At 37.9% G+C, this 144,179-nt stretch overlaps 1 protein-coding gene across 5 annotated transcripts; it reads right to left on the minus strand.

Moving 5' to 3' along the window:
• Positions 1-1,873: 1,873 nt before the first annotated feature.
• On the minus strand, positions 1,874-72,064 carry LOC121888069 (RNA-binding Raly-like protein). 5 transcript variants are annotated; one of them, XR_006093126.1, is made up of 11 exons: positions 71,791-72,064; positions 21,811-21,886; positions 20,621-20,668; positions 17,779-17,957; positions 12,685-12,801; positions 10,610-10,779; positions 8,416-8,454; positions 6,260-6,361; positions 5,469-5,585; positions 4,885-4,920; positions 1,874-4,313 (listed from the first exon to the last, which is right to left on the minus strand). XR_006093126.1 is itself a non-coding variant. In XM_042399340.1 (8 exons), the coding sequence occupies exons 1-7, from the start codon at positions 72,044-72,046 to the stop codon at positions 8,422-8,424; spliced, it is 876 nt and encodes a 291-aa protein (XP_042255274.1). In that variant the 5' UTR covers positions 72,047-72,064; the 3' UTR covers positions 6,031-6,361; positions 8,416-8,421. The 5 variants fall into 5 exon arrangements, 2 of the variants coding, with proteins under 2 accessions (XP_042255274.1, XP_042255273.1); XR_006093125.1 differs by having other exon boundaries at positions 1,874-4,920; XR_006093127.1 differs by lacking the exons at positions 1,874-4,313; positions 4,885-4,920; positions 5,469-5,585 and adding an exon at positions 5,595-5,689.
• Between the last annotated feature and the right edge of the window lie 72,115 nt (positions 72,065-144,179).

Here is a 144,179-nt window from a genome sequence, read left to right on the forward strand (position 1 = left end):
ATGTGTGTTTTAGGAGTAGACACAATCAAAACAGAATAATTCATGTGGGGAAATACTGTTTTTGGTTTCCGCCTTTACAAGAAGATCAGAACCAGAGTCAGTTCTAATACGTAGAGTCCATATCAAAAGTATTTGTACACTTACACAGAAGAAGAAGAATGTGTAATTGTCCAAATACTCTTGCCTCATTATCGCTACCTCTATGGAGGAGGATAACTTTTTCCCACCTGCTGTTAAAAACATGAATGGATTTTCATGAAAGCTGTATGCTAAGAAACAATTAATGTGTCTACTGAAACCCACCTCCAAAATGTCAACACCTATTGAGCTAAGAAAAAAAAACAGCCTTGTTTTCAGCTTTGTGAAAATGCATTTTTTAAGGTAGGTTTTGAGTTTTAAAATGGTTTATAAGAAGTCTGACAATTTTCAAAACCCATAAAGGAGCACCTAATCCTTTAAAAAAATGAGTTACATGTACATGTACATGACACTGAGTTACATTAACTTAAAGGGTTCATAACATGCTTTTTGTGATTTTCATTTTGTCATTTATATACTTTGTTATAATGTTGGATGTCTATGTTAAACATAGTTAAAGTTCCAAAAATGCTCCCTGAAAGTCAAAAGCCAGGGCTCCAGCCTGCTCTGAGCACTCTGTTTGCAGTGTTACCTCTACTGCCCCATCGAACTGACGTCAGATCTTTTGTGCGTGTCCACAAACGGCTGTCCGTTCTGTAGTCTTTGTTGCAAAGGTTGTTCCAGAGGTTGTTAACATTGTCCAATCACATATTTCAGATCAGATTTAGTCTCAAACATGTACAGATGTATTTGAGAAATCTGATGAGGAGCAGCTTCCAGAAACTAACTAATCAGAACGGAGTAGGTTCATCGGGAGGGGGGGGGGGGCTAAGGAGCTAAAACGGCCTGATTCAGACAGAGGCTGAGCTGCGGGTTGCATAAAGGGCCAGTATAGGACAAATAATGAGTTTTTTTTTAACAGTAAATCATGCAAGAATATTCCATTACAGCCCCAGAATATAAATATACACCTGGAAATGTGCATGATATGATATGTATTTCATCACATTCTTAACTGTGTTATTACTAATACAAATAGTGAATTTTGGCAGCCTGTATGCATCAGTAATGTTGCTATACACTGTAAGATGGTTCAAGGGGAGTGTTTAGTAATGTTCTGGTTAAACCGGATCAAAATGCCTTTTCACTATTAAGTATTTGTGCTAAATTCTACAGCAAGTGAAGAAACTAAACCAATCCAGTTCTGAACACAAGAAACTTGAACTTCAGATCAGACATTGGTTTATTTTCATTAGGTGCAGGACATGTGCATCCTTGCAGTCACCTGAGATGCAACACACCAGGAGTAAAATGACCTGCAACAATCGCACAGTTGCTAGCGTCATATTGGATCTAGAAGAGACTCACAGTTGAAGACACAAACAGATTTAAACTGGCAGCAGCGAGACTGGTGCCATTAGTGAAATTCAAGACGACAGTTTTCTGTTGAGTGACGTTAATTTGACATGTATTCAAACACAGCGCAGTATAACTTGTTAAATGTCATCTTGATGGCAGCTGTAGCACATGCACTGCATAATCAACTATAAATCATGATTAAACCAGCAGTCTGTACTGAGGGAAGATGCATGGTAATGAATGAGGAGAATGGAGTTTTAACTGGCACAGCTGAGTGATGCACCAAATATTTACAGACGTCTGTAAACCATCTGTACATAATTATCCCGCCTGCATTTGGAGCACTTTACAATAAAGTCAAATCTTTGCGTTGTCCTTCAGTTCATATTTATTTGCAAAATAACGTGTTGATCATTAAAAAGTTTGACTAGTTAAATATGTGACACAAACATTTTTATTGACTGATAAGAACACAAATAGTTATTTACAATGACAAGTTTTTTTTTTTTTTAGCCTTACAACAGTTGTGATATACTGTTTTTATACATGAACTGAAAATACAAAGTTACAGTCAACATGCCTTTTGATAAAAATATCTTTACAAAAAATGTACATTTCTATACAACAGTTGTCAGTTACACATCTCTACAAGCCCCACACTGAATCCCAAACCAAGAGTGATTCTGGTTAAAACCTGCAACAACTCCAACAAACTGTCAGTATATTATTTCAACGTTATTTTAAACGCAATAAAATTTCTCTTCCTATTCTAGCTGGCGTTTGAAATAAACAAGGTAAGGACTATTTACAGTGAAAATGAAAACTGAATGTGTTGAGCCAAAAATGTTCTAAAGTGACCCAGATAAAGTACAACAGTTAAAAGCAATGAGGCTATTTTTTTTTTTTTTAATTTTTGCAAAATATTTGACACATCACCATACTGTTCATTAAATAACAGGCTACCAGCAAAAAAGATAAACATGTAGCAGAGCTGTTTCCCTTAAACATGTTTTCTGAATACAAAAATAGTGCTAAATATTACACATTATCATCATTCACCAGACACTTACTTAGAATGAGCTGCAGGACAGTCGTTTTTTAAAATTTTATTTAATGTATTTTTTTAGGCAGCACTGCCAGGGACTGTTGTGTTAATGAAATTGTGCGAGGTGACTTTTCCTTCACGTTTATGTATGTTTAAAGGGTCAGTTCAACCAAATCACCAAACAACACATGTTCTAACTTTTCCTTAGTGTTATCCAGCCATGATAGATAGTTTATGGTTTTATTTGCCCAGGTTTTGGCTGAATGCACTTTTTTGTTTGTGGTGCTCAAAGAATTTAACAGTTACATTTGAAAAACTCTAATCCTAACCTGTTATTCAGGTTATTAATCCACAGTTTTCATGGCAACCATTTTCTACCCAAGGTCAAATAAAATAGCAAGAGAAACATATATTACTGTTGAATTTTTTAATGTAATTTTTTATGCTTCAAGCACCACAAATGGAATTTCAGTCACCTTGTGATTGTATTAAGTGGCGGTACGAGTCTCAGGGGTGGATATCTCAAAACCTGTGCACATAAAACCACAACTAAATGCTTGACTAGATACCACTAGAGATAAGAGAGCATTTATTTTTCGATAATTTCAGTGAAATTACCCTTTAAACCATAAATGACACAGAATCATATGGTTAAACTTTTAAATAGAAACCAGGACTTCAGCTGATATTCAGTCAGTATAAGGCTGAATCCAAATGTCAACCATCTGGACTTGGGCTTGGACTGAACCCTTGCAGACTTCAGGACTACATACTGTCATCAACTGTTGATAAGACTATTGATAAGCTTTCACTGCTTTTTTACCGTTATTATTTTTCAAAGCTTTTTAGTGTCATATTTTTTTCTTCTGCATATTTTTTGTTAAATATTGTTTCTACATGATGCAAGTAACACATACTTTTATACTTGCATTTGAAAGGCAAGTTTTTTGTTCGCAATTAAACGCACAATACGTAATTTTCTGCCACTAGGGGTCTCTCAATCAAAACAATAACAAAAGACAGAGTCTGATGAAGTTGAGAAGAAGTGTGGGATCATGGGAGAGGTTGTCTTCAACAAACAATCAGCTTTTCCTGGTTAAGATTCCTTCAGTGTTCATCATTCATGAGGTTTTAACCAGGAGCCGAATTACCAGGAGCCTAATTATCCGCATAGGTCTCCTCCAAACGGACATGGTGATTAAAACCAGTAAAAACACTGAATAAAGTAGTTTATTGTTAAAAATCAACGTTTCTCCGGCATTGTTTGGCAGACAGAGGAGTTCCGGAGGGGCTGCGAGCTGAACTGCTGCTAATGTTTGCTCCACTTGTTTCTTTGATAACTTAAGATCCAGACATCCGATGATTAAAATCTTTCATCTGATTAAAAGATATAGTTAAAAACAACCAAGATCTAAAAAGTGTATCGTATACATCAATTTATAGCAGCTTCTGGTAGACAACCACAACACTGACGCATGTGCAAAGGGATATGACGCCATTGACAGGTGACCAAATGAAATGGGCCGTTACCTCGATTTCAATTGTTTTCGATTTTCAATTGTTGGAAACATTTAGGATAATGTAAGTACATAAGTCAACAAAATATATAACATGGGTCTAGTTTTTAGACATTATAATGTCGAACAGTTACATATTATACCTTTAATAATGTTGTTGTGTCTTATCCCAGTTGCAAAGAACTGTGGGTAATTCAATCAGCGAAGTCTCCACTCTGAGCGGACTCTGCAGCAACTCCACATGAGCTCCCTTGTGGACTTGATGAACTGTGAATTCACAACTGCCCAGTAATGCGACCGTTTATTCCACGTGTCTGCAAGTGCGACAAAGTCAGGACATTTGGATTCAGCCAAGAGCAGAGTTACTTAAAACAATGACAGAATCATATTTCCTTCTATGCTTTCACTTTAAAAACACTGTCAGGAGGAGGTGAGCATACAGCTAATATAGCACAAGTGTGTCAGGTGGTACACTACATAATAGTGCTGTACATTCACTCAAAAAATGGCAATTAAGGAAATATTGTATTTATAGTCTAGTTGCACAAAAATTTATATTTTTTTAAATCATATTGTAGAATATTTTGCTCCTACAATAGTATCTGTCTCCTTAACTATTACAGTATCAATAATCCGTCAAATATATTAGGTTACATTAAAATTTAAAAAAAACAACATTTAGGCTACTGACTGAGCAACAGCAGTTAAATCTTACATTAAGTCGACTTCTTTAAAAGCTTTCAGAGCACTGTTCAAACAGGCTTAATAATGAAATCTGAAAGCTTTAACAGATGTTGGCTGATACACACCATCAGTCCAATTTATGCTACTGAGGAATCACCTGGAAACACCTGGTATAGCTGAATAGTAGTTCCCAACACCTACCTCCTCCTTAGGATGGCTTTAAAGGAAATCTGAAAGCTTGAGAAAACAAACATGCCTCTGTCATTGTTTTGAGCAAAATTACTCTTCACAACTATTACATATCGCAAACAAATGGGCAAACTTGATGTGAATAATTAACAGTAGAACATGCTGACATCCAATCACTTGTGGCATAATTCACTTTGCAGCAATTTATTTATAATCAGGGTAATTATAATCACTCAGCTGAAGCTTAAGCCGCATTTGGAATTTTTGCATGTTAGCAGCTCTACATGGTAGCGATGTACCTGACAAATGTGAACGTCAACAAGCACAAATCATGAAAACTAATGTTAACAAACTGCACCAATGAGAGAAACCAAAGATTCAGTGTTGGAAAGTTTATTTTATATGTATACAGTTTGTATTTCACTTTAATATTGACTGTTATTAAAGAGGAATGTGATATTGTTTTCTATCACCACTTTGTGATTTAGGTTGTATTAAGGCAACACAAGCCATTGTATGTTATACTCAGATAATCTAAAAATCTTTCCACGTGTGATTTAAAATAACACAACTTCCACCATTTCCAGAAACCTTACCTCACTGCCTTGTCTACATCAGATGGAATCAATGCAGAATGCAGAGGGAGATGGCGAAGGAGAAGGAGAAAGGGCATTGGCTCCTGAACAGTAGCAGTCCATGTTGTGATGCACAAGCTGAGCAGGGAGGAGCGCATTGAGACGTTAGGGCACTGCTCCCTGGCAGGAGGCCTGTGCCAGTGTTGGCTCGCAAACACAGGAAGCCCTTTCTGCTTCTGAAACTTGGCAGGAGTTGGAATATATGATGGAACAGCCCCACAGGGCATTTGTGTGATAAATGGATAAAGCTGGATAAAGTTATGCTCACAGCTATTGGCTTAGTTAAATCCGAACCAGACGGAAATGATGTTTCATTCATTTTCTGAATGTTATACTGCGTTTGCAGATTGTTCTGACGGTCATTTATTCATTTGATTTTTGAGCAACAACATAAATTCATTGGAAAACAGTTTGTGAAATTACAGTGCAATCACATTTCATAAAAGCAGCAACAATTGATCAACAAAGTCATGTTCCCTTCGTTCAACGTAATTCAATTTATAAATCAGAAAAAAAACCTTCATTTCCTTCACTTGTCTTTTATTTTTTCTGCGTCTCTCAGGAACAAGATTAGCGCATGATACTGTCAGACTCTTGCAATGAAATATAAGTTCCACAAAATATCCATGAGGTAAAGTCAATGCATTAAAATGGGTGTTGAATACATTTTCTTTAGAGAGCACATCACATTCGCTTTGTGCTGCACAGTTGGGCATCTAAATGTGAGTCAGCATCTCTTGAACACAACTTACAGTCCAGAATGGGTGTCTTGATCCCCTCAGAGATCCTTTTCTGTCTCTTGAAGGTGATGATGAATTCTAATACCACGGACTGGGGGTGTCTGCTTCCTCACCCTGGCAAGATAAAGGAGAGAACCGATGAAAAACACATTATGGACTGTGTCTCCTCCTTAAAACACGATGGCTATTTATAATGCTGTAAATCTGATGAGGATTAAGCAGAGTTTAAAGCTTGTCCATTTTGAAAGGCCTCAGAAATATCTTGGGAAGAGCAGAAATATTTTGCTGAAGCCCAAGCTGCTTTTCTAATCCTTCTGGACATTACTTATTGAGGTTCTTCCCACTCTGATTTTCCTTGGTAGGCCTGCAAGCAAAACATTCATATATTCTCCACGACCTTCAGTGGGATTTTCAGGCTTTTAAATGTATGTGCTCTGAGGAGGTTTTGTGAAATGGCCACTGACAGAATTTTAAAAGGACAGACCTATGGAAAGGAAATGGAAAACTGAAGTGTAACGTGTGGGTTTTTTTTATGTGCTGGGAGAACTGGAACACCAAATGCCTGGACAGGCAGATAAAGACGAGGGGAAAAAAAGGTGCGGTGTTAGCAGAGAAATATTTTTCATGTGCACAAATAAACTTTACAGCATGTCATAAGTGAAAACTCTTGACAAAATATTTTAATATACCTTTTTCAAAAGCTAAATAAAAATAGGCCTAATCCTGGAAAACAAAACTATGACAGCAGGTACAACAATTTTATCAATTGTCTCTGACAGTATTGTTAGCTAACGTTACCGGTTTGTGGAAAAGAAAAAAAAGGAACAGATTTATTAACTATATTTATCTGCAATCTCACAGAAAATTAGACAAGAAATTGCAAAGATAAACAATGAAAAACATGAAGGCCAGCATGCATTATTAAAACATTTATAAAAAGTTAAGCTAATGCTAACGTAACACTGTCAAGGGCTGTGAATGTGGGTGTAATGCTAGCACTACTTTCAGTTGGTTATCTTTTGTGTTTATAGGCTACTGATGTATGCTGTCCACCATCTAAATTTTATTCTAGGTCGTTAAAGGATTTTAGTTTCTTCAAACAAAACATCTTTTTTTAAACTTTTGGACAGAAGCAGGCTAGCAGTTTCCCCCTTGTTTCTAGTTTTTATGCTAAGCCAAGCTAGCCAGCTGCTGTCTGTAGCTTCATTCAGTAGTTAACACAGACATGAGAATCTTCTAATCTAACCCTCGGCAAGAAAGTGAGTATATGTATTTTCTGAAATGTCAAAGTATTCCTTTAAGACATTGTAGGCTGTTTTGGTCAGTAAAATTTTAGTCCCACTGGTGTATTTTTAATTTTTATGTCATTTCAGCATTCTGAGCCCACAGCTGGCACCATCTTTGATGTGTACAGTTACCATTGTTATAGGTGTTCTGATCTAGTGCAAGGTTAGTGAGCCATTGATTACCTATTTCTTGTTTTTTTTTGACTAATCTCAGACTTAACACTAGAAATAATCAAATGACTAAAAGTAAAATACATTTTTGTCAAAAGATTAAAACTAAAAATCAGGTGCCAAAGTTAACACTGCTGTACAGTCTCTAACGAACAAAGTTGCTTTTTGAGATTTCCATTGCTAATGCAAAAGCAAAAGAAAACTAACATAGCTCAATTCGATGTTCATCAATAGTGTGCAACCCATAAACACTGCTAAGCACCCCCGCTATGAAGAGCCAGCCAGCGCCAAGCCAACTGATGATGTGGCTGCATCATTACCCACACCCTGAGAGGTGAGAGGCAGGAAACTCTTTACCTTAGGGCTCACCATTTGTACCCCCTTCCACACAATTCAATTAGATGAATGTTGTTTATGGGCAGTTCTGGCCCATTGGAATGCCATTATTGCTCCCACTGTCAAATTCGGCATTAGCTGCCCTTCAGTGGAGCTGGTCTTCCAAATGTCATGGAGCTAATGACTTCGGAAATGATTAACGAATGTTTAGAGATGCTCAAGACACAGTTCAGTGGTTAAAGCTTTTAATGAGGACCGGATGTAAGGACTTTAATGAGGACTGGCTGTAAGAGCCTCCAGGACCTTTAGCATGCTTGTAGAACAACCTCACAATGGCTGTTATGGACACTTGGATTGGAAAAAAAATCCTCTTACCTGATCTCAGTTGTCAATATCCGATACATGGTTCTCTATCTGAAAAGGAAAGCAAAGAGACAAAGTTAAAATCATGCATACGATAGCCTTTTAAACGGAGCACACAGGTTATATTTAATCTCCTCTAAAGGTCATTGCTGATATATGCTCAACAAGAGCAGCCATGCCAACCTATAGAACAGTCTTTGTAGTACATTATCACAATCTGTGATCAATGTGACCTTCAGGAAACAAATAAATCTCTTCCAGCATGTCTCTGAAAAATAATTTCTTCCATTAGCAAAGACACAAAGCTTTCATCACGGACGGCATGCCCATGCTCACGTGGTTAATGGATAATAAATATACCATAATAGAGATAGCATTGTCAAAAGTATAGCCACACTGCACAGCTGAACCCAGATGAAACCGAAGATAATGGCTTTGATGTCACTGTGAGGTGTGAAATGAGTGACCGCATCGTTCAATTAATACTAGGGGGATATAATGTTTGTAATGGAGCACTGTAGGTGTCTTAAAGCCCCCCAGCATGCATATAGCTGTTAATTATTATTAAGATTAATTCATGAAGTCAGACAGAGAAGACAGTAATTAAATCTTTTTTGTTTAATTGCTAAATTAAACATACATAATTAAACATTAGATAATGGATATAATGGTGGAAAAGCACAGTATTTTCATTAAAGAATTACGCACAAGACCTTCATCAGACACCAGACTGTTTTAAGAGTTCTAGTTCAACAGTAGTTCATCTTGCAGTACATTTTTCATACTGAAATATGCATTTTTACACGATTTTCTGTGATTACAAGTAATCTACAATGCGTTTTTTGAGCACTATTGCAGGTGTGATCAAGTCTAAGCCACAAATGATTTATAAACTTTGCCTGCTAGCCAGCTTGCCTGATGAAATGAGTGAAACAATTAATCACTCAATCAATCAATCAATGTAAAAATAATTGGAAACTATTATTAATCGAGTAAAGTTAAGCAATTTTTGATTTGTACATCCCAATACCAAAAATCACATATTTGCCTCAGGGGGCTTTACAGTCTGTAAAGAAATACAACATCCTCTATACTTAGACCATCGATTCGAATAAGGAAAAACTCCCTAAAAAAAGCCTGATATTCCCTGGTTCCAGATTCTGTTCAACTGTGAGGGTTGGCTGCTTTTTTTGTCTTCTGTTCTGGTAAAATCTACTGAATACCTTGAGCACTAAGAAATGTGATGGACATTACTGTGTCTACCATTTTCCAACATTTTATAGGCCAAAGGATTAATCCATTAAGCCAGATTAATCAATGAAAACAACAGTTAGTTGCAGCCCTCATTCATTGAACCATGAGTAATATGTGAGTGCAATTGTCTATTTTATGTCAAGAAAAAGGTTTCGTTGTAGTACAAAGTGGGTGAATTAAACTAGTCACTGTCATGCATAAGGTGACTCCCCAAAAACCTAAACTGAGTTTTAAATCCACCAACACTGGTCAAAAATCATTCAAATTAGCAATGCTGAAGAGTATAAATTATTCTGACAATGTGACAACACCAAGAATGAAACAATGAGTTGATTAATTGATAAGTCAAAGCAAAAAAACTGTCAGAAAATTTGATTGTGTTGCTTTTCTCTATTTTATATCATTTTAAATGGAACATCTTTGAGTTTTAGATGCTCTGGGCATCTTTTCTATTTTCTGACATTTTATATACCACAATTGTTAAAAAACAAACCAAAATAAAAATTAGTCTCCTCCACAGATCCTCTGATCATCTATTTCTTTAGTGTCCCTGTTAAAGAAAACCTCTTATGTACTGTTCTGCATCCTCCACTTCAGCATCAGATCTACACCAGTCCATGCAGGTCTGGTCTTAAATGCTCTCCTATGTTCCTTCAGCCATCTGCTTTAATTATAGGCTGTACGTGTATGTGTGTGAGCTAGCGCCTGTGCCTGTGTGTGGGCCTGTGAAGAGCCATGCTTCCACTGTTTGAGCCAGGGTCGACAGGGAGAAACTGTCAGTCCAGGCGCCCTCACCATTCACTCATGTGAAGCCCTGCTCTCTCAGATCTCTGGTCATGAATAATTCTGGAAAATTAACTTTCAGAAGACGAAGACTGTCTTCCCACTTGAGATCTCCCAAAGTGCCTTGCTCTCTCCCTCCCTGTCAGGCCCTGTCAAACGTTTCTCTTACCAGATGGTGGCTGCCCTCCTCGTCGTAGTCGTCCTCGCCTCCATCGGTCATCTCTCCCGCCTCCACATCAAGCGCCCCCTCGCCAGCCTCCTCCCCAGAGTTCTCTGCCGTCTCTGACACGGACTCCTCATGCAGGGAGTCGCAGTTGTCCTCGTACTTTCTCTGAGCCTCTGAGTGAGAAAGGAGGGCAGAGAGAAAGAATTCAGTCTGACAGTTTCTTAGCAGAGAAGTTTACTTGGCTGAATTTTTCTATTTTCTCAATTTGTGAACAAACTGGACCCCCAGCAGTCCCCCGAGGCGATGCACACTGTTGTGCTGAGCATATGGTTTAACCTCAACAAACAATCAAGTGACTAAGACTGCAATTTGTATACCCTGTCTACACCCACGCATTTCTATAATACACTTCCATTTTAACTAACACAGTAATACTGAAGATGAATGGATGATGGCATGGACACAGGCAGTCGCTGCGTGGGTGGTGTAGACAAGCTTTTGGCATGGTTAACTTTTTCTGAAATTCCACTGAATGCTGCAATCTCTCATACACATTTAGAGTCAGCAAATTACATCTTTTTTGGTTTTAAATTAAAAGTAAATCTGGAAATTTATGGTACCAGCCAAAAGTATGGACACACTTTCTCATTCAAGTGAATGGGAAGATGTGTCTAAACTTTTGACTGGTAGTGTATGTGGAAGAAAAACTGGACAAAAATTGGAAAATCTGATTAAAAAAAAAAAATTAACTCTACAAAAATTTGTGGAAAACTGCTGCTTAAGGGGCGTTTTCAGACCTGCACTTTTTAGTTTGGTTAAATGGAACTCTAGTTTGTCTTCCTCATTGGTTTGGGCAAGTCTGAACACAGTAATTGTACTTGGGTGCAGACTGAAACAACCATACCGAAACCCTTGAGGATTTTGTCTCAGTGCGGTCCCAAACGAACTGTGGTATGTTTGTAGTAAGAATGTGATCCAACCTCAATCTGACCCAACAACTAGCCATACTCTGCAAGTTTGAGCTAAATGGCCTCTGTAGCCAGGTGTGCTTTATATACTGGGTTGCAGATGAGCGAAATCAACAGTTGCTAGCAGCTAGCTGAAGAATGAACTGATCTGAACTAGCGCTAGAGTAGTTCCTTCAGAACCTTCTTCCTGTGTTTATGTTCTTTCTCCTGCCCTAGACACATCTGACCAATTAGCGGAGTGAACCACGCGTGGCTTGTGGTGATGCATTTTGGTTCGCTTGGATTCTTCTCTGTGTGAAAAGAAACTCATAATCAAGGGGAAAAAGCACCAAGTTCACCAATTCATCCACTGATTCGGACAAGAGCACTATTACAGGTTTGAAAACGCCCTTAGATTCTATACTAGTATACTGTTTCTTGTTTTATTTTAGAGTTTTGATTTGTAGACACCACATAATTTTGGTTTGAAATGAATACTGTAGAATTAAACTGATTGAACGGACCCAACATATCAACAATGAAGAAATCATTTTTATAGTAATAACTGCTTTGCCACCTGATCCGCCAATGGCCCTTTATGTGAATTTTGGCTTTTACACTTTAAATACATCCATCATCACCTTATGACCAGATAATCTTGGATTTTTCATTGTTTCTTGTATGTGGTTTAGCTGTTCCAATAAACTTCCAATAAATCACACAGCGGTTCACCTGGAGGAGATACAAGACTTATTTATGATTTATGTGATTTATTTGGTGTTCAACTGTCATGGAGTTTAAAGAGAGAATACATCAGAGTGTGAATAAACAGTGCAAACATGCTTGGTGAAAATTGGAACATGCGCTTTGTGGGGTAAAGTCAGAATGACCTTCACAGTGAGCTGCACTTGGAGACTGTCCTGTAGCGCAGGGCATCTATAAAGTCCTCTCATATAAACTGAGTCAGCATGGCGTTGACACCTGTCTGCTGTTATGACAGAGAGCTTTGCTGCTCTTATCTCCCACAATGTCACTAAGACTTATGGCCAGTGTGTGCTCTTAATTTCCCTCCCTCAGTGGTCCTTTTCCTTTCTCCCCCTGCTAGCTCGGATTCTGCTGTCTGTTTCTCACCAGACTCGGCTCTCTGCTGCTTCTCAATCTTCTCCAGACGTCCCAGCAAAGAGTCAATCTTCATCTTGATCTGAGTGAGCTCCCGTTTAATAGTCTGAAGCTGGTCCGTCTTCACTGCTGTGGCACAAAAAAGCAAACACACATCTTCACATACTGCGACTTTAAGATGGGCTTAGTTTCCCTAATACTAATTTGTACACTCATTTTAATGATGTTTTTTCATGTGGTTTATCACAGACTGCATGCTGTCATCTGTTAATACTTTAAGTTTTTAGTTTTATCATAACTCTGAGTCACACTTTCCTCAGGAAAGAACATCTCAATCTGTCCAACTGTAAAGTTACCCATCTGAAAATGTGAACCTGCTGCTTTCAATTTGAAGATTAGTGCATGGCTTACGTCCACCACGCTGTTCAGCACTGCTCAAGTTTGGCTCAACTGTGCCAATATCTGAACAAACTACTGTTATCTTTCAGTTGCCAGTAGATGTTTGGCATTGGGTTGTTTCCACTGAAGGATGATATCTGGAAAGTCTTGTATTATAAAATGAAAACAGATTGTACTGAAACAGCATTAACGTCAGCCTGATGACAATGCATTTTTGAGTTTATCCAGTTATCCAAGAGTTTAAAGAATTATTGGTAACACTTGCAGGTTGCATAGTTTCCTAACATTTTCCTAGACAGAATATGCTATGGTAAATTCTTGGGAAGTTTCCTGGAAAAAACTATAATTAGGTGCTAATTATTATAGGGAAAATGGAGACAGTTGGTGCACTTCCATTTTAGTAATTCCAATTAAATGGTAGTGTTAATTAAATAGTCTTTTGTCAATGCTTAGCAGGTCAACAAATCATGGAAAAACATTGAATTGTCTTCAAGCAAGCATGCAATTCAACATATATGAAGAATTTGGTTTTACTTCAGTTTAAATAGATTTTGGTAATTTTTCCAGTTCTAAAGGTTTTAGCAGTACTTTAAGGAAATTCTTCAGAAAACTGTCAACTTTAACAAATTCAAAGAAGTGTCTCATAATATTCTGTTTTCCCTTAAGTTAGTGTTAAATTACAGTTATTTCCAGAAAATTATTAGGAAATTTTGAGACCAATTAAATAAAGCTCTATCGAATTGTTGTGTAAGTCAACAATACAGTACAATGAATTTAACTCAAACTTCATCTATAGAACATTAACTAGCATTTCATGTTACTCCAGATTTCTTTGTCATCAAAACTGAAATGTTCAAATGAAAAACAATAGCAGTTCATTCACTATTTTATATTTATATGTGCATTGTTTTCCATAAACCTTGCTAAAGGTCATTTTGCAGTTTAAATATAAATAACCCGTGGCGTGTATCGTAATATGATGCAAAACAGCATTTGGTCTGTTAATCCATTCTAGTTTAAGTACCACTAAAAGGAAAATTAGATGATCAACACTTCTGTTTGGAACACTAAGCTGGATTTAAAAAAAAACAACAACAAAAAACAAACTAATAATGTGTTTTGATTGCATTTTTAAATTTCATATACTGATTGCAACTTTGCCTGATCATTGCCTCACTAACAGCACTGCAAGAGAAACAGGAGGCACAATTTTCTCTCCCACAGCTTCTGTTTACTGCCTTATGAATAATTGCTCTCTCCTTCTTGCTTTGCTTTAGGTCTTACACTCAGTGTTCACTCCACAATACATTTATGAGGTTTGGGTAAATGAAGCATAACTGTAACATGTCAAAGTTTGAGTCTTAACCGTGATATGTCATATGCAAATAACATCTGCTGAAAAAAAAAAACTATCCGAGGGACGTCACCATTAATTCAATCTGGTCTGTCTCACGGTTGCTCAAACGAGGGTGTACTCCTTAGCAGCTTGAACTGAGCAGATTAACGAATTTGGACCATAAAGTAATAAGATAATCTTATTCCTTAACCCTCGGAAGCTGAAATGTGCCATCTTTTGAGAGGAGGGAAAAACAGACACCAGAAGTTGAGAAGTAAACATAAAATTCTCTTTGACACCTATCAGATTCTGTCAAGGCTGGAAAGAGGATGGATGAGTGCTCGGTAAACAAACCCACAAGTTCCTGTAAAGCTTCAGCCGGAAAATCAAGAGGCAGTAGACATGCACAGAATCAAAACATTACTTGTCTGGTATTATGTCTCCATGCAGCTCTTTAGGTTAATTTCACTGATGTGTATTTACACCCACACCACATCACAATGCAGAGCCCCTACTATGTCTGCGTGCTGCTATGTATGAGCTAAACCGTTGCATAAAACATCAACATCTACAGTTAGAGGCGATGTCTGCGCATGATAACATTTTCTGACATATTAGCTCGCGGTAAACTGGATTTCCCAAAAGGACATTTTAATCTTTCAGAAGAATTCATGCTGAAAAACAACTGCCAGGTAAGATCCAATACATACTGTATGTTATTTTTTAGTATGTTACTTCCTTAAAATGGAGCAGAATGATTCATGTGTGCATGAGAGAGACAGAGAAAAGGAGTATATATATCCACACTGAAGGCCATATACATAAGGAATATGTGTGTGGAAATCCAAAGAACTAATCTCATGTTGTTTTGTAAAGCAGCCATCAACTGGAAAGCAACAGAGCAGCAGAAAATTAACTTTTCTGAGGTGAAAAAGGGGGAAAACTGTGGATATACAATGATATCTCGGTGGTGGGACACACTGAAGTGTCTCTATCTGCCTCTCAGTATCACCTGCCTCTATGTGCGCAAACCAGAATACACGAATGCACACGTGCACGTACGTATACCCCCACATTTACTCTTACTTCCTTATTCCAACATTATCTGAGCTTGCTCTGGGCAGCTTACTAGTTATCCTTTGATGATAAGAAAGTGTGGAACAGTCTCTAATTTATCGGCGCCTCCAGGCCTTTTTCCTTTTGTGCTATCAGTCACATAAGCTGCAGAGAGAAAACATACACATCCTAATCCAACACGGCATCTTTAGATAGCATGGCTTAAAGGAAAAGGGAGGAAAAAAATGACATTGTTATTTAATAAGCATTAGGAGAGATTTAGGGAATGAGTAATGGATCTAATTTTAGGACCTGATGATGAACCACAGAAATTTTATCTTGGGGATAGTGAGGATCTCTTGAATCACTGGTCTATGAAGATTAAACTGGACAAAGAGTTTTGGGGCTGGTATTGCTGATGTTATTCATACTGAAACGAATAGTTGTTGAAAAGTTACCAGCTTGGATCTATGAACTCTAGTGATACCATGTTTTATTACTTTTCCTCAATGCACCAATGTACACAAATGTAACCAATAATGCAATCCTGTACATGTATGCATATTTTTCATCAACATCCTAATAAATAAGAGCTATTTCCATGAAAACAGAGCAATCTTCACTACTTGAGATCATTACTGGATGTTGCCATATTTGGGGTGGTGTCTCTCTTTGCACTCATCAATACTTTGATATGAACTGTAGGTCGAATGACTGTTAGTAACATGCAAGGGGTGACTCACAGTGACAAATCCACATAGAATTATCAACTGACTCTGCACATCCCCTCAGCTCTATGAAAAGTTTTAGTGTCTTTCAGCTCATTGTTTTGGTTTTATGGCCCTCTTGATCATCAATCCTGTTTTCGGACACAGGAAGCCATTGTTTTAAAAAAAAAAGGTCAGATAAACCTGCTGCACACTACCTGCTCAGCACCAAATGGTACACAGACAAAGTTAGCAACTAGCTGGCGAACACAGTAAAATATTTAGCAGCTAAAGAACAAAATATTTACCTCAGAAGGTAAGGTAGAGAGCCGAACAGAGCTAAAGGGAGAGTAAATACTGGACTTAATATTTGTTGGGTGGCCAGAAACAGGACCACAAATGTACATAGGCACCTGTCTCCTACTAAATATCACCTTCAGAAAGTGATATTATGTTCTGTTTCTCGCCTATTTCATACCAAAATAGTGGCCAAAAAAGTGCATACAAAACAGAGCAGGAAAAAAACGTAATGTTTGTGCCTCTGCTCTGAAACGGGGCTGCATGTTAAGCGGTTTTTATAATTTCCTTTCACAATCACAGTCTTTAAATAGGCCAACAGTCCCAACATGTCTACAAAAACTGACAGTGAACAAAGTAGATTGTGAATTAAAGTCAAAGTAGATTTAATGTGGAAAACACAAATCTATCCATCCTCATGAGCCATGCATCCGACGGCTGTTTTTTTCTTTCCCCCTCAAGTGAATCATTACTCGTAGAGCCCAAGTGCTTCAAACTGCCCACCCTGTTGTTTGGACAAGCTAACCTCATTTTGCTGCCCAATCTATCTATGCCAAAGTCAATACTGATTTTTCATGGTACTGGCAGGGGCAAATTAGTCTCCCAAACATACAGCAGCACTGCTTAGACAGAGGAGAGAATTCATTGACTCTGTCCAAAAAGAGGATAGGAGATGGGCTTTTTTTCCCTTCTCTATAATACCAACTGCAACTGGGTCCTCCTGACAGACCTTACCAAGCTGCTTGCGCTGATAACACTGGCCTAGACAGGCAACAATGAAACAAACACTGTAGCCAATTACACAGGCGACGGATAGAGAACGTTTAGGAAAACACAGCTGACCACAGCTCCACAGAGATGGCCCCAATCTCACATTAATTACATTTAGGACGTTATAATGCATCACCAGTTAATCAGAAGACCAAATGAGATCCAGATGGATCCTGGTTGACAGGAATAACACTGTTTGCAGAATGGGTGCTGCTCTGAAAGCTTGGATTATATTTGTGTTTGTGATTTAGTGTTTTGCTCTACATTGCAGTGTGCCTTGTTCTGAGCTGCCGGAGTGAATTAAATAGCTTTTTATAGTGGCGCAGCACAAGTAGCACAGCTGAATCATACCATTGCTTCTTCTCTTGGAGCCAGGGTTTTGAGATTTGCATTAAGCCTTCAGTTTTTCAAAAGGACAAAAAAATGCCATTAGTATAATTAGCCAGTTTTTTTGTGAAAAATAAAAAATGAAATAAAAAAAATAATCTGACTAGTCTAGGGAAAACACAAGACAAGTAGAAAGCACCTTATTGTACGTACGTTTGAGCCCAGAGGAGGATGATGTGGGAGGTCTGGAGGATGAAGAGGAGGAAGAGGAGGTAGTTTTGATGGGGAAAGAGGTCTTCCCACGGCGGGAGGAGGGAGCGAGCACCCTGGAGCGTTTGAGAGGGATCACGGCTCTGGGTGGGGGGGCCACTCGGCCGTGGTAGTCAAAAAGCCTCAAGAAAAGAAAAACCTATAATATTACACTTCACCTTTGACACTTTTTCTATAAGCCACTGTCTATTATAAGAGAGCCTACAGCATTCAGAAAATGTCCATCTAGTGGAGCTAAAAGGTTTTTCCGTTTATTTCACCCCTTTATAAAGCCCATTATCTGTTGCCAGCATTGTATTTCAAAATAGATTTTCTATGGATTTTTTTTTTCTTTTCTTCTTTCAAACGGCACACATAAACAAAAAGCAGACACAACATCTACCAATATCTCTCTTTCTGTACAACTATCCAGACCATTATATGCATGAAAATAATCACTTCACATATCCTCTAAAAGTGAAGAGGATGAAAAGAAGAGGGCGCTAAATGTCAAATGAAGGTGTCAGTTGCGACTGCTCTCAGTGACAGTAGATGTCTGTCACAGCTCTCAACAAGTTTGACATTTAGAAAATGCCTCCACAAATAAGCGCTATGATCGCTGTTGGATAAATGACAGAGAAAACAAGTGTTCTTTCATCAGCATGTTTGAGTGGCATGCTTGATCTGTTCAGCCACTTTGACAAGTTGACTATTTGAAGGTTACACTGTGGGAAGGTTACTGAATTACATCTAACACTGGATTTTTGATAAAGAAGAGTCAAGATCTTGAGGGAAAACCTGTCGACCATTTACTAAACTCCTCCCCCAAACAAGAGCTGTCCAATCATAGCTTAGCAAATATACCATAACTATAACGCCAGGTCTGTCAAGCTTTGCATTTCTTCTGTTTAAGTGGCATGTATGGGGCTGTAGTTAGAGTAATATTTGCAATTTAAAGAGTTGAGATGATGTTTTTTTTTTCAAGCCTTTCCAAACTCTATAACACAAGAGCAAAAGTGTAACAGATTAATTAAAGTGTTTATCAGCTATGATTCACTAACAACATTAATTTGGAGTTATAGGTTAACAAAGCCCTGTTTGCAACCAACACATTCACTGTGTAGTATTTCACCACTGTGTGGAAGCCGGCCCTGGAAGCTATCAGAAAGTATAGGGTAACATTGACAGCTCTGTGCTGCTCTTTATTAGATTTGGAGGAAGTTTATACTACAGCAAGCCCAGCCAAGATACCCAAGGTAGTGTAAGGTTTGCCTTTTTCATTGTAATGTTGAAAGTGAAAACTTACTGTTTGAAAATATGAACAAGTGTGTAAGCAAAGCAACCCCAACAGGTTTATGTCAGAATGAAATCAGTCTGTTCTTAGACTTTCTTTATTGCACTTACAGTATATACATGTATTAAAGAAGTATTAGCTTTATTAGAGCTAGTTAGTCCTAATGGAGAGCCAAAGCTAAACCGGAACTTCAGGATTCAGTTCAAGAAGTAAAACCTCATTCTAAACCTTTATGATGTAATAACTAAGATTCCAGCCTTGGAACAGAGCCTTTCTCAACAGTATGTGAGGCTCAGTTGCTTCATATGTTTAGATAAGGATGGTAGCTTTTTGAAAAATGAACTAATATTATTGTTAATTCAATAGTTATGTTTTTAGCAGCCTTTGATGAACACCATTTCCCATTAGCCCTAGACGTTCCTGGGCTAGCTATATGTCACGGTGCAACAGAGGAGGCGTGTCCATGAGCTCTGAGCAAACTTTACAAGTTTGTAGACGGCAGAGGTTACAACTAGAAATTTGATAGTTTTTTCAGCCTTTCTAGTTGTAGCTAATCTCTGCTGTCTTCTACCTACTTATGGATATGGACATAACCCAAGTTACAATGATGTAAGTAGTGTGCGCTGCACTTGTAGTCTTTTCATGGGGACTGTAGTTTTTTCTGTGCTCACAAAGCAATCTTTATCTTTGTTTAACTTTGTTAAAATCAGCACGATTTCAACTTCTGGTAGCAAGTGCAGTAGTGGATGCTGAGTTGTCTTTGAATATGGAAAGTAAACCCCAGGAACGCCAGGAAAGACAGATAAAAGGAACGCTGAATGAGAGATTGCATTAAGTTATGGAAGCTAGTGGAATACATACTAGCCCCGACATTACGTGATGACTTTGGCTCTCTATACTGGGTCTAACTAGGTTTACCTAATAGAACAATGCTGTTTCTATGTCTTCTACATGGACCATCAACTGGTGAGGATGATATTTTGCATGGGACATGCAGTTTTAGCCTCTGTTTTTTAGCATGATAGTGTTTATGTAGCTATAAAGTTAATAGTTAAGACACCTTTTACAAGATTGGGTTTTGTAAAAGGTCAGGTGGAAACATTAAAAAGTCAGCTGGCAACCAATGGTAATCAAAAAGCCTAAAAAAAAACAAACAAAAAACCTGTAATGGAGCTAACATTAGCTTAATTAGCTAGCCGGCTACCGCTGTTTAAGTATTTGAGTGACAATTGTCATTTCGGCTGGAAAAATTCACACTTGCTGACTAGATATGAGAAGGCTGCTTTTGTCTACAACAGTTTGAAATAAAGATCCCATTGTTTAAAATATTACTACGTAAATTTTGAGCTGTAAATCTGCCACTGTTATCATTGTAAACTGCATACGTGTGCCGTGGGAGAATGGAAAGCTTGACAGGTGTAGCGACAGTACAGGCGGGGCAGGACGCAGTAACAGTCGATTGTGTCCTAGTTATATCTGAAATGTTTATAACATAGTGTGAATGATACATACCTGCTGTAGAAATCATCCCTGTAGTACTCGTAATCAAATTCATAACCACTATGAGAGCGAAAGACAGAGACAGAGATAGAAGGGACAGGAGGGCAGAGACAGACAGAGAGAAACAGATAAAAAAAAATAAAGCAATGGGTTGTATTAAAAGGATCTGGATCCATTTTGGATCTGTCAAAATCAAGTAAGCAGATCAAACTCAAGCTGTTTGGACTTGAACCGACACGCTCTAGTTTATGCTTAAAGCACACCGCAGGTTAAGCAGTAAGCCTAAGCCACACTGGCATGCAAAGACCACAGATCAACAAAGAAAAAAAAAAAACATTTGCAGAGGGGAAGTACAGTAAGAGAACGAAAGAAAAATCTTTTCTTAGAACCTGGAGAAGAAAATCAATGTTAAGTAGAGGCTCAGGATGGTAACTAATATAGAATTCAAAGAGAAAAATAAAATAAAAAGAGAGGGGCGTAGAAGGAGCTGTTTTGAAATGCTGCTATTCTTACAGGAATTTTAATTAGGATTAATGTATTATTATTTCAATTTAGAGTGGTGTAGTGTTGGTTTTTGCCTCTCCTGTTCCTGCTCCATAATTACCATATTACATCCTGGCTGTTTTCAGCTGCAGCTATAAAATGCAAATGAGGGTTTATAATAACACAATGCACAAACTGATAAATTAGTAAAATAAGACGTGTAATGCAACAAACTAACAATTCAAAATAGAGTAAATTAGTGGGAATATAAACTTTGCCAAAGTCAAACTATCACAGAAAAGTATCCCGGTGAATACAAAAGCAAGTCTGCCCCTGTGTCACATTAGACTCCAGTAAACAAGCACGGCTTTGATCTGTTTGTGACCAGGAGATGTGTACAGGACAGAAAATCAGGGTCATGCTTAATGAAGCTTATACAACAGCATCCCCTTTGAGCTTTACGGGCCCGTGCCAAACCAACTCCAGTCAAGGCTGGGCTATGTGGAGTGTATTAAAAACTTAATTAGAAATTCAAGGTTCAAAAGAAGGAGAACGGAAAAAAAAACCATAATAGGAATCCTCGTATTCTAAATGTTACGTCACATTTACATCAGATGAAGCAACGGGACGTGGGAGATTATTAATGGGTATCACGAGAGCTGCACCTTTGCATGTGAAGGAAGAGCATGTTGTAAAAAGGACAGAAGGAGAAATCTTACCTGTAAACAGCTGAGAGCGGCCGTTTGGAGCCTGCTTTAGGCCTGTATGGCTTGGGCTCACCTGCCATGTTTATGTCTGAAAAAACACACACAGACAAATCACTTGTCAGTCATTTTCAACCTCAGCAAATAGCGTTTATATATCATATAGGACTACAACTAACGATTATTCTTATTATCAATTAATCCGGAGATTATTTTCTCAGCCAATTGATCAATTGTTTTTGTCTACAACATGTCAGAAAACAGTGGAAAATGTCCATCAAAAGGTGCTGTCGTCACAGTGTTTCGTCTGACCAACAGTCTAAAACCTTAAGATATTCAATTTACAGTGATGTAAAACAGAGAAATCCTCACACAAGAGAATCTGAAACCAGAAAATGCTTGACATTTTTGCCTCAAAATTATTGAAGTGATTAATCAGTTATCAAATTAGTTGCCGATTTTCTGTTACTTTTCTGTAGATAGACTAAACAGTCATTCTAGCTCTAAAATTGTGCATACATGTACATAAAGATTTGTTGATAACACTTCATTTTACTTCCCCTATTTAGCATTTATGACAATATATACACACTTAATGGATGATTATAACAAACTATGAGGCATTATAATGTAGTTGTTGGCAGATATAAGGACATTTTTAAGTGTTCAATGTATTTGTCAAAAATTATAACTCCTCATGTAAAGTAACTGTATAAACAGATAATGAAGGACAACATACTACAGTTGTAATCATATGAATAGAAAATTAAATAGTTGTAATAATACAAAATGTCTTAATATTTCATATTTATAATAATTATTTTATAAACTGCATAGGCTGATGAAAACCAAGAGATGTGGCTAAAAGCCCTGCAAGACATGCACAGTAAGTGGACCTTAAGAATTGTTTTTCCAAGGTCAAGAATGAATCATCAAGTTCAACATATTTTCATAAGTTTGGGACACATCTATAAACAATCAATTAATGTTTAATAACACCTTGTAAGGATCTGTTCATGTCAGTAATCATATATCATTAAATATAATACAGCTATATGATACTATATTATCACTCATTCATTAACTGTTTATACACCAGTTACAGAGGTAGTGTTGTCATGTACATACATTAATAAACAATTAAAATGTCTTCATATCTGCTAACAACTCCATTACAACATGTTAAGTGTTTATATACTATAAATGCTAAATAGAGGTTTAAGTAAAGTGTTTTAGATTTAACTACTGTACTAAAATATCAATTCATGAATAGGATTTCAGTCAATACGCATTACGTTCCTTTCTTCGAAAACCGCAACACAGAGCGATGCCTCAGTGCCTGAACACACGGGAGAATGAATGTACTACTTCATGATAAAGAAAGTAAAATATCAATTCAAAATCTCCAGAGGCTCTGTGTCATTTTCATTGTAAAAACTGGGCTTTTCATTTAAATAAGCAACACACAAAGCTGCAGCACTTTAGGACACATTCACTAATGTTAAGGTGCAATGCGGGAGCCAATTTTCTATGGCAAGACTGGAGACGTTGCTACCGTGCACTGGAAAGATTACAACAATGAAATTCTTGTTGCAAGGCAGGAGAGAATCCTTGAAAACGTAAAAACAATGAAAAAGAATAAGCATATAAAGCAAAACCTCCTCCAACAAAAGCTCTATGTAAGAGGAGCTTTGATTTATGGTCCTTCGTTCTTTGTGTTAAAAAAAAAAAAATGTTACCATCAGGTGTACAGCTTTGTGACCAAGCCAGTCAGTGATGCAGAATTTTCAAATTGCTATCTGTACAATGCCAAGGGTGTTGCAAGGTCCTCGTATTTTTGTGCAGAGACTGAGTGGCTTCTGGGAGAGGAGCCAGTGGGTCAAAATAAGCACCCCGACTCAAAGTGAAACACTCAAAAGCGGAGGAAAATCAGTCCATAAACTTAATGGTTATAGCAGACATGAAGCTATATTCCCGAAAGTAACAAACTGCATGAGAATAACACCTTCTTCAGTATTAAATCCTTATCTGAGGTCAGTTACGAGAAGTACAAATAAAAGAAGATGAATAAACGACACAGAGGAGGCGGAAGAAAATGGATCACTTGAGGCAAAAAGCGAGAAAAAACAAATAATCTCTGCATAGACTGACCAGAATTCCATCATCTGCTTTTTATATTGTCTTTGATGTCACACAACCCATTTGCAACCAAGCTAGTCAGAAAGGCCATCAATCAATCAACAAGGTGCCCTTGAGACACTCAGCCCAAACTCGACGTGGGGAAGTCACTCCGGGTAAAAGTCTAAGTGCTTCATAGGTAGTGGATCACTTTAAAAGCACTTTTTGACAAATTGTTGTTTTTTTTTGCACGCAGCCATCTTCTCGCTATCATTTTGTCCCTTCCAGCAATACACATTTGCTTAAATTATTTATGCGCCCGCCCTCCCCACCCCAACACCAAACAAGTAGAAGCGCCCCAATCCCCGGGAGTGGAATTGCACTGGGGTGAAAATAAGCTGCTGGCAAACCCTTGCCTCCTTCTCCCAGTGGCTGCTCTCATGAGAAATAGGATTAAACCCTGGTCTGTTTGTATACTACCTACTTAGACATGCTAGAACACAGACTTTTTAACGCAGAGCTGCATGGCCAAATGAGTCAGTGAGTGTGTGAGCATACTTGACGGAGCACGTTGGGATTGACCGTGATGCTGATTTAGGAGATAATTATGATTTCGCTCATTAATCTGATGGTTTACTTAGAGACACGTGAAGATCAAACATTTAATTAGAACTCAACTGTCCAACTAAGTATAACTGGTATCCAAAAACTCAAGCAATCAAAATATCCCAGACCTCAGATCTTCTTTTTTTTGACAGAGTTACTACAGTATATGGTTCACATTAAAAGGGAGTTTTTCCCTTGCTGCTGTCGCCAAGTGTTTGCTCATGGGGGAATGTTGGGTCCCTGCTCTGTGTGAAAAGTGCCCTGAGATCAGTTCTGTTGTGATTTGGCGCTATATAAATAAAATTGACTTGACTTGATATACAGTACTCTGTTCAGCCAAACACTTTCTACACTGCAGGGCAGAAAGAAACAATTATTAATCGTTTGGTTTAAAAAAAATGTAAGAAAAAAGTGAAAAATGCCCAATTTTCCTTGAGCCTATTATGATAATTAACTTTTTTCCAGTTTACAATCACATAACAAAAAGAAAATAAAGAAATTCTCACAATTCAGAAGCTGGAACTAGAGTAAAGAACTTTATTGTATAACAATGAATCAAATCAAAGTAGTTGCCTATCGCCTATTAACTTTCTTAAGACAGACTCATTGATTAATCCACTAATTCTTTTAGCTCTATACCTAGATACTAGTGCTGTAAAAAAAGTAATTTTAAAATGATCATGATTGAATAATACTGCATATAAGCAAGGCATATTAGTCTTTTCAGTGTTTGGTATTTTCCCAAGGAAGCATGAGGTCCAGACTTTAAAGTGTGCACATATCATTGGGTTTTAGTGTGTCAGTATGCCAATTGTATTTCTGTCAATTGACTAATCAATAACTAGCTGTTGTATGTCTACTCTATTGTTTACATTCAGGCAAAACCTACTCTGTACACACATGTATATGGCACAGTATATGGCATTTACTGAGTAAATAGCACTTCTTCTTTTATTGATATTATATTTAATGATCCAAAGGAAGGTTAACTGCCTCTGATATAAAACCTTCTGTAAAACCCCATTAATATTTTCAGTTGTAATTTAATTGGTCAATTACTTTTTCAAACTGATTAATCATTTAGTCTATATAATGTCAGAAAACAATGTGAAATGCCAACACAGTATCCTTGTTTGCAAGATTCCACCTTTAAATTGCTCGTTTTGTCAGACCATTAATGAAACATCCAAAGATATTTAATTTACAATCATATCAAACTGAGAAAAGCGACACTTTATATCTTAGAAGCTGAAATGAGCAAACGTTTGTGAAATTACTTTACTGTTTAATCCATCAAGATTGTTGTGCAATTAATTTTCTGTTATTTGTTTCAGCATGATCAAATGTTTTCTACCCTGACAAAAAAAATACAGAATACTGATTACTTATAACATTTGGTTTCTAAAAGTTGTTTTAAATCAAAGGCATATTAGCCATCAGCAGCTTTGATGCAAAATCTGTTTTTGCAAACCACCATCAAAACTCACTGCCTTGTTTTCGCACAAAGTCTCAGCTTGGTTCATCTACATATATGAAAAGGGGCTTAGGGGCTTACTATTATAATTACAAGCCACCCTAATAAGGATCCTCAATGCAGCTTTGAGCAGAACACTGTATCTGTGCAGCACTGAGGACTGAATTTGGTATGAATATGTTGTACCCTGAGTCGGGGACCAGAACTGTTTGGTTTATTCAGCGTGTGTCAGCTATTCTGTTTGCCATTGGTTTGTCTGCTTGCTCAATCTGCAGTTTGGTCAGAGAGGGAAGCGGCTGGAGCTCCCCGTGGTGCTGAACAACTTACAAAGGGGTTGTTAAGGGTCTGTTGCATTGCTACAGCTGGCTAGCGACTAGAACAAAAACGGCTCGCCCTTGCAGCTGTGTGAACATACATATGATGCAATTTGAATTTTGCAGCCCTGAAATTATTTATAGATATGTTTGAGCTTGACTCTTATTTTCTGAGACGGCGGGTGTCTGTCTGTCTATAGATACAGAAACATACAACAACCCAGGCATGAATAAATATTTAAGGTAACACTGTTACTGGCTGAGGAATCATTGAAGGGGATGGTTCTGGAGGTAAACTGCATTGGAAAGACAGAGGCACAGATCATAAGTAATCACTGAAGACAGACCTGTGTTACTCTGTCAAGAAAACAAGGATCCGTGACTCCCTGGAGGAACCTGCCCATGTGTTTTATTGGTCTCATTTGTTGCCTTACATCTCTGTCTCCCGCAGACTACTCTTGCTCATGCTTCCTGCTCTGCCCTCGGTCTCGCCCTATCCCTCAACGTCTCTTTCTCTATCTCCATTCCACTCACTTTCTCTCCCTCTATCACCTCCGCTTCCCTCGCACATGCACTCACAAGGTGACCTGTGGGGCCCTTTTATTTGACACCTGTGCCGCCAACGAAAGCTTTGCAAGCCTTATTCTTCCCCTCCTTTCATTAGCAAGGGATGAATAACACCAGAGCAATGGAAGTCGAGGCTTTGAATAAATCAAGGCTATAAACTGTGCCATATGGCAACATATTGCAGGGGAATCGCTGGGATGAGAAAGTGCTCCAGTGAAAATCAACAAGACCCAAAAACATAAGGAGAGGGGAATAGGGGGAACAGGAAGACACCGTCATATTCCTAGAAAGAATATGAATGAACTACTGGAGCAGACACAAAACCCGCTGGTCCTGCTGAAGCCACAGCAAATCAGACCGCAATCTTTCATTTCTCATCTCCATCTCTCTCGCTCTCTCTGTGTCTTCCTGAAAGAGATGGTCTACTATTTTTTGTTTTTTTTCCTATCTCACACAGAGGAGGGGAAACCAGCTAATACCCTGAGGCTTCAGAGGAAAGCTAACAGGCACGGGTAGCAGGGGTCACCACAAGGTCAGAAAGAGGGAGAGACAGAGAGATTGTGTCTCGGTCAGCCAAAGAACCTCTTTGTATTAGTGTGGGCAGAGAGTTGGAAGATGGACAGAAGGGTAGATTCCTGAAAATATATTCCTTCTGCAAGATGCTGTGCTCACCAGCCTATTGGAATAATGACAATACAATCACTCAGCTTTCAATAACTCATTTTGCACAGGCTTCTCTTTAAATGTCGTGATAAAAAATATTGTTTTAACATATGTCAAGCATTACATGCTCAATACCGTTTTAGACCAAAATCCATTTAAAGTGACTGATGCCCTTGTTTTAAATAACATCAACAATATGGCCAAAAAACAACAAAAGCAGTAATTTGCATGTCAAACTACCTTTCCTCCATGTCTAATTCCCTCTACATTAACCTCACAATCAAAACACAGCTGCTTTTTTGTACATTTTTGCTGCTGCAAATGACCTGTTTGGACACCTGCTGTGGTGCAGCACAGCTACAACTGAAAAAACAACAATTGATGTGTCAGTTATCCCCTTTAATACTGTATGTCTGGTTCCTAATACAGAGACTGAAAAAAGCAAGTAGGGATTTAAAGGACACAATGCTCCTAAAAAAAAATAATTAAAAATCGCTTTTTATTAGCTGTTGTAGTAGAACTAGTTCATTTTTGAAAGAATACCTTAAATAATGAAACAATAGGGATACCAAATGGTGCTTTTTATCCACTGGAACATTTTCAGAGGCTATCAATATATAATAAAATTGCTAAGTGCGAGAGTATTTTGGGTGTTCAGGGATCTGGAAGTAAAGTCTTTTTCATTTTCTGCATAGACAATGTTAGGTGGCTGGCAACTGAAGCTCTTCCCAGACTTGAATTGAAAAAGGAACTCTCCCCGATGTACTATGTTAAAAAATGCCTGACTCTTTGAAAAAAATCAAAAGTACTACATTACTACAACTCCCAAGGTGTATTTCCAGGGAAAGCATCCAATCACTGACCTTAAAAGTGTGTTACATGTGATGTTAACGATGAGTGGAAGTTAATCATAAATATTTTAGAAAATATAGTTGCAGCTTAAATGAATTCACTTTTGGATTCTGAGGAAATCCTGAGCAATTCTTCAACTATTGTAAAAAACTATGGTAACTATAGTAAAAAGTAATGTAGAGAACATGATGGAAATATGACAGTTCTGTTTGTTTCATGTATTAATTCGAGCATTACAATTTCTCACTCCACACAGATCTGATGTTTTTGTTTGCTGCTATTTTTTGTCTCAGTGGAATGGAAGGTTTAGTGGACGTTTAAGTCACACTTCATGTACGTCAAGATTTATTCACCATTTATTCATCTGTTTCGATTACACTTTACCACATTTTGATTTTAATGATACATCAAGTTTTCCACCTCAGTCAAGCATAAAAACAGTTTGAGATTTGTGTTTCCACTCATTGGTATTGTGGTATTTAGAGCCACATCAAATTGATGGGAAAAACCTGATTTCTCAGAAATGAAGATGAAATAACTGCATAAAACTGATGGCCATGACATAAACGTATATTACAATATCCAAAGCCCCCTCGTTTCTCTGTTGAGGAACACTGATGATATTGCAAAAAAAAAAATAAAAAATTAAAACAGGAATTAACAGTAGGGAAAAATACCTCCGCAGGCAGTGGCCCCCCCCCATTTTGCAACTGTTGGTTGTAGTGTGGATTTGATGACAAAACAGCAACTGTTATAGATTTATTACAATTTATCACAAAAGCTAAGTCATCCAGCTCTGTCATATGATCAAACCTGTGATATTTATGGGACAGTCTTGCCAACCACTAAAAAACCTTGTCACCATCAAGGTGCAAAGCGTCTTTTGTCTTCCTGATTACCTAAAAAGCTTTGGCGTTCCCTTTTGAGTTATATCGCAGATGTACAGCACACCGACCAGGTGAGTGACTGCAATAAACTCCCTTTCAGACATATCAGTGAAAGACCTTCAAAGAATGAGAAATGTGTTTTCTTTTCCAAAAACAGAAGAAAATTCCCTACAGACCAGAGCTGATGGCTCTACATTTGTCACTTTTTCACTTGCGTGTTCTTTTATTTCATTCTCCTCTCTTCGAAAACACCAACTGTCTATTTGATGAGGTAAACATTAAAGGCAGAGAGGGAGAAACAGGAAGAATGAGAGAGAGGGTGGGAGAAAGAGCAACGCAGAGGGATCTGCCGATCATCTCCTCATGGAACGAGAAACTCTGGCGCCAATCTCCCCAATGTCTTAATTAATTGAACAAAGTAATAATGCAAATTGTTCCACAGCGGGAGACACGTAAGGAAAGAGACAAGAACAGAGTGAAGGAGCTGAATCAGCAGGTGATGGACGTGCAGAAGGGACGGGTAGGGTTGTGGGAAATTAATTTTCGCACAAGCTTCTACTTGGTTGTCTTTGACATGAACTCCACACTGAATTGTGAGGCTGGACCGGTCTACAGGGAAAGCAGAAGGACTGAAATGAAGGAATTGCGACATCTAATACCAACATTGTACATCATTAAATTGAATTTATTGAAAGGATAGCCCCTTGAGATGTAACATCTCATTTTCAAGGGGGCCTTATAGACACAAATATAAAATTATAAAACAAATACAAACAATAAACAGTATTATATAACAAACATAAACTGCAAATACACTGATACAGACAGCTTACTCGCCTTCTCCCACCCACACCCCGAGCCCTCAGCTGTTGCACAAGAAAAATTGGATACAATGACCCAGATAATAAATCAATTACATCAGCATAAAGAGCAATTGATGCAGTTCGTTTTCAGTTTATTGTAAATACACACAAATTGAAAGCATAAACATTGTTTTAAGATGAGAAAATAAAGAGGTAATAGATCTCAGAAAAAGAGGAAGATTATTCCAGTCAGATGGAGCTTTGAATGACCTGCGTCCAACTTCCTTGAAAATTCTGGGGACAAAAAAAAAAAAAAGGATATTGCATATGTCTGATAGAACCAAAAGCGTTTCAAATAGGAAGGACAATTGAAGTAAACACATTTGAAGTTGAATTGAACCCAGTGAAATTTCTTTCTAGATTTAGGCTGCAACTAATTAAGTGATTCTTTCATGAAACAATGGTGAGATCTATATGGGCACCTCAAAACAAATCTACATAGAGAATTATATGCAACATTAAGGGGTCCAAGACAAGTGTCAGAGGTGTTCTGATAGACAATGTCAGCATAATCAATAATAAGTACTATCATCTGTCTTGAAATTAAAAACAATTAACTGAGTGATAAAGTGAACTCAGACAACCATATGTTCTTTATATGATAAAATCAATGTGGGGCTTAAAGGAGAGTTCAGGGTCAATCCAAAGTCCAACATATTTGAACGGATCAACCTTCTCAAAGGATGACCCATCATCAAGATTAATATGCAAAGCAAAGGGATATGAATAACTGTGTTGCGTACCAGACAATATGCTGCAGGACTTCTTATGTTATACAAGTTTGTTGTAATGAAACCAGTCTTGGACCGAGTTAAAATCAATCTATGAAGAATTCTGGATTTGTAGTATGTCAGAGTTAGAAGTGTTAATAATAGTGTCATCAGCATAAAGATGAGCAAAACAATTTGAGCCTATATGAGATAAGTCATTAATAAAAATAAAAAAAAGAAGCGGTCCCAGTGTGGAACCTTGTGGAACAGCCTTTTCAACAATTAAATAGCCAGACTAAGAACCCTGACAGACAACATACTGTTATCTATTATGAAGACAGGCAGCAGAAGCAAGCATTTTGAGTTAAACCAATAGAATAGAGCTTATCAAAGAGGAAATAGTGATCAACCATATCAAAAGCCTTGGAAAGATCGATAAAAAGCGCACCTGTGAGTTGGCCTTTATCAAAGGAGGAGAACACGTCATTAGTGAATTTTTTGAAGAAACGTGGTGGTGGAAAAGTTAGGTCTAAATCCTGAGGGATGGAGACAGACTGATGTACTCTGATAATTGAGTAAAAATAACTTTCTCAAAGATTTTATCAATTGGGAAGTAATTCTTCCGACTTGTGTGTCATGAGCTTTTGCATCGTAATGTGGAAACAACATGGATGCAACAAAGATGTGTTGTATTTTGTCTCAGACTTGTTACTGAACCAGTACATTCCCTAAAACCACTAAAGTGTTGCTTTACCTGACTTGTTATCAGGGTTAATGCTATTACATAACTTTTCTAACTAATCTAGGTCACTCTATGTGGACAGCGACCAGTGGTTACATCCTAATACCATATTACAAATTACATGTGAGCAAAAAATTGATATGGAATACATGAACTTGTAAGAAGTTTTTTGCAATCAACCAAACATTTACTTTCATCTGCCATGTTTCTGCGTATATGACGTCAACTTTTGGCAAGTCACGTACCAAAATTTTCGCCTACTTTCTGAGTCATTGTTCCAACTTGAGGGGACATTCACGTGAATTTTCCCAGTTGGAAACATCATTTTTCCAATTATTCTGACACCACACGAATGCCATATGGGACCTGTCAGAGATTCTCAAGCTATCGCAGCCATCTTGTATCACTGCCTGCAGGCAAGGCCCTGGCTGGTTTGGGCATCATAAAACTTAATTGACAGACTTCCTCAAAATCGCAGTGTGAATTACAGTCAAAAATGCCATTCATGGTGGATCCTTACTGTGTTGGACAGGTTTTGATTTTCAAAAAAAAATAGTGCAATAGTGCAAATAATAGAAATTGGTTGATAGTTATTCACACTGGATGGGTTTCCACCTTTGAGAAGAGGGGTAACTCTGGCACATTTCCATACGGAGGGAATTGAACAAGTAGATAAGTTAAATAAATCTGCAAGGGGATACATTAATACATGAGCAGCAAGTTTAACAAATTTGGCTTCCAAGCCGTCTGGACCAGCGCTACCGCTTTCTTTTAACTCATATAAATCATGAAAAACATCAGTTGGCAAGATTTTTCTAAAGGAAAATGAACCATTAATAGTAATAAAGTTTGAGGAACCAGCCGTATCATAGGAATTTAAGTGTTGGGAACCACAAATAGACAAAAAAATGCTGATTAAAAGCTTTGGAAATAAGTGAAGGATCAGAAATAATTTCATTATTAATTCATATCTGGTTTATGCAGCTTTTGTTAATTTTATTGAGAATATGATTCAATGGATTCCAAAACTGTCTAGGGTTTTGAAAATCCTGAGAAAAGCTATCTTTATAGTAGTTGGATTTTGCATTCCTTGTTTTGGTCTTACATAAATTCCTAAAGTATCTGGAGGTTTCCCAATCAGCATAATCTTTAGACGAGCAATATTTGGCCCAGGTTTTATCCCTTTGTTTGAAAAGGCTGATAAGATGTGAGCTGATCCAGGGTATATGTCCTCCTTAAACTCTAATTGTTTTCATGGGAGCATGTTCATCAATTATGTTAGTAACTTCAGAAAGAGACTTCCATTCATAATCAACAAAAGGAATTAAGTGAAATCTATCCAATCTGTTCCAGTTAATAGAAGTTAGGTCTTGAATAAAACAATCTACATTAATATTCTTGCATTGTCTCAGTCTAATATATTTAGGAGGAGAACTTGGAATCTTAATTTTCCACACACAAAATATAACAGAGTGACCGCTTAAACAATCTGACATAACACCAGATTTAATTATCCTTTCAGGACTAGTGACAACTATCCAATCCAAAAGAGATGAAAATTGATAATCCACTCTTGTAGGTTCATTAATTAACCGAAGGAGGTTCACACTACCAAATACATTTCCATCATTGGAGGAGGAACAATCAAACCAGTTGCTATTGAAGTCACCCAAGATAATCATTTTATTATGCCTCTCGAGAGAATTAATAGTTGACAAAATATATTTTGTAGAGTGAGTTGGAGCAGAGGGAGGCCTATAAATGTTGCCAATAGTTAAATTTGTTATCATGAAGAACAATGTTATTGAAAAGACACTCAAAATTAAGTGGCTCTTCATTAGGAGTGACACACTCAGAAACAAGATTTGCAGCAATATATGTGGCCACCCCAACTCCTCTAGAAGCGCTATCAGCTCTATACAGAACAAAATGATCAATTTTAATTTTATCATCAGTGATTTTACTATGTATCCATGTTTCAGATATAGTGATAATATTGGATTTGTAAAGAGTAACCCTGGTTCTGAGGAGATCGATTTTTGAAACCAGGTTCCTAATATAAAGATGAATAACCTTTAAACCGTTAGCAGATTTAGTTGACGACATTGCATCATTACAAGAGTCTTGATTGGAGCTGATGCCACTGGCGTCGTATTATGGCATTATCCCTTAATAGGCTAACCAAAATAAAGTTTGCAATAAAGTCATTGTTTGCAAACAGAACAGAGAGAAGTAAACTGAAGTTACTGAAATAATGAAGTCAATGTTCCAGTTACGTGACGTGATCCAGGAGAAAATAACTAAAATATATCAGTCAAACAAAAGAAATTAAGAGGTTGGCAACTTGCAGGATGCTCTGCTCACAATACTGTCATGGGTAAGAGAAGGAGAGGTCATGGAAAAAGAGTTGAGCTTCCTCGGAACAGCAGAACGGTTTTCCCTCCACTATCACTCTCAGCGTACAAGGATCCAGCAGAGAGTGTCTGATATCAGCGGCATGGAGATTCTTTTTGACAGCATCAAACTTTTCTTGATCAAACTACCACTGCAGTCAGAATAAATATGGACTCGAGCACCCATGTAGGTGAGCTCCCTTCTTTCCTAGGCCAGACATAAAATCCTCACTTTGTCTTGGAGATGTGAGAACTTGACCAGGATGGGTCTATGAGCAGACCTAGAGCTGGAGTTGAAGGTGGGAGAGCGGTGAGCCCTTTCGATGACTGGCAGATTGTTTATAGGTAAACCTCGGCTTGATCTATAGTGAGGAGAAAAATCAAACTTTTATACTTCGAAGTAGATGTAGATGAGTTGATGAAAATAATTAGAACAGGCCCAAATTAGGGAAGCAGACTGATGCTGCATTCACATGCTACTCAGATGGTCCCATTTCCCGAGTTGGGAAGTAATTCTTCCGACTTCGGTATGTTCATGAGCTTTTGCGTTGTAATGTGGAAACAACATGGATGCTACAAAGATGTGTTGTATTTCCCAGTTGGAAACATCATTTTTCCAATTATTCTGACACCACATGAATGCCACATGGGACCTGTCAGAGATGCTCAAGCTATCGCGGCCATCTTGTATCATGACCTGCAGGCAAGTGCTTGACTGGTTTGGGCATCATAAAACTTAATTGACAGACTTCCTCAAAATCTCAGTGTGAATTACAGTCAAAAATGCCATTCACAGTGGATCCTTACTGTGCTGGACAGGTTTTGATTTTCAAAAAAAGAAAAAGAAAAAAAAAAGCTTCTGCTCCATACTGAATCAGACCTCACATTTCATTCGCTTCACTTTCAGACGTTAGCCTTGTTCTTACTTTTTCTGTGCCTGCTAAGCCCTCAATCAAGGTCACAGATGCTTTGGTCCCTTCACACTGAAATAACCATTTACCTTTTCCTTTATCAAGCGCTAGGACATTTTCAGCACCTGCAGAAAAACAGCTTGTTTACTGACACTTCTCCACAAGAGGAGAGTCTCAGCAGGGAAACGCCGTGGACGGCTGTTGTTTAATTACAGGGAAAAAGAGTGGCAAGGAGACGGGAGGGGACTATCTGCATATCAAAGGTGCTGTTCTAGGAACCTTTGAAGATGAAACATCAAACGGGGCTGTTCAGGAGAGCCATGCATCAAAGTTCAAGGTGAGGTGATGTGGCTCTCTACATTTCTCTGATTGAATTCAAAATTTTGATTTACACATCGTATTTCTCTGCATCACATTAGGAACCACTTTTAAAATTCATTATATGGGTTATTTCATGTCACTGACTCTAACTTAAGGTTGGGTGATATGAACCATGAGATGCTCCAAATTGGTCGACCTACATGTCATTTTTTGGCATAAATATTTAATTTGATGGATTTGCCAAAAAAACAGACATTAATGTCTGGTTATTTTATCCATTGACAGTTTCTAAATTCATTTTCCACAATTGTATATCAATATACAGTATATATGCATTTTACGATATAAAAATACATATATTGTCATAGAAAATTTGCATATCCCTTACCCATACTCTACTATGTTATCAGAAGCACAGTCAAAGGAAAAATTACATTATTTCTTGGTTTCATCATGATTCACACTCAGCATTCCAGAAATCACAGAAAAACCTGCACTTTCACAACTTTCAAGGTGACACAAGCTTCATCCAGAAATCCTTTCTCCTTTCTTTAAGACAACAAGAATGTGTCCTGGCATCCGCATGGCATCCGTGACCAAGGTTGCATCTTTTATTGAAAGAATCATAACTTTGTGACATGATTATACACAAATATTTCAAAGATTTGATCTCCAGGTTTGCTTCACTAAATGCAGAGAATACGCAACTGGTTTTGGTCCCACAAAAATAGAATGTAATAACTAGAAACGCCACACTGCAAGTATTACTTTCATGTTTGATTACTTTGATTAATTTATCTAAATGTTTAACCTATAAAACCATCAATAAAATATAAATATAATGTGAAAAATGTGAAAAATCACATGTTCCCAGACCCCAAGGTGACATCATCAAAATATTTGTTTGTCGAAACAAAAGTCCAAAACCCAAAGATGTTTAATTTGCATGAATCTAAAACAGTGAAAAGCAGCAAATCCTCACGTTGGAGAAGCTGATAATTAATTATCAGAACTGTTGTTGGGAAGTTTTCTCTCAACTCATTGATTAACTATTATTATTATTATTATTATTAACTATTGATAAGCTAATTTATTATTAATTAACTAACTGTTTCAGAACTAAAAAGTAAGAAACCTTAGAATTTTTTTTTACTTTGTAGATTTAACTGCACTTCTGTATATAGGATCAATAGTTTTATGTCCCAAAGCCCAAGTTGACGTGTTTAAATTGCTTGTTTTGTCCGATTAACTGTCCAAAACTTAAAGTTTAATATATTAGAAAACTACAAAAGCAGCAATTTTAGAGGCTCCAACCACTGCATTTTTGAAATTGTGGCAGATTCATTTTCTGATGATTCACCAATTAATCGACTAATCATTTCAGCTCTATTTCTGTGCTGTAGGAATTTCCCAAATTCATCTTCTCCCCTGGCTATAAAACGATGATCAGTGCCTCAAAAAATCACAGCCACTCTCCCATCCTGCCACTCTATAATACAGACCAGAGTTCACTAAGCACCCATTTTATTATACATGACTACAACATCTCAGTGAACATCCCATTACAAAACTGGAGCATTGCTCCCTCTGTAAACACTGAAGTGTGACTTTCAGTCTGCTGCCTTGCCTCAGTGCCTCTCTGCGGATGCATGGACCAAAGTCCAAGGGGATCAGCACATAATCCTCAGCCCCTTCAGGCACCGGCAGAACAGATAAAAGCATGGCATCCGTTTGAGATCACATCCCTCTGTGTGACCTGTAAAAGCCAGTGAGCTGTCTCACATGAGTCAACAATGATGCACTTCAAAAAGCGGACGATTCGGGCGGTTGGACGGATGAACATGACCCGGCGAGGGAACTGCCGCTGAGCTTAACGGTGGGGAGCGAGGCATTCAGCGGAAAACAAACACCAAGCAGTTGGTCGCAAACACATATGCATTTAGAACAAGTGTTTTCCTCTGATACTCTGTGCTAAGAAACAATCATGACAACCGTTGATAATCAGGTTATAGCCAACGACTTTCCTCACTGCTAAAATTAGGCCCTTATTGGCTCTTTGGTATGGAACCTACAACAGAAATCTTTGAGTTGTTCTTACATCATGCTGCTTTATGATTCTCACTAAGACATTTATATTTCATTTTAACCAGGAAATAAAGAGAATTACTGATTGAGAGAAATTTGACAGGCATATTGCTGCCCTATATGCATGAAAATCTGATGTAATCTTGTACTTGCCATTCAAAACCCATGTTCCCTGCATAGGTGTGTGAGTGTGAATGTGAGAGACAAGCGCTGTGATAGGAGGAGCGAGAGAGAGAGAAAGAGAGCAATATGTTACGAGTTCTCTAATTATTTCAGTGTGCTTGCCGTGACACTTGACAGACATTAATTTCACCATTCTGCAGACTGGTACACTGCTGCGGTCGCATCTGTCAACTGTGCACATTAGATCCAATATTAATACATGCCTTTCACCAAAGCCTGTTGCTCTAAATATTCTGCTTCTTCATGATAAGAACAAAAAAAAAAAAAAAGAATCTGCCATTTTGCAACATTTCTCCTCCCTAAACCTTGTTGCTCACAGGAATGTTGATAATAAGGTGTCATGTACTTGTGAGTGTTGTCTCAGTGCATCAGCGCTCGTACGTGTGCAGATGTCAGTGTGTGTGTCACTGAACGCTTGTCTTTATGTCACACTGATTGGCGATTCCCCTGGCAACAGTCCAAACAGCCTTTGCTCCCCTAAACGCGAGTGGAGCTGCTGGTGGGAGAGACGAGGACTCTGGGGGAGCGACATCTTGTGACAGCTCTGTCACATTATTTCATCATCGATATAGGAAACTCATTAGGTCCTTTCTGACAGATAAAATCACACTTCCAGTACACAGTGGAGTGGGATGTCGATGCTTGACACTGTCAAAAAAGTGCGGAGGCATAGCTTGTGAATTTTTTAATTTTAGCAACTGCATCTTAGGTGGTAACTAAAGTATCTGGAACAGATTATATTCTGTAATTGCTTGTGATTTATTCAAGAGAAGTAGAGCAGCCGACTAACAGCTCCACCAAGGATTGTGTTATGCATGATTTGTATTCCTTCCCATGGACATGCAAACTGAAATTTTGGGCAAAATGGAGCTAAGCTGAAAAGAAGTGTAGTCTGCAAGGCAGAAAAAAACACTCTTAGACGCACACACACAAACATACACACAAACACAACTGCCCTTGACACATGGCTTCACATACATGGAGGACATCTGACAGAAGATCTAGCAGCCTGCCTCTTGTGGCCCCCTCATTCCCCCTCCATCCCTCCCTCGTTCCACACAATAAGCAGCACAGCACACACATACAGCCACAAACTAACATCTGCAGCACAGAAAGACACATTTATTTGTCATGCGCTGCAGCCCTTCTATCAAGACAGAAATTGCAACTGAAACAAGAACTACTTAAACCCAGACATTTGGAACAAAATCTGCAGAGAAAAATCTAAAGAGTGATTGTCTAAAGGAGGTTTCTTGGATGATTCATTTTGATTAGCACGTCTCGAGCCTCACAGTCTCCCCAGCCTGATGATGTGAAAACACACAGCAGTCACATACTGTACACAGAAGAACATATAAGGTACACTCACATGCGCAGAAAACAAATCCCGGTGATGCAGAGGGCTGGAACCCCATTTGATCTCCAAAGACTCCTGAGCTGCAAAATCTTAAATATTTATGGCCTTCAGTGTGCGAAATACCCTGTGACAACTGGGGGGTCCTGGTGCCATGGGCGGTACTTCCATAACAGAATATAGGTATACATCAGCCACTATCGATCTAACTATACAAGAACATGCACGGTTGTGGTTTTTATTGGTCTATTCGTTAATTTGTTCTGATATAAGGATTGTTTAAGGACTTTTTAATTTTTTTTCCTCAAGATAAATAAAAGACTTTTATTTAGTATATGAATTAGTTCACATTTATTGGACTTTTTAAATATGCAGAAAGAAGCAGCACAGACATCAAACATATTAATTAATGTGCCTTTTTAAGTTTAAGAGACAAGCTCTTTAACTCACGAAGGACATCTTTCATCAAGGCCAAATCTTCTACAAACCCCGAGTTCGTCAGGTGCTTCCACAGGCCTTCGTATTTCTGTTTCTCAACATCACTGCAAGACATGTCCTTGCTGGCTATTTTAAAGTGAACACCAGTGCAAGAAGATTCCTGCAGTAATCTTCCATTCCTTGTTGACAGATGATAGACTGAGTACAGCTTTGGGATGAAAAATTCAAAGTTATTGCAGCCAACTACTTCTTTGAGCGAATCTTTCACTGCAAGCTCAAGCCGGTGTGCATGGCAGTGTACAGACTGAACACCGGGGAAGTCCTTTTGGAGTCTGGTTATCAGTCCAGTGGATTTTACTGTTGATTCTGATAAGATTTCTCCTCAAGAAGTCGCCAAATCCTGCCCTATGAAGACTTGAAAAGCACTGTAGATTAAGCTGGCGTCGGGGCCTTCTTTCAGTTCCACCATGTCAAGGAACACATTATCAACATCAACCTCACCTGTTACATCACAGCGTACATAAATGATCATATAGGTATGGCTGTGAACAATGCTTTCATCTACTGTGATGCTTAACGGTTACCTTGTGATGCAGCCGGATTCACAAGATCACACGAGAATCCACCTTGTCAGGCTTCAAGTTATGCGCTAGTGACCTATGAGGATTCTTGCATGATCTTGTGCTCTCACGAGTCCAGCTGTCTCGCAAGGTAAGACGGTGATAGACAGATGGTTCATCCAATCACATGCAAAATATTTTTTGAAAGTGCCTGCCTTTTTCCAAACAGTTTCCATGGACGACTTCTCAGATGGTTCTGTGTAACAAACCATCTGGCGCGTCAGTTTAGCTTAACAGAGGCTCAATCTTTTTAATGTTGTCAACAAATTTGTGCCACATTTCGTGAGCAATGTGCTCATTTATCTCTGTACAAGCTTTGTCAGATTTGTCAACGTTGCCAACATCAGTGCCATTTAGCTCCTGCATCTTGATAAGGGGCATGAGCTTTCTGAATGACTTTCTTTCCTTTACAATGGTGTATGCCGTTCTGAATGCGATAGCAGTCTTTTTAATTGAGCTGGGTTGCATATCCACAACTTGATTGGGCAGGGCGTTTTGTTGCCTTGCTGGCAATTTCCACAGCTCTTTCATGAGCAAAACTTTGCTATTTTGTGCTTGTATTTTTTTTCATTGCCGCCTAGCATCTGGTGTACAAACATCTCCATTTATAGATTGTTCTGCCAGGTGTACTCCTGATTACTTCTCAGAGGCAGCAAACTTTTAGCTTCCCTGCAGACAAAACAACCTAGCTTTCCACCTTTGACAAGTCAGGCATTGCACATCTTCCATTCTTCCATTTGTTTTTGTGTCCAACCCGAGCAGGTCACTACAGTAACGGACACCGTCAACCGCATCTGCCATAGCATCTTCCCCATTGGTGCTGCTCTCTGGCTTGGGTGGGCCCTACTGTGGGAGCGGCATCGGTATCATATCCAAGCTAGCAGCTGAGGCACTAGCATGATCTTCATTAGCTGCTTGTTCACGGCCATCTTCATTTTCCGTTCCGTTTCTTAACTTTTTGGCGGTGACACCAAAATTTTCTAATAGAACGGTTTGTTTCTTCTTTGACATTGTGAGCCAACGTAACACTGGCGCGAATAACAAAAAGCGATTGTGTAGTAGCTTACAACTTTAGCAGCCTTTTAAATGGTAATTTGTGTTGTGCGACAGCAAACCACAGTGGACGCCCTGTAAATTACACTCTAATTGCATTTAAATGCCATAAATGCTGTGGTTACAATATATCTTTAAGGTATTATTTTAAAAATGATAAAAGATTTCAAAAGTTACGTAAAAATAAACCTTGTTGTGTGGATGAATAGAAAAAAATCAGGTGAATTTTTGATTTGTGATTTTCAAAGGGTCCCAGCTGTAAATTAGGGAGTCTGAGACCCCCTGGGATCCCCCGTATTTCGCACACTGCCTTCAACTCAAATACTCAAATGCTCAGACTCACAAGAAAGAGGCAGAGAGGTTCTCTTTTCCTAATTAAATGAATCACAATAACGCCATAAAGATGTGCACATGGGAACAAGGTGCATATTCACCTTTTGATAAAGAGCAAAGCAAAAAGATCCTCATTAGTTACTGAACAGGGATGAGTTTTACACAGCACATTTGTATCAATATAACAGCCTTCCTTGCTAATTTATTAACTTTTATATAATACACAATTACTATTTATAAAAGCCTTAACATTTGTACCACATCTATGCAGCACCATTACAGAACTGAGCTTTTGGTACCAGGAAATAAATAATAAATCACCATAGTCTCAAACTAACTCTTTCCAAACGTTACACCTACACAAACCTCTTTACAGTTGTGTGTCGCTCACTCATCCATCGTTCTAACGTTGCTGAATCTGCACTACTGTGTCTGTATATCTTTATATGCTGCTGGAAGAAGTATTTCCCAACCCTACACTAACTGATGGCAGAACTGTCCCACAACAAAAATAATCATCACTCCTCCAGTACTTAAAATGCTTGTGCTTGCACCCAACAAGCCTAGGGATCTGCAATTGTAGGAGTTTCCATTCCTGCCGAGACCCGATGAAGTTGCTGTGCACGAGCAGGAGCTGTCCAAGGTGCTTAAAGTGATCAGTATATCAGTCTATAATAAAACCTGAGAGTTTGTAATAAACACATCGACATCAACAGATTTACTGTCTGCTGTCCACATAAATCAAACTCAAACATAGCGCTACACTACTACTACTACTGTTTCTTAAACACAGGGGCTTGGACCTGTAACCACTGGCAGTCTCTTGCAGCCTTTCTGACCTAATAGCTGACAGATAAAGTTCAGAACAACCTCTTAAACAAGCTCAACTACTCCACCATTTTCAGCCTACTGGCACAGATTCCTTGGCTTTTCCACCATCTCCCTCGCTCTTGTGCTCGAGAGCTCCTGGATTTTTTTGCCTGCTCTTGTCATCTCTTGACACTGACTGTTCTGTGCTCTGTGTCCAAATTTGGGTTCCCTCCCACCTTGTTTTTAAACAAGATGTACATCCAGAAAGTTATGCAGTGCAGTCTATTTGTAGCCTATGCAGTGCACAACATATCGTTGCATTTCTGTTGAGGAAAGAAAATAATCAAGTTGTCTTTTCTAAACACAGCATATCTACCACAAATCAGTACTTCAAAACCTGTAAACAAACAGGGAGGGAAGTCATGGTATCTGAGTGTGAAATGTACTGAGCCAACAGCACATTAGCTAACTGGTAATTAGCAATGTGTTTACACACTTGAATTGTTAAGAGAGCTATTATCTTTGCATTTTTCTGACTTTTTTTTATTTGAGGAAAGCAGGAAACAGTTAAGCAGTATTGCTCAGTGGCATATTTAGTGTATCTGCCCTTTAATTAGGGCTGCAAATAATGATTATTTTCTTTATCGATTAATTTGTTGATTATCTTGTCGATCAATCGATTAGTTGTGCTCTATAAAATGTCAGAAAATGGTGAAAAATTCGGATCATTGTTTCCCAAAGCCCAAGGTGACATCTTCAGATGTCTTGTTTTGTCTGTCCACAACCAAAAGATAATCAGTTTACTGTCATAGAAGACTGAAGATACCAGAAAATAGTCACATTTGAGGAACTGGAATCAGAGAATTTGGACTTTTTTTTTTCTTAAAAAATTACTCAAAACGATTGATCGATTATCAAAATAGTTGGCAATTTTAATTTAATCAGTTGGCAACTAATCGATTAATCATTGCAGCTCTAGCTTTAATTAGCTGAACATGCAATAAACAGGTTTGCATTCATTTGGATACCGTCAATATATACTGTTATAGTCCTGCAACTGAATTACGGTCATTATCAATTAATCTGCTTATTATTTGCTTGGTGAATCAATCATTACATCACTTGGTCTATAAAATGAATCACAATTTTTTACAGTCAAAATGACCTGAATACCAAAGTAACGTCTTCAAATCAATTGTTTTGTCTCACTCATGGTCCATAACCCAAATATATTCAGTTTACTATCAAATAAGATTGAGAAAAGCAGCAAATAATCACAATAAAGAAGCTTGAACTAGGTAATGGTTAACATTATTGCTTGAAAGATAACAAGACTTCAATCAATCATCTGTCAACTAATCAATTGATCAACTACTCCATTCAGCTGTTACTGTTACATCACTAGTGGTGCTCAATTTAGAACAGAAACTGAGTTTAGACAGCACAAACCTTTTACTTATCTCGCCACCACATAAGTGAAGTAATCTGTGATCATACTGTGTTCACTGTAGAGGAAACCTGCTGTTTGTGTGTGTGTGTGTGTGTGTGTGTGTGTGTGTGTGTGTGTGTGTGTGTGTGTGTGTGTGTGTGTGTGTGTGTATAAAGCACCAGCAGGACAAATGTCATATGAAACTAGAATTTAAACGTAAGTAAGTAATACATCATGCCTGAATGTGAAGTGTACCTGAAATTCATTATTAATAGCTAACACATAGCCTTGATAAGTCAACACATTTCATTGTAATGTATGCTAAAGTCAACAGAATGAATATATTTTAACGGAGCAGGTGCAAGGATGGCTTTTCAAACTGATATCTTGATGCAAAAATGATCAACCAGCAGGTTTCTGGGCTTCCTACTGGTCAGGTAAGGTGACCAGTGCAAAGATTACATTTTTTTTTTAAAAAAGACAAGATAAAAGCTGCAGCCAGCCCGGCAGGCAGGATTTGGTTTTGCCTTTAACTTTGTCACCCCTGAAACTGTGTCTGCGTAAAACCACATTTCATGCAAATTATTCAACTTAAATAGGCCTGCGTCCGATTTAAGGCGATCCGGATGCGTCTTTGCATGCATGTATAACGGCTTAACATCTGCAACTTCTACCTTCTGCAAACAACAGAGCGACATCAGCATAAAGAAAATGTCCTCGGTGTATGATGACATGAAGCTCTAATGATGCTGTGCAAACTTACATCGATGATTGCGACGCTTCCCCTTATACATGGTCATTATGTACGGGTCCAGCTTTGCGCTCTTTCAGATCCTCTTTGCTAGAGACACCGGGAGTCAGGACTTGAGCTCGCTGCGATACTTTCTGACTAGAAATAAATTAGCCCTTCAGACGGAGAATTGGAGGCACTTCTTGAGCGAGGATCATACCAAGCTCAGAGACGGGAGAGGGGGGGCCGAGCTACAGCGCATCTAATCCACACAGACATCAACCCAGTGACCGTCACAAATCCAGGAAATTAGGAGACAAAGATTAGAAAACGAGGAGAAACAAATAGTCCTGACTTCATAAAAAACTGGAGGGAACTGTCGCGATTTAATGCTGATCTTATCTACCCTCGAATTTCATTAATTTGAAAAAACGCATTGTTTGAATCCACTGAAGATGACAGCAATGTGTGCTCTCAGTTTAACTTCTTTATTCTCTTAACCTCAATTTATATTCATAAAGCAGTATTATCAAGCCATGAGCCAAACTTTTCTGACCTTATTACTATGTCAAACAATACACTTTACAATTTTTCTCTTTTATCATCTTTTTCCCTGTTCCCTATGTTTCCACAAGGTATATTACTGTCTGTATTAATAAAGATTATTGAAAAAGAAAAGTCATGACTTTCAAATGGAAAATTATGAATCATCCCTTAATAAAAAAGAGTGCATACTAAATTAAAAATGGATAGAAATACCTCACGAATCAGTAATAGAAAATAAAAAAGTACAATTTATTAACATCAGAAATTGGAGATGAATATGATTTAATTTATGTTAACTAACTGTGGAAATACTGTATTCTAAAGTGTATACAAGTGAGTTACAGCAAATTTTCTCCACAGAACACCATATAGTGTAGGTTTATCTATGCTTTAAAGCTTTAACGTATCTGTAAAATGTTAAGGATCAGGTTTCAACTAGCTTGTTCATTTTAAATCACTCTGCATAAGTATAGAGTTTACAGCCATGCCAGCAGCTCTGGGAGGCTGTACTTCAATCAATAGTTGTTGAGACCTTTCACTTAAAACCACAAATGTCAACCTTATGGTGGCACTAGAGGAAAAGTCGGGATCATCAAAGTAATAAAGTCTCATCCTCTGGGGACTATGAATGTCTGTATAAAATGTCACGGCAATCCATCCAATAATTGCTGAGATATTTCAGTCTGGACTGACATTGCCATGAATAGAGCCATGCTGCTAGAATGTCTAAAAATGAAAAATGAGTAGGAACTTTGTCCTCGAAGTGTTTTTCTTTCTACTTTGTATTCTTCAAAAATGCCTCAAATTTATTCAGACTTTCTACTGAGAATAATTTGATTTAGATGTATTCACTGTTCGCTTTTATAGAAGTTTTTTGGCCTCTTTCTTCAAATGGCAATGTATTTTGCAATTTACAATTCAATGTGCGATTTGGTCATGCAGTTTGAAAATGCATTTTGCAATTGGCAATTCAATATGCAAAGTGGCAATACAATCCTCAGTTCAGTTTGAATTATTCATATTATTCATATCAATTGCATTTCATAGTGATGATATATTGGGTCTCTTTATTCAAACGGCAATGCATTTTGGCATCGGCAATTTAATGTGCCAGTGAAGAGGCCAGGATCCTCCTAGTGGAACTGGCAGGTAGTGGCACCTCAGTGGCAGCCTGTGGCACTGCAGTGGCAGCCTGAGGCACTCTGTCGGCAGCTGTAAGTCTGTTTTAGCATGGCTCGTGAGCAACTGCATTCTACTTTTTTTGTTTTTCATTTATTTTTTATAATTTTGCCTGTTTTGAAATAAAAAGGAACAAAAATACACTCTTTACTAATCCTCTGTTTTTTATTGCAAGACTGAAATTGTGGTCAAATAAAAAAGTCGGCCACATGTTTTCACATTTTAATTACAAACTCGTCACTGACGTAGTTAAGTGGTGTAAATATTAAAATGTTAAATGAAAAATAACAGCGCACTCTGGTAGCTGACTGGTAAAGATGCATGCCACAACCCTTGTTGCACCCCCCATTTCTCTCTCCCTTTATTTTTTCCTGTCATATCTACACAGTACCTACAATAAAGGCATAAAATGCCCCCCCAAAATATAAAAAAATACAATTGTGAAAATATTTTAATATTTACTCCATTTATGTCAGTGTCAGACCACTAACTGCCACAGGAGTGCCACTAGATGCCACAGGAGTGCTACTAGATGCCACAGGAGTGCTGTGGCAGCTAGTGGCACAGTCTGTGGCAGTCGTTGCCACAGACTGCCACTGGGGTGCCACTACCTACCAGTGCCACTAGGAAGATCCTGGACTCTCTCCAAAAGAATGTGGTGACAAGTAAATGTAAATGTACTAGACTGGGGGCGTTGTTTCGCTGGCACATTGAATTGCCAATGCTAAAATGCAGTGCCACTTGAATAAAGAGACCAAAAAACCTCAGCAATATGAAATTCAATTGATTGGTCTTTCATTTTAATTTTTAATCAACATAATTCAAAAAAAGAATTGAGGATTGCATTGCCACTTTGCACATTAAATTTATAACTGCAAAATGCATTTTCAAATCACATGACCAAATTGCACATTAAATTGCCAATTGTAAAATACATTTCCATTTGAAAGAAGAGGTCAAAAAACTTCCATAACCTTCCTTTGCTTAATATTTTATCCCAATCCAACCTCTGAAAGAGGACTAAAATCAAGCGCTGTCTTTGACCTTCAAGGTGACACAGATTCTGCCTATAAAGCAGTGATAGATCCTCTCTGTATTTAAGGCAAGAAGGCAGCAGCATCTAGCAGCTAATTACTGTGCTGTTATATTCATTCATGGCCTGATTATTATCTTATTCCACATGTGTACACAGTGACATTGGCATAAAAAAAAAAAAAAAATCCCTCCACAACCTCTGGGCACACTTGAGAAAAGGTGCATCTCATCTTACTTGCAAAGGGGATTGTGTTGCTAAGGAGACAGGGATAAGGAAGCAGCCTGGATCTTTATTTTGTGCGATTCATTCCACTATATTACATTATTGTTGTGTGGGTTGAATAGCAACACTTTTTATTTGGGCCAAGATGAATTGCACAGTAGAAACAAACAACTCTGAAGCCAACTGCATGGAAGTGCAGGAATTCAATCAATATTGTTCTCCTCTGAAACCACTCCTGCTCTCACATGCTCCAGAATGACAAATGGTCTTCTTTAGGTTTCTGCTTTGATGGATTTAATCTAAGTTTCATAGTGAATTTTGTGAAATCAAATGAATCAATACGGCAGATATGATTACTGGTCCATACGCTGGGCTATAGGTCAAAACCATTTATAGTAAAAATGGCCTTTTAGCACTGTGAAACTGTTATATTAAATATTTTTGTGGATGAGGAAAACAGAAAGAAGGTATAAACATGTTACAATGATCAACAGCCAACCTTGCAAAAAAGGAAAAATCTTGCCTGTATTTAAAAGTATAGCAGGGACATCTGCTGTCCATGATGGAATAATACAATAAACAGCCTCAAGATTAGAGGAGGAAACATGCAGTCAAAATGATACAAAGTGAGGACATTTTAATCCATCATAATTAATAGCTCTTCTCTTGATGTGCTTCATTTTGTGAGTTATTGCATTCAAAATGAGATCACTTTAAAAAAGGCCTGCTGTTTTTAATTCTCCCAACTGCCTCAAGGCCCTTGTTTTAATGAGCATCAGAATAAATCTCTGAGCAAAGCAAGGCTCCTCATTTGAAATGTTTTACATTTTCATTTTAAGAAACGTTTTTTCATTAAATGCTCCTTTGTGCAGCTGCATTTAGTAGTCTTGTGGTAGTGCTTCTTTTTCTTAGAATGGTCATGATGTTTCAAGTTGGATGTGAAACTTAAATTGCTGTAAACATGATGGAGAAAAACTGCACCACCTGAAGTTGACAGTACAGCTTCAGCAAAAGATCCATTTAGTAGCTGTTCTGGAGCTTTTGGTCACGTCAAATGGAACTGTAGATGTTGAAATTTGGATTTTTTCGAGCACTTAAAGGACTCATTCATGTCGGCTGAAAAGATCTTCTACAGCAGATGAGGACGATCCAAAACTAAATGAAACTATTGGTGAAATTGATTTGTCAACTGCTGTTTTCAAGGTCAAGCCTGAACTTTCAATCTCAGCACTAGCTGAGGTTTTTCCCTGACAGCCCCAAACCTCAAAGTCACTGCACTGTCTGGATAAAAATATTCAGTGTCTCAAACTTGAACTCCTCAGGAGGGTCGATCCTTCCAGAAACATGAGCTCAAACAAATTTCCATGATCTCCATGATGCTATTGAACTCTTAGTTCAGCTCCAAGTGTTATATTCTTTAAATCCCATATGTTCCTATGTGAGAAAGAGTAAAAACTTTCTAGACATCCTCCCACAGGGCCACCCTGCTGTCAAATTTACACTGTGACTATCCATCACTGCTCAGGACATAAGCAGCCACGGTTATTTCCCCTGCTATACTGCACAATGGGGCTTGTTAGATCCAGTAAAACTAATTGTCCTTAATATGAGGGGAAGATTGATGTGAAATTACCCAACTATTGTGGTGTTAACTTGGTGTGGTGATTGCCTAAAGAAGAAGAATATACCCTGGGTTTGTAGTAACCTCATAAAGTCTTCAAAGCACTAAGCACATCATTACCTTTTTTTTTTTTTTTTTAATATGAAGAGCTTTCTAGACGATGTGCATGAATCAACTTAATCCAAAGCGCTCTGCATTCTAAGACAATGTCTGCTGACATTTGAAAAACACTTCCTGTTACCAAATGACCCTCATTTATAGAGATGGAGGGATACAGTGGATGCCCAGGGGGAAGATTTTCTACATGATGGATATAAATCTGCTCAAGCCACCACATTCATTGGCCTATGACTTACACCCTCTCTTAGCTCATTAGAGAGGCACTGCTTTTGGCACTGAGTAATTGAGAACATATCTAGTGTGTCAACTGCCCCAACTGCTTAGCAGTCTGTGACAGCAAATTGTCTCTCTTTGCCATGCTTACAAAGCCACAGCGACACATCTGTTTGGATTTAGTCCAACTCCACAAACCAGTGTCAACCTTAAGGTATCAAAAAGAGATAACACAAACTGCCTCAGGCTCCAAGGTTTTTTTTTCTCCCTATGGTGAATTTAGAAGCTGCACATTCTGTTCATTTAAATTCTTCGCATTAACAAATGAACAAAAACTCATCTGATCATAAATCGGTGCCACATTATTGCCTTGTTCTTGCACATTTCATAATTTTCTCAGTTTACACATGCAGATTAGATTAATCAAGGCGATTACTCAAAGGAGGCACTGTGCTCAAAAGGGAATTCATACCGGGAACATGAACAACAAACTGCTGTGAGCAACGCAAAATACTTCAAAACTAAGGAGTTTCAAAAGGATCCTTCACACGCACATTGCTCGGTCAATGAGTCAAAGACTACAGGAAACATTTCAACAGGTTTTCCACAAAAGCATACCTCTGAGTCAAGTGTTGATTGCAATTCAAACCTAGGAAGGAAAATTGCACACTCTAGTGGAGAGAAAACAGCATGACAACAATGGCTGCTTCCAACTGAGAGATTGAAAGGGAATCTGAAGCTCAACACTAAAATTTCTATTTCTTTATTGCACGACTTACAGCTAGTTTCTTCATGAGCCGAACACCAGAGGGACAGACTGTAGTATCATGCAGACAATTCCAAGAACAGCTCCATACACAGTGAATAATTAAATCCAATAATAGCAGCCCTGGTGATTTTTATATGCATGAGTGCATTTTCATATTCGGCTGATTAAACTCTACATTCAAATAAACCTCCTGCAGATTCTTCAAGTAATAAATTTCACTGGGCCGACTCTGTAAATTTGTCACCTGATATTTTGCTCAGATTTTTGATTAATGTCATAAATGTCTCTGTTTGTACATACGCAGTCTTTAATTTTAAATTCCCTGGCTTTGGTTCTCTTTTTCTTTACAAGAAAAATGTGTTAATTCATTTGTTCAGTTTCCCCGCCTGCTTATTCAGGGTTATTGCTTATCCCAGTATGTCTTGGGCCAAAAGTAGGAGACTACCTGTCTCCCAGTACCTTCTAAAGCCAAAACACAGAAAGAAATACAGAGGGAGACATAAAGTGAACAGAAGAAAGAAATAGAAACGACCAAGGCCGACACTGAAACCCAGGAGCTTTTTGTGAGGCGACAGCGCTAAATATGATTCAGAGGAGCCCTGTTGCCCGATCAGTATCTCAAAAATACAACACAAACTTTCCCATAAATCCAATTTATTACTATGTGTGTCTCAGTGATTATATAGTTGCACTGACATTTTGTTGTAAATTTGATTTTAATGCCGACAATCTTTTATGTCAAGGCATGTGCCATATTTTGAAATAGTGGGAATCACATTTTTTTATGACAAAACTCTGCTTACTGTACTGATAACTTGAATAAAACTTGACAATATATGCAAAAGAAATCCTTGACCAGGCTGATGATCCTGTTGATCCTCAGGAAGTAAACAGATAAGCATACACACATGCAAACACTCTATTTTAATTGTATTTTTCAGGGAGGGATTATTTTCTAAAGCCTGGGAAGAAAACACTGTTCTCATCCTTCCCCTAACACAGTACGCGCCTTCATTTAATCAGATTATTCTATTCATACATTACACATGATTTACATGTATCCAGCCTACATCTTCTCAAGACCTCATTTGGTTTTTATTTAGGATCTAATCTGCAATGTCCCTCCCTCCTGCTTCCTTCTTCTCCTCCCTCCTTCTCTCACTCTCTCACTAGCTCACTCGCTTGCTCACTCATTCACTCACTCATTCACTCACTCACTCACTCACTCACTCACTCACTCACTCAGTTTTGTCTCTCTTTTTGCTTCCTGTGCTCTCTCTCTCTCCATCTGTCAGGGTCAGCAGAGTGCAAAGAATCACATTAAGAAATATTCAAATGTTGAACCATTCGCAATTGCTATTCACACAGGCATTAAAGGCTGCCAAATCTAATTCAGCTCAGACGCTATCAGTGCCACGGCTGTTCACCCGCAGTCGGCAGAGATAATATAAACCACACAGGGCGGCAAGGGTTAGAAAAACCCAATACACAGACAATAATGTCTCCTGGATGTAATGGAGCCACAATAACTTAGCCATTTCCCACTGGAATGATTTTAACTGAAAGGGGGAGAAAAAGGAGAAGCAATGCTGATGGATTTCACTTCATTAATTCTACCTTCTGCATCTGAGATTAACAATTTCTTTGCTATGAGTTGGAAAAAATGGCATTCCTAATGAAAAGAGTGATTCATGCGCCAAAGATAACAAATGGGACATTGTCAGCTTTGGTTTGAAATGAAGTTCTTTATTAAATAAAGTACACTTTTAAAATTATGTTCTGACTGGCAGATTAAAATTGAACATGTGTTATATACATGCTTTACATCTGTAAATTGTAAATAACAGATCAGGGAAATAAATGGTAGCATTGTTGATGAAATTCACTACTAAACTCAAATATAACCTCTGTAACACTTATTTCAATGTTTCTATACTTAATATTGACATCTCGGCTGCATGAACACACAGCTCACTGCATGAAAAAGAAAAAGTCAAATCTAAATGAGGAAACAGCAGAAAACACCACAGACTTTTAGACTTCTGAAGACTTGTTCAGACCACAAACTTTACATTTAAATAGCAATTACATAAAACATGTATTCAAAGTAAGAATTCCTATACTGTAATACAACAAAAATTTTTTAAAAAAGTGTTTTTCTTTTTACACACAGCAATTTTCAGCTGATATGTCCAGTAATCTCCCTTCTCCTGAGGGAGCCATTGTTCTACAAAATCCTCCCCAAAGATATCTTTTTTTCATAGATTATCATACAACTGCAAGTACTTCAACAACTGGGTAACTCTCCCGTTGAGATGAAAATCAGCTATGCTTGGTCTGTTTATCGTCTTTCAAAGTAGAAATTGCTTTAAAGGAAAACAGTTTTGCTGGTAGTTTCGCCTGAGAAAAACAAATACTACAAATAACTCATAGATTTATGCATTGTTTTGGTCAAAACACTGAAAAATCATTCATGCTGTTGTTGACTGTGAGGAGTTTTGAAAATGTGAAAATGTGTAATAGCACTTTCTATACAGTACACTCTTCTATACAGTACTTGTGAGGACCCTCACTGACATAACACAATGCATGGACCCCAACCTTTACCTTAAATCTTAAACCACATCTTTACCCCCAAACAGCCTTTTTTTTTGGAAGTGTGGCAAAAATCCTCTCACTTATTGAATATCCACATTCTCAATGTAACTCAGATTGGTCCCCACAAAGATATAAGTGTGAGAGCACACACACAAAGTGAGCCATGAGTGCAGTACCTCATTTGAAGTAATGCATTGTGTGAAGGAACTAATGGAGAGCTGGTTAAGGAAAGGAGAACAGAGTTACAGTACAAGTGAAAACACTGTGCAATACCACTTGATTATGCAATCTACTTCCAGACAAGAGTATTTAAAGCCCTCACCAAACCCTTAACCTTACTCTGTGTCCAAATAAGGTTATTCTTTACTCATCTATGCCTCTGTTGGGTATTGGACAGGACACTAAAGTTAACTGAAGTCACGTAGTCTGTACTCAGGTCACATGCAATCCATTCTAAGAGGAGACCAGTCTGACCGTCTTGCACAAAGCACAGCGTATCTCTACCCGACCTTGGTTGCCATAGGATACAGCCAGCCTTATCAAGACAGCTGCTTATCCCAGCCAACCTCGGTATGCAGAGAGATGAACCGCTCTGAAAGAGACAGATCATGACCTATTGCTCCCAAGATAGAAGATGACCAGTGAATGACCTGGGGAACACAAATAATCGCCCCGCACACTGTGCTGCAATAATACTGTAATAATTAATAGCACACATTTCTAAAACTTAATATGGACTCACTTTGATCAGATACATTGCATTTAGAGTACATAGGGGTTTATAATTTTCCTCTCATTCACTCATTCACACACAGATGACAGTGTGCGGCTGTAAGGCAATGGCTTAAACATTGGGAGTAGATGGGGCTCCTCGTCTTGCTCAAGGCCAATTTAACACGTGGACGGGAGGAGTTGGAGAATCTAACCATCAACCCCTGTGATTAGTTGACAATCAGCTGTACATGCTGACCATATTTAACTGTTGTAAATGTTAGCAAGAATTGATAATGTCTTCACCGAAGTATAAAAAATGACTACACATGCAATACTTCTCTTACCTCTTTCAGATGTTTAAATTCATAATAATGTACATGTATAGCAATATTATTCTTCGGGCCTTCATTCTGATGTGTCTGATATCTGATTGCACCAAAATTTAGTCTTCACCCATGAGCACATTAAAGGATAGGTTCGCAATTTTTCAAGTCTGTTCTAAAACAATAGTCAGGTGCCTAAATGAATATTTACACATGATTTTCTTGCTGTAATCACTCCTATTAAGAGATCCCTTCATAATGTATTTTCAATGTAAGTGATGGAGAACAAAATCCACAGTCTTCCTCCTATGCAAAAATGTATTTAACCTCTTACCAACCACCCCTATTTTTTGTGCACAAGCCTGAAAATAATGTATCCAAAATCAAAAAAGGTTACTGTTCATAACTGTGGTCTAATTTTAAATGCAATTCTTGAAATTTCACTACCAAAAAGTCAGAATGAGTATAAGTTACAGAGGCTAAAATGTCCCACAGGTAGGACAGTGTCATTTAACAGGTTAAAAGTTGAGGCTTTCATAAATCAAGACAATATCTTTCAAAATTATAGACATTTTAGTGCCAAATTCCCTCTTTTATGTTACGATCCTTCCATTGCAGCTGAACAGGAAAACATTGTCCAGAATGTTTTTACTAGAAAGACTGTAACTGTGGAAGATAATCACTTAATTTGACAAACTCAGATAGCTGAAGCCTCCTAACACCTTCAGATGAACCTTTGAATACATTTTAGCTTAAATGTATTTGCATATTTGGTGGGGATCTTATACTGGTCAGTACTGACAAGAGGAATGTTTCAGTGTTCATATGGGTACCTGACTGTTGTTTCAAGACAGACTTGAAACCCCCTTGAGACCCCTTTCCTCTGAACAGCTGACAAAAGGACAATATGAAACTGATACCAGTTAGAAATTAATTCATCATGTAAAATTTTTCACCCAGTAATATTACTTCACCCAGTATTTTAGGAAGACAAGCTAAAATAAGGCAGAAATGTTGCAATGTGAGCCAGAATAGCAACCTAACGCATATTGGTGTCAGTCACAAGTGGTAATAACTGCTGCGAGCCACAGTGTGGTGCTCAGTGACCACAGTGTGAAAAAGTGCCTCTTTAGACACATACTCCTCATTTCATGATCTCCATTTACTCCAAACATGAGTAGACGAGACTGACACTGTATTGACCCATCTTTTCAAACCAAATGAACACTTGATGAATTTCCCCTTTTGTTATAACAAGTGCTCGTCTCGGCTGGGGCTCAAATTTCATGTGACAGAACAGCTCCCACAACTCAAAGTAATGAAGGCAGCCCATCTTCCCCTGTTAGATGAGCTGCATAAATACAGACACAGCTCATTAATAATTCTGTCACACAGGTAGGCTACGGAGAAAACGGTGACACACTTTTCAAGTCAAGCACGCAAAGTCCCAGAACTCATCAGCAGCAGAGGCCCTCTTAGGTATGTTCACATACTCTGACTAAGCTTTACTGTCTTTGAAGGCTTTGGTACTGATATTGCATTATGTAGCACTACACTAGTACACATCTTTTATGAATATTCTGTACAAATTCTCCTCATATTAGCCAACCACTGCACCTCCTTTTATATAATGATTTGATTTGCAACTAGTTTATCACTTGTACTTCTCCACCAAGCCTACAGGCTAATAAGAATGTTGTCAAGGTCAAGAATGCACATCAAACCAGCTGTTATCTATTGAAGACAACCCCTCCCTTCGTGTATAAAGCTTGCGCTTGTCAATTTCTCCTTGGAGACACAGAACAGCCAGCTGTGTGTTATACTTCTTCTCCCTTAACAGCTTCTATAGATGTTTTGTCACCTTGTCAGCTCCATACAGTGTGTACCTTTTTTTCTTCTCTTTGACCCTCCAACTCAAATTGAGTTTTGCCAAGTGAGCGGGCAGTTTGGTGTCTTAATCAAATCTACACTGAATATGCAAAATATTCGGGACACTTTTTTTTTTTATAAAGCGGTCAACCTAGGTAGAAATCATTATCCCTTACTGATTTCCCTAATTAAATCTATACCAGTCACAAAGGAAGAGACAAAGATAAAGGAGAGGAAGCTGAGTTTTAAGAGAGCTTTGAGGTAAGTAGATTGTGCAAAAGGGGCTGCAAGAATATTAGGATGATGTACTACCAGATGTTTTGTTTAATTACTGTATAGTCAATTAGACATGTTTGTGTGTGGATCTTTTGTCAGGAACAAATCAGTGCCCTCTCAGTTTAGTAAGTAAGTAAATAACTATTTATATAGCACCTTTCAAGAGCAGAGATGTCACAAAGTGCTTCACATATGAAATCCTTCTGCTCCTTCACTCCCCAAAATAGCACAGGCTTGAGGTCTAAGGAGGCCAAGTAGCCAGTTTTGTCATGCACCACTGCTCTAAACAGAGCTCCAAGTACCTTGGACGGTTATGGCCTGACTGTAAACTGTATCTGGATGGTGTCAGGGAGCTTACCTCTGGCTGCAGCTTATGCAAAGAAGTGCTGAGTGCAGTAAACTCGAGGTAGTTAACCACCATCATGCTTCTGGTGACCTTTACCGGACAGTGAAGCCCAAGGCAACAGTCTCAGCTTATCCATGCCAATGACTGATCATTGATAACACCTGTGCTACTGTGGACAAGCATGTGATCACTTCCCCTTTGCCCCACAGCTTCCTCAAGCTTAGACACGCCCTACAAGTATAGATTGTGTCTCTAAGCAGTCTTAACTGAGAGACAATAAACGCTACTAGACCAAATACACGCCTGCCTCATCTGAAAAACAGACCTAACGGGACTGTCATGAAAAATATTGTATACATAAAACACAACCTCCTGAAATTGCTGATAAAACATAGTCCATATTGCATCAAAGTTAAATATGGCTGTTTTTAATGTAAGGGCATTATCCAACAAATCATTTTGTATAAATTACCTCAATGCTGACAATGAGCTAGACAATCTATTTCTCACTGAAACCTGGTTGGGTGTGGATGCACCAGTAACACTTAAAGAAGCCTGTCCTGCAAATTACATGTTCTCCCATTCCTGTGAAGAAGACAGGAAAGGTGTGGGAACAGCTGCAATACTCACTGAAACTCTAAAGGGTAGAGACGCTGACATTTGAGTGTTGTCTTCTTTTGAGTATAATGCAGTAACCTTGAACAGCCGCCATTCAGTCTCTCTATTTTTTTGGTTCTATATCGAGTTCTCAGAATTTTTTCTCATGCTATCACGCTAAATATGATTTTTATTTTGAATGTCTTTATTAGATTAATTTATTAGAGTGTATGGGCAGCATGTTAATGAGTGAACTCATGAAAGAAGTCACATGAACTCATAACTTAGGTCACACTTTGGACCTGGTAATTTCATATTGGCTGAACATAAATGTTTCCTCTGTTGTTGACTTGGCTCTCTCAGACCACCACTGTGTATTTTTTAATGTCTTTTATTGTACACTGCCAACTTCTCTAGAGCAAGCAGTAAAAAAAAAAACGCTGTCTTACTCCTGAAGTGACCTCAAACTTCTTAGCACACATTGCCAGAAACCAGATTACATCTACTCTCTCCGCAATTGACAGTCTCCTTAATGCATTTAACAATAATTTCACTACAGCCCTTGATGCTGTTGCACCACTTGAAATTAGAAAAACGATTAAAGTAGGAGCATGCCATGGAAGAATTATGAAACCACTAAATTAAAAAGGGACAGAGTGCAGATGGTGCAAAACTAAGTTACACGAGCATAAAGAGATTTAATCAGAAAAATTAAACCGACTGCTTGGCAATTTTATTTTTCTAACCTGATAAATTCTAACATAAGCAACCCCAGATTGCTTTTTAACAGTGTTGTTTACCTCATTAACCCTGTTACAGACAATAGTAACCATCTCATTGTTTCTAAATCTGATGAATTTGTGGATTACTTCAAATAGAAGACAGCAAACATCAGGTCTAGTATCTGTCAACTACACAATGCCATAGCAACTGAAGAAACAGCCAGCATGCAGTGTGAAACCTTGCTAGACAGGTTTAGCCTGGTTGAGCTGAAATGCTCAGGGAAGTGGTAACAACATTGAAGTCTTCCACATGCACCTTTAAGCCAATCCCAACGTCCTTTTTTAAAAAATGCACTTGTGAACCCTCTTTAAAAAAAAGTAGCCTTGGTCCCTCGATACCCAGCAGCTACAGACCAATCTTCAATCTTCCATTTTTAGGTAACATTTTAGAAAAACTATTGTACATTCAATTAAACTATTTTATTAACTCAAACAATAAGTTAGAAATGTTTCGGGCTAACCATCGTACTGAGACAGCCCTAGTAATGACATCAGGATACACCTAGATGCCAATAAACCTTCAGTGTTGGTACTACTCGATCTGAGTGCTGCTTTTGATACAATTGATCACAAAATTCACATTGAACTGTTGGGAAGTGTTTTTAACTGGTTTTCCTCTTATCTTTCTGGCAGAGAGTTCTTTGTTGCAATTGATGATGACAAAACCTCCAAAATAACCTGTGGGGTTCCCCAATGATAGATTTTAGGGCCACTTCTTTTTAATCTATGTATGTTTCCCCTCTGTGATGTCATCAAGAAACACGACATCTCCTTTCATAGTTATGCCGATGACACATGACTTTATGTGGCAGTTTCTCCTGATGACACAAGAACATTTCCCTTTTTAAATGTATTTTACATATTAATGTCTGGATGTCACAAAACTTTTTACAGCTCCAACCAGGATACAACTGAACTTTTAGTCATGGGCTCTAAAGCTTAGAGAGAGAAACTAGGTGCAAAATTAAATTACCACAGAAATACCCCAAGCCAACAAGCAAGAAACCTTGGTGTGGTTTTTGACTCACATCTGAACTTTAAGGCTTATGGTTTGTCACCAAATCTGCTTTTTATCACCTTAAAAATATTGCTAAAGTGTGACCATTTCTCTCCCTGAGTGACACAGAGAGACTAATGCAAGCAGACTGGACTACTGTAATGCTCTCCTATCTGGTCTACCCAAGAAAGTTATAAATCAGCCACAGCTGATTCAGAACTCTGCGGCCTGAGTGCTGACCGGGACCGTTAAGAGAGAACACATTACATCTGTTTTAAAGTCCTTACATTGGTTGCCTGTCAGTTTCTGTATTGATTTTAAAATTCTTTTACTTGTTTTTAAAGCAATTCATCGTCTTGCACTGGAATATACTGTATCTCACATTTACAGTGTTTGGACCAGTACAGCCCCTTGTTGTCTGGCACAAGTCTGTTAGTTGTTCTGAAGTGCAGGACTAAAACCTTTGGTGTGACAGCTTTTAGCTTTTATGCTCCAAGCCACTGGAAGTGTTCAAATCTTTATATGTAAACTTAAAACCTGTTTCTTCAGCCCTGCTTTTGGTTAAGAATGGTTAATTTAATTTATTTTATTCACTTATTCTATTGTATTTATGTTGTAAAATGTTATTCTATTTTATTGTATCCATTATTATTATTGTTATTATTATTTTTGTTGTTGTTATTATTATATATTTTTATCCCTTCTATTTTGTTTTGTCTTTTCAATCTATTTGATCTAGTTTTTAATCCATTTTTCATTTCACTGTATTTTACTAATGTTACCGTTATTATAGCTTTTAAATCTATTTTATTACATTGTTGTTTTCTTGTGTGCATTGGTCTCAAATTGGTTTTGGGGTTTTCTATGTCTTTTTTGTTGTTTTTACGGTCTGCACTTGTCCTGTCTTATTAAGGGCTTGTCAATCATCTGTGAGGCATTTTGAACTCCACTAACCTGTATGAAAGGTGCTATACAAATAAAGTTTGATTGACTGAAAGATTGAAGGCCATTTCCCGTCCTCGAGCTGTGAGTCAGTATTCCAAACTAACAACTGGACGTGATGATTCACAAGCCCGCAGCTTTGCAGTGTAATTGGCGAGGAGGCCTTGTGAGTAACAGGATGAGGGAACGGGGAAGGGTGGAAGCAAAGTAGCGTGAGAGAGCGAGGAGACGGAGGGGGAACGAATGCGAAGTCAAATAAGGAAATGTGAGAGGAAAAGCAAACACATGAGAGAGCAAGAGATTGCTCAAGGCGAGGTTATGGGCTGTTTTTAATGTTATTTTGTTTATACTGTCCATCTTCATTCAGGGGGGCGAACTCCCCAGTGAGTCTGTCACAGTGATTCTTAATCCGCGCACTAAGCGTGGGAGTCAGAGAGGTTACGCTGCAGAGTCCTGTGAGCACGGGTCCTCAGAAACCCTCTGGGGTCGCAGTAATTATCACTGCATGTGTAATCACAAGTCACGAACCATTACTCACATGATACGTCACCTTTTGTCGCCCAGATTTCTCTTTTGTCGTTCAGCCTGAGGTGCATATCGACAATTATGGCGCGAATTAAGAGACAGACATGACTGACTGGATCAATTATTATGAAGTGTTAAAGGGCAGATTTTCCATTCCCTGGGGTCTGTGTCAGGTGTGTTACGAAGGTCTGTCTGTTTAGCTGAAGCTCTGTGTGAAGGTCACACTGCAGTGGTCTCTGTCATAGCAAGGCTGCACACCTGGAACACATGCACAGCTTCTTATTGGAGAATTATCTTTCAGCATGCACACATAGAGCATCTGTAAGAACACTAATCCCACACAAAAGGCTCATTACTCTTGATACACATCGCAGAAACACTACAGATAAAGTCATAGTGAAGACAAGCCTCTTTAGTTAATGTGCTTATTCCAAATATGTTGTCTAATCAGAACAGGCAGTGTGCCAACATGCATATCTAGTGTACTGTATTATCGTTTGCATTACATGAAAGCCCAGATCGCAGATTTCAACCAACAAATTCACCCAAATGATCCATTCATCCTGTCTGCATCAGCATGCCCTAAATATGAACCTAAGCTCTCAGTAGTAAACAGGCATCTTTGATTATGCATGAGGAACAATTATCCAACTCCGTTCTTCTTCAGTGGTCCAAAGCCACTTTGCGTCTCTGTCTGTGTCCCCCCCACCCCCCCCACCCCCCATCCCTTTCTCTGTAGATGGATGTAATATTAATGAACACATCTTAGCCAGGATGCTTGTTAGGCTTTGAGCTAATCCTGTTTCTCACCGTCCCTTACAGACTGGGCTTCCATCAGTTTATTTACCAGCTAAAGGAAAAAGAAATGTAGCCTCAGACAGAGACTGAGCTAGCTGGCTGGTCAACTGGAAGACATGAAGACAGGAATGAAGATGGATGTGTCTTTTTCTTACTGACACATATCAGCATCAATATTAAACATCAGATCCTGTCACGACCAGTAGTAGTACTTTACTACCTTACAAACTAATTAGTTGCATTGCTGCATTTCTCCAAAGTTAACACGGGAACTCTTGTGTTTTATTGACACTGGCCTTTCTTTCTAATTGTCTGTAGGTCACACTGACTCCACTGCTGTAAAAACAGTAATAATTGCAAGATTTTTCAATTTTTTTCTGTCAAATATAAATACATATATTCTTCTCTTCTGACCCTGTTAAAACCCAATATATAGGCTTCATTTAATAAAGGTGAGAAAAAGAAAATTACCATAAATTGTTGTTATTATGACAAATAAGGAAAAACATTTCATTCTACATGATACACGGGCTATGCATAAACAAATACTGTAATTATTATTATTTTTTGCAAAGAACAACACAACAGTGAGGTTTAACTCAACTCTTGTGAGCAAACTGTTATAAAGCTAAAAAAAAACAAAACAGAAATCCAAACAGACTTAATGTAGGATTCAGGAGAGGTAGTGCTGTGTATAAAGTAAGTAAATACCAATTACTGATATGGAGAAGATGAAACTGTTGTATTGAAGCAGATGAGGACTTCTGAAGCGTCAATAGTTCAAAATCAGACTCACAAGAAATTTTCTTAAAATTAGGATATAAAGTATCATTACATCAGTATTATGTATGTTTTTTGATCTGTTAGAGAGGAACATAACACTGGGTTTACATTTGTGTTAAAAAATGTGCTGTGACAATATGACTTGTTTACCAATAGTGTTATCAGTCTTTGTGATGCAAGACTGTAGCTCTGCTTTCAAAGAAAAGTTGTTGGTATCAAACAGACTTTGTGTTTCTTATTAACAGCCTTTCATCTCTGTGACATTACATAAGATTTTCTGTTTTTGATGCTGGTTTTATTTATGCTAACAGAAGTTCTGTGAAAAAAGACTTTATAATAATATAACACCATTTTAATTTAAATAACTAATTAAGTTGAAATAAAAAAAGTATTAATTCATGAGTTACCATCTTATCTGGGTAGAGTATTGTGCACTGCAAAGAAGAACAACTAAAAAGTTACCTATAAAGGTTCATATATGTATTTTTTGGATCACATACATTTAAAGACAATTCATTAACAAAGAATCAGCACATGATTGAAAAAAAACAGCTGTATTTCCTCCTCTGATATGTTTATGTCTTTATTGATGTGTAAACATATGTAACTGCACAAGAAACAATAAAAACTGTAATTGCCGTCTAGTGATAGCTGTTGCATTAGAAGAGCTGTCACCTAAATTGGCAGCGATAACAAGGTTTTAATCTTGTGCTTTTGATTTTCTATCAGTTTATTTACCACTGGAGTATCTGATGGCTATATGCAGGTGGGCATTAGTTTTCATTTTGTTGGTGCTGAGTAGGCAGGTTTCTTTGTTTTGCTCAAGGGCACTTTAACACACTTACTGGCTAAGAGCACAAGAAAGAAATGTACTATATTAACTAGCCTGTTGCACTGATGGAGAATGAAACATTGAATGTGAGGGTGAATTACTTTGCTTATGTTATCATAGCAAAAAGGTCAAAGATCATTTAAATAACTTTATCTATATCATAAGTGAAGCACAGACACCTGCAGACAAAACATGCACATACACCAAAACAATGTTTTCTTCTACTTCTACATATGAGTGTAAGTAACCCCCCACATGTAAAAAACACACACATACATACATACACACACACAGCTTGCCCACTCAGCCCTGCGCTCTGACTCTGATTCACAGCTCAGTGTTTCTCTGCCTTCTGAACCCAGGTTTCTAATCAGAGAATTAGCTGCAGTTTCCCCTGCCAAAATCCACACAGTAATCCATCTCACTTTGTCCACACTGTGGCTCGTGCCCCACTAAAGCATTTGTCAGAATGTATGAAAGAGAGAGGTAAGGATAGAAATAAAGAAAAAGAAAGAAAAGAAAAAGAAAGAAAGAAAGAAAGAAAGAAAGAAAGAAAGGAAAAAGAAAGAAAACGAGACAGAAAGAGATCCTGGCAGCCGGGGAAATGTGCTTTCCTGGTTTCCCTGGTGGCTTTATTAAAGCCTATTAAGTGCACAATGACAATCTTTAAATTTCTTCAGTATTGTTTCCACAAAAGAAACACGCACTTATATTCTGAATACATTACAGCTCAAATAAATTCCTGGCTTGGGTATACTCTTGATGTTATTGTGTGGCTGCGGGCTTGCGCACTGCTATGTACCTGGTGTTATGGATGCTTTTGTCAAGCGCTGGGTCAGGCCAACTGTGCATTCAACGTCTGGCCCAGTCTCTCAGAGCGTGATTAATGAGGGAGAGGACAGACAACCAGGGTGCATTCTAATCACCCACAAGGACAAGGAGAGATATGGAAGGGAAAAAAGAGAGGGAATAAGAGATGGAGAGAGGAAATAGGAAGAAAGAGAGAGAAATAGATTATGTATTGACATTACAATTCGTGTGAAGTGCCTTTGCTCTCGTGAAAATCCTTTTTCTGAGAGAGGCACAAACCGTAATTCTCCAACGTATCCCCCTCTGCAAGCACACACAACCCCCACATACAAACACACGCACACACACACACACACATGCACAGACACACTGAATACTCTCACAGCCTGAGAAGCAAACACGGGGACATGAAAGACACAGAGGGGGCCTTATGGGGTTAGCTTTGGCAAAGCACAGTCCAGTGGATCAAGAAGAATTGGCCCCATCTAGTTGCATACTGCAAAACCCATAAGGCCTCTCACACATGGCTGTTCATGCCTCTGAACCTGGCTCTCAAAATGAAGTTACTGAGACGTGCAGTTATTGTAGACATAGTTGAAATTATCTATGCAAATTTCAAAGTGAGAGTGAGCCTGTGAATGCTAATGGTGAATGACAGAGAGAATCACAGCAGCCAGGTGGAGAAGATACAGGAGGATTGGTTTGGATAGACATTAAAGAAAAAAAAAAATCCCCCTTCGGATATTCACTATTTTATGCCTGTGGTATTCACTGCATTCAAGTAGTTGCATGTATTTTGTGAGGAAATGTTGCTATTTGCTTTACAGCCTCACTTGAATCATATATTTCCTGCATTTTTTCAAAATACCTTTATATCTTTCTGCATTCAGGTCAACAGCACATGTAGTAGGACACCTGTGCAAAATGTTGAGTGTAAAGAATGGCCTTATCACTTTTAATACTGCAGAACTGGGGCCAAATTATGCCTTAAGGCGCCTATAGACTTGTATGTTACTTGTATGTCACACTGTGCGAGACAGGTCTAATAAAGTTTCGGTCACAATCTTTGTCCAGCTCTACAAGATCAATTTTGAGGCATGTCAGATGGCGTGATGAATGCCTGCTGAATCGTAGCGCTATGAATTTTTTTAAAAACACGCGAGTAGAGACATGTTATCACCTCGCACCATCCATCTGTAAATGTAGCAAAACAATAAACAAGCTCTGGCCATAGTGCTTGCAAGTCTATCCATCGAAAAACCTTAGAAGAGGAGGGGAGGAGAATATTGTGAAGCCAGTCACAGCCATGGACAAAGAGGGCAACATGGAATGGAGATATTGCAAATTGATTTTGAGGAACGAAAACATGTTTTTTTGCTGGAGCATTACACAAGCTGGCCGGTGTATTCAGAGTCATTTCATGTTGTACTCTGGTGGGTTGGTGTGTAAATGTGACTCATAGGAATAGTCACATGTTGGGATCTTTGGCTGCCAAAGCTCTAAATCAGCAGTTAGTGGACTAAGATCACAGTTTTGGATTGAAAACCACACAATTTCACCAAATTTCACCAACTTATATCTGGGACAGCCCAAAACTGTGCAGAATAAATTCGCTTTTAAGAGAGGTAAAAACTTTAAGCGATCAAACGTCACAGTAGGTATGAAGCAAATATTCCAAAATAACATTGAATCATCTTTATCTGAACAGTAATCCACAAGAAAATAAAAATAAAAATTCAGACATTAGCGTGTATCCAGAATTACTACATACACCCCCAGTAGACTGCTAAAATATTACTGTGGCCACACTTAAAGCAATCCTGCCTGCACATTCCTCTCCTACCTGTCCCTGCTCCGTCTTCTCCTTCTTCCCGATATAGTTCAGTTTCTGTGTCCTGTGCTGCTTGCTATGCATCATGTTGGCCCTAAATGACGATTGATTGCAGTGCCACTGCCTTTGTAATCCGCTTAGGATGGATTTTGCATCTAAATCACTTTATTATTTATGTGCCTAACTCTTGCCAATGCCATTTGGAGGCAGTATGATTGGTGATCCATCACACATTATCCTTCACTGTGGTCATTAATATTGTAATGGGATGGACCTTCACCATGAAACTTCCAGGTAGAAGGGAATGCAGATCTCTTCTGGGAGGCTGAGGCTACTCAAAACAGGAGTCAACAGAAGGAAGATTATCAGGTGTTCTTGCTACTCTCCAGAGATGTTAGTTCACCCTCTCTCTGCTATTAACCTCTTTCTTCTGTCCTCCATCTCTCCTTTTCTCCTAGGTTGCACAGCAACTTGTATCTTCATACATTGCCTCTCTAAGAAAAATATGGACTGTTATTCTTTCGTTGTCCTTTTCCATCAGGGCTTCAATCACCACCTGCCAATCACACACTTCTGCTGCCTCCGGGCAGACATAAAAAAGCACAAGGTGCCACATCCAGACATAGTTAAAACAACCGCCTCTATAGATGAGAAAAACAAGAAAAGACAGATACTAATCTTATTACATAAAGGGCAAGGTTGGTATGCATCACAAAGCATTTGGTGCAAATGCATCAAAGCAGACTCATACCACTATAACTCCTCAGAAAATCTCAGAACACTTTGAAAGTTTGATTTTGACTAGCACAGCATTGAATGTTCAAATAGCCTGTGGGTTATATACTATCATTGTACTGTATGGATTTCAAGAGTCAGCGCCAGCATGATATGGAGGCTCAGTGCATGCTGGGACAGCTCAGAGTGAAAAAATCTGTCAGTCTTTGTCTCCATGGCAGCCCACTGAGTCCATTGAGGAGTGAGACCATAAAGATACAGCAGATAGATCTCAGCGGGTGAGGACGGAATCTGCTCAGATTCATTTGAGGTTCATGGATGCCAGCAATCATCATGTCACTGTGTGTGTGTCACGAAGAATCCCCCCCAGTCAGCTTTTAGCCAGAGGGAAGGGAACACACATCAACGCAAGTGAGACATAGGGATATTTGCAGCTAACATGCCGTATGCTGCAACAGAGCAGCTGACCTCAAATGGCTGGAACACTTCCTGACATCATTGTAAGTGACTTTATTGTGATTGTAGTGAAATTAAAACTAGTTTGGGGGATGAAAAAAAAAGGAGAAAGAGAGAGACTGGGTTTGATTGTTTCAGCACCATGGAGAGAGACACAAAGAAAGGCTGGTCCCGAGCGCCAATTCAATACAATATGCACATTTTAGGCAGGATTTTAATATGCACAGAATTCACATCAGAAAACCAATAAAATTTAGTTACTAAAAGACGTCAGCATTGGTCGATATTATTCGTATTACCAAATTTACTTGATTTTTTTGGTCTTGCTTGATTTTTGCTTTTAATCGACGCTAATGACCAACAACGAAATGCAAAATGAGTGAAAGCCTTCTCACAGCTAGAAAACATTAAAGGAACTGCACATCAACTGCACAGAGCATGCACAGAAAATAATGTTTTTGACCAATGATTTAAGACATACATTTTGTTTTGGACAACTAAATTCATGTCTTAAAATGGGCCAAAAATTTTTTTTTTGCATTGGTGGAACGTTCCAAATTGTGTCATTGATGTTTGCACAGCTAGTATTCCTCCTGTAATCTGTATTACTTTCTTGTATGTAAAGAAAACAACAAAAAACAGAATAAAAAAATCTAAATTAAAAGTAAAACAGAATAAAATCAATATAGAAACCATGAATAATAATAAAAACAAGCTAAAACATTATTATTAAATGACTATTTAAAAAAAAACAATTAAATAGCAATTTAAAAAAAACAGATGCATGAATCAAAAGCTATGTTAAAAAGATAAGTTTTAACTGTTTTTTAAAGAACCCTATTCAGGACACTACTGTATACTAACTGCCAAAACAGTATATTATGCAGATCTGCATTTGTGATAGTATTAATTGGGACACTGCTGGGAGTTTTGATGTTTCAACGTGAGAAGGAGACAAACACTAAAGTGATCAAATCATGTAAACCTCTGCTTTGTTGTTGTGTTTTTTGGCGTTGATTGGCACGACTGTCCCACAATTTAATGCACACAGAGAACAGAGGGGCTACTCACAGCTGGAAAAACATTTTTAAAAAAATTTGGACGAGAACTCTCCAAGAACATCTCATTTAATAACACATAATCTTTGGAAACATTCTCGCTTTGTCTTTTATGTATATGTTATAAATTTTACATTGGCAGGAGTATATAAATAGTATTATTTTTTAATTACTTCCAAAAACAGATTTTCAGATTTTCTAGTATCATCTGGGACACAATTGGGATTTGAATGCCTCAGCAATATGGAACGAGGGACACAAAAGCAACAACATGAGGTATACTCTAAGATTTCAGTACGCCTACTGACTGCTTGATTTTTGATGTTGATTGACAACATTTTCCCATAATTCAATGCACATAGGAAATGGAAGAGCTCCTCGCAACTGGAGAACATTAAAACTAATTTTGGCTGGCGATGAGAACATCTTGGGGAACAAGATTAAAGTATTTAATCTTTGGACAGACATTTTGCTTTCTCTGCTTTCTCTTTTGAACATTTCACCGCTGTGAAGAGAGGCGACAGAAGAACTGATTCTTCGCGTCTGCCCCTCCAAGACTAAATATTCAACATCCGTGCTTGTGTGAAGTGGTTATAGAGAAATTTCTTCATGCTTGTAACCATGAATTGCATAGAGATACAGTACTTACACCATTCAGAATAGCATTGCATGTACTGCTATTTAGTAATGATTGCTGTGCTCACAATCCTAGATGTGATCTCATGAACTCCTATTCACATTTGATAGGGTAATGGAGCATCCATTTTTCACTCAGCGGCGAGGGGAGGAAGATGCTGCCAGCTGTGTTATTATAGAATTTCTGCATTTGTTCATCAGCTGTTTTTTATCCATGCTCACACACACACACACACACTCACACACACAGAGTGACAGTCTCATCTTCTGCGGTGGCGGCAGGCTATGACCTTTGACACTTGTGTATCATTGAGTGCACAGATTAGTCATCACCAATGCATTTGAGCAGCTGAAGTGGATCTGTGCAGTCGCAGTATGATGTGATTATTCCACTGACCTCTTTTCCAGTGACCACCGCCAGCAAAAAAAAGCATGCTTTTTCAAAACGTAGCTCTGCCTCCACAATAACATGTTCTGCTTCTTTTTTACGTGGGCGTCGGATGATCTCACATACTCAGTGATGGTTAGAAGCGCATCTTCGAGTGCAGTTCCTTCGGTACACGGCGCCATATTAGCTTACCTACGTGATGTGATCTCTGAAATTGAGGTGCAATCAACTTGCAGATAATAACACTTTAATGAAACGTTTTGGAACAGGAAGACAGATCCTTGTCTTAGCCGTGTTAATATAAAAAGCATCAGCTTGGGAGGATGAGACTGAGGGTGTCCTTAATTGTCAATTAGGGATGTATCTCCCAGTAATACTCCCGCCACATGACTTGTAGATTGAGTGATAACAATGAGGGCAGGGTTGTCTCGCTGCAAGGTTTGTTTGAAATGAACTCTTTAGTTTATGAAAATACTTTCGATTATGTTTGCTTTCTCAACCAAAAACAGGCAATCACACTAGCAGAGAAGTCACAAATAAATCACTAATACTATTATTATGGATATGGTAGAGTGCTCAGTGATGGTTTTGGCTCTGACTGGCAATGGTCTTGGTTGTGACTAGGTTTTAATAATTGATGTGTTTTGCTGCTTATTCACTGATTACAGCATCCATATCGCCAAATATCAAACTAATGAAAGACTCAAAGAGCAAAAACGCATTAGCCACTATTAATCAGGCGAAGAAAGCTCATTACTTGTTGATGTTTTTCTGTCTTGATGGAGAAATCATAAGAAAAAGATGCAAAAAATCTTTCATTGTTGCTATATATTTTTTTTTTTAGTAAGATTGGTTTTCAGAGAAAGCCTTACATGTTAAGTTTGCAGAGGTAATATTAAATACCTATCCAAAAAGACAGCCCTTCATAAACAGCCAACATCACCTTCACGATAGGAAGGTAAATGAGGAAACCATTTAGGTCTCTCAGCAGCCAGATGGATTTTACAAGTGGCTGGGACAGTCGAGTCAGACTATTGGTTGATATTAGAGGTTGATATAAAACCTGTCCTGCTGAACAGAGGAGACACAAAAACCTATAAATCAGCTTTGTATCTTCTTCCTGTAAATGTTCCACTTGTAGTCTGCACATAAATTATGTTAGCTCCAGCTTGTGTTCATTAACACAAGAGTTAACAGTCTGGGGAATATTATTTTTACTTCGTAATGCACTTGAAGGATGGTTTACCTCGGCTGTGTTCATTATATATAATACATATATAAACATATAAAACTTTCTTTCTTTCATTACTAACCCTAACACCAAAGTTTGCCCTGAGGATACTGTATAATGGAGTGGCAGAGTGTATGAGTGGTTAGAAGGATCATCTTTAGCCTGCAGTAAGTTGACAAGCATGTCTTGCTGAGATGCACATGCCAATTAAAGCACGCAGCCCAGTATCACGCCAAAGCGTGTAATCCACCCGTTGATCCACTAGAGGATACTGTGTCAGTGTCACGTTTTGCTTCGCCTAGACATGAAAAGTACACGCATGTATGACTTTTAAAAAGCCTGTCTAGTGGAGCAGTTCAGATGATGCCTATATAAGGTGATACATTTCCATATTTGGAGGTGGCGGGTTGGGTGGATGGATAAATCCTATCTTGCAAAAAGTGGACTTAGTGGACCTTGCTGCAGGAGACCGCCGTTCGCTTTCCAACTACGACTCAGGACAGTTTTTTACTCTCACTCTAACCCTAAACCATGATTTTTCCCTTACCAAGTAGTTATTGTGCTTTAAACTAACCAGATTTTAACCAGTGTTGTCACATCATAAAACCATCGCCCTTTGCGGGTACTGCCCCTTCATACATGTGTCTACTTTTCACGCTTAGGCGAGGCAGAACATGATGCTGACACGGTCGACTGCCACGTGTATTACATGCTTTGGCGTGATACCGAGTTGAACCACAGCTGAATCAGCACTCTAGCCTCCCTGAGATGGGACAGACGCCATCACTGTCATCAATTAAGTGTCATATCATATCACAATCCCTGCTTTGTGGAGCTTGTTGTATCCTTGTAGGGAATGACGAGCCTAGATGCCAAATATCAACTCTACATTATAATCATAATAATCCTGACTGAACTTCCATCATGCACTTCTGTCTTTGAGCATTTCATACTTATGTTTTTTCATTCTGTAGCATACTGACACCCAGTGATATCTGCACTCTTTACTCTCTGGACCCGATGTGCCCTGGTTGAAACACCAAACATGTGGCATGTCAGCTGCACCTCCACCCCAGTGTCCACATGTAGGCCTTGAGTCTATGTTCCAATAGGGGACAAGATATTATTGTCACTCCCCAATCCCTGCTGTGTGGAGCTTGGTGTATACTTGTGGGGAGTGATGAGGTCAGAGCCTTGATGCCACAATTAACTTATAACTAATTAATAATCCCTGCCAGCTCCTGACTGAACCTCCATCATGCACTGCTCTCTTTGATCATCTCATAACAATATATTACTATTATATATGTTATATATATACATAACAATGTCTTATACAAAAACCCAGTGATATTTGCACTTATTACACTCTGAACCCCATGTCTCTTAGTTGAAACACCCAACACGGTGCAGACTTTAATCAATAGGTCTCGTGCCTATATGCAGTATTATCCAGTCGTGATCATTTTAGAATTATTTTCTAAAGCAGTAGTGTCTAGGAATGTGCTTTGTTGTATCTTTTAAATTCACCCCCCGGCTTCACAAAGAAGTTTGAAAAAGATAAAGCCCAAGATGAGACCATTCACAGACAAAACTAATTGTGTATTCAAACCTAAATGTTCAGGACAAATCATACAGGACAAACTTGAATGCTTTTGGAGGTAAAGTCAGCCACAGAAACCTCCCAATTTCTTCAAATTGTCCAGGCAGGTACCGTCTTCTAAAATATTCCAAATATTTTGCCTTGCAGCAATGAGCAAAACAAATGTGAATAAAAAAAAACATCTCACAGTCAGAATCCATAAAAAACAACCCATTACAAAGCATACGCACAGTACAAAATCGATGCTTGCACAGCATATTGTAGCTGCATCCCCTGCCACTTAACATATTCTGCTCTGCTCTAAGTGATGTGTCACAAGAACTTTGACATACTTTTTGCAAGTTGCTGCCTAGTAAATGTTAAAATCAAGCTGTGCTTACATTCACTCGTGGATCAGTTAACAAATTCAGGAGGGATTTTCTCCAAAACAGCGTGACAACAAACACAGACACTTCAACATTTAGGAGCCAAGGGAGGTTCTAAACTAAAAATCGGAGAGATGCCCGAGGCGTTTTCTGTTCCCGAGAGAGACAATCCACTCCTCTAGCAAAGAACAGGCTTTGACGAAACATTCTGTATTTCAAGGGGAAAGTTTTTTTTTGTGCTGTAGACTGTATCTGCCTCCTCACATGTTCTTAGTGGGATCGCAATGCGAGCAATTACAGAAATTTCTTTGTCAGAAGACAAAGCAAAGAAGACTCACCAAGAGGCTGTCCAGCGATGATACGAGCGTTTTCTCCCGCCACAGCCGCTCGGGCATTCCTCTCATTCATGTACTGTACGAAGGCGTAACCCTTGTGCACGGAGCAACCCACTATCTTGCCGTACTTGGCAAAGATGACCTCTATGTCAGTCTTCTTGACGATTGCTGTGTTGAGGTTGCCGATAAAGACTCTGGAGTTGAGGGAACGTGGGTCATTCTTGTTGGTCACGTTGCTGGTCTGGGTTTTACCAGTCATTCTCCTCCAGTTGCCCTCCTGGGACACAGACAGAGGGGGGGAGGGGAGGGACAGGGCTTTAGAGGTTTTGGAAAGGCCAACTCCAGCTAATTCTGCTCCTAAAGAAAAGACAGGGTTAGTACTTGAATTTGCTCTTGGAATCTAAATCAGTCAATTGAAATTTGGATTACACACTTGATTAATGTGTAAGGTTTAAGGGTTTAGTCATCTACAAGGTCACTGGCCAGTCAACTGCTTACCTAAGACACATTTTTGCATGGTTGAAATGCTGGATGGCTGAGTGGGAGAACTGCATGTGAGTGTAGCAGCAGTTTTCTCCGCTTTGTGAGAAACCAAATACAGTAGTTGTCAGTGGGAACGCTTTGCTATCTCAATACCCATATTGTTGCATCCCTAATGCTTTGTGTGCCGTTTCACTGATCACAGAATGCCTCGGCTGTAATTCATGTTACAGTTTTATTCAGACTTTTTTTCTGTTGTCAAGTTATCACGTACATTAGCCTCAGCTTTTGTAGGCCTCCACTGCAATTATTTCTAAGTAACCTTTTCATAACCTGAATGAACGTTAGCTGAAAGATGATCAACTGCAGGATTATAGTAGCATTATCTGCCCTAGAAACAAGGATGCACTATTGAAAAATTCAAGCTATATATTTCATTTATATTTAGTTGTTCTTCCATTGATCCTCTTTCTAATGCACACATTATTTCATTATTATAGCTGTAGAAATCCAGGTTTTCATTACAGTTTATATTCCAAAATGGATTACATTTAGTGCATTAAATACTGTGAAATAATGTGAAGAAAACATTGAATATTCAATATTTGCTTCCTCCGAGTCTCCATCCCTGACATACGGCGATAACAACTATTCAGCTTTGAGACGAAGGACCTGAATAATGGATCCAATCCTCACTAAATAGGATTAGTAACCAAGGTAACACTGATGTTGTTGGAATATCACACGCACGCACACGCAGAGACACACACAAATGCGCACACACATTTTCTCACTGGCAGTCTTTTTTTTTTTTTTTTTTTCTCTTTTTTCCAACTTAATTTTCTACTGCAGATCCTTACAGCTCAGTCACTTTGACTTGACACAGTGCGGCTTCAGTATCTCCCCAATTACATCATGTAGTTTTATTGTCAAGTGCTATCCTATAATGGGTTTGTTCAGCTAATTATAGCATGGCATGTGATTATGTCAAAAAATCTCAGAAACAGCGTGTAATTCGCCATTGAGTGATGGTTAAATTCTGTTGTAAGGTCGCTTGCACTGTACCTACGGTAGACGACGGAAGAGACTGTCCAGTCAACCGGGAAATTCGAGAGCCGGCATGTGATTTACAGCGGAAAGATTCTCTGTCAGGCATCCGTTACACCTGAGACTGAGATCATACTAGACATTCAGTTGCTCATTGGTGGATAAACACATATCATTTCACTTGGCAGCACATTTTCTTAGCATTACTTCACCTACAGTCTAATTCTATTCGTTTTCCCATGACTATTCAATACCAACTATGGGTGCGTGACGATTCATGGCTCCTACGGGCTCTCTGTTTACAGTGGTGCATCGGTGTGTGTTGTTTCTGTGTGTGGGGGTGTGTGTGTGGGAATAAACTGCTGGTCGCCATCTCTCAAGTGGCCTTGACATTTATCAGTGGCAGACACTGAAAATTAATGTGGCACAGACACACACATACATGTCCTAACTCAAATGAGCTCCACTATGACCACCTAACGTTAGTTTAAACCCACAAGCTAACACCCTTCCCATATTGATGTACATGGACAGGGCACAGGAAAACATGACAAATCAGTGGAGAAGCGTTAGATTGCCTCTCTCAACAGATAAATCAGGAGTGGGAAACGGTCACGGAGCCCTTTTACAGCGCCTTACTGTTATATTTCATGTTGTCTCCTCTGTTGTTTTCTTTAGAGCAGGACACTAATTTATTCCATCAGTGGTTTTCCTGCTGACCTTGCCGTTTAGTTTATTTACAACCTCCATTAAGCTTCTCATCCTATGAGGTGATAGCGTCATGAGGAGAAACATGGGAAGACAACAACATAGGAATTGATAGGCACCGGGAGTCTAATTGGCAAAATGGCTGTTCAGAGGACTTGACATTTGTTATCACAAAAGCACAAAGAAAAACGTCATCCCAGAAACGCAGTCAGCAAACTGCTTTTAGAGGAAAAATGATGACCTGGTGTTCAAAGCCCGCTTTTAAAAAATGATTACAGCTTCTACAGTGCTGCCTTTTTGTCAGTAAAGAGCAGAAGACAGATAAGTCTTCATTTTCACTTTCATGCCAGCGTGGTCGTGTCAGATAGGTGTCACATTTTTCAAAAGGTGGATGTCTCCTTTTGGAATGAAACACTTTGCTGTTCTGGCATTATAGAAAATCCTGGCCTACTTTGCCTCTAATATGGTAGAAAAAAGCATCCCGGTTTAATGCCAATATCAATCTAATATGGATAAGGTCAGCAGAAAAAAACACCAAGGTCATGTGATTGACAGCACTTCTATTTTGGGATAGAGAGAGGATTAAGTGAAGAAGTAGCCATATTACTGAGTTCTACTTTGCTATGTAATGCATTGTGCCTTGGTAGACAGGCTCTTAAAAGGTTGTTGTTTGGGTCTGGCCACCTGCCTGATTTATAGACATTTTTTCATGGAGGGAGGGAACTCATTGAATTGATTCCTTTTGTAATTTCCTACCACTCTACCACTGTACATTTCTCTTCGCCATGCCTCAGCCACTCTGCTCTGATTGTTGCCAAGGCAGCTTGACGGGCTGAGGTAAGGCTGGAGACGCTGCTCAGTGAAACAGAACACAGAAAGGTAGCCTTATACACCTTTTCCAATGGGGTTGCTGCCATGTACTGCAGAGGTTGAATAATTGTCTCATGGATTCATTCCATTTATATCTTGTCTTAAAATGTGTCTCTGCCTGTGAAAGCAATAGTAACAACTGAGAAAAAAATCCCCTCTATTTGTAAATCAATGCCTCTATTTGTATTGTAGGATGCAGAGCTCTCTGCGGTACATCCAGCCATATATTTGTGCACTTTTGTAAAGGCTATGGTCATAGGCTGAACATATTCTTCTCTATAACAACAAATTGCATACAGTAAGGACCTTTTGTCTGATTTTAAAAGACTAAAGAAAAGAACAGTCATGGAAATTCAGTTCAATATCAACAAGACAATAGCATTAAAGCAATTAAATGCCATATAGTGCATTCCACTTTATTACTCTGTCTCCTGAATAATTAGTTTAGTCTTCAAGATAAAGGAAGATAAACCTAATTTTTCTCACGTTTTCAATCAGTTGCTGCCCTTTGGCTTTATGAGTCAAAGCACTCAGTGTCGGGCTGGAATTCGACTCTGTAAGTAGACAGCTACAGCGAAGAGGGTCTATAAAAGAAAGAGGAACAACTGTAATTTTGCCAGCCAAGGGTGCTTGAAGCACTGTAAATGCAAAATGAATTTCAGTGGGACATTTACACAACATCACTACTTATGACTATGACAAGTCATTACTGGTGGGTCATTTTTTTCTTAACAATGGTTATATGGAGAAAGTTATCAATCAGTGTGTTTTAGATTTATAGTGTGAGGAGACATCAAGGATTGTGTGCTTTTGTCTGCAAGCCTCAGCAATGGAACTGAGGCTGTTTTGGCATTTGAAACCTTGTTGATAACCATGTTCCACATACATTTTTGCAGAATCAGATAACAACATCGCCTCAATCTCCCCCAGCACCAAATGGCAGACAGACAAGGTTAGCGACAAGCTGGTGAACATAGTGGAGCATTTAGCAAGTAAAGAGCCGAATATATCCATCAGCAATGGTCAAAATAGAGCAAAAGAGCTTTAAGGAAAGTGAATTATGGACTTACATTCGTCATGTGGTCGGAAACATGACTCCAAATGAATGCTTATGTTTCTCCATGTTTCCGGACGTGTAAATAGGCAATTGTTTGCTAACACGTTAGCCATATCAACTTTATAAGCTGTTAATATGTCAAAACCGTTTTTACAGCTTTTTTTGCTGCACCCCAAGTGACAAAATAATCTAGTACTATACTTTTAGCTTAGGGTATATCATAATATTTAAAGTTAGCATTCAAACTAGCATGAAAACTTCTGTTGATTATCATAACATTGCTTGGCCAGTAGTAGCAGTTGTATGTCCTTAAGAAATATTTAATTAAAAATGACAATTAAGATGCAATACATAACATTTTTTGTAAATTGGTAGGAAAATATTCCAAAAGGTGAAAATATTTCAAATATGAAGTCTTCATATCCAGGGATGAGAGTTTAGGGTCTTCTTGATGTATCATAAGCTAAACCATTTATGACACTTAAGCATACAACTTTTAAATACATTAAAAGTGAGTTTAAAAAAAATAAGTATACTTTACAGAGTATTTTTTTTAAAACTGGGATGGTTTACTATATTTATGATCTTGGGAGATGAAGCTCATACATCTTATCTGACTTCAATACCACAGCCTTTCTCAGCAGGGCCTTTTCCTCATCCCTGCAGCAAAGCTCATTTCACTACAAATAGTGGTTATATGCCTTGCAACTCCCACCGTTTTCTATTCCTCGTGAACTCTGTTCTCAGAAAATTCATTGACTTTTAGAAAGCCTGGAGCAACAATACAATTAGCTAAGATGCAAATGGAGCCATTTCTCAGTTGGCCCTCATTCACCTGCAGCAGGGAAATTGGTAATATGCGATGGGAGAGACTCCTGTGTGCTGGGGCATAGCAGGCATGGGATGATATACGAGTGGAATTTGTTATTGTCCTGGGGGAGTCCACTGTTTGTGATGGACAGGGGAACACTTCAACTGCAATGACAAGATTTCATTTTTTCCTACGGTAGTATACAGCTGCACAGAGTTGAAACTAATCTGGTCAAACACAGTGAGCTGTAGAGCGCAGAATAGATCAATCTCTGTCTGCTCTTAATCCAATTTGATTGCTAAGGATAGCACCAGGGTGTTTTATGATATAAAACCCACTCCGCATGATTGTTTTGAAAGCTTCCTTTCTACTATGGAACATAGCTCAACAGGATATTTAAAAGCTTTCTCTCCACAGTGTGGCGGGATATTCCTATCTCCTCATAATGGGCAAACAGACAAATAACATTTGTTTCTCAAATACAATGAGGGTGTTTATGAGCATATCAGGCACATCTCTTTTTTTAGGGTAAAATCAACACGACAATTTAAGCAGGGTCGGAAAAGAGTTGCAATCCTTCACTTTCCTACTAGTAGCAATGCAAAAGTGGAAGCATACTCAAAGTCAGGTGGTGCTGGGTCTAAATATGTCATATACTGGATACTGTAGCAATGTATCATGTTTTATGCACTTATCAGATATTTTGAATGCATTTTATTTTCTCTGAGATGTGGTGAAGGGTACACACCATTCTTTAAACATTCATGCTTATTGCATTGACTTTCACACTTCACTTTTTTTTAGAGAAATGCAGACACAAAAAGCTCTACTACAGTTTATTTTTACTTGAGGGCTGCAGCCCTGTCTTATGCCAGAGACTGAGGAAATATATGTTATTATATCTAGACCCACTGTATGACCTCTACTATATATTATATACAGCTTTAAGACACAGTCATACAGGGCAGCTGATACCAGCAGTATCACTATAACTGTCAGTCTAACTAAAATTATAACTGCAATAACCACAGTTTAACTACACTTGCAAACTTTGCATGTTGGTGGAACCTAAAGACATTTAAAATTCAATACCCAGAAATGTGTATAAGTCAGCATAAAGCACACTACCAGCTCCAGTGGTCTGTGATGTCCACTAAAAAAAAAAAATACATTGGTGAGCTTTCTCTGGACACACCTTGAGAAAGACTGTATTTCACTTGCACTTAATGATTTGTAAATGGAAAATGGTAAATAGCTGCATTTATATAGCACTTTTATCCAAAGCGCTTTGCAATTTGCTGCTCATTCACATATACAATCACACACCCATGGCAGAAACTACCATGCAAGGTGCTGGCCTAACCATTGGGAACAATTTGGGGTTCAGTGTCTTGCACAAGGACACTTTGAAATGTGGAGTTGGGGATCAAACCGCCAACCCTGTGATTAGTGGATGACCCACTCTCTGCTCCTGAGCAAACACTGTCCCAACACTTAATGATTTGTCACTTCCTTCAGGCCTACTGTAGAAACACATAGTGTTTCAATTAAAGGTCAAAATAATTGAGTCACAGTAAAACTGGTGGGACACTGCTGTTGGTAATTGTCCACTTGCATACAATGGCTATTTTGTACATTGAAATCAATCGAAAGTGACAATAAAACTAATGAAAACGTAAAATAACATACAAAGAAAAGTGTCAAACATGCTGTGATGTTGTAAGGGTCTTATATTGTAGGTATTTGGCCATTGACCGTTCTGCTTTCCTCATTAAATCTGGATGTGTCATCATTAGCGCTCCAAGTTGCAGCTGCAGCTGGGACAAATTTTTAATGGGGGCAAATTAGCATTTGTTAACATCTACTCTGCAGGAGAGGTAAAACAAAGTCCCAACTCTTCATTAGGAGCATTAATCTATGCTTTAGAAAGTGTTTGACTGTAATGAAAACACAAACTGCAGCACAGGCTTCAGTATCTGCAACAGTCATGTGGCCAAACAGCAGTATGTTTTGTCAGAGTAGGGGACATTTCATTTAATCTTGTTCTCAGCTCCTTCCAATTAACAGTTCGCAGAAGGATATATCTTATTTATGGGCACCCCTGTGAGCCGCACTGTGCTATTGTAAGAGGATGACAGGCAATTTTTTGGCTTCAAAGGCTTGGCAACAGCTCAGTGGAATTTAAATGACCTCAAAATTCACAGGTTTCGTTTATGGAATTACTATGCAGAAAAGCAGGGATGTTATCTGTATCATGTAATCAAAATAAGCTAATTTTATGCACTTTACTCTTATTGTGGGTTACACTTATGAATGCTGTGTGCTCTGCTCCTGCTGAGTCACATTCCAAGAGGTTACTGGGAGGATGTATTTGGCATTGGCTTTTCTCTGGTGGCGTTGCACAGAGGGACTGGTTAGCCATCTGCAGCCTTGCCATGACCTATGTGTCACCAGAGGCCTGGTTCAGCAGCAGCTGCCCTTCCCTGTAGCACCGCCTGCCACTGAAACTGGTTAATGAGAAGATGCGTGCCTGTCATCGGGTTTATAAGTGTACATATTTCTGCTGGTGGTGTAGCAGGGCGCTGTGACTTCGACACAATTAGAGGCAAAGTCAAGCTCTTTGTATGCTGTGAGCTGCAGCTGCCCCGACCATACGTTTACACCGCAAGCAACACAAACAATCAAGTCACCGGAAATTCATTAATTTTATATAGAGGTAAGCAGCCAGGGAAACTCGGCCTACATCGTGCAGAATTGGCCGAGAAAATTTGGCCATGGCTCTCTTTTATGTGGCCATCAGGCTTCAATGGGCAGGTTTTCCTGCTTCACTGTTTCCAATGTCAGTTTCATTTTTATTCATAATCATTTTGCCTGCCAAGTGCAAAATGGATGAGAAGTTTATTCTAGTCATTCATGGCTCCAAACATGACAGGAATAAACATCTCAGAACTGTTGCCACTTAGGGCCCGGGGTAAGTTATCTTATGCAATTGGAGTGTCTTGAACCACTTGTTGGCAAAACTTATAAAACTGCAATATGTGAACATGAGTAGAGATAATATGGGGAAAGTATCCACAAAGGTCTCTTTCCTGTGGTATTTTAAAAGAAGGAGATACTAATCACTGAAAATTGACAGTTCTGTGTGAAGGAACCTATATGATACGTACGCTCAGGACATCAGTTTGAAACACCCCTCAGACGGACTTCGATAATACAAATCTCCATCATGTTATGTTTACGTCTGTGACTGCTCTCCTGTCTTATTGCCAGACTAAATGTTCAAAGGTAATATCTGCATATCAGAAACTTTGTGTAACACATCGACAAAGAAAAAAAAGAAAAAAGAAAAAAAAAAAACAACAACCTTGCATCGCAAACTTCAAAGAATCCCCAACACTTCAAAAGCTTCTTCATGGTTCGGTGACTTATCTTCAAAGTCATGCCAAGGATTGAACTGATAGTGCTGCTGTGTATAGCAGGTACAAACATTCTTGTCAGCGCCACTGAGGTGTGAGGTGTAGAGAAAGGGAGAGGAGATAAAACCGAAAGCTAATTGAGACAAAGTCTGTCCCTCGCTTGTGTGAAATACAAAGCCACTGGCTGAAGACATTTGGTAATTACAACTGCCAGAGAACCAATCAGTCAAATGAATACACCATTAAAGGTTGAGGCAAGACATTAAGGTAAATTGGGGAATTACTGGTGATCCTGGAGGCCTATTCCAGTTGTTGTGGAGTTTACAGTAGATCTATCTTACCTCTTTGCTGTCTTGTGCATCACAGCGATTTCAAGAAATTGTTTGGAGAAAAATGGCCTTGGATGTTACAACTTGACAGAAATTGACTTGCTAACGTAAGGACTTTCTACAATTTCTCTTTCTGCACTTGGTTAATCGATATTTCCCTACAAATTGACATTGGCAGTATCCTTTGTCTTAAAGATGCAGAAAGAACTCACTACCAAATTACTTTACTTGTTATTTGAACATTTAATGGCCGGGCACAGCCAATACAATCTTCTAAATTGTGCAGATCTTTGGTAGAGACATTGAAACCCTCTGTGATTTTAATGGCTATGCATTTATTTTTTTATTTCAGCCTTGGTAAATTCGGCGACAGCAAATGCTTTTTCCAAGACCTCTGTTTGAAATGACGCATGCATCGACCACTGGGGGCAGCAAAACATACTTTGAGCGGTAAAATACAACAGAAGAACAACTCAAGTACTGTATTTGTATTTACAGCAAACTCAAACTTATGCATTTTCTTCATACCTAAGAGAAAACTCTAAATATAAGAAAACTGGTGAAAGTTTTTGTAATTAAGAGGAAATATTTCCGTTCAAGTGTTCCTTGCATTAGGCCCATTGTCTTCTGAATGTTGTGCAATGTGTGCATAAAACATCTTTTGTCTTCCATACAAAATCCAGCACATGCATGTGTTTGTATCTGTAATTATCTGTGAGTGCCTTGTGAGTGGATACACATTCGAATCAGACATACAATGACAACAACTGTATGGAGAGGTATTTACTGAAGGCAAATACTATACATTGAATGGCTGATGCTGAAATGAAATACTTGCCATAAATGGTGTCATAAATGGGGTTTCATACAAAGGAAATCTCAAGGATTATACATTTAATGAACACACATGTCCTCTGAGTGGAAAGGTTTATGCAGCTTTCATTACAGTTATAACCCCGCTCCCTCTATCCTATTCAAAAACATGCAGACAAAGATAATAAATATGACCCAGTTTGCAGAAACATACATAATACAGCAGGTGAAGAAGGTCAGACATTGTGGGAGTGTTTGTATATTTATGGTTTGCTTTCCATAACCCAAGAATAATCAATGCCCCTGCTTGACCCCCTCTTAAGCTTTATGGATCTGAGTCATAGACAGAACAGGTATGTGTAAAAAATTTTTTGCAGACATGAATGAATTTGAGACAAAAGCAGAGCTCACTAGGTGTTCAATTCAATTGATTTCTCTTAGTTTAAAATGTGCATATCAAAGTAGTCTCTTGTAGTGAAGGACCTCTTGTAGTGAAGGGCATAGTTCCCAAAAATCAAAGGAGACTTAGCAGCCCTGCATTTAAGAGCTAGATTTCAATAACCCAGGAGTCCCTGAAGAGCCATAAAACTGTTACTACTGAGATCATGACACATATTCTCACCGAATCCAAAGCGAGTCGTTGCATTTGTACAGTAGAGTCATGCAGAAGAAGGTTAAAACTAAAAAATATTGAAACAGAAACTTAGATGGAAATTGAATGTTCAACAGCTTTATTTAATTGGCTGGCTGCATGTGGTGCCTCCATTAAAAATGGCTTCCGCCCTCTCTGTCTGTAAATAGACACTTCATCACGCCCCCTCATTTCATTTCCCTTTAATTGCACAGTGTTCGTGGTATAACAGTAAAGTAAAATTAAAACAGTCTCAATGTTTGCTGACAGCTTTACTCTTTACAGAGCTCACTTTATGTCTAAATAATTCAGAATTTGAAGATCTGCAGAAACACGATAAGATACGGTTGATTAAAGGGCTGATATCTATCTCTTCCTCTTTCTTTGTGTGTCTCTTACACATGTGCTATCACAATTGCAGCAGGTAGTAATTGGTGCTAATTCCACCTATTCTTAACTAGTCAAACCACAGCTCATTTACTCCAAACCAGTAATTGCAAGGCACAGTTACAGAGTTTTAAATCGCTAGCTAGTTGGAACCCAAGGGAACCCTCAAGGGCCTCCTTGGGCAATGAAGCCGTCATCGTGCTTCATGAAGTGTAGCAGTTTTTTTTGTTTTTTTTCTTCTTGCCCTAGCATATTTCCATTTATCAGGTCTACTGACACGCTGAATGAGAGCTGCAGACTTCAGTAAAATGGATGAGTGTCGAGGAAGACATATGAATCTACACACACAAACATCCATATATACACAAATGGAGACACACTCATAAAATATATAAACATAAGGACATCTGCATAAGCAGACATGCACACACACACACAGACAGAGACAAATATACACATGTATAGTCACTCACACAGAACACAGATACATGAAGTCGGTCACACACACACTTGTACACAAATATTGCAGATATTAAAGCGATGGAGAAGCTCACACGGCGGACCGATCACAATCCTTGAAGTATAAGTTTTGACAGTTTGACAGCACATGCTGTCTTTAGTGAAGCAGAAGAGGCTTATGGAGTCTGTCTGCTGCCCTCGACACTTCTTCTCCTTTTGGAGTAATAAACGCACACAGAATATGGTTTTATGCATAACACTACACAAGCTTGCAAAACTTCACCGCATGAGGCAAAACAAACACTTTTTTAAAAATAGACATAAGAAAAAAATACCAACTCAGTGGATTATCATATGCATCTGAAGGGTTTCATTTCAAAATGAGACATCAATCATCTGAAAAAAGGTGTCACCTACTCTTTTGGAATGACTGCTATCACAAAAGGCACAGAAGTTGCTTTAAAAGGTTTTAAACATCATACCTGACAATAGAATCATACTGGTTTTAGAAATAATAACTGTCAGGAAGAAACCGAACATCAGAAAAATGCATTTCAAGCTCTTGACCTGAATGAAACCCTTCATTTCCTTTTAGAGCTACACCGGATGACATGTAAGTTTTAAAGTACTGCGCAAAAGTCAGACCACATAATAACATACTAGCTGCGGATCAACACTTAGATCCTCTTAAGAGCAATCCATGAACTCAAACACTCAAATGGCCAACAAAAATGGCATAAGTTCCTATGACGGGAACGTTGCTTTGAGGGTGATGGGGCCACCTTTAAATGGAAACACCATCAGGGCTGTTTTTTAGCCGGACTTAGACAACTGTCACGTGTTGGTGTGACAAATAGTTCTCATTCTCAAAATTTAATCTATCTCCATGTCCCACATTCTGAATAAAGATTACTTAAGATGACTCTTCCCAAAAAATATTGTAAATGATAAAAAAAAATTGATTTGTGCAAAATAAAATCTTATCCATGAAGATTAGGGACTCTATATCTGTAAAATACTAAAATACCTTAAGATAGAAGTGAACTGCTAAACCTTTGATCCTCCTCTCTGTCTCCCTCTCAAGCCTTATCGTATTATCCATTTCCTCACTTGTTTGTTGCCATGAGTGACACCTCATGCTCTGCCTTATACAATATCTGTCAGATTTTATTATTAATGCTGATAGAGTGCCGGCTGAATCATCATGTGAATAAACCTCAGTGGCGGAGGATGGCGGAAGAGGAGTGCAGAGAGGTCACAAAATGATCAAAGAATCGTGGGGGAAATGGATGACAGACGGGGCGTTTTGCCTCGCCACACCAGCCCCAGGGAGTTTAAAATACATAGATAAACCGCTTTGTCATGGAAGAGTGAATCCTGTTAATTTGTCATGCTGGCGGAGTAATAACAAGTATTACACAATAATAAGCTTCCCTTGTGGATTCTCTCTTTTGCCTCTTGAAAGCAACATTTTACAATCCTGTAATCACCGCAAAATGAATCATCTAAAAATCAAATTCTCACTTATCATATGCTGTTATTTGCCTCGTTGCAAAGTTATGGATTTACTTTAATAAAACTATAAACACTGTCATGTGATAATCACAGCGCACTGATTCCCTGCTTTGCCTTGCAGAGTTGAAGAGGATTAAGCCTGGGTTCCCTTCATGGCTAACCCAATAATATGACAGAGCTGCAGGCAGCTTAGTGTTTACTGCCTCACATCTCTCCGAGGAGCTCGGAGGTACGCACAGACAGGCCTGATGTTTTTCTCTCCATCACCTCTGCTCCTTCTCACGCTAAATCACTACCGATACCTACTGCACTGCACCCCTCCCTGAGCCTCCACATTATATACCAACAGCTGCGACTGACTGCAGAGTTTCTGGTTTGTCACATATAGTGTGTAATGCACTGTGAGCTAATGCTTAGACTGTGGGATATTGGCAATACAGGCAATGTTATTGTGTTAAAAGCCCATTCTTTGCCTTAGAAATGAAATTTATAAAAACGTAGATCAAAGTTTTTTGATGTAAGTGGCTTCAGAAAAATATTAATAACTTAGCATTGTTTAGTGTCCCAAACAAAGGGTTAAGACATGTAGATTAAACCTGCATGAATTGATTTTTTTTTTCACTTTGGCTTTACTTTGGCAAGCAGCTGCTTAAACATCTAGCAGACATGACGCAACACTAGCATTCATTTGTATTTGTGTTTCTGGCCATCTGACAAATGTTAATCCAATATTCACTCTCCCTTTAATTCTGTTTTGGTCTCCACCAGGAAAAATCTGGCTTTTTAGCGACTAAATACTTTACTTTGTTCACAAACTATAATCTCTAATTTAGTCTGTCTGGCGTTTGGTGTTGGGTGGGTAGCTGGGAGCTTTTTCGCTGAAAAATGAAGTCGACGAGAGCAATGAGTGTGAACCAAAACAATTCAGTCGCGGGCCATAAAACCAAAACAATTAGCTGAAAGCTGAAGGGAACAGCAGAGTCGGGTGATAAATCTCTGTTAAGAGCGACCCCTTTCACATAACTTATTTATTATAGCAGCTTTAAGTAACCAGTCTACACATTAACATTGGCAAATTAAAAATAATATATTTTATTATATTATATATATTTCAGCTAATAATCATATAGATAATTGGCCAAAAATCAGCCATTAGTGTGGGATTTTCTGTATGTTATTTGTTATTTGAACCGCAGCGTTTTCTTCCATCGCTCAGTGACTTGCAATGTGTTCTGTGGTTGTCTGTCTTCCAAGTTAGTCATCAGACGTCCTTGGCAACATGACATACATTTTCAAGTCTATCACTCATGACAGCAGCACAGTGGTTATTTCAAAAGACAGTGACAGCGCACACACACACACACACTGCAGCTGAGAGATTTTTCCTTTCCTGTGACAAAAATATGATGCTTTCTAATGAGTGCTGAGAAAAAACTGGGGCTGCAGTTTGTCAAATTTTGATGTATGCAACATGGATGCACAGTACAACAAATCTAACTTTATCAATGGTGACAGTAAGGAAATCCGATTCCTGCTTACCTGAGATAGTGGCAGGATTATTACCAGCAGAACAAAATGGAAAGAGAATGATTGGTATTTAAAGGCAGTGAAACAATTATATTTCTAAAACAAAAATGTCTTATTATTGTTAATCTATGTCTGTTAGTCTTTTTGACATTGCGGTCACATCAGATATTCATTACGTCCTAGGAAACTTAAACAGTCTTCCAAAAGAAGTCAGTTATGAGGAGCAATTTGCAAGTTTTTTTTATGAAAGTCTGAAGTACAAATCTCATTACTAACATCAGCTCGATCAATTTAGTTGTCTGTGTTTCGGTTATGAGATGACTGAATGTAACACAGCAATGAATGAAAGTGTTTTCACTGGGAATCTAGAGTATCCTGCTGAATCCACTTCGTAACGTTGCATCTCGGTTAATAACATTTTTAATGACAAAGACGACTACCGCCAGCTCTATTATTCAGTATGCAGAAGACACGTAATGACTTTCTTCTAATGACTCACCCGGGAGCTTATTGATGTAGGTGTATTTGGGTGTAATAGACAGGAGATGAAAAAGAATATGAAGGAAGATACTTTGATAGGAATTCAATGTCACTTTCAGAATAACTTCTAATTTGTATACCTGTGTAATTTTACTTACTCTAAAAAAACGTATATGTTGACAGACAGAAACCTACACTGGCTGTATTGTGCTGCCTATAGGCCATTTTATCAGTGATGGCACTTTAGGGAATAGCTTTCCATTGGCTTAATGCAGTATACAATAGCTGAAATGTTCACAATGAACCATAGATAATCATTTTGTACACAATTCATGTCATGGTGACACTGATAGAGTGTTTTCATGTCCACAAACAGCTTCCCCTTAAGTAGCTTTGAGGCTGATAAATCATCTTATTCCATGCCGGCGGACATACAGCATATTCTGTATCTGCTTGGTTAAGCTCTTCATCTGAGCTCTATGATTTTTACACTGAGGGAAGTATTTTAACCCGAGACTATTTACGGCTGCACCATTCCATCACATGGAAATATTCTTGATGTTTTGTGCATAATTTTATACATCTTTGGAAACCACTAGATGTTAAAGACACTGTCCTCCCAAGAACAGCATCAGTTGTTTCAGTGAATCCTCCAAAATGCCCTCACCTGTCAATGAGAAGGTTGTATCCATGAGATTTAATCTTTATTGTAATCACCCGAATTGCCCCCAAATTGCTATATAGGGTTACCTGTTCCACTCTGTGGGAAAGTTTCACTCACAAAAATGTTACTGGGGAGTGAAAAGAAGAACTTAACACCACTAAGCATTAAATCCTGCTGTCGGGAATCAGCTGACGTAACAGATTTAACAGTGTGGGTAGTCAACGCCTTAAGAGAATATTATACAGAAAGTGATGTTACACTGTTAGGTGTTATACCAGACTATGTTCCTCTGGACAGACCTGCATAAAGGCACTGTCAGAGAGAAAGAGAGAAAGAAATTCCCAAATACTGTGCTGTATAAGTTGTCATGCCAAAATAAAAACACTGTTGAACCCTCTGTAAAATATTTTTAAAATGGTGTATAGAATATTTTAGGTTTTTGTCTTTATTCTAGATGATTCAGATTAAGGCATTATAATTCTTTAGAAAGGCAGACTCTACATGACTGGTATGACAGGTCTGGACCATTCATGAGTTTTATTTGTACCTGGTGAATGTGACAAGTCCCTTTAAATCACTTGTGCATATCTCTTATGAACAAATCTGTTCCTACAGATGGTTCTTAAATGATTTTTGGCTGCAAAATATGAGTTAGTACTGACTGCTTGTTAAGAAAAACTAACAAACAAATACAGATGCAGTTTTTTTTTTAAATTTCTGCAGATTTCACAAGCTGAGGACTCACTTGAACATTTTCTTTAGGCCTGTCCGTGTCAAGTGCTGTACCATGACCTTCTAAAAATGTTTCAGTTTTACACAAAGACCTGGAGAGTCTCCTACGTGCAAGCAAAGTGAATCTCTTGCTGGTGAAGGACACGAAATATGTTCACTGTAAATGCTCACACATACACATTTCTCCACACAAACATCTTCAAGACTCCTAAGGATAACTAGATAGTATTTTTTTTTGCAATGAAATACATACAAAAAGATTGCAGAGGGTGCTTTTCATTGACAAACTAGTTGGTCGAGCAGCCTGTTATTTATCACTGCTGGACAGGGATAGTCCAACAGCTGTGTGTAGAGTCATCTCAATCATCCAGGTGTTAAGATGTCAGAACAAACAGAAACAATCCACTGGATTTGTTGATGTGGAGCAGAAAACATCGTGTCCTTCATTTAAATGGTTTCCTCTGATGACAGGTGGGAAATCCTCAGTATTTATTATCTTTGCAGGCCATGACCCACAACTGCTGCTGGATGAGGATGTAGTGGACGACACCTGCTCACTGTCGTTGTCCTCTGCAGGTGATGTCACTTTTCCATGTCACGTCCCGTTTCCCGGCACTAGGCCAGTGGGCAAGTTGGGAAAATGCCCAAGTATTGATTTTATGGCAGTTGTTAGAGTTGTAACAGAGCTGTAAGCAGCAGACTATTGTTGTAGCACCCATTCAGCCTCCAGCTTGACATACAGTATATGGTCTCTTTAACGGATTGTCTTCTCTTTCTAAATTATTTTCATTGTAATGTTTGAAAATGGATTTATTATTCTTTATGGATGCACTGAGTCTGGACATGATAGATTTCATTCCCCTCTGCAGTGACATGGTTGTACAAACATTAAAGAGGATATATCATGCTTTTCGTGATTATCTGTCATTTTTATACTCTTATGATGTTAGATATCTATGTTAAATATGTAAAAATGCTCCCTCAAAGTCAAAAGCCAGGGTTTCAGCCTGCTCTGAACACTTTGTTTGAGATGCTACCATTTCGTCCTCCTTGTGATGACATCAGATTGTTCGCGCATGCCCACAAACGTCGTCCGTTCACTAGCTTTTGTTACTAAGGTTGTTGCTAAGGTTGTTCCATGTTGTCAACTCGCATATTTTGGATCAAACATGTATTTAAGAAGTTTCCATTTTGAGTAAAGAATGTTTGTTGGCGTAGCCTCCTGAGCCGCCAGAGGTCTGCAGAAGAGCTAAAACATCCTGTTTCAGACAGAAGCTGAACTGAGGGGCTGCATAAAGGACCAGTATAAGAAAATTAAGGGTTTTTTTAAGCTGTAAATCATGCAAAGTAGAGCCCCAGAATAAAAATATAGACCTGGAAATGTGCTTGATATGTCCCCTTTAACCACATAGACAATGCTGCTCTGCGGGTGTTAACGTACAGTATGCAGCCCTTATCGCCTTAGTTTGCTGCCAGGTTTAAAAACCACCACAAGCCTCTTACAGTATGTCTCACACTTTTCAAAAACTGAAAGTTTTCAGTTAGAGACAGGATAGATAGATGTATTTTGGGTCAGATTTTTCTGTTGACCTTGTTTGACGTTAACTGTTGGCTTTCAGCTCCTGTTATTCGTGCTTCTGTTCCTGGTTTTAGCCTTTCAGTTGGAGGATAATGGTGTTTGCCTTGTAATGTAAAGCTTGGATTATGCTCAGTTGGTGCTCAAACTGAAAGGTGAGAGTCTTCGTTGTCTGAGTTTTTTCTATGCCTCAATGTCAAGGTTCCTTTCTTCTTTAAAGCAGATAAAAACTAAAATATGTTTGTCCTAGGTTGCAAACAGTAATCAGAAATGTGGAGAACATGATAATCATGTGTACAGGCAGATGAAAAACCAGGTTCCAAATGTGTGACGCTTGAGCATCTAAAACCAGCAATACATACATTGAAGCTGTACACAATAAGCAAATTCTCAAACTGTATGTAGTTTAATATCACAGCATTGATACTAAATGCATATATTACTCAGATGTTGTAAGTAAACATGTAAAAAAAAGTGTAGTTCCCACTTTTTACACATCATTTGCACAACAATATCAGGAATCACCTGAAAAAGTGACATAATTTCCAGTCTGAAATACTAATGCTTGTCTGAATAATCACAGTGAACACATGGCATGGCTTGTGGCAGCAGAGACTCTGCACGAAACATTTTCTGAAGGGTTGTGGCATTTCATTGGAATCAAAAAGGCCTAAATAACATTTTTAACTAAGTCATATATATAGGATACACAAGATAGTTATGAGGTTTATGCTTTTTGACCCACAAATGTTAAAAAAAACATGTATTTTTTGTTATTTTTTCTTAATTTCTTACAATTTAAACCACTTTACCATGCTCACAAGGTCAGAATTGTTGCACAAAACAATCAGCGTGGTCATTGTGAACATTTCAAGTTAATACTCGTGATTAAGCACATGGAAAGCTATGCCCTAAAGAGTCATGACTGTACTACAGCTCCCTTGCTGTGTTTCTGCTAAACTGGCTCTATATCACATTTTCTTCAGTGTGAGACAAAGTAGGTGAACAGAGAACAGAGATTTTAATGGTTTTAAATTACAATCTATGACAATAAAACCATGAGTTTATAAGGATGTTTTAAAAAGATGCTTCTATTGTACTGTTCAGTGCATCAGAAAAGGAATGAATCTTAATATTCAGCTGAATTTATCAGCTAGTGTCCGAAGGGGGTATGTTCATCAAAACCCAACTGTGACTCCAGATGCTATATTCTTTATCCCTCCGCCAGTAATCAATACAAGTGCTGAAGTGTGCTCGTTTGTGCCGCTGGGTCATGTTTATTATGCGGTGTATATAGCAGACACAAATCTTGCTGGCGTAAAGAATTCTCTTTGAACAACACAGAGCAGCAGACAGGGATGCTGCTGCCACTCTGCAGTTCAGTGTGTCGGTAAGTACTGCAAAATGTGCTGTGCTCACATGCTATAATGGTACAGTTACAAGAACAGAACACATATTTTGGGAAAACATGATAAGTAGAGATATTTTATGTTGCCACACTGGGGAGCATGATGTTTATAAAGTCAATTTACACTGCAATTCTTTTTCCAAAATGGTTGATGATATGAATTTTAGTATCGCTTTGATGTCTCACAACTTGACAATTAAAATTGTACTTGTCACAGCATGTGGAACTTGCTGGTCCAGGCTTGTTTTAAAAGGCGGTTGTGGTTGCTGAGGTCAAAATAGCGATTTCAGTGGTTTTTTTGGACATGATTGTGTAATCCTACAGCACTTTCACTGCCTGTTTCCTGGCTCAGCATTCAAAGACACCTGCAAGAGTCAGGGCAGAAAGCCACAAATGCCATCACCAGAGGAAGTCATTAAGATTGTATAACACCCACTGCAACACCGCCACACAGATATCTTATAGTTATTTTGTGCTATAGGACAGAAAAATCCTTCACTCCTTCTAAATCTGGGAGCTCATGAAATATTTATGCCACTGGGCAAACAACAGGGCGTGTAATTATCATCAAACACAAGAGTACACAATGGCTGCAATCAAGCCACTTCTGTCTCTCTGTCAGTCAACTCAGGGAAAGGTTAAGTTTCCGTCCTACTCCACTAATTTCTGCTGACCTTTCCAGGGTGATGTCTCAAACCCTGCAAAGTTTCTCCAAATTTCTCGACACTTACTAAATCACTCAAAATACAATCAGCGCAAGGCTGTCTAAAAATAAACAGGCTCCTGATGGTGTGTGTGCAGCACTCTGCCAATGCACAAAAAAGGGAGCCCTTAACAGATTCCTCTGAAAAGTGTTGCCTGGATAAGACAATGACACATCCTGACACATTACTTTGACACTAGCGCAGATTCAAAGCAGGAGATGAGACTTGAAAGCACAACAAGGCCATGAAAATCCATCTTGAGAGTTTACATGGAGTATTTCTGTTGCTTTTAATGTGTTGATTCCTCTTACGAGACAGCATGATTCAGCACTGCTTGAAAATGTTTTGCATTTTTGCCTCGCTTTGGAGACAGTTTGTTGGGGGAAATGAGGTATTGCAGTAGTTACAAATGTGGGTTGCAGAATTGCCATCTCTGATCAGGACTGAATGCATCACTACACATACAATGAATACTCATTCTGTCTGTCTGAGTGATACTGCATAGGAATCGAAATTGGGTCAAAAATCGAAAGTTATATAACAGAACAAAAGCTTTTTATGTAGAGCACAAGCATGGTTTGCAAATCGAGTTATGGATCGGACTGGAGATGCACTCACAACCTTTTAGATACAATATCTCCGACCATGGGTCAGTGAAAGATATCGAGGATATAATTCCTTATGACAGTATATATTATTGTAAATGGAGCCTATAATGTCCTCACCTGGAGTGAAGGGATATTGTATTTTATTCAGGACGTGCTTACTAATAATCTTAGAAGATAATAGAATGGAAATATGACAGCTTTGCTTTGAGATTTTAAGACTTTATTCACCATTATCTGCTCCTAATGCGTCATCTTTATAATAATGTTTTGTTTAATAATAATGTACTGTGTTTGTTGGAGGAATTGGAGTTTTTTAGCAACTTGGGGCAGAGTTTACATTCTACAATTAAAGATATACACATAATGGGAATTTTACAAGCTGATTCCAATATTTTTACACTCAGTGTTTTGTTGAATTTGACTACTTTTAGAACTACAAAATAATACACCTAAATAAAACTTTATTTTAGAAAATAAAATTTACATTCAGTATATCTGACGAGTTAAAGGTAGAATCAGTGATTCTAATCCAACATACTTTTTGTCAAATTCAGTAAATATCTCCTGACGGTCCACTAGTTGTCCCTTCTGTGAGTGGGCTGAAAAAAAGTCTGGTGATCAAGCACGGCACTGGCTCTGTCAATGGGCGTGTAAACACAGTGGCTCAGAGCAAGCCACGCGAAACTAAACCAGCCAATCAGCAAGAGCAGCTGTCTGTGTGAGAACATAACAGTCTCCCATCTCCAGCACCCGCTGAATGGTGGGAGAGAGGCCGTTCACATAGAAAAGTGTTTTCTCATGGAACAGATATGCTTACATTTTATTATCAAAGACAGTTTCATGGAGACCCACCCATGTTTTTTATGCTCTGAGTCTGTTTCTGTTGCATTTAGTGAAACGTAATCTGAGCAAGCGGCTGTTTAAATCACACAAATATACAGCTGTATATGTGTCATACTTATTAAACACATCAGTTAATCATTAAAAACAAACACTGTTGATTTCTTCCTGTGTGGCCGACATGCAAACTATTTTGGTTCAGTAAATTCCTGCTGTCAGTCAGTCTGGTGAAGGCAGTTCGTCCGTCCGCAGGTCGAGTGAGAAGTGAGGAGGCCACAGAGAGGCGAAGAGTGTGGATGGACTGTTGTGCTCACATGAGACAATTTTTTTAATACCCGCTCATGATAAAGTGTGAAAGAAACAGAAGTGACTCTACAGCTGACACATCACTCTGGATTCCGCCATATTTCTCTTTTGGTTGTTGCCTTGGCAACGTGCATCCATGAACTTAGGGGGCGGAGCTTCTGAAGGGGCGTGAAGGGAGGGTGTATTTGTTTGGGTGTTTAGTTCAAATATCAATAATCTTTCTCCAGAATGACTGACTCTACCTTTAACTGAATGAGTAAAATATTAAATAAAGCAAATGATAAAAACATATCAATACTTATGGCTTCTGGTCAAAATTTACTGATGGGCGCGGAAGTTAAATTGAGGTAACTTGTGACCTCAGCAAAGTCCCAAATCCTTTGGTGCAAGTATAATACTAGTGCAGCATGGCACATAGTTTAAGGAGGTCCAGGTCATCTTCTCTATAGAAAAACTATTCTTCTACCAGACTTAAATATACATAAACCCAAATTATATTATACTACACTAAATTATATATATATACTGTATATTTCTGGTAGTATTTTCATATTTTGGCAATACATTTCTCTCTTATCTAGTTATTTTAATTTTCAACATTATCCATTTTAAAGTTTTGTAGTGCAAAAGTCCAAAAATGCATGTTTACTTCATTCTATTGTAATGTTTGAGGCTGGAAAGTTTCAGCTCTAGATATTTGGAAGGCAGGACCCAGTTCTTGGATATAAACCCTGACCTTATAAATAAGTGTCTATTTAGTATCCACACACCACTCAGGAAATGTAATTACCCTCCAGCTGATCTGAATTATTCCTTCAATGTACTCTCCAGCCTACATTTAAGGGCCTCTGAGCTGATTTTTATGACTCAAGCATAATGGCATTGGTCACAAAAGATTTTTTTTTTCACATCACTGCAGTCCTGTGGCAGCAAGAAAACAGTTTTTTCCCCCCTTTATTATAAAATATCAGGGTTTTTCTTTCTGGAACTTATATCCAGTAAGTTGTGTTTTAAACATTTCTTATCATCATCGTCTGTAGACAAGCAGCTTCAGACAGAGTTAAGACTCCAGGAGGGGACCAAGCTGCAATATAGCACTCCTATTATGTTACTTGAAGTAGGTCATTTTGACACAAGAAGTATCTAAATAGCTGATATAGATACATTCATCACATATATTGTCTATCAAGACTCACTTTTAAATGAGCTCTGCAAGACGAACAGTGTCTCTTTGGTACAACAAGTTCTCCAAATTTAACGACCTGACCATGTGACTCCAGAATGATACATAGGAGCATTTTCTAACCTGGAGCTCCTATTGGCAGTAATCGGCAGGACAACATCATTTGTTTGTGCTTTCCAAAACCTTTACGAATAACTGTTAAAAAATAAAGATGTTTTATGATGTGACAACTCTGTGGTTAAGGTCTGGTTAGGTTTAGGCACGAAACCACTTGGTTAGATTTAGGGGAAGATCATAATTTAGATTAAAATGATCACTTTGTTAAGGTTAGAGAAACATGTGATGTGGGTTAAAGTTACTGCTTCCTTAAAGTTAGGCGACCTTTGTCGTTATGGCTACAATAATAACCAAAGGGTTAAGGTTAGGAGACAATCATAGTTACGTTTTTAAGAAAAAATTGCCTCGACTTGCAGTTGGAAGTGTGACACTTGCTGTTGGACATGGGAAACAAACAGCTGCCTCCTGTGGCAAAGTAGTCTGTTAGGTTGCTATCTGCATCCACCCCTCCGCCTCTAAATGAAGAAATAGTTGACATAATATACATCATCTGAACTGTCCCGCTGCTTCTGCATCTGTCACTCAAATAGGTTGTTTTTTGGGCGACTGACATCACAATCTATTGTGTCATTTTTCTTGGGAGGACAGTCTCCTTCCGTAAGATATGCTTTCACTTTGAGCAAACAAGAATATTGTCCAAACACGTCGTAAAGAACTACTGTGCCATCTTCACAGTCACACTTTTTTGCTTCTTATCCAAAGAATAAGCAACGGCCCTCCGTCAGCTGCCAGCTTGCTGATGTCCTGTAGTGCCTCCGAATTGAAATTGATTGAAACAACTCCCTCAGTGTGGTTGAAGTATTTTTGCCCTGAGAGGTTGTAGTCAGGACAAATATTATTAAGGTGACCTTCTCTACTTCCTCCCACTTGTGCACTTTATGCGGAGTGGCTGAACAAGGACATGTGTGAGCCAGAACTTATTAGAGAAGTGAAGGTAACAATAAAACTATGGCAACACATTAAGCCTGGGAAAAAAAAAATATATATATTTTTTGCCTTTCCTATTTCTTTTTCCTAATATGCATGTGGAGTTTCCATCTTCATGCTGGTGTGCCCACAGTGCTTCTCATTATTCCCACAGCAGTAACAAGACAGGTTAATGCACTTGCTGTCTGAAAGAGTATAGTGCAGCTGTTTGGTGGTTATTGCTTGGGCAATTGGATGTTTAATACCCATGCCTTCTTTGGTAAAATTTGCATAAAAGAGTAAAACAGATTTCAGAAGCATAATAGACTCCCACTAATTACACCATGTGTTCTTTAAACATAGATCTGAGCAATTTGTGAATCAAAGCAGCATCACCTTCAACTTTTTCCTTTTCTGCCATTAACTCCCGCTGCTACACCTCGCTTTAATAGCGTCTCGAGCCACTTTCAACCTCTTCGACACCTACTGTAGCACCTCACCGCTCTCCTTTGTGCCACTGAGGGCTGATGTTGGCAGATCTGTGTGTCAAAATCAAAGAGTGGCAACACTGACTCCTCCACAGAAAAGGATGGAAAATCAGCTTAGATGAGACAGCTGGAGCCAGGGAGCGAGTGAGTGGGACAGGCAGAAACGGAGGAGACTATAGGCAGTTTCTTGTGTGCTTTCATAGAAATGGATCTGCAATAACAGCTGGTGACTCTCTGATAAAAGGCAAAAGGAAAAAAGAAAAAAAACAGAGCAAGGCGAAAAATAAAGCCCAGAGAAATTTGTTCCCATTTCGCTGAGAACTTACTTCATGTTTTCTCTGAATCAAGATGCCAAGCCACAGTAAACATTTTGTACTGTGACTGTATAGGCAATATACATTGATTAATTGCTTTAGTTCTACACAAACCACCTACCATATGTTACTGTTTAGATTCTCCCCGTATTGTATTGCTTCAATAAATTCATTACATCCAAAGCAGTTAAGCCACTTAGATTTGTTTGTCATTTTTGATAAAGCAATTATTATTTTTTCCTCCTGCTAATTTCCATGAATGAGAATTAAAATAAACCTAAATCTGGCAGGTCAATCACTCTCAACTCTCTCCATTGTTTAACGCAGTCAGGATGATGTTTCTGGATTTGAGTCTTATCTGTGAATGTGCCGCTGTCCTGAGCGCCCGAATCAGAGCTAACACAGAAGAAGTGGCTTGCCAATAGATAAAGAGAAGGAGACAGACAGCTAAATAATCAGCCTGCAAAGACCTGGCAGTAGAATGTAATTACTGAATGAATGGACAAAGCATCTGTCTTTCTCCAGGCTTCTGGTGAGATCTTTTAGGATGGAGAGCGGGGCGTCGTCGAGGGAATGGAGGAGAATGAGAAAGAGGATGAAAAAGGTGAAGATATAAAGGGCAGGAGTCCAATGAGGGCAAGTCTCATCACATCATCTCATCAGTGTACTTGTTGTAGATTTGCTCAGGGTGATGTAGCCGCACAACATTTTGCAAAAATGCAAAATTATGCAGTCAGACCGAAAGTTTTTATTATGTGTATTTGTTTATGTCACAAAAATATCTGAATTTGTATCTCTGTTTGGATTTATACCACACTTGACCAGAGTCCTATACCTGAAGTTGTTAGATTATTCATTCATTCATTCATTTTCTGTGTTAAATTGTTTTCTACTGCCTTTCTACTCATACATATAAGTTTTTCTACCAATAAAATATACAAAATAACATTGTGTTTTAACCATGTGTCCAAATGAATCAAATAATAAAACATGATTTGTTTGAATCCTATCTCCAAACTATTAAGACTAATTCCAAACTAAGTCTAAAACTGTACAGCCGTTTATGGTCTTGGTGGAAATGAGTAGCAGAAAGAGGATCAGAATAGCGTTCGACCATATTGCATGATTTTTCTTAAAAAAACTGGAGGGCTAAGTGGGGCTGTAGTGTCAGTGATAAAAAAAAAAAGGAGAAAGTTGTTGACAAAAAACTGAAAATCTCTCGGGCATTTTGCACTTTTGAGAAAGTTCTTAACATCATCTCGACAGTTTCCTGTCTGCTGTAAAGTTGCTCAAGATGTCAGGCTTCAATGTGGTACCATGAAGTAAAAATAACACCGGTACAACAGTCAAACTTTATCCTGCATGTACTGCACTATAAATCTGGTGAAAAGTGGTGAAAAGTTATTAAGGATTTGGGGATGACCCTAAATGCCTGAATACTGAACGTAAAACTATGTACACTTCCTTATATTTAGCCTATTTTTGCACATCATGGAAAGTCATGCTGCTTTGGTTACTACTGTAGAGACAACCTGAATTCCTTTGATACTGAAGAAAAAAAACTGATTCTGAGATATTTTTTCTATTATTTCTGAACAGATTTATGAATATTTATCCCCAATGAACCACAGAAATCCTAATGTCTGTGTGTTTCACTTTAACTGAGATATAACTGGTATATGGACAAATATGACAGCAAAAATTCACATGCAGTTATGAGTGCAGTATCTGTTCATATCCAGTTTGTAGTTTTTATAACTCCACTGTTTGCCTTTATTCTTATTTAGAAACCCTGTTGGTCTGTAATTTTATTTGAATCAACATTTTTAAGGTTTCAGAAACCCTGAGCTACTGTGTTCATGATTGACAATGCAATATACTGTATATGTCGTGTCTTCATTACTGTTTTGCTTCAGATATGGCCAAAAAAAAAAAAATGTGATCATAATGTCAAACTGTGACTCTGCACCTGTACCTGTTGAACCAGACAGTTAGCTGAGTGCATCAGGTCTATTTGTTCTGTGTGTGTCTGAACGAGGTATGCGCTCTCTAGCTGGTTATGAACTCTCCTAAGTGGTTTGTTTTGTATCAGAAAAGGTGGAAGACTGTTTGGCTTTCATCTAACAGTATTCAACACTACAGCGGTGAATAGTGTTCCTGAGATACCTCCAAAATCCTTACAGACTTGGCAAACACACATTTCTGACCCATAACTCTTGAAAAATAATAAAAGCTAAGGTTCCAGTTTTACGGTGACATTTCTTTCAGTATGAGTCTGTCACTTCGTGGTCGTGTGTTGATTTTTCTTCTCTCAACAAGCATTTCTATCCTACTACTATTGCTTCACACATTTACATCCAATATTACTTCCATTCTCTTAATTGGAAGCTGGAATTGCTTTTTAAATTGTTTCAACTTGCATTGACTGACCTAATTAGTTCAATGATTACACTCCCTAGGAAGAGATCCCTGCCTAAATGATGTGACTAATTTGAATGAATATTTCAAACCCATGTCTGCAATTAATGTCATTTACATATGTAATGTGTCTGCTTGATTACTTAATTATGTTTGTATTCCCTGATGATGTCAATGACAGGTGTCTTTTAGAGTATAGTATAATAAGAAGAGTCCCAAGCAGATGTCCTAGTTCATTCAACTCTTATGGATGTTTCACCACATGCAGAAACTGTGGCTCTACTTGCATTACAGAGCTGTCGAGCTCCCGTGGCTTACAACGACTTTACATCTACCCCTGACAAATATATTCACTGTCAACCACTGACTTGTCAAAAAAATGACAGAAATGGATTTTCCTTGCAGTTAGTTCCCCATGGCTGTGAAAAAACGAACAGAAAAAAAATAAAATAAAATGATATAAATTTAGAATCTTTCTTCTATTTTAGTTATTTAGTTATTTAATGAAACTTTTAGTCATCTAGTATTCATACATGTTCAAATATCTGCTCAAGTTGTCTTTTGCAATACAGTTTCATTTGTTTAACAGGATTTTTTTTTTTTTTTTGAAAGATTTTCAAACAACTGAAATGACCTCAAATGACTCATATGTTTAGGAGTTGCAGCACAGTAAGCTATTCCTCCCCCACTGGGAGAAACATGCTCTAAATGGAATAGTTCAATATTGTGGGAAATACACGTATTTGTTTTCTTGAAGAGAGTTAAATGAGCACATCAATAGGACTCCCATATTTGTAAGTTAAGTATAAGGCCACATCCAGCAGCTGTTAGCTTAGCTAAGTACAAAGTCATTGCATTGGCCGAGAAATAGTCCAGCACAGAACCCCCCATAAAACTAAAAATTAGCTGTTTTTGTTTTTTTCATGGATTAAAGAAACACAATATCATGTGTTAATTAGTGATCTTGAGAGGTGCTGGTAGATCTTAGCCTTTTGAGAGAGCCAGGCTAGCTGTTTCCCTATTTCCGGTCTTTATGCTAAGCTAAGATGAATGGCTCCTGGATGTAGCCTTGCAGTATATTTAACCAACAAATTTTATAATAGTATCAATCTTCTCATCTAACTATCGACAAGAAAGCGAATAAGTGTATTTACCAATATGTCGAACTGTTGATTAACTTGCTCCCAAAGTTTGTGAACGTGCAGATAGACAAGGTTGGATTACCAACTGGACAAAGCAGGCAAATGCCCCATAGCCCCAGATGTTTAGGTTCCCCAAGGGCCCCAGTTTCACTGTGTGGCAATTATTTTAAATAATTAATTAATAAAAACTCAAATGGAAAGATAACTCCCCCGGTTTTGCTAATCTTGCAGCCTTGTCTTGTGTCAATATCTAGTTTTGATGCCTATAGTTTAAGTTTGAGTGATTATAGTTTTGCTTACATGGCAAATAATTGTAAATAAATTGGCATTTAATCAATTTATAACTAAATTAAGTTGTGGAGCTTGGGGGGCTGAATGGAGGCCCACAGCTAATTTCTGCCCTGCGACCCCCTAGCAGCTATATCCGGCCCTGCTAATAATACTTGTAGCATTGGTTTCCAACTTGGAGGTCAGAAACCACATGAGACAGTGAAGAAGATAGGAAACAGAAATTCATTCAAGATATTCCTCTAATCCTTGATTGTGCAATTTAAACTATTCAGGCTTCTAACTTTGAGTCATGTAGAACAGGAGGAAAAATCACATTCTGGGGTCCAAAGATTGGTGATGATGAGTCACAAATAGACATTGATTTGCTTTGAGGAGTCACAGAGGTCAAAAAGGTTGGGAATCACTGGTTTATAGGATATGTAGATTCAAACTGAAAACTCTTAACTGTGTTTTAAATGTGCTACTCTCTCTCTCTGTAAACATAAATCCAGAGGAAAAGATTACCATAAAGAAGCGGAGGAATTATAAGTAAGTAAAATCAATATCCCTCAATAATGCTACTTGATTGATACAGGTTCAATATTATAGATTGAAATTTTTTTTTTATATTTACAATAAAAAAGGTCTAAAGCATGTCTTTGCAGAGTGATGAGTGCAGGCCCAAGATATTTGTTAGAGAAAGGGATGGAAACAGAAGTAAAGGCTGTAATAGCTGCTGGTATCTGAGAGTACACACAGCAATGAGCTCCTTGATTTCCTCTGATGTCAAAACCTGGAGAAAAAAATCAATGTGAAGAATGAAGCCTTATTTACACACGCCACCTGATAGACTGTGGCTCACTGCAAGATGTCAACAAGCTATTAATGTTTCAGGAGAAGATTGCTTTTCGAGGCTAAGTGGGGAATTAAATGATGGGAGTTCTTTTTTTACCCATGAACACATTGGTGAGCAGAGCAACATTTTAGCGAGACAGATGTTTTTGTCTTTTTTTTTTTTTTTTTTTTAACTCAGATTTAGCTCAGAGGGTGTTTGTAGCCTGAGTGTAATCAGACAGGCATTTGCCATTCTTAATCTCAGTCTGGTTTGTGTGCAATCCTGTTCAGGATGCGTAATTGCACGCACACAAACACACAAGGGGGATTATCACATATGGGTTGGGCTCACTTTGCATCACATACTGATAAACCAAGAGATGAGAAGATGGTGATAAAATGTAAGAGGGGAAATAGCAAATTCCTGCATTAAACTCAATTTGCTCCTCCTAGTTAGTAAAAGTTCTGCTGAACAAAACAACACAAGGAGGAAGGACAACATTTAAATGACTATGTGAGCCTCTCTGAATGAAAAAAACCCCAAGTCTGTCCATATGCTGTAGTCAGTTAAGGATTCCCTGTCAAGCTCAATCAAAGTTTGAATGTGGAGGGGAATGCATTTTTGCCATCACCAACAGTCCCTCGCTATCCTTGAGTGAACCGTTTGTTGAGAGAAACATAAAAGGTTTGCTCGGTGGACATGTTTTTGCCCCCAGGGGTACACAAACTCAATAGCTAGCTATAGCTACAGGTAGCTAGCCGTCTCTCCTTGAGTGCACCTGTGCTTTCCTAGTGGCAGACACTGAAAATTGAGGTCATGATCCTCGTGAGTATGTGAGTCAAGATGCCTCTGTGTTGAAATATCTCTCATTTTCTCTGTTTCAGGGTACATTTCCTTGCAATATCTATTTGTGATATTTCTAAGTATATAACCTTTCTCTATCACTGATACACAAAATATAAACATCTTCCTCATGTGAATTTGCAGCCCTTTTTTTGCACAGTTCACAATTCTTTCACTGCTTCTCTCCTTGTACATCTTCCTCTGTAGATAATACTGCAGTATTGCATCAATCTTTGTGTATTAATATATTTTTCTTTACACTGAATTACACTGACAAAGAGAACTTTTAATACTTAAACCAAACAGAATGCACTGGAATTCAATTTCAAGTGCCAAAGTAAATAGTCGGGACACCAATGCAAATGAGAGATGACATTTTTCTAGTCCTTTGCTTAATTAATCATAATAGGTTATTGTTTGTAGAATGAATTTCCAAAAATGGCTATTTTAATCCACTTGTAGTTTAATATATAACATAATTATGCCTGCAAAAGGTTAAGGGATTTGAGTACTTTTTTGAAGCCACAGTAAGCTCTTATTAAATTTAAGCCCTAGGCGAGAGTGTAGTGTAAATACACCTGACTTATCAGTCTAAATCACCTTAATATATTGTGCTGCAGTAAAGGGAACAGTCCCACCTCCTTAGTTTGAATTCTGTAAGTAAATTAAGGTTTGGTGTCAGGTTCTGTCATAGAAAAAGACTAATTTAAACTTAATATGAAGTCCAAACTGTCTCCTTAATAGCAGGAGAATGTGAGCAGCCTGTCCAGTCAAAGCAAACCAACATGAAACATTTTACTTTTCTCCTTTGGCATCTTTTGTATAAAATGATCACAGGCTGTCCAGGCTGGTAATCATTAGTTTGTGTGCTGACATGATGTGACTCTTTTTCTGGATGTAAACATCAAAGTTTTTAAACCTCTGACTCCTCTTTCTGGCTGTTTTAAGAAAAAAAAAAGTTTCTTTATGCAGATTTAAATAAAACTTTTGCAGTTATAGCTGTCACTATACGGCAGGTATCATGTCTTTTGAGACCGTGGATCTCAGCGTGTTGATGCATCCACGGCTGGTCTAGAGCAGGTGAGAGACAGCTGAGGCAAGCAGGACGACAGTGAGAACAGCTGATCCCTGCAGAACCAGCTTGGAGCTGACCCAGATGAGGACGCTCCACTGTAATCGTGTCCCTGAGGTAATCTAGGCAGGACATTATCTGCTTCGCTGCTTCTCTGCAGCATCTGGAGGGCTCTGCCACCTGCTGTGGAAGGCCTCACACAGCTCCTCTGCCTCTTTTTATTTCGGGTTTGTTTGTTTACTTTTCTCTCCTGGACTCAGCGAACATCACACAGCCACTCCGACATATCAGATATGTGCCCGTGAAGCACAGATCAAGTTGTCGTCTTTGTTTGTCTGAACACGTGTCTCTGCACTGAAGACACTGAGTTCTGACAGTGTCTCTTGCCAATAATTTAAGTATAATAAAAGTCCCATGCCGTTATTGCCATGAGGAATGCTCAACTACTTATCTAATAGCAAACAAAAATGATCTCCCAATTAAATGTTTCCCATACACGCTTATTATTTTCATGCCATAGCCAGTTCTAAATTGCCAGTACTGGTTTTTGCATTATAATGTTAATGTTAATTAATTAAGCATGCCTTATAGGTTGCCTCTGGCAACCAAGAATATTTTTAATTATTTAATTCGAAATGCAATCAGCATTTAAACATTAAAAACCTGTATTACCTATCTTTTAACACTGCTTTTTGTATCACACAGTGCCCTTTGTTTCTATTTGATCTGCTGTGAATGTTTCGGTCCCTAATTTATGTTTTAGTGAGTTTAAGACAATTTCTCACCCTGATGGAAGTAAATAAAACTATTTTCTATTCTAAATAGTTGATCAGCTTGGCTTCACATGTGGCATTACTCATGTCTCTACAATGCTTTATCCTGAATGGTTAGTACCATGAAGAAAGAAGATGTATGTATTGAATGAAAGCTCTTCTTGGCACTTCAGAGACCTTGAAAACATTTTCATAAACCTATCTGAAATGGTATTAGGTAACAATGATGATGTTTTTCTGTCACAGGGATTAAATAAATAATAAAATAATAAATCAATAATAAAGAAAGGAAAATATTACTATTGAATAGTTTTTTTTCAAAGTCAAATACTGCAAAAGCTTCGACTGCCTCCGTTAAATTCTGCTGTTCTCTCCCCACTAATGCATGTTTGTGTGAGATGTTTATGTACATGTACGCTGTATAATATTCATGATGTTTTATGGAGCAACACTGAAACATTCTGCAACAACAGTTCAGCCACATTTCCATATATATGTATATACACATGTGGTATATATGTGCACCTATTCGAGCAGAGACTTTCCATTATTTCCAGAAAAGAGCGGAGACTGGCAAGTCATCTTTAGTACGGTCATCTTCCTGCCTGAGGGTTAAACTTTAATGATGAAGCTCAGCAGACGGATGTGAAAAACACGTTTTAATATGCCAAAAAGTTAAATGTGATGAAACAAGCTTGTGCACCCACAGTGAGTCTCACCATTTTCTAAAATTACAGTTTAATAATAGACGGGGTTGAAGGGAAGATGCTGCTGCAGAAAATGCCATGATGTGAATTAATAATGATTTACTCTCGTCTACAATGAAAAACAATACACATAGGTTTCGGGGACAAACAAAACAGAATCTATATGTAATCTGAAAACTAATTTGGAATGTTTTGATCCCATGTGATGCTGCTACTGAATGTAATTTGATGAACAGCGTGATTAGAAAATTGTATTGAATATGTTAACTCGACCTGAAACAGATGTGGCCTGGAAGCAATCAGGTTGGCTGGATCGATATCTGAGCACTGAGCTGATAAAGTAGTGAAACAGCATGAACTCTTCTTACTTTCTTTCTGTAACGAACTGGCATAAAAGTGATGTTGCATACATTTGGATCCATCTGCCTTTTTGACTTTAGGATGTACTTTTTAGCAGATGCTTATCCGACGACTTTTATTTCCTTCTAAAGCTAGAAAAAGTAGTTCCCCTGTGAATAAGGACAAATAAAGCGATTGCTGTTTAATTGGCTATTTTTAAATTGCATTGATACAGTTGCAAGTTACCCTTTCACACCCAACACATGGAACTCTCACTCTTACTCTTGTTTTGTTTACTAGATTTTTAATCAAAGGTTAAATACTGTAAAAGAATATTCATTTACTGTGTTAGTTAAAAGTCACTGCTTTTTAACTTCTCTAGATGTCTCTATTAACACCTGTGCAAGTCGCAAAGAAAGACACACTAAAGAGCAAATGTTAATGAAATGAAATAACTAAAAGGAAACTTTGATCTAAATTTCTGAAAACACACTCAGGTCTCAGTGTGTCAGAGCAGAAGGCTCATTTAAGTGATGCACTGTAACTCAAATGGTTCCCATAATAGACAATGGAAAGTCATTCAGCCTGACCCTATTCTCCAGATATGGGTTTAATTGCCCAGAATATGAAGTGTGAGATCCCCTCACTTATCAAATTAACAGCTCAGAAAAGGACAGTAAAGTACTTAACACTCGTTTCAGTAGGATGAGTCGTGGAAAATGTAAGCTGTTTATCTGTTAAAAGGAGTGGAGAAGGAAAAGAATGCCTCATTGAGAGAGTAAAACATGATTTTAGTTTAGTTCTTTTAACAGTTTCAGTTTGATTTTACCTTTATAATCTCTCTAAACTTTGACCGTCCAGCTTCCAAAAATACAGATGAAAGAAACTCTGGGTTGACAAAAAAAAAATCTTTAGCTCATTTGATTTGCTTCAATTAATACTTTGTGCTTACAGCAATTAAGCTTTAGGAGCAGCAAACAGAGATTTGTGAACTTTTAAGCTGCTGATTTTACCTCTCTGTTGCCTGCAGGTACTACTCTGGGTTGAAATACCTACCCACAAAAACATTTAATCTCTATTTTATCTATAGTTGATAGTCTCCTAAAAGACAGAATTAAACATCAACCAAAGATAATGCAGTAAAACACAGTGCTCTTTGTAATATAGATGTAAATACAACATTACTAATCAGTAGGCCTGAGTATCAGCTCTCAGTCAAAGAAGCTAAACATCATTTTAGGTAGGTATAGTGCATTAATAATGCATTAACAAAGTATTTAACAAATGTGATTGTTGGTACACTACCAGTATTATGCTAAGTAATATAACTAATTTCATTATAATTTACTATTTCCTAGATTGATATGGATGATGGATATTAAGAGTTGAGTTGAGGTTAAGTAATGGATTAAATGAGATGTATGCTGATAAATCTGAAAGTGTAAACTTTAGATTGACTTTGTAGCTACCGTACATTCAGCTGATGTTAGCTCATAAAAGGGCCTTTTATACACACACACACACACACACACACACACACACACACACACACACACACACACACACACACAAAATCAACTACTTGTGTGCCTTCATGGAACAAAAGGGCCAATAAACTGAGTGAAGCTCCTCTACTGCTTCTGAGCACTTGTTTCAGACTCCCTTTCAACATTTTAAAGTGGTTGAGGAAAACGATATTTAGAATTTGCCCCAGAACATTAACTGTAAAAACAGTCATCTTGACATATATTCTTTTCTACATATTCCTCATCTTCTTTAGTTCACATTTTGGTTAAGTATACAATGCATTTGTACCAAAACTTTGTCTAACGAACAAAATACATCTGTGCTTGTAACATGTATCTATGTTGCTTACAGTGTTCATACTGTGCTACTGAATCCAACATTCTGTAATAATTACACAAAATGCATATAAAAGATGCAATACGTCGCATGTTAATTATGTTTCAATTTGTCCAACTCTGTCATGCTGAAAACTAAACTGCTGTTTTATTAGAATAGATACAAAATGCTAGTCAAAGCACTCCCTCACTGCATAAACAGTTACACTCAGATTAACAAGCATGCATGCAAAACTCACACGTCCTATAGTTAAGCACATGCTTAGTGTACACAACTTGCTCTGGCGAGATGTTTTATTCATGGTAGCAGAGGTATAGCCACACATGAGCTATCATATTTCTCCGCAAGTCTCCTGAGCAGGTCTGGCTCGGCCCAGATAACAGGAAACCTGCCTGGAGGGGAGACACAACACCGCAGGACGTAATAGAAGCTATCATAATGCTTAGCAGGAGAGATGTCCAGGAGCTCGTACTGTGGTGGCGTGGCAGAAACACCTCTCAACTAGGGACGTGAGGAAATGTCCATGTGTGGTGATGCAACGATTCGAGGTTTGAAATCCAATGAATGCATCTGTTTTAAATGTTTGAACCTATGTGAACTGCAGGTATGTCACTGAAACCTTACAAGACTACTGTTTACATGCTATAAAAGCTGGTTGTTTGTTAGCTGTATCCTCTGCAGAGTTAAAACAGGAAGAAAGTGCCTTGAAGAAGTTGCTGAAAATATCATCTAGACACTCTGGGATGATGTCATTTGATGTATTTAATCACTGAATCAGTTGAGTTATGTTTTAGATTTGTAAAACTTTGATGAAGAATCAAATTTAATCAAATCAAATCAGTGACAGATTGTGAGATGCTCTTTTAACAACTGTGTAAAGGCACTTTTTATATATACAAGACACAGTGGCAACTTCGCACCAACACTCTGGTTTAAATGTGGGAATTTAATGACAGCTCTGTTACTAAGGGGACCTGCAATACACCCATATACTGAACATTCAGACTATAAGGCACAGTATGCATTCCTGACAGTTTTGCAGTTCCATTAAAATCTTTGCTGTAGCTCTTTATCTACATCTACTTTATGACCTGCATGGATTTAACAGTAGACAGGGAAATCAATACAAGATAACAACTTTCCAGTACCTAATAAAACATTGTTAATCGATTGCTCTAATATGTTTGCCTTATTAAAAATGGAAATTTACCTAACCACTTTTGCATTCAATGTTTATTAACATTCCATGTCACCACTTTATGATTATGATCCACTATGGCAGCCTGTTTAATGACACTGAGACTTAACAGTCTATACTCAGATTTAATGGTCCAGTCTCATACATTTTATAGGCCTACAATATTATACTGACAAAACCTGTGTTCTGTTAAACTGAATGCATATGGATCCAAATGAAGCAAATTGATGAGATCTCGTGTATGAGCTTAACTTATTTCTCACAATGGTGAGTCAAAACTAAAACCAGCACTTTGGCTTACAGAGAAATAATTTAGATCGGTCCAAAATAAGATTTGTCGACTTCAGTTTAGCTCCAGTACTTTTTGAGTAGGGACTCATCCTCTCCAAGACTTTACTCAGGAAGTTTCCTCTGCACGCTGCCATGGACACACAGCAATGTTACAGTGGCTCAAAATGATCAAGTCAAAGAAGATAACACTCAGCAAAATAGCTTACAAAACCAGAAAACACTGGAAAGTCAGTTCAGTAACTAACTGCAGACAATACCCTTCTCTAAGACGGGATGATATCTATTTACTCATGTTTGCATTTCCTGCAGATCACCCAATAATCTGAAGTTAAACCTGCCTCTTGAAGGATTAATTCACTCTAAGTCCTCTTTCAGTCCTGTCAGTAGCTCTATTCATTTCCTACAAAATCAGATTTGACAAATCCAAGAGTATTTATGAATCTAGGCCTACAAAAGCCGATTTGAGTTTGTCCAGCAATAAGGAGGGCACTTAAGTGTAGCACAGTAATTTGCTTATGACATCTCTGTAGTGCAAACTGAGGTTATCCTAATTATTTTCCCAACTACTGACTTGGTGGCATACTGCAGAGACGCCTGCTGCAGCAAAGAAGCCGAAATTGTTTTTTTTTTTTTCCCCTGCCCCTCCAAGTCAATATATGGATAGAGTTTGGATGTACTTTATCTGTGGAAGATCATTGCAGTCGTTACAGTGCATCCTTCCGGACCTGAATGTAGCTACTTACATTTATTCCTCAGCTGCGACGGCTTGGTTGTTGGTAAGGAAGAACTCAAAACAAAGAAAACACTGTGATCAAATGCGTGTGATTTCCAATCCTTGTTGTTGAATTGTTGATCACATCTCTTGTTTTTTTTTGTTGTTTTTTTTAATGAAGCATTACGGTCAAATCGATCAGATCAGGTAACCTTCAGATAACATTGATAAAGAATGCCATCTCTAAGGAACAATTTGGCCAGCCTTATAAAATAACACGTCAGCCACAGGTGCATATTTCTGTCACCTTATTCTTTATTGTAAATACAGAAACGTGTCACTCATCCACTCATATTATATACCTGCAAAAGGGAAAATGTCTGTTCATCCTCGTTGATACAGAAAACAAAAACGCATTGAACTCCCCCAAGAATCAAAACTCCCTTTGTCCACCCAGCATCATCTATTCAAAAAAATGATAACATCCAAAAATACTTGACACTGACACCAGCAAAAGTATAATGAAATCGAAAAAAAGAGAGAAACACAAAAACAACAAACCTGTGAGCTCAGCTGCAAGAAAAGTATCACGTTAAAACGTCATCGGGCTTTAAAAATGACTCCTTCTTATAAAGAAAAGAGGAACAAAGTAAAAGCAAGGGTCTGACCGGTGGTCTTCACCGAGACATGAAAATCACAAAACTCGAAGGCAACAAACAACACTGCAAAATGCAAACCAAAGCATAGCAACAGCAAAAGTCGACAGAAACAAAAAAATAAAAATGTTTCAAAACCACCAATAAATGTTTCAAAAATCTCAATACTGACAAAAGCTGCTTGGTTTCGACCCTCGAAACAAAACTGCAAGCAAGTAAAGGCTTTCTCAAGACCGATAACGCACCCGTTTACCCTCTTGGGACTCTCGATCAGAATAACTGCATGCTAAAAACTTGAAGCCTGGATGTGAAAAACGCTCAAAACCACCATGTCAATGCTCAATTCAAACACCAGCAAAAGGAGGAAAAATAAAAAAGGGGGCAATTAAAAAGACAAAAAATGCTTACAAAAAAAAGCCATTGGAAATGTACTCACCGAGCGGGAGTAAAATGTTGCAATAAAAATGTGATATGGCTCAAAATACAGTATGGCGGTGCAAGCCGAAATGCTGTGCCTTTTCTCTAGATCTCTGCCTCCAGTTCTGTCATGTGACTGATTCAGCCCCGGCTTCCAGCAATGAGAGACCAGTGTTGAACAGCTGATCCTGAATGCTCTCCTAACGGCTTGGCTCTCTCCAAAAGTAAAAAGAGGTAGTCCTTATCATCCCACAGTTATGACTGAGCTGCTTGTGTGTTTCTCTTTTGCTTTTTTTTTTTTTTTTTTTTCTGTTTTAAAGATGCAGAGCTCACTCGGTGTCATCGCCGCGGCGGGATCCAGACATGCTTTCATTTCGCTCAGAGGAAGCATGCAGTGCAGGTTTCTGCTCCTAACGAGAAATCAAGAGACATACGGGTGGGTTATTATACTGGGGTTGATCAACGTATGTACGTACACGAGGCCCATTTAGGAAAAACAAAAAAAACGGTATCATACTCGTAATATCACGCAGCCCTGTCCATAGTGCTGAAATGTAGGGGGGGTAGGACAAATAATAAGCAACAGTATCATAGTCTTAGCATCACCCTGCTCTGCCCATGGTGCTGAAACCGAGGCAGTGCAGAGCGCTGAAGACAAACCATGGTTTCACCTCTGTCTAATGCTCTAAAACTGAGGGAGTAAAGAACAATTTAGAACAAACAAACAGAGCTGTCATATTAACAACACCCAGCCCTGTTCGTGCTGCGGAATCTTAGGGAATAAACCATCATTTAGACCAGTATTGTATTATGTGTAAAATCATTCACTTATTTACTACTCGCTACAAAGAGATTTCTATGTAGAGGACTGTACAGTATAATGTGTCAGATGAATGAATAAAACAACGTTCAGAGACTTTTCTTTAATATGGCTTCCATTTCAATTTGCATTTAATTCTGTCTGCACACTGCATGATGCTATTTTGCAGGCGGTATTATGTTTGAGTAGTTTGAGTCTGTTAAATAGGTTTTAATAATTCTCACTTGACATTTGGATAGCACTAAAACTTGCTGAGCGAACTATGAAGTGGAATTTAATAGTGAATAGTGAATGGTTTTAGATACAGACATATTCTCAACAAGACCCAGCCCTGTCCATGGTGCTGAAACAGAGGGAGGGCAAGGGGAGTAATATTTCCACTGTCTATGGCGCAAAACAAACAATCATACTTTTACATCACCCAGCTCTGTCCATGGTGCTGAACATTAGGGACTGTAGCATAATTTAGACCAAACATCAGTATAATAGGCTGTGTCAGATTGTTCGCTTATTCCCACTGGACATAGGATTCTATGTAAAGGAATATGTAATGTGCAAAATAGCAAAAACAACTACTGGTTATTCCTTTCATCTGGCATTTATTTAAATTTGTATGATGGTAGCTAGCTCTTGATTACTGAACATAGATTGTACACAAGTTTTTATGCAGCACTGTGGGACATTTTGAGTCTGCAACATAGGGTAGCCTATAATAATTATCACAAATTCTCACAATATATTTTGTCAACACTACAAAATGGCATACACACTATAAAGGAGACTATGTAGTGAATAGTGAACAATTTTGGACATAGTCATATTCTTAGCATCACCTATCCCTGTCCAAGGTGCTGAAACTGAGGGCTTGTCACATGATTTAAAGCAAACTATCAAAAGAATCATACAATTAACATCACCCAGCTCTGTCCATGGAGCAGGATTTAAAGCAAACTATCAACGCTGTCATTCATTTAACATCAACTATAGCCCTGTCTGTGGTGCTGAAACGGAAGGCTTGTTGCGTGAATTAAAGTAAACTATTAACAGTGTCATTTAACTAACATCACCTAGCCCTGTCCATGGTGCTGAAGCTGATGAATTGTATGATTTAAAGCAAGCAATCAACAGTGTCATACAATTAACATCACCTAGCCCTGTCTATGGTGCTGAAGCTGATGAATTGTATGATTTAAAGCAAACAATCATCAGTGTCATACAATTAACATCATCCAGAGCCCTGTCCATGGTGCTGAAACTGGGTTGTCAATGTGTCTAAACACTTACTGCTCAGGCATCATGGATGGAGCCTGCTGTTTTTGTTATTTCTTTTCCTTTTTTTCATTTTGGTCCAGAACCCAAAGAGGTGATTCTATGTGGGAGCTTTTTAATGGCATTTTGGATTCATGGTGCCTACGTGATTTTCTGCAAAACCTACGCTCATTTGTTAAATAAATACACCTGAGAAACATAGGTTATTGCTGATTGCGCCAGACAGGAAAGTAATAATGTGTTATTGATGCATTAGCGTCTGACTGCAGTTGTCAGACAAAATTCATACAAGTTCATGTAACACACAGTGCTGGAGACAACTGTCACCATTCATTCATCATAACCATGGTTGGTGCACTGTTTCCACCTTAAGCACTGTCTAATTTAATTTTCTTTTCAGATCACATCCAAGCCTTTGGGGAGGCACAATGTAAAATGCTTTACAGTCTCTAAAAAATACATTGGCTGTCCAAGAACAGTGATCCAAGTTTCCTTGAAGCAAAATCTAGCACCTTTATCACTGAGTGTGTTTACCTCTTCTTTCATTTAACCACCAGAGTCACTTTGGCAACATATTGTACATCATTGTTTTTTTCTACTGTATCTCATTTGGTGTGATATGTCAACAGTGTCATAGCACATTGGTCCCTGTGCCTATAAACTAAATTTGACGGTCAGAGCGTTGCTGTGCAAGACATGTTGGACTGTAATTATAAATGCCTGGGGGTGTTCATGACCTAACTCACTGTCAATAAGGTTATTCAGAAAGCTGCAGAGGTCTGACTTAAGACTTGGATAGTAAAGAGATAGGTGCCAAAACATGGGCTGAGTAGAGGTGACAAAGAACATGATGCAATTAAACCCCAGCCAGCATAATTCCTTGTAATCCAATACCACACCCTATAATAAACTCTGACTAATGCATGACATTATTATTGACAAATAGGCATTTTCTTTAATCAACCTTTCTCTGAGTTTAATGCTGCATAACCTTTAATGCATGCTGTGGGAGATATATACCTGGAAAATAAATAATTTACGTCACACTCGACATGATTTATACATATGTGACCATAAACACAGGAGATGCTGTCATGTTTACTGCGATACACACACAGCTTTCATGTCTGTGTAGTTTATCAGCCATGCTGGTGCATCAGGAAGAGACATGCTAGGTTAAAGGAACGCCCTTTATGAATATCTGAAATGAGAAATATCAATCATATCAACCTTTTGACATGGTGGGGCTCTTTCTGTGCCACCAGCAGCACTGACACAGCCAAATAAACAACAAGAACATACATATTTTCTATTAATTTCTGTGCGAACCTGGATCTCAGTGTTTTACAAATTAAATAAGACATAAAGCTAAACAGAATCATAATTCATTGCCTGGTATGAAATCCTCATTAGTACAGCACCATGCAAGAACTACACATTGCCGTTGGCCATAAAGATCCAATCAGAGGCAGAGCTCAAAACATGTGGGCTTTTGGGCTTTTCCACACATCCAGAGTTTTTCTTCTCGAGGTGCATTAATCAATATTTGTTTGCACATTATTTATAGGTTGGAATAAATTTAAAAGACAGAAATGAAGAAAAGAAAAGAATAAAACTTATTAAAATTTATGACTATCATTGCAATTCAGTTATCCAGGTACGTCTTATGATACTAAGGTGTTATATACAGTAGAGAGCATCAATGCCCCTCTCAGTAAATGCCAAGAATAAAAAAAGCAAAGAATAAAAGTTGTTTCATTAAGAAAATATGACCTAATGTCCTCTTTTTTCTTTTCTTTTCTTTTTTCTGTGATGTTTTGTGTTAAATCGGATGAACCTTCTATAATTTAGTCACATGATGCTCATCTCCTACACAACTGAGGCCCACTTCAATGTGTGGAAGGAGTGCACGGGATCCAGTGGCAATACAAAAAAAAACGAAAAAAAAAAACTATAGACTGAATTAATTTTCTTTATTAATGCAATGACAGGATTTGCATTCTTTAATTACCATTTTGTGAAGGAGACTGCAGAAATCATGCTGGATATTTTAATCAAAAATAAATGGAGTGTGCACACATAACTGTAAGGGGATTTAATGCTCATTACAATCAATGGGTTACATTTATAAATCCTGAGCTTGAGGTGGAAGGATTATATCAAATAATAAAAATGAAAATACACTTGAAAGCCTTTTTTGCATTACCTCTGTTTGCTAATATCAGGATTGAAATATGGGTTTTATTTGAATCATTGCAGGAATGGGTTTTTTTTGCCATTATGCATATTTCAGAGGTTGGAGTTGTGCTTGTGTGGGCTGGGTCAGTTAGAAAAATGTCAACCAATGCATTTTAGGTATCAGACTCCCATCTGTTTTTGTGGCACCTTCATTTTCATTCCATCCTTTGTCCCTGTCAATGCCTGCACTCTGTCCAAGCTGACTGACCCACAGCAGCCTGTTGGGAGCATGTGGGGGGCTTACTGACATGAACAGCAGTCACCCTGCAGAGAATCTTCATGTTCGGAGGTCTTATAAATATGTATACTGAAAACCAACAGACTCTGGACCATTTTACCGCTAACACTTTAGGTTTGAAGACGTGCTGTAGCTATAATTCAGTTAACTAAAAAACAAACAACTAGTTCTTTGATTTATCTAAAAGGTTTTATGTGTCATATTTTATCACATACAGTATAGATTTTAAGAGATTCAGTATTGTAAACAAGATAATCAGCAAGAAGATTGATAGTTTCTACCAGCCTTAAGGCCTAGACAAAAATTTGTGCCAAAAAACAACAAATTCTAATGGAATTGATGCAATTGGTGGATGCAAGTGGGGGCAAAGTAAAGCTGAAATTTTCCATGACCATTTGAACTCTGGTGAGCTACGACCTGGAAATTCACACCATTGATCAACTGAAAGCCTTCTTGACGGTGGTGACATTTGAGGGAATGAAGAGCCAGTGAGCCCAAAGGGAGGGAGCTGTGGTAGCTCATTACTGTAGTTTGTTGCACCTTCCACTTTTATTCATCCCTCCTCTGTGGGGTTATAAATTGTTCCACAAAAGAGGAGAGTTTGCAAACAGAAGGGTCAAGGGTACAGATACATCTGTTGAATAACTGTTGGAAATTATTGTCTGTTTGCTACCGAGCTGAAAGTAAGCAAGTTTCCCCCGAAACCTTATTTACCCTCTTCAATAAAAATGAAATGGTGTACAATTCTGAGAACAAAATGCAAGGGAGGAGTAAACAGCACAATACAGTGAGAATAGAAAGAAGCTTGTGACTGACTAGCATTAGCATATCCCAGCTGGCTAGAATGTTAGCCATTAATTCACCAGCCCAGTAGTTCACTAACTAACTAACCCTGCAAGTAGTCACAATGTCACCAAGCTTCTTCTTTTACAAAGATGCTAGCATGAGTTTTTCTGTGCCACTTTCTGTTGTGAACAGGCCTTTACAGTGTCAGCTATTAGGTTGCATTGCTATAAAGCACAAAGCAGGGTTCATCAAGTGCAAAAAATTTCAAAGGCAACTGAGACACCAATGGAAAAAAAAAAAAAAAAAAAAAAAAAACCTCTTTCAAGACATTTTATCCTACTCATTAAAGGAAAAGAGAAAACCTAAAACAGAGAAGAAACAGAAAACACTGCATTTTGAAGCTCATGTGTTTTGACAGTATGCTTTACTCATAACAAATATGCCTGGTATTTGAATTTCATCTTGTAGAACACAGATATTAGGCCAAGCTAAAATTTAGTGTACTTTGGGCAAAGTCAGGCAGACATACTGCAGGTAAAACAAACGTATTATGCTCAAAACAGATAAAGTATGACTTTCTGAATGTCAAGTTCAATGTAACATAGAAATTATCTTGCAGCTTGCATAATATAATAGAAATCTGGAACTGAAAATATGTCCCCTGAGATTTTTATTAATCAGCCTGATATAATAATACTACTGCCAAGTTCCACATAAAGGGCTTCCCTCTATTTACCTGACTTGAGGAAAAGATTATAACTGATGACTTAAGAGCTTATGTATTGTAACTCTCAAAGGTCTGCTGATACATCTGTCAGTTTGCGACTTTGATGACCGTTTCCTGATCTGCAGTGAAAGTCAAAAAGACAACTTATCTCATTTAAACCCTGTACAGGCTTTAAAAGCTGGTTAATTACTGTACAATTTCAATGTATAAATAAATGTACAGGCACAGAGCTGCAGAACATATAAATAAATAAATAAAACCATGGTATCTTATTATAATTTGAACACCCTCTTGTCATAATGAGATTCTTTTATCATGAGACAAGCACTGGATCTCACATGTCACAGCTGAAGGTTAGACAGACGAACAAAGATAGCGGAACATGGTGTCCCATAAAGAATAATGCAGCACTCAAATTTCACTTTGGTTCTCTCTGTGATAGAGTAGGAAAAGTCCTTTGTAGTATCCGCATACTAATGACAATCCCATTAAATATTATATTGCTAAGGGAGAGCACGGTCTCATTCTATGTTAGCTTGGAAAGAAAGACTTGATTAGTTCATCTGGATGCTCATGTTCAACTATTTCTGTAGAAAGAAAGTGGCAACACTTTCAATTTCAATTTTTTATAATGAGATTGTTTTTCTCATTTAAACTGGATGGTATTCTCATCACAACAAGATACTATGTTTTTGCACCTTTCTTGTTATACCTACAAAAAAATGCAAATTTCTTGTCATGATTGTGGTTCTGCACTGGTGTATAATCTGGATTAAAGGGGAATTCCCGTATTTTTCAACCCTAATCCTATTTTCATATTTATGGCTGTGCTGCCTAGTAATTTTGAACTTGAGCGTCTCCTCCTTTGTAGAGATTTGGGAGATGCAAATCCCACAAAAATAAAAAGACAAGCCCGACCAAAAGTGAACACAGAACAAGTGTTCCCCGGATCAGCTATTGTAGCATGATCGTGTGTCATTTCCTTTTGATGGACAACCATATTGTTTGAACCGGAGAACACATGCAAGGAGCAAAACAAAATGGCGGAGGAAACTGTACTATTTATTATGTGATCAATTTAACTAATGTATTTTTGGTATCTTTAAGTAGAAAAACTCAACCAGGGACAGGGGTCACAAATTAGCCTTGGGTAGAAATCCTATATGCCACACATCTGTATCATGTTATTGTCAAGTGAGGAGGAAAACTTTTCTGCAAAGAGTAGGACTTGTTGATGACAGATTTTGAAAATTTAGATGTGTGAGAATGATTCCAACTGTGTAAATACAACAAACCCAAGACTGTTTCACCTCCCAAATTTTAACTGGAAGAAAAGGAGGAAAATAATTTCAGGACATTTTTGTAACATCTGTTGACCTCTGTTGAGGTACAATCATGCAATGGAACACAATATGTAATATTAAAGCAGCTTAATAGATTGTCTGCTAGTTAGCCATCTCCTTTCCTTGTTTATTTCAGTCAGACTTAGAGATCAGTGTTTGAGATAATTGATGTAAAATTTAAGGCTTGAAAAAGATTGAGGAGGCCCACACTGCTCTGCCTTGTCTGAATCTCTACAAAGGAGGTTGAGAGTGGAAATGATTACCAGCCATTATTCAGCATGTCCGCAATTATGAGAATAAGACCCAGGTTGAAAACTACCAGAATTTTCCTTTAATAAGACTCATTCAGTAATCTATTTATCTGTACAGCCAAAGAATTATAACCGTTTCTATTAGAACTTCATGAGTGCTATGACGCTAGGGCCACCACAGAAATCCCAGGCTCTGATTAATATTCCTTAAGATGGGCCCAGAATTTTTTTTTACCTATGCCCCAGTGAACTGCATTTGGTTGTTTGTCTGTTTGACTCATTTGCTTGCTTGCTATATAAGTACTGGAGTTGAATGGCTGAATCGTTCTCATCAAAATAACATTCAACAGTTGTTGTAATTCTCATGCAAACCAAGGCGCTCTCCTCTGCGTTGTCTGGCTGTGAAATACGACCCAATTACAGGCGTTCTATATTCACTCACACTGTTTTTTCCTTCCCCTTCCAAGTAATAGTTATTTTGATGTCTTGTCAAGAGAGGTAAACAAAAGTATGAATTGACAGGTTAAAGGGTCAGACACACACAGACAGTCAAATGGCCAGCCAGACATGTAGACGCACACACAAACACGTGCACCAAACTTCAGTTTGGCGATTAACTGACAGCGTGCTGCACTGCCATCTTAAAAAGCGTTTCCACTTCCAATTAGGTTCAGTGACAAGGAGCTGGGAAAAAATATAGGTCATGTTACATTCCAACCCAGTTTCACATCAAAATGTATAATAGCTAAAACTTACTGGTTTCACAATAATGGCTCTAAAATTGTGAGATGCCCATATTTTTTGGCTTATTCTTTTCTATTGGCCTGTGTCCACATCATGTGACTGTCAAGTTTTTGTCTGCAAAAACAAAACTAACCAACAAAAAAAAAAGGTTGACATTCCTTTTATTCTCAGTAGAAAATCCAATATATTAAGACAGTTTTGGCATTAAAATGCATTTTGATAACATTTCTAGCAAGAAATGTCATTCAGTGAATATATATGATGATTAGATTGTCATTTATTATGAAGATTTCAGGCTTTCTATCGTTGCCATGGTGGTTGCTATGGATGCTGCCATCACTGAAACCATGTAGCTTCTTCTGTCTGTGCGTTGTGTAATTATCTGAGCTGTTATGTTATCTGTGTTATTTTATGAAACTGTTTGGATGATGTTCTATCGATAAATGTAGGTTTTAGAGTGCGCCAGGGATTAATCGAATTTAAAATCCAGAATTTGAAGCTTTGCGATTGGCTGACCAGAGGACCCGACACCTGGAAACATTTTCCTCACTGTCACCATGTTAAGGTTTTCTTTTAATGATATCTTTAACATTTCTCAACATAAAAACACAAAAGCGTCCTTGATAACTCAACAATACAATAGGTTAATGTTAAGGCAGTTTTAATTATTTCTCCTTTGATTCTGAGAAATAGAGTTATATCTGAAATAAACCAACATCTTTACTTTTTCTTAAAATAGATCATCTGGATGCAGTTCAATTACTAGTTTGGATGTTCTAGATATTTGAAATATGCAGTAGATATCTTTTTACAACCATAGTTACAACTCTACTTTGCACTGGAGGAACTACAACTGTGGTGCGGATTTGTATCAAGTTGTATGGTGCGGCTCTAGGGAATTGTAGTTTTTCCTAGAATTGAAAGTTGTAATTGAGAGTAAACTGACGAGTTTAAGTTAATTTAAAATATCTAATTTAATAACCATATTTTACCCATATTTGACAGCGCCCACAGTTATTTACTATACTCACATGACAATAGAGGAGCTCTCTTTAACAGTTGGTCCCATGTCTGCAGCCCCCTTTTGTTGATGAATTACAATTCTTCAAACATGCACCGAGGTCAAGGTTCAAAGGTCAGTATTTCAAAGCAGGAGCCATGTAGAATCTTTATAGTGACATATGTTACTCTCTAGGTCGAGACCTTTCCAACAATGTATTTGGTTGAGCTTTATGACAAAGTTTTAATTTTCTCATTTCATGGACACAAACTATCTCAGGCCTAGTTTTCGAGAGCACTTTGAAGGCCCAATATATGAAATGAAGCTTTTTGTTTGTTTGTTTTAATGGAAATAGTGACCATATGAGTCACCTTCAGAAATTACAATACTGCTGACAATCTAGGGCATTTCTATAGGCTTGGAGGAAGACCTGAAGTGCTTCAGTTAGGGTTAGGATTAGGGTTAAGACTGAAAAGACCAACCTGTTCTCATTCAAGCAGAGGATACTATTTACACAGCCCTGCAGATTTTTTGTATTTTATGATTCTTGGTTTTGTGTGTATTTTCTGTGGTTTTATGTAAGCATGACATAGTCCATTCAATCAGAATCTGTTTTATTAGCTAGTGCAAACATACGAAGAATGTGTCTTGGTGTTTGCACCCCCCAAAAAAGGCAGCACAGAAGAATTAAAATGACAAAAGTAAATCAATAATAATAAGAAGAATAATAATAAGAATAATAATAATAATAATAACAATAATAATAATAATAAAGTATTCTTCAAATTAAATTGAAATTTTAAAATCTATTTACAGAATGGAATTATTAATTATTATTAATGGAATAGTTTTGAAATGGAATATAAAACCTGACATGAAATATTGACAGCAGTACGAAGGAAATATAGACTGTGCTATGGACAAAGAAATTAGGTGAATTAAATATATGAAGGTGACAAGAGCAAAAATTAAATGTGACATGTGCATAAATAATTAAATGATGTAACAGTAGAGGCTGAATGTACTGAACAATCTGAAGTCCAGTTTGATTAAATATATGAAAGTAGCAAGCGCAGGGATTAAATGAAGGAGGTGAAATGTAAAGTCCAGTTTGATAACCCCATCTTCATCCTGTTTATATGGCCATAGTACAAGCTTTGATGCACACTCACACATACACACACACGGATCGTTGGAGTGCTTTATTGGATGACGTGGCTAAATAGTAATTGAGGAAGACTATGTTTTAAGAAAGATGATTTCATATCAAATATCCTCAGCCACGTATCCTTGGACATATAAATTTAAATGAGAAACTTTTTTTTTACAATCACAGGCTATAAAACACCTTTTCTTAACAGAGATGGTGGTGTTTGGATCCGGGTTGCAGCCAACAGGCGGCAATTTGAAATGGAATTAAGCCCACTGACGGCACTTCTTTAACCCTCCACTATCAAAAACTGGCAAAAACACTTTGTTTCTCAGAATCAAGGGAGAAATAATTAAAATTGATGGCCTTGAAGGTGCAATAAATGACACTGAGCCTCACTGGAAACAACTATTTGCTATGTAAGGATATAGTGGAGTGATGGCGACCTGAGCAGTGAATGAAGTCACACTCCCTCTGTGTGTGTTGTTATCCGAGATTCTCTGTTCTTTGTTTTGGTAGCTGCACTGGCCATGTGTGCATTTTAATGCATGTGAGTCCCCATGTCTGTTTCCAAGATGGTGGCCGTGTCACAAACTTTCTCCAATTACAGCTAAACTGTACACTAAAATATGTTCCTGAAAGCGAGAAAAAGGCAATGCAGTAACAGAATCTTGATCCATATTTGATCAGCACTGCCTAGTTTGACAGTTTGATCAGTTTTTTTTTCAACTTTATTGAGTAAACATTATCAAGTATTGTATTGTTGAGTTATCAAGAACACTTAAGAGTTTTTGTGTTGAGAAATGTTAAAGATATCATTATAAGAAAGCTTAAAATTCTGGATTTCAAAATCATTTTAACTCTAAAATCTGCATTTTTTTATTGAAAGAACATCATCAAACAGTTACATGAAACAACATAAATAACATAACAGCTCATGTAACATAATTACACAATGGACAGACAGTGATTCAAACAGCATGCAACGTGGTTTCAGCTATAGCAGCATCCATAGCAACCACCATAGCAACGATAGAAAGCCTGAAAAAATCTTCATAATAACTGACAAACTAAACATCATATATGTTCACTGAATGAGGATTATGAAAATAAAATGCACATTTCTCACTAGAAATGTTATCAAAACACTTTCTAATCCAGAAACTACCTTAAAATATTGCATTCTCCACTGAGAATAAAAGGAAAGTCAGCCTTGTTTTTCATTTGTTTTTTGTTTTTGTTTTCGCAGACAGAAACCTGACAGTCACATGACTTAAACGCAGGCCAATAGAAAAGAATAGGCCAAAAAACAAACAAAAAAAAAAGTAGGCATCTCACAATTGTAGAACCATTATTGCGAAACTAATACGTTTTTCACTGTGGACCAACGTAGCTGTTACAAATTTTGATGTGAGACTGGGTTGTACATGCTGATGAACAAAATAATTGACTTTGCAAAGGGAGGTAAACAGTGTCAGAGCTCATTCCAAACTGAAACACAGAAAAGGAGGAACCAAAAGGAGGAAGAAGAAAGGCCCCTGTGAACAGATGCGCGCTCATCTGATGTACTTACATTGTTAACAGCAGTCAGATTAATTGTCACATCGCACAGGGACATTTCCATTCTGGTGTGAGTGCCACAGGCTCCCGCAGAGACACAGGCAGGATGACCTTTTCACCACAAAGTAGCAGGACACTCCTGGCCACTACACAGCCAGGAGCATTGTGGGATTGAGACAGGCAGATTGTATTGTGTGCCGCACATGCCCTTTTGATAATTAATTAACATAAGTCCACGTCACTTAATCTGTTTGCATGTGGCGTTACTGTTCCTCTGTGTGCCTTGCCCTTTCTCCATGGTGTTATTGCATTGCAAATCGGCGCATACAGTACTCAGTCTGGCTGAAGATACAGGTAGGAACAAATTTGCTTTAGGCTTTAATATTTCTAATGATGGACATCTTATTGTAGTTTTTGCAGATACTAAACCATTTAAGTACTTTGTTTGATCACAGGAGCATGAAATTGGTCCAACTGTGACTGTGGGGAATAAATTGCGTGTGGCTTAATTAATATGAGTTCACTGATTTTTAATGTGTTACTTAAAAATCTCTTTACCTGCTGCATATTGGTTTATGCATGTTTTTTTCCTCATATAACCAAATTAATGCTATATGAGCACCAAACAGCAACACAAAGTCGGTTTCAACTTTGAGATGGGGAAAACTAGAGCACCGATATATATATGTATTGATGGACATTATCAACCCCCAGCTGCCTCCTCTTTTTCTCTGCCCTTTTCCAAATGTCCCCTAATAGCAAAGCAGCTGCTGGGTAAGACCGAACGCACTGTGTAAAGTGAGATTATGTAATGGCTAGTGTCATTATTTGTCAGCAGTGGATGTGGGGGGAAAAAATCACCTGAAATTGTCAATTTGTCCTCAGGATTTTTCAAGGCCATTTATGAAATGTACAGAGAATTATTTGGTATTCAAGACTTGTATGTTTCCCATTTTTATGTCTGCCTGCAAGCTTGTAATAAAAAAAAAACAGGACCTGCATGGGATGCCTTTGATTTTGATATATTAAAGACCTCTGCATAACTGTTTGTCACCTCTGATTTGTTGCTTCTGATGCCTCTGTGTTGCTGAAAAAGAAAAAAGTATGTCCGCTGAAAACAGAAGTTAAGGTTTGCGCCCTGGTAGTCAGAATTACAAGTAAATATAAATGCCATATAAATGCCTGTCCACCATTTGACTGTGAAACTACATTGGCTGTTTTATCCACAGGGCTCCTGTCACACTTTTCATTACATTTCTAAAATATACTGTACAAGTTGTGGTGTATAATATTTTAACCTCATATAACATTAAGCTGCTAATCTTATATTCATGTTAGATGGTGAAGGTGGTATGTCCCTGTAGTTAGTTGACAAAAAAAACACCTTTTGCTTGACAACTTTTTTATTTATTCACTATTCTTGACAGGGAAGTCATCAAGCTAATGTGTGCATTTGATACAGGGTTAGTTGCTGGTAAAATGTTAACAATAGCATGATGGCTAATTAACTTCCTGTTTGTTCAGGTAAATTGAGCCAACATTTCCTCAAGTGACAGTTGATGTTGATGAATGAAGGCTAAAACTTAAGACAAGACAGGACACTGTGGCACAGCATACAGTGGTAAGCTAAATTTGGAATCAAAACTTCATTAGACTGATTAGTCTCAATTTCATAGCTGAGTGGAGCTACACTCAGGTCAGTTATGTTTTTGAAGAATTAATTTTAAATACATTTTTCTTACCCAGTATCTATACGGTGTACAATACACCATATATGGTCACCATTGAAGCAGTGCATGTGCCCCAACCCAATCCTGATTTTGTCTTTCTATTCAAAACTTTATTATCTACAAGTTTAACTCAGTTTAATATTGTTGATTGATACGTATCTGCTATTGAATGTCAGCTGGTCTGATCTCTTTGAAGTCAATCAAATCCACTGAGATCAGAGTCTTATCAAAGTGTTGGTGTGATGTGATAAGGGCTAATTCGCAGAACACATTTACAATATTTTCTATACACAAGCCAATCTTTTGTATTTTCTTCCCTAATCTTCCACATTTTAAAGAGAATTTTCCCCTCATCACTGCCTACCGCTCATGCATAAGATGCAGGTAGTAAATAATCATTATATTCTCTAAAGTTCTGTGTTATGGAAATATTTAAGGAGTATATTTCCACCTTCATACGATAAGAAAAACAGGGTAGATTTTATTTGTTTTGGTTATTCTCTTAATGTTGCGCTACTTTCATTTTGTTAATATTGAGACTGTATTGCTGCAGAGGCAAAGCATTAAAGGCACAATAGTTTACAGTTTACATTTATAGCTATTGACAAAACAAGCCCTAAGGTTGAGACTCATAATGAGATCATTCTCTAGATTCTCAAACATCACTAAGGGGAAATATAAGGTTAAATTATTCCATTATGCAAACATGATATATGTAGTGGGCTATAATCCACACCAAGGTGTCTTTTTGATACTACTACTACCACTACCAACCCTTAATCTAGGGAAAAAGTATGTCTTAGTATGTCTTAGTTATTGGAACTGAATATCTTGTTGGGAATTGAAGTGGTAGATCAATAAACAAAGTTGCAAAAGGGGGGAATGTGGTGTTTGTATTTATATGTGTGTTTCCTAAGGTTCATCTCCAAGCAAAGTTAAAGGGTCTGTTGATTCAGACAAACTGGAGGGTCTTTGGTTTGGAGGTACAGGTGATTGGAAGGAGAGCTCCCAGTGGTCACTGCAGAAGCCATGAACATCCTTCTTAATCAGATCCTGCAGAAGCTGATAGTGAAAAGAGGTTTCACAATGGCCAGGAGTAGTTTGGCTTCTATGCAGGTTTTCCTTACACACATTCTGCAGAAAACTGAGGGCAGAAGAGAGTCTAAGGGTTTGCCCATTATTGTTCCCTCCCATTGAACCTCCTTATGGCAGTGAATGGCCTTTTTGTGGCTTTGGCATGTGAGGTTTGCAGCTAGCTGACAAGCTTCCAGCCTCAGCTGTGTGCCACGAGCCTCTTGGCTTTAAAACGCACTGCTTACTGTATGGTGCTGCAGTCTTGCTGCAGGGCCACGAGGACTCCATGCAGGATCAGGTTATACCTGACGTGATTTTAATTTCAGAACTTGTAGATTTTTAAGTTGCTATACTGCAATAACAACAATAAGTAATCCAAATTAAACAAAATATGTCATCATGGTTACAATATAATAATTTAATAATAATAATAATAATAATACAGCTGCAGTCATGGTTAAAGAAACATAGCTGACTGTGGGTAGGAAACTGTGGTCTCCTAAAGTCCCATGTTTTGACCGGTGCATTCACAGCCTCTGCGGACTTTGTCATTCTGCTACAGACGACTGACATCCTCCTTTGCTCCTGAGTCATAATCACTGAAACCGCTTTGTCACCTCAATGTTCTGGTTCTGTAAAAGTGAGAAAAGGGAAAGTACAGTGTGACCAAAAATATGCATGACCAACATATAGTATACTTTACAGTAGTGAAAAACACCCTGTGTCATTGTTTTTATCTGTTGTTTGATGTACAGAAGGAGGAAAAACTATGTCTTTTGAAATTTAAAACAAGCCTATAATTTGGAGAAAGAAAGAAAGAAAGAAAGAAAGAATAGCATTTGAAAATAATCTTAACCAGTGTCAGATGGTACGGGGTAAAGTAACTAAACAAGTGGGGTTGGAAAAAGTGAGTGTTTTTGTTCATTTTTTCTTTTTTGTACGTGGACAGCAATGTGTTTGTACTGTGTATTACAGTGTTGCATTATTGTTTTTCATAATACTAATACAAAAAGAAAATTAAACCTTTTTGCTGTGTAAATACTGTAGCTGAATGTTAGATTGACTCCTTTTGTTACTGCCATCTTTGCACAAAGTTTATTTGGTTTTGTGGCCTTGGACAAAATGATTACAGAGTGGCTTTGACCCCAGAGAGTCTTACAAATTTTCGAAACTACAATTAAATGGTATTCAGAGTGCAGTTTTTCATTTGTGTGCCCACAGCCTGACTACAATTCTGGAGTCTGCTGTCTAACAAGTAAATGTTATGTGACTGTGGGGTTGAAGTGCCATTATTACATGACATGGATGCTAACAGTGACCTTCAGTGCTAAAGTATACGGATAGATAGCACATAGAACATAATCTGGAACATCTGAGGAAACACATCTATCAATTCACTGAAAACAAACAAATGCCTTACTGGTGAGAAATTCATACTGTAGCGGCACTCCACATCTTATTCACATATACGTGAAACTTTTGCAAAACTGAGACTAAAAGTTAAGGGCGCCCATCTGAACACAGTTACATTATCATAAAAAAAACCTCAGCAAGGACAAATTATATTTATTTTTCTATTAGTAGGAGCAATTTCTCTAAAGCAATTAAAAACTCAACAATGAATTATTCATGCAATTATTCATCATAAATGTAATTATTATACTAATGTTACCTTAGGCTCTTCTACTAACTCAGTGGGAAAACAGAAAAAAGTCTAAATGAAACAAAGCTAATTTTTAACCAAATTCCATTTAAGCATGTAGCACTTAATTAATGATGGGGTTCTTAATGAGCAAATGCTCATTTATTAGTGTTCGTGATGTACAAACAGATTAGTGAATTACCTATACAGGCAAACAGGAAATCTCTGATTATTTGCATTTATGGAGGCCTTCTGAGGATGTTAACATTTACAGTCACTATTCTTGCATTTTTCTGATGTTGAAAATGTTGAGACGTTTTTTTTATGTTACATATTCTGTCAGATTTCAACAGAAAACGATGTTTTAGAAGACGCAGTATGTTTTCCTCTCCTTTTTATTTGTGCTGATTGGCTGCATTAAAAAAAAACAGTGATCTGAATCTGTTTACAGATAACTAGCTGCTCATAATTTCAGTTTTGTATTATAAGCACTAGAATGAATAGGCAAATGCTGACCGAGGCTCTTTTTCTACTTGTTTCTCTGCATAAACAGCCAGTTGTGACAATAACGCTGCACTTACTCAACGGGGATTTGTAGCTTATATGCTAACTACATGAATATTAATTATGCTTTCAAACTATATGCCTTACACAAGAGACTTAGCCTGCATCTAATTATCACTCTCAGCTTAATTCTCCAGCCACTTGCAAGGATTCAGACTTGTTCTTCTTCACATTTGTTTGGAAATTAAATCTGATACTGAGAGCAGATGAGGGAAAAGTTAAAGAACTGTGAGGCAAAACTGAATTTGAAACCAGAGCTTCAACCAACATTACAGAGTGAGAAAGTGCTGTTGATTTATTTATTCCATCCACAGAGGATCACTTTGACTAACAGAATGTCTAACTCACTAGTGAACCAAGCTACAAAGTTACAGGCTGAGAACTTCCACGTATCGCCAGTAGAGAGACATAGGATTCAGAAACCTGCTTTTCAAAATGTTTTGTTAAAATGTAAAATTTTGTTACATGTCGTCCTTCCACCAACATCAGCACCCAAGCAAAATGAGCACCATTAGCAAGGTCAACACTCACATAAAGGCTTTTATTTTCTACTAACTGTACACATGAAAACAGGAAGAAATTTTATGTATTTTTCATTCTCTTGCTGTTAACACGCTAATGCACTACCTCTGTTTATTATTTGTTATAAATAATTCACCCGCCTTTTGTATTTCTGAGATTCTTTTGTCTGGTGATGGTTTTTCTTTTGTTTGTTTGTTTTTTTTACCAGCAGAAGCCTCTGAGCAACAATTAATTTATTTTCTATGTTTTGATGAAAAAATCATCACTAGATCCCTCCCAATGAGTTTTTACTGACCTGTAGTGACACAAACAAACAGTATACAACCTTGTACTTCCACAATGTGAACTTTTCAGGAGAAAAGAAAAACAACTGTGTTAAAAGCTTGAAGAAAGGTATTTTTGCACTATTAAATTGGTTTTGAAGTGGTTATATGAACCGACAGTATGAGGTATGAAAAACCATGTGGGAACACGTGAAGGACAGATTCAAGTCAGTCAATCTTGGATGCTTCACGGTGCCAAACCTACATAATGTCAACTCTTACCTGGGTTGCACTGACACACATAGTTAACGTAGTCATTTTCCTATATTTCATTAATTCACAGCTTGCCTTTAACATAATATTTACATGAACTGCTGCAATCTAGTGAATCATGATGAAAGGTACATGTACAACTATAATTTTCATCATTGTCGTGACTGTAAGATGAAAACACACACTCCTCCAAATTAAACGACAAAATTCATTGTTGGTCCAGCCTTTGTCTTCAATACGGTTAGGGGACAGTCATGGTCATGCTTTTTTAATTTACATTGACTTACTGGTAATGCGAATCAAGCTGCAATCGCCTGTATTATAGTCCAATGTTTTGTTGACCCATCTATTTGTCACATCCTCATAATTAAATCAAAGACGGTGCATATTCACTCGAAGGAAAATTGCTCACCTAGTGCATGAGCCAAAAAAATTTTTCTAGCTTCTGGTTTGCTTCTGCATTGTGTGTCAGGCCCTTTAAAATAGCTTTTCTATGAATATAAAACCTTCATGGATTAAAAATGAAGTATACACAGAGTAATTATTGACCTTGTTTGTAGTTCGATGAGTCCTGTTAATGGTTTTACAGACATATCTTTTATAATGGTGGTCTGTAAGGGAAATGCTTTTTGGGCCGCAGGAGATTTTTTTGTTGCACTACCGCAAGTGACCACTGGGACAAATAAGCAGCAAGGCTGAGTGATCATCCACCCTGACTTCCTTCCTACACGGACATTGTTGCCCAACAAAAATGTCACATGAATGTTGAAAGGTTTTTTTGGGGCACCTAAATGACTGATTCTGTTGTTTTTCTTAGGGAGGGCAGTGCTTAATTACAGTTTCTATGAAAGAGGTAAAGGCAACTAATGAATGTGAGAAGCAGACGGCTGAGATCACGTTCCAATAAGATGATAATTAATTAGTCCTGTATGTCATCTTAGTGCTGTGCTGTGGGATCCAGACACAATCTGCACTTCTGTTAATTGGTTTTGTTTTGAGGCATTTGGACACTTTTATTCAAAGCTGCCAGCCAAATGAGTGTGTAGAAAGTCAGCATGTTGCAAAATAAATTAATTGAGTAACTTTTCTTTTTTAAGAAAGATGATATTTCTTCACATCTAATGTCCCATTGACTGGAGAAATCTATTAATATGAGCCTGCTGGTGATACACAGATGTAACTTGGTATTTTTGTACTGTGTATCCTGCTAATTGAAGGGGCACTCCACCAGTTTTAAATATGGGCGGGTCTACTGAACAATGCTATGGAATTGCATAATCTATCCGTGTAGGATCCAGCATTTTTGGAGTTTGACTCATTGTCTAAAAGTTGTAAAAGATACCTCAGCGTCTGCTTTTTGCCCCCAACTTAGTCAACTTAATGAAAATAAAATAGAACATTTTTTTTTACACCCCTTCAAATTTGAGTAACTGTGCACAGCAATGTCTGGGCCAAAGAAAAAAATGAGTTTTAGTTTTGTTAAAATTATTTTTTAAAATCTTTAGACATCCATTCATGAATTGCACTAAAGCAGTTTTGCTTTAGTTGTTTTGCTAACTGTGTCTAGCTTCATAGAGATACTTCGATTAAAGTTATCAAATTATGGGACCAAAGGGGGAGCATGTACACAGAAAACAGGAATGAACTGAAAATTGTTCCTCAGGGTCAATTAAAGTGGGTCAATTTGAGGTTGTAATGACACCATCTTTAACTTTCAATGACGTTCTTCAAATAAATTACAAATAAATAGACAAATAAATGTTTCGTCTCTAATAAATATCCTCAGCAAATTCATGTATGAATGAAGGTATAAAGTTCCTCATATACTGTATATGTAATATACATGCAAGGAAAATAACTTGTAATAAACATTTATTAATAAAATCTATTTAATATCCAGGCTCTATCCATGATCTACTTCTTCCAACATGATTCCACAACATCAGGAGAGTACTTTTTTGAGACTACATGCATGAGCTATATGTCAAGTCAAGTCAAAATAATTGGTATATCTCCTGTCAGCATCATTGTATAGAAATCATCGAAGAAAAACATCCAGGAAATATAAATAAAGAACCTGAGGGGAAGAGGATACATTCACAATGAATTATGCGTCATACAGTGTGTTTTATTTCAACAATTAGTATTCATGAATGTTCCTTATGTCAATGTATTGTATGGATTATTAATAATGTGGTTTCTCATTTCATGTTTAACAATCTTTCATCATCAGCAGTTGACCTTTCTCAACATAATTGAAACAGATTCCCTTCGACCTCTTTCCTTTCACAAGTCTTTGCTTCCATCCTAGTTTATATTCCTCACTGTGCTTCTTCCTGGCGTACACATTACTATTTGCTTTACCCCCTGCTGCACCTCAGTTGTTTGTCATGCCACGATGAAAGACACATGTTTGAACTCTATGTAAACTCGTTGTCGTCTCAGCTGACTTTTTTGTAGAAATTCTAGGCCTTCTGAAACCTCAACAGCTCATTAGTGGGTCTCTGGTAGGACAGTGGATTCGTTACGTCTATCAGCGAACAATGAAACATGATTCTGAATTGTTTGGTTTATTGCTATGCTTTTTTTTCTCACTTCACAGCCTGTTATTACTAGCAGGGGCAGTTGTTTTTCACTTAAAGAATAATTATAAGCATCAATAATTAACAAAATGAAGTACTATTTACAAATCCTGCCCTATGCAAAGTACAGTATACAGCAGCTGTTATTTGAGAAAAAATAAGGTTTAAACTTCTCAGGCTGGCCAGCAAATTGCGTAACAAATAGAAAAGTTTGTGATGCCTTCATTTTATGCTTTTTAAAACTGATAATGTGCAAAATTGCCATGGAAAATGTGAATACTGCAATCTGCTTTTGGATCTTCAAATAATGTTGAGGGCAAAATGCAACATGTGTTATTTTAGCTTTCTTGTCCAATTGCATTTACATTTACATTTAGTCATTTGGCAGGTGCTTTTATCCAAAGCTACTTACAAGCAAGGCAAGACAATCAAGCATTAGAAGACAGTGACTCAGAAGAGCCGTGGTACAAATTCTCAGGTAGCTGACTGGGTACAAGTGCAATGAGAAAGAGAGATAGACAGAATTTTTTTGTTAGTTTTTTTTTGAAGTAAGAAACAACTGGTAGTAGACAAGCATAAGAAATACCATAAACGGGAAGAAAGTGATGCAACAATCGACAAAGTGCTAAAAAGTTACAAATTTTGATTATTTATAGTACATAGTGAATAAGTGTATCTGTTTTACTATACTGTTTATCTGTCTCAATATTAGTACTGAATTGAATATAATGTAATTCAAAACTTAACAACAGCAAATCACATGAATTTCGTCAGTCAAAAGCTGAGCTAACTGCTACTGCTCTGCTAAGCTAGTTAGCTTTTAGCAGTTTTTTTAGTTGTATTTAGTGACTACTTCATTTAGTTATGTGTAGTAACAAACTGAAGTTTTGAGCTCATCAAAATGGATATTTTTAAATGACGGATAACGGCTAGGAAAAAATCAATAAGTAAGTACTTTAAGTGTTACCTAAGGCTAACCATGGCTATCTCACCAATTAGCTTTCACATGCCAGAATGCAGTAACTATGCAACAATGTACAGTTGTAATTAGATTTTTTACTCTTTATTCTGGTTCACTTTTCTTGTTGTTTTCATGGAAATTACACATTTCTGTAGATTTTTTATGGTAAAATAGACACCAAAAAGTCAGAGTCTGGTCTTAACTCAGTTTTGACCAAATCCAGTGACTTGCATTGAATTGTGGTGAATAAAATAATGGTGAATGGAAATAGTAAATTAGGCTACATTTTCTTTGCACCAGGAAAACTTTCTTATAATTATATGAGGCAACACTGACATTTTTATTTCAGTACAAACAGTTCAGAAGTGATTATCTAGAAGTTTAAGCTCCCTAAAATGTCATCAACCTACCTTTGTCTTTCTTAGATTGTTTTTTTTAGATAAAATATGACCAACATTAGCTGATACTAATGAACAATATATACCTTTCCATGTAATATTCCTGCAAACTTTTATTTAATTTCAACATGTGAAAAGGCTTTATAGTTCAAAATCACAAATGACAAATTTTCCTCAGAGAACTTTAAAATCTGTACAACACACAACATTTTCTAGACCATTGATCAGTACAGTTTCTCCACAAATTCCACTAACAAAACTATAAAAACAAACATATAAAAATCCTTTAAAATGAAATTAATCCACAGTAAGAGCAACATAGGAGGGATCTCGCCTCCAGCAGGACTCATAATTTAGGAAAGCATAATGACATATTAAGAGTGTAAGAAGTTAAAGAATATGCTGCCAAGCATTTTGAAGTATTGCAGGATCTTATTTTGGCAAAAATCACTGTCTGACTTCACATTTTCTGACATTCATGCATTGCAGGCCCCCAGGGGACCAGTTTGGTGTTCACCGATTGTCTATCTGAAGCGTATAAGGTGATATTTCACAGTGTTCTGAGAGTGTAATGAACTGTTTCTCCTAACACCTCCTCCTGAAAAAATCACAACATTGACAGTTAATGCAGCATGGTGCAAAAAAATACAGTATGTTTGTTTGTTGAAGAGAGGAAAATGTTGTGGCTCTTGTGAGGCAACAATTTCCACAGTGTTAGTGTGAGAGTGGATTTCCTTTGGAAAATTTGCCATATTGAAGGAAAAACAGAAGAGAATCAAATGAAAGTGATGTTGCAAGACCTCAGAGCTGTCTGTCTTAGCATGGTGGATACTGTTTTTGTCTTTGGCTGGAGAAACAGATTTTTTATTTTAGTGATGGATTAAACTTTTGTATGAAATGACCAAATTTCACTTAAAAACCTCATTCTGCCTTTATCTCATTTTTGACTTTACCCTGTCCATATTTACAGTCCTTTAAAGGAGTTTAAAAAGCTAGCCCAGGAAACAAAACACAATATTTGAACACACATTGAACAATAATTTCTCTAAGGTCGGATTCATTGGAGGTGTAGTAAAATTTGAAAAGAAAACTTTTTCAAGGACAGGAGTGACATGAGTGAGTAGAGGCAATGTGGTCCATAGACTATTTCAATGAGAAGATGTGTAATTAATTCATCTTTTCTCAATTCCATTGCCTGTCAGGCATCCCTGTGGCACACTGTGCCTTTATTATTTCGCCATTAATGACAACTCGCTATCAATCACAAGGAGTTTCTTAACTCTGAGCTGCTTGATTATGGACTGCTCATCTTCCCATCCTCAACAATGAGTAATTGCCTGGGATCAGCTTGGGGAGTCTATGACAAATGAAGGTTAACAAATGAAGACTTTCAAGTATCTCATCTAAAAGCAATTAATAACAAGATGACAACTCGTGTAAGCAAAGCAACAGGACAGTAGGGGGATGTTTATGTGGTCAAAAAACTAAAAAAAAAACAGGATGTCCAGAGATTGTGATGGTGCTGGCATATGTCTAAAGTTTCAGCAATTATCATCAATGTTCCAGAGATGCAGGCTAAAGGAAGATGGAGCGAGTGGAAGAGGCAAGTGCAGACAGAGATTTTTCTACAAAGGCCTATAGGGCTGAAAGGAAGCTCTGATAAGGCTTCTAAATGTCTTTGCCAGGACTTGTACTGTGGTGAAAATTGAATCATAACAGACAAGAAAAGATAAGCCAAGGAAATAATCATGTTTTTATTCTTACAGCAACAGCATGATAAAAGCATCAATCTCACCACTGCGGCTATTAAGATTTAAAACACCAATTAGAGGCTAAATGAACGTATAGGTCCATTTAAGAATTACAAGGAATTAAATCAATTGGATTAAGAAGGAATGAGCAACTAGTGTTTGGGATTTTATGAGACAAACAGTGTTGTGAAGAATTTATTTAAAATAAACGTTCTGTTTTTAGATCCAAGTATAACATTCATATCTGTGTGTTGATATGTGATAAGTTACACAAGGTACAATTTTCATCAGAAAATTTTAACATAAAGTACCTTTAAGCACCTTTGACCAACAGTAGCAGCAGCTTTGAAGAAAATTGTGCAAAATGAATGTTTTATCAGAAATGTCAGTCAAAGACAATTTGGTGAGTGAAGTGTGTCTGCAGTTGCACGGGTTCGTGTGGCTGCTCTTTTATTTTGTTGATTTCAAGGATATCATTTTATAATATCTAAATCCTTGTTTAATGGTCTGGTGGTAATGTATGGATTCTCTTTTTCATTATGTAAAGCTGAGTATGCTCAAAATATAGCACTCAGGTCAATCTGAGCATAAACTGGCACCAAAATGGATCATTCCTCAAATAGTTATAACATCACACCTTTAACAAACATAGCAGTAAACTCTATATTGCATATACTAAGTGTAAATTAATGACTAATAATGACTTCTGACATTGTCCCTTTGTCATAACTCTTATCTAAAATAGTGGTTGTCTCAAAAATGTGTGTATAATTTTGAATAGTATAACAAAGTTACTAAAAATTATATCTGATGATAACTTGTACCTGCATAAGAATTCATCATTTTTCATCATTGTTAATTCATGCTTGTTAGTGCATCCAGGAAATCATGATCCTGCGGTTGCAATAATTAATGCAAATTCAACCAATATCCACAATATTTGCAGGGGCCTGCAATTTTGCAAAATTTCCACATTTAACAGTCCCTCCAGGAAATTGCGATTTTGCAATCGTAATAATTAATGCGAGAGCTTGCAATTTTGCTAAATTACTGCAACTTTTCTACAGGGAAATGGCCAAATCAACAGACCACTTGTGATTTGGACCAAATGTTACACTTTGTGTTGTGATAACTTATGTCATCACAGCGTACAGGAAGTGATTACATATGACTGTTCATTGGTAGTAGATTTCATTATTTTCCTTTATTTTCATTTTTCAGAAAAGCTGCTGTAAAATCAAGCATTTTGGTCACAATAATCACAAAAAAACTCTGCAAAATCCTTGAGAGACTAGCTTGTGTTGAGTTATAATACTATGCAACTATTTTCCAGCTCAATATATTGTAGAGAAAATGTAATGTCAGATAGATTGTATTTTTTTTTACATACCAACACAGTAATCATATAATACCTTCTTTGTGAACACACTATGTGCACAATGTTCAGACTCAATCTAACCGCCAAATGTTCTCACTTCATGTTTTCCATTTCTTTTCCTTCTAACATTCTCTCATGCAAACTAAAGCCTGAATGAGTTTTTTATGTTTATGCAACTAAACCACTTAGTAGGTTGGGGAGACATTGGGGTCATGGTTGGATATTGAATAAGTCTATGCTCATTTGAAGTGAGACATGATATAAACTCTGGAGCTTTAGTATGCCACTCATTGTACCCTCTTTTTCCATCACACTCCTTCCTGTATTGGGACTAAATTTTGCCTATAAGCATAAATCCTCTGCAGGGTTTCCACTGATTCTTTTTTTATGTATCTTTAGATATGGTTCACTGCTATTCACATATGTTTAAAAATAAAGGCTCAGGATGACTTAACAAAAGACTACCATCAAGCCTGAATAATGCAATGTGATATGTTCTATACAATGACCAGAGCCAGCAGGGCTAATGTCATCCAGTGTGCTGACATGCTTTATGATCGGAAACTAACTGTGGTACATTAAGTATATTGGTGGAAAATTACTTGGCATTCAAACTCACTTCAAAAGGACGGTAAAAGTGGATTTCAGCAGAAAATAAATACACATCCCAATATATGCTTTGCTGATATTTGACCCAGTGGATTTGTAAGTGTAACAAGGTTTATCAGCCACCCAACTCAAGTGTCCCTTGTCAATTGTGGCTTTTCTAGATAAATGACTGCACCGTTTGCCACAGCAGAGGCAAAGAAAAATATCTGACAGCATGATGATACTAAGTAGAGTGAAAGCGGGGACAGGAACTGTGAAGTATCAGTCGAGTTTTCACCACAGAGCTGGTGACTCAGCACAGGCCAGCAGTGGATTTCAATAAATCAAAAAGCTAACTGGACTCATGGGGTGGCCATGGCTGAGTGTTTCTCATTACAGCTGGGTAAGTCAACAAAGAGCTGAGTGACAGTTTGGAGAGGAGCCAGGGGATTATCTACACACATCCGAGGTTGTAAGCAACTTTATTGCAAATTCCTTACTTTACCTGTTTTCCCACAATACATCAACACTCCCTTTTGATTTGTCTTTACAGTGAAACCTACTACAGATTTACTGTCCACAACAGTTGGCTTAGTTCTTCATAACTGTAGCTACAACTATAAGAGCCCCAGCCAAGCAAAGCTGTACTTACTGACAAATACTGCTACCACCAGTAAAGAAATCACAGTGAGTATTTTATTAGATTTACCTCATAAAAGTAGACATACAAGAATACAAGCTGGACATCAAGTTAACAGCTCCCCAACTGCATGATAGGTAAAGTCTTTTAGCCTAAAAATTAACTGGTTAATTATTTGCAAGGCAAAGGCAATTTATCTTCAATTCTCAATTTCACTGATCAACTTAAACCATATCTCCTAAAATACATTTTTATAGACAAAGAAGACATACAGTGGAGGTGAAGGTGGATGTTCAAACATCCCAAACACAGGACGAATGTAGATTGTTATAAGATTTGGGAAAAATCATGAGTTTTGCAAAGTCTGCACAACCCAACCTGATATTTGGGGCCTGGGGGCATAAAAACTAGCTAACAATTGCACAAAAGAACATTAGCATTTATTTGGTGTTGTGGATCTGGCCATCAGACAAATGTCAAGTCCAATTTTCAGTACCCGTCAATTATGTTTTGGTCTCCACCACCCCCTGAGAAAAATATCTGGCCCCAAACACTCCACCTTGTTCACCAGCTATAGTTGCCTGTTGTAGCTGAAACTGAGGTTGATTAGCTCGGAGTTCTGTGTCGGAAAACAAAAACAATGAAGAGATGCCAAAAATTCTGAGGGAAACTGTAGAGGTGGATGATAACTTGTCAAATTGATAATTGTCAGTATGAATGAAACCTTTTACACATAGTAATCTTATTGATAAATTAACTAAGAGTCAACGACCATGCTACGGCTCTCTTTACTTAGACACAGCAGTGATTTAAGCTAAATGCTAATGCAAGCACATTAACATACTCTCAATGACAATGCTAACTCTAAGCAGGTTAATGTTTACCATGTTCACCGTCTTAGTTTAGCATGTTATAATGCTAACATTTGCTAATTAGCGCTAACACAAAACACAGCTGAGCCTGGTGAAAATGTAATTTGTAAGTATTAGTAATAAATGAAGTATTGTGAATTAAAAAGTGATGGACCGACTGACTGACAGACTGACATTTGCAAAAACATAGCATTATGCTCTCTACAAAACATACTATGTGCTTATGCAAATTATTTGTATATGACCATATATTTTCATGAATGTATAGGTCTGAAGAATGAGAAAGAATTACTGTAATAAAAGATGAAAATGATATGCTTAAAACTAGGAATGCAATAATATATCACTGCCATGACTTGGGACTTTTTTTCTGCATTAATGGTCATGACTGGGTTAGCCTTCATGTTAAAGGTGCTCTCCGGTTCCCCAGTGAGTGTCAACTTCTCTTAAAGTCTCCTTGAGCAAGACACTAAACCCTTAATTGCTCTGTGGCTCGGTGCTTCCTGGCCGACTCTCCACTTTTAGCTCTCTGGTGACATTCATACATATTCATTATGAGCTATTGTATTGTATGTGCTTTAGGGATAACTCTGTATACCTGTGTTTAATAAGGTATTAATTATCTCTTAATAATCATAAATATAGTAAAATGTGCCCTTTAATAAACATTGATTAAACTGGATGAACAAAATTCAACACTCATGATTTTAAATGGTACCACTCTAGGCATATTCTATCATCAAAGACCCATTAGAGCAAGCTTTATTAATACTGACCTGCATAATGAACTATATCACATTCGATAACACTTTTGGTAACACTTGCTTTTCATTGCTGACAGAATCTATTTCCCTACATAACTTGACTGAATGCAAAAGAAGCTGAGAATGCTATTGGTGGAAGCAAACAAAATTACAAGCTCTACTTACGCAAGCAAACATAATTAACAGTCACAGAATCTGACAGTGCACCTGTTATAGTCCTGAAAACCCATCCTGCCTGAGGTGTAAATCTGCTGCAGATCTGCTTCCTCTATAATGATGCCGTCGCTCTGAAATTGTAAAATTGTCTCATTGTCTCAGGTTTTTTGTAAAATGCTGACAATTTCCTGTGAATGTTTCCAAACACACCGTGGTGACCATGCTCAATCTTTATAGTCTTAATGCTGATTTTTTGTCAAGCTCCAGTAAATCTTGCCCTTTCTGCTCAAGGAACTGCATCCTAAGTGGCTGCTGTGTTTGTCTGTATATGTGTCGGTGTCTGCCTGTGTGCATGTGTGCTCAACACTTGACTTTAATGAGCTCATGAAATCTTCCGGACTGCTCTAATAGCTGCATTCTAAGTCTGGGCTAGAGGGTCGCGGTGCGTCGGTGGGAGCCGAGGAGAGCACCAGCGCCTGGCAGCCTGCAGCCAAGTCATCTATCAGCACAGCTTAGGTCCATCGCCACTGTTCAGCACCGTGGCAGAGGCGCAGCCTGACATACACCGCTTTGGCTGGAAATGCAGAGACAAATCGCACTTTCACCCTGCACATTTTGTGTCATTATCTAAGAGCAGCATTCAGAGAGCGAGAAAGAAGGCAGAGCGGGAACGATGCACAGACACAGCCAGTCGTATTACATCCTGACATTTCAGTATGCTCCCAAAATAGCCCCAATCACTTATCTTCCCTTAGATTAATAGTTACTGTTATTACTGGTTATTCAACCCATTAGCAGTTTGTACATCCAGGGGAGAGGTCTCATTTTAAGGATGCCAGTAATTTAAAATACAAAAAAAAAGAGAGAGAGAGAGATCTGTCTGTACAAATATACCACCTATTCAGTTAAAGTTGAAGTTTCTCTGTGTTATGTACCACAACCCATATCAGTATGGCTATGAAGGCTCTGAAAATGCCAAGCTTATTACCATGCACCGGCCCGCTTGATGAAAACTAAGCCGTGATTTCAGAAGAAGCTGATATGAGAGGGGGGTCGGGGGGTGGGTGGGAGGGGATTAGCAGCCTGTCAGCATGCTGGAGGAGAATGCAGACAGAGCCCTGATGTAGCTGTCTGTGGCATCAAAGTTCATCTTTATTAAAGAATCTAATGAGAGGATTTGCAAATACAGCATCTAATAAATCACAGATGATCAATGTAGCAGATACAAAGTTGTTGTTTTTTTTTCTTTGTCTCACAAAGAAATGTCTGAGTCACAGCCTCAAATTAGAAGTATTTAGCTTGATCGCCACCTTCTAAAATCTTTTTTTTCATAATTTCAGACAAGTTCATACTTTGATCATAATCACTGACCCATAAATAGCACAACCAACGTTGATTAATTTCCTTGAGTTATTACATAGCTCATCATGAAAAAGATACACGTATATCACAAGATTTGGCTTTGTTTCAGTGTAATGCTGAGCAGTCAAATCCTTTCTAAACTATGAATCCTAATATCACTTCATGCGACGCGGAGAATCATTAAAAAACAGTAAAACCGCAGAGACAAATGTAATACTTAATGCAAATTTTGCACAAGACAAAGACCTCATTCTCTGTGGCCAATACGGTATTGAATGTGAAAAGACAGTGGAGGCAATTAAAGTGGAAGAGATCTAGATTTCCAATATTAATCCACATTTTAATGTATGACTTGTTAAATAATGCGGTCAATTCATAATACATAACACAGGAGGTAACAAAGGCACTATACCGCAGACAGGAACTGCTGTCTGCGGGTATAAAAACGCTTAATCCTTCAGAAATAATCAGATAAATCTTCACATAAAATAATTTCTCCTCTTGTAGTGCGCCTGAATAATCCTTTACTGTGACAGCAGGAAGATGGGAGCAATGGTCATTGATCGTAGCAGTGATTGTAAGGAGGCACTGGATTGAGTCAAACAATCACCCGCAATTACATTGATTGGATGAATCTCCAATAGAGAACTGCGGCTAAACAAAGAGGAAGCAGTTGGAAACCAGAGAGGACAGTGTGAGGTGATGAATGATTCACTGTGTATTCTGCACCTGTAATTTAGTTTGACAAGCTGATGAGACTGCGCCGCATGCCGCACTGCATGCTAATATGCTTCATGCACACTAGTCCTGACCACCTCTTAGAAACGCCTCTTACCACATAATGCGCTGAAAAGTTTGAAAATAATAACACAGAGTGAGGACCGAAGAGTCTTTGATGAAGACAGGAACTGGCCTCTGTTGGGGTTTAATTAGACATCAAGAAGTTTGAACAACCCCACTTTATCAGTCTCACCATGTGCAAGAAAGAAAGAAAAAAATCCTCTGACAGCTTACACTATGTCTGGATGAAAATGACCTATTCCTATTCAATAGCAAAATAATTCCACATGTGTGTCCTATCTTCCCTACACCTGCTCATCACTCACATCCATGCCAGCGCACTCTCCATCCAGAAATCATATCCTATCACCCTCCTCCAAGACTGACAAGACTGTCTTCCCCTTATTTTGTTTCATTCCTTTCCCATACGTCTAAATCCTTCCATCTGGATGAGAGATGTGCATGATGATTTATGCCAGTTGTGAAAACAGGCATCCAGCATCTTCACACTGTGCAAGCTGGTTTTTGTTCAAAAGAAACTGGTGCACCATTTTACCAAGCTTTGTCACCTTGTAAGCACTTCAGAAGTTACTGTGTGTATAATGTGATCTTTTTTTTTGAAAGACTGAATAGTGTCATTATTTTTTCTGTTTTGTTTGTATTTGAGGTTTAAAACTAAAATGTATTATAATATAAGGAAATTATTCAGAGATGTTCTTCAGAATGCAAAATTGAAAAACAAAGGAAATCGTCGACGTAACCTAAGGTATCCAGGGAAATTTAAAAGGCAAAGGTGTCATGACAACATGACAGTAGATAAAATAATTTTCTCCTCTACAGATGCAATTTGGGAATATTTACTTATTTCTAGGTTTCATTGCCATTCCAGCTCCGACACTAACAACGCTCATATAGAACATTTTATCTCTAAAAGAGCAATGTAGAAAAGATATGCTAGCATGCGTCTCACTTTTAGCCTACACTGAACTCTCTTTTTCAGGAGTTGAAATGACAAACGTTGCCAGCAGCAGTTTATATGAGCTACAGTTAATCAAATCTGATTCCATAATTAACTGGACCAAAAGCCAAATGAAATTATCGGGTGTTGTTGAGCTAATGTGCTTTCTGGAAGTCTGTGTCTGGACTAGGCCAAAGATTGCTTGTTAGGGAAAGGAACAGATGATGAGTCGTCTCTGGTGAAATCAACAGCTGTTTGCATCTTGCCAAATTTTAGCAGATGGAAAATTCTGCTTGTTTACTTGTTTATTGTCTGAAAGTTTGACCTGTTGTATCTTTTCCATCTAATATCTGGTGGGCTCAAAATGTCAGTGCTACTTTGAATTGTATGAGATGAGTTGGGTGCTGTTTTGAGGCTTATTTAGTTAAAAAGTTTAGTTAAAAGTTAAAAATACAGCTCATTTTACAGTTATACTTGCAGAATTACAATTCTTAAAAAAAACTTCCTTCATATAAAAAATAAAAAAAGTGAGTTCATAAAGGGTTTGATAAAAAGGATTTCTTGATGGTCAAGAGATACAAAGATGTAGTCAGAGGTCAGATGATCAGTCAGTGGTAAAACTGTGCTGAGGCCAGAAACAAAACTTTAGGATCCTATTTCTCACCCATTTAAAAGCCCATTATCTTTGTGTCTCTGCTCTGCCATGCGCCCACTCTCCTGTCTGTTTTGCCTTTTCTGACACATCAGATTGGACCTCAGAGTTAGCTCACATGGTGGCCGCTACTTTGAATTACAAAGTGAAAAGTGAAAAGCTGTTTTTGCTCGGTGTGGAAGCAGCAGTTTTCTTGGATTGAAAATGATGATAAATAAATAAATAACACAAAAAAATAACCCAAAAAACAATAACAACAACAAAAAAAGAATACAGTATGTGTATGCTTTGTTTCAGTTTCCAAGCAAAGCAGATGGAGCTGGCTCATTTTTAAGCATCTACAATTACCGCAAGCGTACTATCGATGCCCAAAACAACAGGCAGCAGAACCAAATCTGTGTTGGCTAAACCAGAAGCTAATGCTTCATCAAGTCCTGTTAATGCTCTGGCAAGAAGGATGAAGAAAGAGATCACCCAACTGCATGCATTCACACTGGTATTGTTTTTCACAATATGAACAAAAATGTTTCTTTTTGTTATGACTAAAAGGTTAATTTTAATTAAGGTTTGTGCAACAAAACATTGCTGTTATTTTAGTATTTTACAGTCCAGTCCATCCCCGTGTTCTTTGATTCATTTCCCACCTTTGTGCCAGCAAAATATGATGGATGAAAATTGCATCCTGTCATCTAAACTGTACATGTATGCATGCATAAAAGTAGAGGTAGTCAGGATCACGGGTTAGACTTTGCGGTGCATACTTTGTATGGAAATGCATCATCTGCACCGTAGAATTGTGGCTGAGCAATGTGTTCCCTCCAAGGTACCGAAAATTAAAGCATCAGAGACAAAATAGCTTGTCAAGCTCTGCAATGCATAAAGTATAAAGGTGATGATTAATAATGCCTAAACTAAGATACTTATACATAAAAAAATGATAGACTGTGTCTGTTGTCGGAAGCTCCTTTGTCTATGTGGTGACTTATGAGCTAAACTGTGTGTCTACCAGAACATTGTTATGTTCACTGATGCAGTACTTCATCTAAGATGAAGAATTTAACAGAGAGCCACTGTGTTCTTAACCTGTAGAAACATCTGCAGACAAATAAAAATCATGAGTATTGTCACCTAATTCAAAAGCCTTTTTGTTCATTGTTTATGTTAGAAAAGCTTTACTTTAGCAGATACATGAAGAGCTACAAACACTTCAAATCAAATGGTTGGTGATGGTCACCAACCCTGAGCTGATAGCAAAATTCACCCTTCCAACACTGTTCAGGGCAAATTTATGTATGCTGTTAATTACAATTCTAGACAGTTTTAGTTGATTTGTTGTCTTGTGGTCACATCAAGCATGTTTCCACAATCGCACAATCACTAAAAAGGAAAATCCCATTAGCTGTGCTTCAATGAACACCGAAACAAACAAATCTTACATGGGGCAGCTCAGACTGTTTGCACAGACACATTCTGTTCCTTTGAGATGGCTGATTCAATTTAAAGTGCTCACAGCCAAAGAGTTCAACAACCTTTGATTAAACTGACATGTTTCATCATGTAACTTATGTTGTATTAAATATCACAGGAGAAATCCTCCTTGGGAACAATTAACCTGGAGCACCATGTCAACCGTCACAATGAGATACTGTATCAAACTTGTACTCCTCTTCATAGTGTTGTTAGTGAACACCTGGCTCATTTGTGTGAGTTATATTTTTCATTGTAAAGTCTAACTAAATGTTGACCTTGTGCTCGCTCAGACTCCAGTGAGGTCTACAAAAAGGTAGCCAAAGTAAAAATGTCATGTGAAGCCAATTATAACCAACACTTTGAAGGATTTTGCCAATTAACCAAGTGGCTCTGTTACCCCCAACCTCCCATTTTTACCTGATGTTTATTCTTGACCCATATCCTTTTAGAATAATTGTTTCTGTCTCTGCTAATGAATGTGACCTGGACCCGACTCCTGAACTGTGACGGCTTCGAGCAGACTGTTTTTCGTCGAGGAGCACTCACTGCTCTGTTAGAAGAAGCCCACTTTTATTAAGGTATAAGTGAAGGTAAGTGTTTGTCAGTTAACATCACATATTAGTGTGCTCATCCTGAAAACTACCTTTAATTTTTCATCATGGCTTTGATCAAAGTACCAAGACAAATGCATTGTGTTACATATATTAGTAATAATACTCTTTCTTCATTGTTAGTTCCACTGCAGAACAATCATATGGGCTCCCCTGACAGAGTTGAACAACTAAACAGCAATGCAAATTTTCATGTACAGCAAATGTAAACTTAATCAAACACAATGTCCTCTGGCAAACAAGAGTCTCAGTTTATCTGTTTGCTCCCATTTAAGGACCATTAACTGTTTTCCTCATTTCATTCTGTTTGTCTCTTTAGATGAACCCCAATGCAGCCTATCTATATTGGCTTAATTCGTCTTT

Source organism: Thunnus maccoyii, chromosome 21 (genome assembly GCF_910596095.1).
Source record: "Thunnus maccoyii chromosome 21, fThuMac1.1, whole genome shotgun sequence".
Lineage (NCBI taxonomy): Eukaryota > Metazoa > Chordata > Actinopteri > Scombriformes > Scombridae > Thunnus > Thunnus maccoyii.

What these genes read in the sequence shown, in the direction of transcription:
- LOC121888069 (XM_042399339.1), bottom strand. Translation starts at nt 72,046, where the DNA reads ATGACTGGTAAAACCCAGACCAGCAACGTGACCAACAAGAATGACCCA. An exon ending in CATCGCTGGACAGCCTCTTG is followed by an intron (nt 21,887 to 71,790) that starts GTGAGTCTTCTT and finishes GTGTTTTTTCAG; the next exon opens with ACATAAACATGGCAGGTGAG. An exon ending in CCGCTCTCAGCTGTTTACAG is followed by an intron (nt 20,669 to 21,810) that starts GTAAGATTTCTC and finishes TCGCTCTCATAG; the next exon opens with TGGTTATGAATTTGATTACG.